The sequence below is a fragment of the Azolla caroliniana genome, unplaced genomic scaffold (genome assembly GCF_043228905.1).
Source record: "Azolla caroliniana isolate FFs.n. ecotype wild unplaced genomic scaffold, voAzoCaro1.0.p SCAF_6, whole genome shotgun sequence".
NCBI classification, from domain to species: domain Eukaryota; kingdom Viridiplantae; phylum Streptophyta; class Polypodiopsida; order Salviniales; family Salviniaceae; genus Azolla; species Azolla caroliniana.
The window spans coordinates 5978321-6120937 of NW_028230441.1; the positions used below are offsets into that span (position 1 = coordinate 5978321).

The window sequence follows — 142617 nt, forward strand, 5'->3', positions numbered from 1 at the left end:
AAACCGAACCGTTGCCGATCCCTACTAGCCACCTCATTCATTACAAAATATCGAGATGTTGTCAAGACTCAAGACAAGCTCAATGAAGCATTACAGAAGATGGGAATAGAACAAAATTCCTTTCAAAGTTATTGGTCAAAAGGCCACCCCAATGTGAAAGGGGCCAAACCTTATTCTAAATAACTATAAAAGTTACTTTTGGCAACTTTTGTAGCTCTTATTCCCTTTCGAGTTTTCTCACCTCTTACAACCTAAGCTCAAACTATTTCTTCCTACTTTGTTAATCTTTCACTTGAGTGAGTAAAGTGATTAAGGTTAAACACTAGTTAGCTACATCTTAATCACTCCATCTTTTGTATGTGTTTCATATTAATTCAAACGGTTCGACATTAACTCATATGTTGTTTGTCTTGACTAATTGCCTTGCAAGCCTATATCTTTTATGAAACTCCTGGGATGAATTGTGGAACTTGTTTGTTTGTTTGATTACTCAATGAAACATTTCATAAAGAAGTAGTTATAAACTTTTGCATGACATTAATAATGATTTAACCCAATAATGTGAGTTGTAAATTGATTTTATAATGAGGTTGCAAGGTTGTTTTCAACTATTGGTAAGGTACATTGTTACATTTGTCCACATTGGTAACAAGCTCAAATCCCTTAGTTGAGTGCAAAATCAACATGTTTTTGGAATTTATATTGTTTACCGGTTGAGAACCATAATGTATCATGCTTATTATCTCGTGACCAATGAGTCATCGACATGTGAGCACGATGCACTTTTCCAAGCATCGTGTAAATCCATTTTTAGAATGCATAGTTTCAAACTAAAGCGTCATCGACATATTGATTAAGAACAACATCATACCCATTTCCTACAAAATCTTAACTATTGGCTCATACAAAATCACCTATTTTCGACAACTCATATTGATTTGTAAGTGAAGTTGCTATTGTAAGGGACTTATTGATGATTTAATGATGTTATTGTAAATGGCAACGTCACTTAACAATCAATAGAATTTGTTAATATGAATCAAGAGTTGATTGAAAATGTCACACTTGCTAGGCGATTGATTTTTGCAAGGGTTTGATCCAACTTAACACATTCCTCTTGCTTCATCATCGAAGATATATTGATCCCACATCCAACATGCTAGAGAGATACAAGCCACTTTTTCGTATGGCCAATGATTTCTCATCATCTCAACGTTGGTTGATGTGGTGCAAGCGATGTGTTTTGCACTGCATCGTGAGCTATGGGCCCGGTTTTGGCTCAAACCAAACTGAATTGTTAAGCCATGGTTTAACGGATATTGGCTCCAAAAAATTTAATGGGTATTTTATTGATTTAATTAATTAAACTTAAATGCTTATTTAATTGAATGGTTTAACAAATGTTTTTTTCATTGATTTAATAAATTTAACTTAAATGTTTAATTTAATGTATTTGTGTTTATTTAGATTTTTAATTAATTTGACTTAAATAGTTTAATTTTTTTATTAAATGGTAGATTTGGTTTCAACTTTTCCCTAAACCGTTTGGTTTACCTTTTCGTAAATGTTTTGGTTTAAACGGCTTAAGAGTTCATAAGCGGTTTGGTTTTTGTTTTATATACATAAATGGTTCGGCTGAGTTCGGTTCGGTTCTCAGTTTCAAGGCAAAGAAACCGAACCAGGCCCATTGCTATGCATTGCATCAAACAACTTATCTCTATCAACACAGTTAGTTTGATCGAACTATGATGTAAGAAGAATACAATGTTCATGAAAAATTCTGATGCATATTGAAGGTGTGGAAAGGGAAATGAAATGTGGAGGGATCGATCAAACATCTATTCCTCATGCTTATTGATTGGATTTGCTTCTCGATTTGGAAGGGTCGATCAAAATAAGATGATCTAATCATCTATTCCTCTAATGCCTAGTTGATTGGATTTGCTTCTGGATTGGTTCGATTTGATCTATGCATCTGGCATTCGCACGAGTTCTTTTTTCGATAGGTAAAAAACAAAGAGAAAAATCGTTGGTAATAAAACCCTTTTTTTTGGCACCTATTACGAGATTTCCTTAAAAAAAGTTTTTACTCAACGACAGAAACCAACCGCCCCAGAAACATAAAACCCAAAAAGAAATAACAAAAGTTCCACCATTTGATTCGATTTTATTCTTCTTTCTCTCTTTCTCTGTTTCTCTGTCTCTCTCCCACATTTCCATTCCTTCAGCGATGGCGATGCAACAGAAGCAGCAGAAGATCGCTCTGAAGCAGAAAACGAAGACCGAGCTCTACAACGCCGTTCCTGCTCCTCCTTTCCTGTACGCTGACTCCCCGTCCATGTCTCGCTCCCACTCCAGGAGTACGGCTGAATTAACCCGAAGTACAGCCAGCCCTACCCCCTCTCTACCTTACCTCAGCGACGCAGATTCTGACAAGAAACCCCGCCGCCGACGCAGCTCTCTCCGATCTTCTCAGGAACTTTCTTCAGAAGCATCCTCTTCTCCTTACGGTATGTGTACTTTTACGTACTTCTTTATAATCTCCCATTTGATCATAATATGCGTTAAACGCTCTCTCTTTTCTTGGAGTCTTACTGCGAACTCGGTGCATAAATTAAAGTATGCAGACCCGAGAATGTACTTTGCGCTACATATGCCTGTTACATCCTCTGAATCACCGTTAATGTGTTTTCGCTCATTGTTAAACCGTTCAGATATCTTTGAAAGTAGTTGGAAACGCGATATCCTATTATATGCTGCATATGCACTCAATGATAGAATATGCAGATCTGAGATGACAAATGCCCGTTATGTCTTCTGATTTTGCTGTTGAAGCAATTGTTTACTTGGTTTTATTCATTGATAAACAGTACAGATTGACGTGTAGTTTGTGATGCCATACGCCTGTTAATTTACTGAATTTGAACTGAATACTAGACTATGTAGATCTGTGAATGTAGTTTGTGATGGCATATGCCTATTTTCTCTTCTGATTTTTGCTGATTGCAAAGCTACAACGATCTGTAAATATAGTTTGTGATGCCGTATGCATTGTTTTTTGTCTGTTTGAGTAAAGCAATTATCTGTTTGCATTTTTTGGCATTTCCATGACTTGCTGGCGAACAAAGATATCAAGTTAGATATGTCATGCAAAACTCTTTATTTTGGACTGATATCTAACCCCAACTAGAAATCAAGGCATTGAGTTGGATATTTTGCACACAATTTCGGTTCTACTTCTTCGTAATGCAAGCCATAACAATTCAGATTTGTGAACATAGCTCAAAATTTTGAAAGCCTGTCTGCTATTCTGTTCAAGTACCTCAAAACCTGTGTGGTGTTTTGCATGATTGTTTTCTGATGAAGGTGAATATGCAGCCTACTAAAGAATGTCCTGGATGGTGCGTTATACCTTATACCTCAGTTCATGTTATTTTCTTGCTAGTTTCTGGATTGTCAAGCAGTCCTAAATCTGTCTGCCAATTTACATGGTTGCCTTCTTGAATCTGCATGATTTATATCAGAATTATATAATTTTAAGCACTTTGAAACATGAGTGATCATTTACACTAGCTGATGGTGTTTTCTGTAGCAATGTACTGTATGTGGACCTCTATCCTAGTTGTAGAGTTGAGCATCATGATACTTGAAATTCTGCCGTGATTACTTTCTGATGAAAGAACATTCATTAGTTTATTTAATTTATATCCAAGTTTTGTTCATATTTTCAGCGATGGCTAGCATAGGAACAGGGGTCTGCCTTTTCAACTTTGGAACCAGTCCCATTATATTTTGTCATTCCCTTGTTTAGATGTCATTCCCTTTCTTCTGGGATTTATATCCCAGTGTCTGTCATTTCTAGTTCTATTAAGCACTTCTAAATTTGTGTTTATACATCATTAACTTTTGGCAAAGGTAACACAGGACTGGCCCCAGTCCCAATCTCTTTTTGCCGTCCCTTGTTTGAGGGTTATTCAATAAAAAATTGATGTAATTTATATCCTAGTTTCAAAGTTTGTAAAGCACTTGTAAGCTTTAAATTTTCGTGTTGTTTTACATGACTATTTTCTGATGAAGCTGCACTGTGCATTCTATTCTCTTTTTCCTATTGCCTCATGATTTATATCCTAGGTTTAAAGTTTGATAAGCACATCTAAGCTCTAAATCTTCACTTTGATTTACATTACGACCTCCTGCTGAATCTGCAGTCTGTACTCTTTTCCACATAGGGGATGAAAAATATTCAGCATCACCCTGCTGCTCCCTTTACCTGTCTCACAACGTATCCTATGTTGCTTTGTAAGTTATCAGTTCTTATATAGAAGCATGCTTATATTATAGTACACTTGTTTGTTTCAGGGGCTAAGGAGTTAGTGGTTTCCAAGCAAGAATCTACATCTTGTTTAAGGAGTCCAAGCCCAAGCTGCATGCCCAGTCCTTGTTTTAATAGTAAAGATTGTGATACTTCAAAAGTGTCAATTTCTGGCGCATGTTCTGCACAGAATGCTTCTCTCTCAATGACAGGATTTGGTGTTAATGGCTTCACTAAATTGGCTTCCAGCACTCCTAACAAGACTAGAGCTAGAGATACTCCAGCAATTCCCTTACCAAAGACAAAGTGGAACAATAAAACAATGGCAGTCCCTACAGGGATGGATTCTCCAAATGTTAAGCATGAGAAGCTGAAGTACAGTCCGAAAGTTAAGGCAGAGAGTTATGTGTCAAGGATTATTCAGAACTCTACCTCTGCTGAAGATGGATATGTGGGCTCAACTCCTTCACTTGAGGAGACCAGCACAAGCAACTCATTTAGTGATTCAAAGCTGTCTGTGGCCAACTGTGGTTCTGGAAATTCTTGTCTGGGAAGGTTCCCTGTAGCACGGTTCTGCTCACCTAATGCTCACAAACAAAAGAACGAACTGGGCACACATGATAGAACCTTCTTTCCTATGCATTGGCCATCTGGACAAGTGGAATCTGCTATTAAGGTTAGTACACATCTTTTATATGCATGCCTTGGTTAAAGGTTTCCTTATGTACTATGCATTTTAAATTCTGATCATTGACACCAAATTTTTTTCTGCAGGATGGCAAGGTTTTCCGCTGTAAATTAAGAATTAATGTACATTGTAGGAATGAGGTAATCCCAGTTTATCAAATCCTATTGATATGCACATATCTCAGAGAATCCTGTCTATGCTTTATTCACCATACACATCTGTGATGCATGCTTTTGTTTCATATTCTGAATTAGCGTTAAATAAAGCATTCTCACTGCCCCATCCTCCATAAGGATGGAAAATGTGATCAGCCCAATTTAACTGATGCTAGAATCATTTCTTCTTGATTTATTTAATATGTCATTTTCTCTGTTTCTGTTTGTAGAGGTTTCTTACCTTCAGTTCCTTGTTTTAAGAACTCCAGCTGAATAGTTGTAAATTATTAGTAGTTGAATATCTGAATGTTTGTGATAATTCTAGTTGAATGTTTGGTTTTTCTGATAGTACACAATTCAGTATTTGTTATATTATTAAAATAATTTCTCTACCTCTTTTTCAGGCATATGCAACCATAGATGGTGTTGCAGTCGATGTACTTATTGAAGGTGCCCAAGCCCAAAATAGAGCAGTGAGTCCTTTGAACCTGTAAATGTGGACAATATTTAACAGTCCTGCATTATGCTCCTATTCTAAGGTATGTCAATTACTTTTTGCAGATTGACGGTGATGTTGTTGCGATTGTCATCAATCCTGTTCCTTATTGGACCAAGTTGAAAGGATCAGTTGCCAATCAGAACAGTAATGATCTTAGTTCTGGAGTGACTGATATCGTTGCTTGCAACCATGGGAGTCAGCTTATAGATGAGGAGGGCCAATGTGACGATTTAGAACTGACATCCGTTACTGATATAAAAGGTAGCAGAGAAGATGCAGATGCTTTGTCAGATATTGAATCCACAATGGAAGTAAAGGACAGTGAAGTAAATTATCAGCTGCTAGATGACTTGATGTCAAATATTTCATTAAAAAATGACAAGGGTCAGAAGCAGCATGACCTTCAGTCGGAGGTGACAGATACTCCTCTATTGAGCAGTGCAACCAAAACTTTACGGGATCTTGTGGCATCATATCCTGACAAGCGACCTACTGGTGACGTGGTAGCAATTTTAGAGAAGTCAGATCGCCGTGAAACAGTTGTGGGATTTCTGGAAATTGATCATAAGGCTGGCAATAAGTATATCGTGAAAGAACCATCCAAAGCGTCTATATCAAACGCCTCTTTATTGCTTGTACCATCTGATGCCAGGTTTCCAAAAATGATTGTTTTTGTCAATGATCTACCTACTGACCTCAAACAGAAATATCTGGTGGGTGACCCAAAGCTTTGCAGTGAACTTGTGGCAGCTTCTGTTGTGGAATGGAAAGAGGATAGATTTTCTCCCCATGCAGTTGTTACTCACAGTCTTGGCCAAGGTGGGGCATTAGATGCCCATTTGGCGGCCATATTATTTGAGCATGCTGTTCACAGTGCAGAATTTCCCTTGTCAGTGTTAAAATGTCTACCTGAGATACCTTGGGGTATACCATCTGAGGAGTTCAAGAGAAGAAGAAACCTTACAAGTTCTAGAATATTCACAATTGACCCAGCTACAGCTAGAGACTTGGATGATGCATTGTCAATTGAGAGTTTGGAAAATGGGCTGCTAAGAATTGGTGTACACATTGCAGATGTTTCATACTTTGTTCATCCAGATACTGAACTGGATAAGGAAGCACAGAATCGTTCGACCAGTGTTTATCTCATTCAACAAGTGCTTCCTATGTTGCCTCGTGTACTTTGTGAAGAGTTATGCTCTCTTAACCCTGGGGTTGATCGCCTTGCCTTCTCTATTATGTGGGATATTGATAACTCAGGGCAGATTGTTGACCAGTGGATTGGGCGCACTATAATAAAATCTTGTTGTAAACTGTCATATTCGCAAGTACAGGATATTATTGACGGGAGAGTCACAGTAAATGAAAATGATGAGGTAGAGAATTGTACAGAAGATTCAGGTTGGCCTCAATTACATGGGGGGTTTAAATGGGTTGAAATTTTTGATGATGTAAAGGTTCTTCACCTTATAGCAAAACATAGGCGTGTTGCAAGGTTTGAAGGTGGTGCTCTCAGTCTCCAAAATTCAAGACTTGTGTTTGACTTAGATGAGGATGGAACACCTAATGACAGTAGCCTCTATGAGCATCAGGACTCTAATTTTTTGGTGGAGGAATTCATGCTTTTGGCCAATATGACTGTTGCTAAAGTAATAGCTGGTGCATTTCCTGACTGTGCACTGTTGAGACGCCATCCTGAACCTAACCTCCGCAAATTAAAAGAGCTGGAGGAATTCTGTAGCAAGAATGGGCTCGAATTGGATGCTTCTTCATCTGGTGCATTACATGAGTCTTTGAGTAAGCTCTGTGAAGCTCACAAGGAGGATTCTGCCTTTTGTAGCATTTTGATGCTTTATGCAACTAAACCGATGCAACTAGCTAAATATTTTTCTACTGGAGAGCTGAAAAATGAAGAAGAATGGGCTCATTATGCATTGGCAACGCCACTCTATACCCATTTTACTTCCCCAATTCGCAGATATCCTGACATTGTTGTTCATAGAACTCTGGCGGCAGCTTTAGAGGCTGAAGGTCTACTTTCAGGAGCGAGTTACAGTGGAACTTCTTCTATAATTAACAGATACATTACTGGTCCCTTGTTGGACAAGCAGAAGGTTGAATCTCCCGAAGGCCAACAAGCTTTGGCTACTGCTGCAAATAACCATAAAGTTCCATCTTGTCAAGAGTTGTCTTTACTAGCTGAGCATTGCAATAGGCGAAAGCTAGCAAGTAGGAATGTGAGAGATGCCAGCGACAAGGTGTACCTCTGGGCTATGCTTAGGAAGAAAGAGGTAAGCAATAATAGGGACAAAACACCCAAATACTCCTGTGTGGTTTTCTAATTTTCGAAATGCCCTTGGTCGACCCCAGAAATGGAGAAGGGAACTAATTGACCACATAGTTACTCAAATGGTACATAAAAAAACTTAGAAGCAGATGAATTTTCCATATAATTGCTCAAATAGCTTGTGTTATTTTTCTTATCGGAAGTTACCCAAGGGCATTAGGGGAACTAAATTACAGTAGGGGCACTTTAGGGAACAAAGAAGAGCTCAGGGTTATCTTGAGGTTTCCTCAAAATAATTATACTATATTCTTTGTATATGAATGAAGGACTTAATGACATTCTTCAAGTTTTAACAAAATTTCAATCCTTTGTGCACATGCAGTGGATTTTCTCAGAAGCACGGGTACTAGCTGTTGGTCCAAAGTTTGTCTCACTCTACGTATATGCCATTGCTGTAAGACAAAATGCTTGTTGTGTTTCAAATGTTTGAGAGTATGGGGAGACATCTTGTTAATGTTTCATATATTTACGATTTTGTTTGTTACAACGACATATCCTTCTAGTTGCTGATTTGATGTCTATGGTTTTGTTTGCAGATGGAGCGGCGCATTACTTATGAAGATACAGAAGGATTATCAGTAGAGTGGTTCAGCATGACATGCACAGCGATTTTAGACATGGTAACACAGAGAAGCTCGAAGAAAGGAAAACAAAGTCGAGCAAGAGTATTAACTGATGTAGCTTATGTAGTGAATCCAGCAAATAGTTCCGACATGAGTGATGAAGCAGTGGTTGAACCAAATGAAATAAATGAAGATAATACTGCTGCTGGCAAGAAACCAGAACCTGCTGTGTTGCCATTAACACTTCGTCTTTTAGCTTCAGTTCCAGTACAGGTTTTTGCTATTGGGGGTGATAGTAGACCTCTTGATATAGCTGTTCGATTGTACTTAAGTTCATATCTACAGTGATTTGCTATTTTCAGATGCAGAGATTTGCTCACAAATTTCCTATAACACACTCTTCATCGCAAGAGATGCAGATCTTGTATAGCTCTGTAGACAAATCCATTGAGTTTATACCCTAGTTTTTTGAAGGGATATATGTCTCACTTTGTTACCTGGGTGGTTAGGGTTTTGTTTATACTTGTAGCATATCTATTCATAGCAGTGGTGACTCTTTTAACCATCTTTGCGGCTCAAGATGGTTTCCGGAACTTCGAGTTTAAACATTTGCTATGTTGGCTCTCTGGTGACATCCGAGTCATGCAAGTATACACAAGAAAATGCTGATGAAGCTTTCCATGGCTGGACGAATCTTTGGATATATAACTACATCTAATCTAATCTGCAGCTTCTTCGCATCAGTCAGATATTTCACTGCTTTTTAACGTGATCTCTGTTGCTTTGGAGCTACATATTCAAATAAGTTACTGGGAGAGACCACCTTTTTTTATTGGGCTGTCTTCACAGTAGTCTTGTAATTTTCTCTTTTTTCACGCCAGACACTCTTATCATTGTTTGTGTACATTTTGAAACTCAGATTTTTGCATTATTTTAATTAACACTAACAGTTTTTGAACCAGATCCAGGAGTTCTAATTCTGTCTTGTTTAGTGCTTATTGTGACCAATTTAAAGAATTATTGCCCTAAATAACAGCAGAAAATAATGTCATTATAAAACATTCAAAATATTCACGTAGTTTGTGCTATCAACAAATTCTCTCTTTATCCATTACTGCCTTGAGATCTTTGTTTTCAAGGCTAGGTAGGTTAGCCCTTTTCTTTGCAGGCCTAATGCTTCACATAGGCAAGAGGTTTGTCCTATAAACAAATTCTCTCTTTATCCATTAATGACTTGAGATCTATTGTTTTCAAGGCAAGGGTAGCCCTTTTCTTTGTAGGCCTAATGCTTCACATAGGCATGAGCTATTGCTAGGCCTAATAGAGCTAAATATATGTGTCTGCCATCCATGGTCCACTTTATGCTCATTGTAAGGACACATTGTTGCAGTTGGAATCGTCATAGAAGTAAATGAGATGGTTGGGGGAAAGAGCATGATTATATGAAATAGACGTTAATAGTGAGGATAAAGTGAAATTGAATGCTTTTATTACTTGAATATATCAATTTACATCACTTATATGTGAACTACTTTAATTGTCACGAGAATGTAAAATGACTTAACTTACACCTCTCATGTCTGTGTAGGGAGATAGCTATGAACTCTTGCTCACTGCTTAATGGCAGAAAGCTTTTGTAATAGGCTATTCCCCTTTCTCTTGCCTCTTTGTCACCCTTCTCTTTTTTGCTCACCATGGGCAACTCTTCCTTTTCTCTATCTTATTCTCTTTGATCACTATCTTCGTCTTCTTCGTCTTCTGCTTCACTTCAAGTTCTTGCTCAACAATATCGTTTGTTTCTTCACTTTATTCCTTGATTGATTGCTTCCTTTGTTAATTTCTTTTTGGATTCCCCCCCCCCCCCCCTCCCTAAGTGGCTTTGATAGGCTACTCATAACCTCATTAGCCTTCTCGAGAAGTTTCTAGAAACATGTTTAATAATTATAAAATGGCCATGTTTTTAGAACCTTCCTTAGAATTACACATATGGCCTTAAATATGTAGGCCTAAATTAATTTATGATTATGAAAATGGTATTCCTTATATTTTAGATCAATCCTTTCTTGATTTTACAAACATGGCCCATATATGAAAATGGTATTTCTACACCAATGGCTAGGCGTCAATATAAGGGACTCATTAAAGTGAATTAGACATTCAAAGACAAAGTTGTGGCCTCTAATAAGGATTAGGGAGATAGAGAAAGAGCTTTAATATGCTAATGGGAAGAGAACTCTCAAGAATGAGAAAGCTTAAAAGTCACCAAAAGGTGGGTTTTATAGCTTTCTACGAAGTATCTCTTTTTCACACTAGAGTGTCGATTGGGCTACATTGGTCCTTTGGTTTGTTCTATCCTGCCATTTTCCTATGCTTGGTTGCACTTGGTGACTTTCGTTGGTGTCGCGATCTTCATAACCGGTGTACTAGTGCCGGATACTTAACTCTATGACGATGAACACTTTGGTAGTAAAGACCAAGTGTATTATACTAGAATCCATGATGATGAATACATTGGTAATTAGGCCCTAGTGTATATTACACTTGAATCTATGATATGAAATTGTAAGATCTTTATATAGTTGATATGTCTGACCATTGATGAATAAGGTGACAAATGATGATTGGAAGTGCAATTTATATCGTGGTCAATTCAAACCCTTCACATTTGGGGAAATAAAAAAGTTATCTTTACAATTTATGATAGTAATATGAAATAACATAAAGAATGTACATAATGTTATTATAACGTCCTCAAAATGCCACAAACATGACTGTAATCAGACCCAAAATAAGGAGTGTTGCAACACAAAGATTACCCTAGTTGCTAATCTTAAGGTGTAGTCCCTATGTGGATATTATGTTGCCTTATGTAGAGAAAGAGGAGAGAATATGTACATGGAATGAGTTATGACCTAAAGAGAGATAAGCTAATATACCAGATGCAAAACCAATCGAAACATATGTGAATGAGGGGAGGATATGTAACCCAAACTAAGTTACAATTCCCTTGGCTAGTTCACACATCTGAATAGTTCAAAAGAACACTTGGAGAGAGCTATGTCTAATCTAGAGACTTTGACGAACTTATTTTATTTTTAGAATTATACTACCCATATAGTAGCATTACCTTTACAATTAATGGCACCTAAAAGGCTTTTTACTACTCACACAAACTTTTGTAATTTGTTATGGGAAACCCTAAATGAAGCATGATTATCAAATGAAGCACAAACTTGTTATTTGATGAGGCAAAACCTAATAATAATAATTAACCTTGTTGCCAGAAAAGACTTGAGTTTAAATCCTGAAAGTGTTGCAAGAAAAGGTCGTCAAAAATCTAATTGACAAGCACACACAATGATATGAAATTGTTTTCTTTTTCCCTTAACTTCCGTTGATTAGAAATTGGGAATAAGAAAAAGGGACCCTATTCCATTTAGGGCATACTAGTCTTACAAAAAGATTGACAATGTCAAGATCCAGAATTTCATCATCATCATTGTGGAATCACCAATTTAACCATCAAATTTACAATAAACTTGGTTCCAAGTGCAAAACATTTTCACCGTACACATGGAAGCAAAAAGAAATTAACATTGGTGGATGTCTCCTTTTTGTTACCCCGTACGAGATGTACGGAGAGTCAAGTGTGATGAGCGAGGGTCGAATGTTATCATGATGTTGTGTATGTGTAGGGGGCATAAATGTAATTGTGAGTCTATACGTATGTGAACACATGCACACGTGTGTGCATGTAGATGGATACGAGGAGGTGTGAGTGAGTGTCCAATATGAATGCTCGAGGGGGCTTATACCCCTATGTATCTACCCCCTCTTGTACTATTTAACCCCTTATGGGGAATGAATGAAACATGAATAACCATTTCTCTCTCTCTCTCTCTCTCTCTCTCTCTCTCTCTCTCTCTCTCTCTCTCTCTCTCCAGCGGCTGAAGAGCAACCGGGCAACAGTCTGCGCGGTTGGAGAGCGGTCGGAAGGGTCGGAAACTGGTCGGAATAACCGGATGCAGACAGGCGACCAGGACGACGGACCAGACGCACGACCGGAAGACAACAGACAAATGGCTGGGACAATAGCTGAACAACAACAGGAGTGGCGGCAAATAATCAGCGGTGGTAGCGAAAAATTGGCGACGAAGATGGTCGGACAACAAACGGCCGAGTAAAAGCGGTCAGACGAATGACGATGCCAAACAATGGCAGAACTGGCTGGACGAACCGGACAGACGAGCGGACGGGATGGACAAGCATTAGATAGCCGACGACCGGACAGACGGCGGGAGGAGGACTGGAATCGACGGACACGCCGGACAAAGCGACGGACGATGGCCGGAATAGCAAACATCGAATGGTTGTAGAGGCGGCCGAAAAGACACGACCAGAAGGGCCGAAGACAGAGACGGCAACCAACTGACAACCGATAGACAACAACGGCTAGACACAGCCGAACCGCGGCCAGAACGGAGGCCGCAAGAACGGCCGGATAGATGGCCAAATATTGACGAGTGAATAGAGTGGTCATGCGACGAATCTCGGCCAAAACAGGTAGCCGACTGGAGACTGGCCGAACAGGCCTAGCGACGACGAGAAAGGGAGATGGTGATGATCGACACAGAGATGAAAGACGCCGAGACGATGAATAGCAACGGCCACAGAAGCGACAACAATGAATATAGACGGACGGAAACGACGACGGCAACACAAAGAAGGAGATGACGTGCAAGCAAAGGGAGAGTGAAGGTTGCGTTTCCTCCCTACCCCGAAACGCAAAAACAGAACAAGAACGAAGTGGAAGAAACAGAGGTAGAAGAAGAAAGAGAGAGGAGGAGAATGGAACACAAGAAGGAACGAAAGCAGAAAGAAGTAGAAAGAGATGAGGGATACACACAAGAGAGAGTGTAATAACGGACCACAACAATAACCTAGAGATAAAGACGAAGTCGGAGCATTACAAAAACAAGAAGACAGGAATGGATAAAGACGAAATTGAAGCAGAAGATAGGACGGGAAGAAAAATAGAGAAAGGGCAAGAGAGAATGATAGGGGTATGGAACATAATTTTAAAACATGAGGGTATTTGATAATATTTCAAAAACAAAGGGTAGCAACCTAAAATTTCATAAACTTGAGGGCACCGACGAAATTGTAAAAACTCATCCACCTAGAGAAATGGATGTGATCAACAACGACAACTCACACAAAATTAAAGGAAGAACACACATACACACAACGTGTTTTTGGACCCATGATGAAGTTCGTTAGCCGACAGAACGAGAATGTTTGTGTCGCGGACGATTTGCTGACCGACAAAGATGTTCGAGTCAAGCATTCCGATCGAGGGAGTCGATCGTTGAAAGGACCGATGGAAGTTCCGGTCGAAGAAATATCATCATCAAGGCATGTGGGATCGACGTGCAAGGCACTTTCCCACGAGCGTGCCATATTATGTTACCCCGTACGAGATGTACGGAGAGTCAAGTGTGATGACCGAGGGTCGAATGTTATCATGATGTTGTGTATGTGTAGGGGGCATAAATGTAATTGTGAGTCTATACGTATGTGAACACATACACACGTGTGTGCATGTGGATGGATACGAGGAGGTGTGAGTGAGTGTCCAATATGAATGCTCGAGGGGGCTTATACCCCTATGTATCTACCCCCTCTTGTACTATTTAACCCCTTATGGGGAATGAATGAAACATGAATAACCATTTCTCTCTCTCTCTCTCTCTCTCTCTTTGACATCTTTCTCTCTCTCCCCCCTTAACGTTGAACCCCCTTGGGAGGGGGGTGGAGCCATTCTAGGCACCACCCCCCACCCCGCAATGCTTCTCAATGCTTGTCTTGCATCTTCATGATCTCTCACCATCATACCATTCATCATCTCCACCATTACACAATGTCTATCTTCATCATCAATCATCATCATCATCATTCTCATTAACCCTAACCCTAAAAACCTACCACACTTTTGATTACATCATAATCAAACCACCCTCAATATCTTTTGTTTGTTGTCCTACTACCTTGACGTAGCACTAAGAAGAAGCTAGGAATCAAAACACCCTCAATATCTTTGGTTTTTTGTCTCGCTTCTAGCCTAACATAGGAATCTCAGGCCTCGTCCATCATAGCAAAAGACGTTGTACCAAAGTTTAGGAGCATGTTTCAGATTGTACAAGCTCTTTGTTGAGCGGCAAGCTCAACCGGAGCTGGATCGGCTGAATAAGCCGGAGCCGGTAAGCGAGACGGATCGGGCGAAACGGATCGGTATGACGGTGAGCAACCGAACCGGCAAGCAGTGGAGGCCGGGTACAACCAGAAGTCCAATCGGAAGCCTAGTATAGGATAGCCTACTAGGTAGCTATAGTCTCGTAGTAAGTGTCAGATGCTCATGTGAGCATTGAAGTACATGGTACTTCTGTCAGTCCCAAGAGGACTTGTATAAATAATGCTACTTAGCATAGTGTGTGTACAGAGTCTTGATATAATTTTGAAATTGTGTTCTACTCTCTTTGTCTCTCTCTCTCTCTCTCTCTCTCTCTCTCTCTCTCTCTCTCTCTCTCTCTCTGTGTTGTTCTCTGTTTTACGCTGTCGCGAAGATTCGCGCGTGCGTGTGCTACTCGAGCGACCACCGGGGTCTTGGACTGGGGAGGATGTTCGCGGAATTATCGAAGAGATGACGATCAATGTAAGATTAGACGGAATTTGTTCACTTGAGAAGAAGAAAGCTTGTACACTTGAGAAGTAGAAAATAATGAAGAAGATAAAGACAAATATTATATTGATGATAATGGTGTTGGTGATATCACATATTGAGCCCCCCTTACACAAGCCCAACTAGAGGCTTTTATAGGTCTTTCCATGCTCGTGACATGCACAAAACTATGGGCTAAAACCATGGTTTTGTGCACACGGTTTTGCTTATGTCATGCACAAACCATGGGTTTAAAACCATGGTTTTGTGCACATGGTTTTCTATGGTTGTTTTGTCTATAATTTGTATATGAAAAGGAAATACATATAATCTACACTATATGATAGTTGTCCTAGTGGTAAGGCAATTATCTTGTATCTTAGAGGTGCAAGGTTCAATCCTTGCTTGCACCCCTCTGTATGAACTCAAGTGCCATTAGGCTAGGTTTATTTGCTAAGTGCATGTGCAATGTTGCACATCCTTGGTTTATTCGTCTCACTCGGTTTCACACCGTAGCCGAAAATCGTCACGACATCCACCCCCACCAAACCCGCACATCCTCCGGTATGTGCCGAGAAAGGTGAAGAGGTGAGATCTTTGGCAACGGTGATCAACCGAGTTCCTCTACACGCTCGTCGACTTCGTCTTCCACTTCGAGTATGCGCAATCTTTCCAACCGAACCACCGTAGCCACCCGATCCACCATATCCGGCGCTCACACCTTCTTCCCCGATCGGTTGTAGTAGATCTACCGAACGATGTCGTCGATACGACCGCTCTTCCTTCGTCCACCGCGCGTGTCCTTCGATTGGACTCCTGGCCACTCCTCACGCTCACCGTCTTCAACTGGGTATTGTAGATCGTTCGTGTCGATCTCCGATTAGGCCGGGTTTGCCCTTGTCCGGATCGGTCTCCACCGATCGCTTCTTGGCTTGGTTGGCCTTCGTCTGCATTCACATTTCCCCGAGTCGGGCTCGACCGATTGATTCTGGCTGGGTCGGCCCCCTTCTGGATCGGAATCGTCTGATCGATTTTCGCCGAATCAGGTTTCGGCCGGGTCGGCCCCGGTCGATCGGCTCCCATGTGGATCTTCCTTCGTTCGGGTCGGAATCCCGGCCGGATCGTCTTCCGGTTCAACCGGTTCTCGACTCTTCCTTCCTTCCCGCATGCAACCTCTCCATCGAACTCAACCGCAGCTTCATCCTTGGCCTCCACGTCGGCCATATCCTTCCCTCCATGTATGCTCGCCTCGAGCCATATTGTCTCCTCTTCGCCACCTCCTTTATCTTCGGTCTTATGTCGACACACGGTCTCGACTGCCGAAGTCTGCGGAACCAGTGTGAAGGAATCCCTTCGCTCATGCACATTTTTACCTTGTCTTCTTCATCGCCCTTCCGGTCGTCCTCTTTTTTGTCCACACATTCCGTCTCTCCGGTCTCACGTTGGCGCACGTGCACAACCGCCGAAGTCTCTAGAATAGGTGTGGGGATATCCTTTCTTCCTTGATCTTCTTCCTCTTTGTGTTGGGCCTTTGTCTTCCCGTCACCACCTTCCGTCTCTCCGGTCTCACGTTGGCACATGGGTGCAACCGCCGAAGTCTCTGGAACAATCGTGGAGAAAGTCTTGACATGGCTATCCGTTGTCGACTCGTCCATAGCCACCTCCGACTCGATGTCGTTTGTCATGGCTACCTCCTCAATCTCTTCAGACTCAAACACTTTTCCTCCCTCGATCATGCAAGCTTTTCTCATGCTTGCGTCGTCATCACCCGATGTTTCGTACACAATGCGTGTTCCGAAACATTTATCCTCCCTCGAAGTGGCGTTCGCCGTCCTCGAGTCATCGGCCTCCTCCTTCGCCGTCGTTTCTTTGTAAGACAAGAAGGTGACTTGTTTCACACCTTCTCTCTCGGTACCGTCATACCGAACTAGAGCCTTTGTATCGGCCACTTCATTAACCCGCATTTGTTGGGAGGTCTCTTCTTCCTCGATCACCATTCGCCTCGGTTTTGTCTCCCTTCTAAGCTTCATTTCTTTTGTTGGTGGTGCGTTGTTGCATCTCGTCCCTCTTCGATCGTCCCTCATGGGCCGTCTTGTTGTCGTCGATATTCTCGCTTGCCCCTTATCGTGTAGTCGGCATACACTTTCCACTTTGCTCCAATCCTCGATGAGTCCATTTGCACCGTCATCTTCTTCGAGTTTGAGGCCGATCGCCATCCTTTCCATTCGATCGATTGACTTCACGAACATAAGGACCTTATCGACCCCCACCAATCTTTGTTCCCGCTCCGACAATTGAGAAAAATGATGCTCGAAGTCTACGAATGCTTGTGTCGCACCTTGGTAGGTCTTCGCTGATGTCACCCATTGGTCGAAGTTGCGTCGATCTTGTCCCTTTAGTCTCTCATAGTCATATTCCTCCAATAGAGCCTTCTCGAAAGTCGCCCACGAATCATGAGCTTCTAGAAGCTCTTCTACATCTTTGAAGATCGGTTGAGACACCACCCGACAAAAGTACTCTAGCCTCATAGCTTTGTCCACACCTCTTGAATCCATCTCCGCATTGTAGACTTTTAGGAAACTTTGGACATCGGCGCCGTTGAAATAGCTCATTCGTTCGACTACTTTGTCGACGGCTTGTTGGGCTTCATTTCTTCTTTTCTCTTCTCTCAGAAACTCCATCATCCTTCTTGCCATTGCCTCCATGAGATATTCGCCATCCATCTTCGTCCTCCCCTGCTGCTCTTCACGTCGGGTTCACCAAATGATGTCGCGAAGATTCGCGCGTGCGTGTGCTACTCGAGCGACCACCGGGGTCTTGGACTGGGGAGGATGTTCGCGGAATTATCGAAGAGATGACGATCAATGTAAGATTAGACGGAATTTGTTCACTTGAGAAGAAGAAAGCTTGTACACTTGAGAAGTAGAAAATAATGAAGAAGATAAAGACAAATATTATATTGATGATAATGGTGTTGGTGATATCACATATTGAGCCCCCCTTACACAAGCCCAACTAGAGGCTTTTATAGGTCTTTCCATGCTCGTGACATGCACAAAACTATGGGCTAAAACCATGGTTTTGTGCACACGGTTTTGCTTATGTCATGCACAAACCATGGGTTTAAAACCATGGTTTTGTGCACATGGTTTTCTATGGTTGTTTCGTCTATAATTTGTATATGAAAAGGAAATACATATAATCTACACTATATGATAGTTGTCCTAGTGGTAAGGCAATTATCTTGTATCTTAGAGGTGCAAGGTTCAATCCTTGCTTGCACCCCTCTGTATGAACTCAAGTGCCATTAGGCTAGGTTTATTTGCTAAGTGCATGTGCAATGTTGCACATCCTTGGTTTATTCGTCTCACTCGGTTTCACACCGTAGCCGAAAATCGTCACGACAACGCTTCCGCAAACACTTACGTTTACATGGTATCAGAGCGCGAGGGTTGAGAACCTCTGCTGCAGACATTTACTCTTGAGAAGAAAACCCTAACAGGTCGAAAACAGACACAGTAGAAGACATGGATAGAGGCATGACTACGTCGCTCCCGGTGGAGAAGCTCGACAGGAGCAACTACGCATCTTGGTCTTACAAGATGCACCAATACCTGCTTGGACACGGGTACTAGAGTTATGTCGAAGGAGCGAATGATGCGGCGCCAGACTCGGCACACAAGGACTTCCCGGTATGGGAACAAGCGGCAAGCAGGGTGATGTACTGCTTCGCGTCCAGTGTCGGCGATTAGCTGCTCAGCCACATCTGTGACGCCAAGACACCGAAGGATGCTTGGGGGAACCTGAAAAAGGTTTTCGCCGCAACCACCACTGCTCGGAAGCTGCAACTCAGACAGGAGTTGAGCAATGTTCGACAGAAGAACATGTCCGTGGCAGACTACACGGGCCGGATAAAGGAGATCTGCGACTCGCTCGCCTCTATCAATGTTACCGTAGAGGAAGACGAGATGGTGCAGGTATGTCTCGGAGGCCTGGCATCCAAGTTCGGAGCGTTCCGAACTACGGTGTGTACAAGGGAGAATACCCCCTCATTCTTCGACTTATAGTCGATGCTCCTTGTAGAGGAGAACCACGCCGGTGCATCTAACAGTGCATCCCCGGACAGCCGAATGTTGTACACGGGAACGGATCGGCTCCGTGGGCGTGGTGGAAGAGGTGGGTCGGCACGCAATGGAGGCGGCCGACAAGAACAGGAACGGAGGCACTATGAGCGTGCCGACAGCAGTTCCAGGACTTCCACAATTAGGGGGAGTCAAGGCGGTGCCGAAGACCGGCAAGACAAATCCGCTACGGAATGCTGGTACTATGGCAAAAAAGGCCACAGGGAAAGCGAGTGCTGGAGAAAGCGTGCCGATTTGGACAAATCCGGATCCGCCAAGACCGGTAAGGATGGCCGGCAAAACTCGCACTACGCAAACGGATCAGGAGGATCCGGAAACGGAAAGGCCGGTAAGGGGCCAGCCTTGGTGATGAATCACAAGGCAAACTCAATGAAGAAGACCACTTCCAAAACGGAGGAAGTGTGGTATGTTGATTCCGGCGCGTCGAACCACATGACGAGCCACAAAGAGTGGTTCTCCTTTTTGGAGAAACCGGATCAACCATGAGTAGTCGAAACCGGAGACGACACTCCTCACCGAATCGTGCACGTCGGAGAAGTTCCTCTAAGCCACGTCGGACAGAAAGGGAAGCTGATGAACTTATTACACGTTCCGACAATCACAAAGAACCTGGTGTCCGTCGGTCAGATTGTCGACTAGGGGATGCTGGTGCGGTTTACGCACCTCGGGTGCTTCATTGAGGATGAGGGCGAAGTTATTGCGCAAGGGCGCAGAGACGGGAGGATGTTTATCCTCAACACCAATGACTTTGGCACCGCTCTGTTCGCGAAACGACAGAAGGTCGAGTCGGACATCAACCTGTGGCACAAGCGGATAGGCCACGTCAACTACCGGAGGCTTCAAGACCTGCAAACGAAACAAGTCGTTTTCGGTTTGCCGAAGTTCAGCGGCCGGAGAGCCGAAATTTGTGAAGCCTGCCAACTTGGGAAGTAACACCGGCTTCCATTCCCCACCGAACGGAACCGGATCTATAACAAGCTCGATCTCATCCATTCGGATGTGTGGGGACCGGCACAAAGTGTAAGCCTTGGCGGGAGCCGATACTTCGTCTCCTTCATCGACAACTGTACTCGACATACTTGGATCAACCTCATTGAGCGGAAGAGCGAAGTCTTCGACTGTTTCCGGAGCCTCTAGAAGATGGTGGAACGGGAATCGGAGAGGAAGATCAAATGCCTTTGGTCGGATGGCGGAAAGGAATATTTTCCTGGCCAATTCACTAGTTATCTGCAGCAGAAGGGAATTCGGCGAGAGTTCAGCTGCAGATACACACCGGAGCAAAATGGTGTGGCCGAAAGGAAGAATCGGACACTCGTCGAAGCGGCAAGGGCAATGTTGGAGGAGAAGAGCATGCCCCGGTTCTACTAGGCGGAGGCGGTCCAGACGGTCGTCTACATACAAAACCGCATTGGTGACAAGGTGTCAGCTCATGAGCTGTATTTCGGGCGCAAGCCGAACTTAAGACACGTTCGGATATTCGGCAACATAGCGTATGTGCATGTGCCGGATCAGAAGCGGAGAAAGCTGGATGCAAAATCGGAAAAATGCATCCTAGTCGGCTATGCTCAAGAGCAAAAGGGGTATAAGTGCTATAACCCCCGGACGAAGGAAGTCCGAGTTAGCCGGTATGTCGAGTTCGATGAATCGGCATCCTGGTACTCCGTACCGACTCTGACTTCCGATGCCGACCCAATGCCGGAAGATCAGGCGAGTGAGCCTGAATCAGCCCTGGCAGAGGATGATGAAGCCGGGACTCAAGATGAGAGTCCGGAATCGTTTCGGTTGAGTGGACCGAAGGAGCGACTGAGTCGGTTGGACCGGTCGGATGAAGAGATGGCAAGTGTGGAGACTCTGCCGTGCTCTCCCCGCGCAAGGAACCGAGGAAACGGTTCACGCGCAAAGAGAAGGGGAAGAGGAAGATGCCAGAATTCGAAACCGGCAAAGATGAGTCGGATCGGTGCGTATCCGACTCCGGAAAGGAGAAAGGCAGATCTTCGGCAACAAAGACCGAACTGGCCAAGAAGGGCCTCAAATCAGGTGACGGTGCGTTGCGCCGATCAACCCGTCAGAAGGATCCCGTCGTGCGGTACGGGTACAATGAATACATGGCGCATCATTATGTGTACATGACTAAGGTGACAGAAGTGCGTGAGCCGGAGAGCTACGCAGAAGCGGCAAAGGACACAAATTGGCGTGCCGCTATGGACGAAGAAATGCGGGCACTCGATGCCAACGAAACTTGGGACCTAGTTGATCCTCCCTGTCACTGTAAACCGATCGGATGCAAGTGGGTGTACAAGGTCAAGTACAACGCCGACGGTTCTGTTAACCGGTACAAAGCCCGGTTAGTGGCGAAGGGATATGCGCAGACCCACGGAATCGACTACGACAAGACCTTCGCTCCTGTGACGAAGATGACGACGGTTCGTATGGTACTGGCGGTTGCTGTGGCAAGGGGGTGGCATCTTCACCAGATGGATGTGAAGAACGCCTTCCTTCAAGGAGAGCTTGAAGAAGAAGCCTTTATGACTCAGCCCCCCGGATTTCAATCGGAGATGAACAAATCGGCGGTATGCCGACGGAAGAAGTCACTTTACGGCTTGAAGCAAGCCCCCCAAGCTTGGAACGCGAAGATCATGCACCGGTTGCATCAGCTAGGGTTTGCTGTCTCTAAGTCGGACTCTTCGTTGTTCATCCGGCAAGGCTCTGACGGTCCGGTATGTATACTCTTGTATGTGGATGATTTAGTCATCACCGGACCGGGTCTTCCCGAAATCAATCGCGTCAAGTCCCAGTTGTTGGACGCATTCGAAATGAAGGACTTGGGGGACCTTCATTATTTTCTTGGGATTGAAGTGATCTGGACCCCCGACGGCATATTGCTCTCACAACGACATTACGTGTTGAATATGCTGTATAAGTTCGGCATGACGGATTGCCGACCTGTCTCCACACCCCTGGACCGGAACCAGAAGCTCCGTCCCAACTCTGAACCGGCCTGCAATGAGAAACGGTTCCGACAGGTTGTCGGAAGCCTGATCTACTTAACCATCACCCGACCCGACATCAGCTAATATGCGGTCGGCATGATAAGCCAGTTCATGCAGAAGCCGACCGTGGAGCACCTTCAGTGCGCGCAACGAATATTACGGTATGTCAGCGGCACTAAGGACCGGGGACTGCTATACCGGCGAGGTATACCCGAAGAGCTTGTCGGTTACACAGATGCTGACTGGGCCGACGATGCGTCTGATCACCGCTCCACTTTCTGATACATGTTCTCCATAGGTAGCGCGGCCGTTGCGTGGAGCAGCAAGAAGCAACCCACAGTGGTTTTGTCAAGCATTGAGGCTGAGTACCGGGCCGCTACCGTTGCCACTTGTGAAGCCATCTGGCTTCGGCGACTGCTGCGAGACTTGCGGATCGAGGTACCGACCCCGATCCCGATTTACTGTGATAACATGAGCAGCCTACAGCTCGCCAGGAACCCTGTGTTCCATGCTCGCACAAAGCACATCGAGGTGCACTACCACTTCGTGCGTGAGCGGGTCCTGAGCGGTGAAGTTGACCTAGTACGGTATGTTCATACAGATCGGCAAGTTGCCGACATCTTCACCAAGCCGCTCGGATCGGACAAGTTGCAGCACTTTACCGACATGCTTGGTATTCAGCATCTCGACGTGCCGCACTTGAGGGGGAGAAGCAAGGGCAAAGTCTTTATCGAAACGGGCAAAGGCCAAAAAACTGTTGCACCCGTCGGTAAGAGGAGAGCCGGAAGAAGAGGAGACAAGAAGATGAAGGAAGCCGAGTCAACGAAGGAAGTCGACACATCCGAACAGGTCGGAGCAAGCGGCTGTGAAGAAGAATTGTGCACTCAGGAAGAGAAGTGCATGCTGTGCGGAGGTCATCACGACGGTACTGACCATGATGCGGAGTCGAATGAAGAATTCGATTTCAGTTCACCGGCTGAAGAAGCCGAGGGAAGCATGGAGAAGGCCAAGAGTCGGAAGTGGTCCGATGTGGTGAGAGGCCTGAAGCCGGAAGTCGAATCGGAGTGTACCGATTCAGACAAGAGCTGGAACGAGTCGGAGACAGCTGACTCGGATCAACAGATGGATCCGGATGAGTTGGATCGACTGAAGACCAAGGGGACACGGACACAGCGGAAGTCGATGCCATCGTGGGAGAACCGATGGATCGGCAAGCGCCGGAGTCATAGCAACGTGAGTGCTGAGATGGGCCTATTGAGCAGACATGCCGACCGAGAGGGTCGAGGCGCGCAGAACCAAAGGGGTCGCGGCAAACGGGACCGGACCGGACGAGGAGCGCGAGCAAGGCGGAGTGACGCCAGGAGAAGTCGGTTGGAAGAACCGACTGCCACAGAGGTCGACACTACGACCCCACCTCAGGTTGAGCTTGAGGGGGACTGTTGAGCGGCAAGCTCAACCGGAGCCGGATCGGCTGAATAAGCCGGAGCCGGTAAGCGAGACGGATCGGTATGACGGTGAGCAACCGAACCGGCAAGCAGTGGAGGCCGGGTGCAATCCGTAACCGGAAGTCCAATCGGAAGCCTAGTATAGGATAGACTACTAGGTAGCTATAGTCTCGTAGTAAGTGTCAGATGCTCGTGTGAGCATTGAAGTACATGGTACTTCTGTCAGTCCCAAGAGGACTTGTATAAATAGTGCTACTTAGCACAGTGTGTGTACAGAGTCTTGATATAATTTTGAAATTGTGTTTTGCTCTCTCTGTCTCTCTCGCTCTCTGTCTCTCTGTCTCTCTCTCTCTCTTTGTCTCTCTCTGTGTGTTGTTCTCTGTTTTACGCTTCCGCAAACACTTACGTTTACACTCTTCTAATTAACCTACAAATGAGGTTTTCTTACCTTTGATTCCAAAGCCCTCAAGAAGTTCTTCCAAATCACCATGAAGGAAGGCGATCTCTACGTCAAGTTGTTCAATTTCTAAATTGAGATTGGATGCAATCCCAAGTAAATTTTGATTGAAGACATCTTAAACATTGGTGGAAAAATCTCCTCAAAATCAACACCCTTTTTTTAAATTGAAGCCCTTCACAACCAATCTTGCCTTGTATCTTGGTTGTGAGCAATGTTCCTTAATCTTGAGCTTGTAAACCCATGTGTTTTTCAACACTCTCTTGCCCTTTATCAAAGAGAAAGTGGTAAGACAACAATACGGAAAAAACAAAAGCAGGTAATAATGAGAAAATAGCAAAGAGAGAGGAGATGAGCATCCAGAGGACATTGATACTTGATATATGGGACAAGATTGAGGTCATGTGAGACCGATACAGTTAATGAATTGAGGGTTGTGCCAATGGGAAGACTTGGGGCAAGTCAAAGGTATGATTATCTTACAAGGAATTCATCTCATTAGTTATGGCCTCAAAACATTTCCTTTTTTGATCATGTGCCATTGCTTCTCTAGAGCTTCCTGGCTCTACCCCATCTGTGAGCATCACATATTCATGTGGACTACGTCTAGTAGAAGCTTGTCTTTGTCTCATAGACTTTCTAACCTCTTCCTCTTATGGTGGAACTACTGTCCAATGCTATCAACACGGTCAATTGGAATACGATGATCATGATTTTGCTCATCATCATCAACTACATCATTATACTCCTCTACATCTCCCGTGTGACCCTAAATATCTAGGGTGATTGTTGAATGTGCGGTGATTAAAAAATCAGGAGAAATCTGGTAATTCTTTTTTTTCAAGAACAAATACTACATTAGTATTAAGAAACACCCTAAGGTTATACATAAAAGATGTGCCTTTCAGTAATGGGTTCATTTTCTAAATTCTAACCGCCAACATGTCTTTCTTTAGTCACATTTTGAAATACCTTAAAATATCGAGCCGTCTAAATATACCAAATTGTGATATTAGTTACAAATTGCCGGTTTATCATTCTCTATTTGCGGATTTAATGGTATTTTGAAATCCGGTATTTCACCCAGCTTTGGATCTTGTAAAGTCTGATCCTCAAGCAATACTACATCCCTACTTCTAGTAAGCGTTTTATTCACTGGGTCATATAAGTCCTATGGCCAAGTGTGAACACAAGCTTGTCATCAAGCTTGGATCTTATATCATTGTAGTCCGCATTGCTTCACCCTTGAAAGGTTTAGGCAATTTTGAATGAGACAAAATACACCTTATCATTCATTTCAGCGACACCATTGTGTTTAGGTGTTTTTAGAATACTGTCTCAAGCGTAATAGCGTGATCACGATAATATTGCTCAAATTGACCCTGATATTCACCATCGTTATCTGCACAAATAATTTTAGCTTCCTTCTAATTTCTCTTTCAAAACTTGCAAGGAAACTCTTAAAAATCCCAAATACCTGATCTTTACATTTCAATGCAAAGCACCACATTTTCTTTGAGAAATCATCAATGAATGCAGCACCAAGCGTTCTATCTATCATATAACACAAACCAGTATGCACCAATTCCAAAGGAAGAGATTTTCTTTTGGGGCTAAATGTTGAAAGGCAACTCTATGTTGTTTACTAATCAAACAATCGACACAAGTTTCTGAATGCATACATGTTATTTCAGGCAAAATATTCTTCCTTGCAAAAACCTCTAGTCCTTTTGGACTCATGTGCCCATAGCTAAATAGAGACATCCTTTCTAGCTACATTTACCTTCCACTAGATAACATAACATGCGTAAGGTATAGAGAATTCATTTTTTGACATTTTGCAATGATGAGAGAGCCTTTGGTGAACTTCCATCTTCCTTCACCAAAGTAATTTGAATGGCCCTCATTATCAAGCTTGCCTACAGAAATGATAAATCTCAATTGAACATCCAGAAATTGTCTAACATCCTTCAATACAAGTTCTGAACCTATGTCTATCACCAAATTGACATTCTCTATGCCAACAACCTCTGTCACATCCTTGTTGGACATTTTGACTCTACCAAAATTACCACCAACATATGTTGTAAACATCTGCCGATATGGGCTAATATCATACGAGGCTCTTTAGTGAATAATTCAATTAGTTTGTTAGCATGATAAACCGACACAAACATCATTACGAATAATGATAATTTCACCATCGCATGTGGCTGTTGTAAGGTCATGTTTCTTATTGTTTCATTCTTTTGGTCTCGCTTCTTTCCACAATTTCTTTCATAGGGATTTGATTGATCAACCCTTGAAATACATTTAGGTGCTCTGCCATACTAGAGTCATCGTGATATCTTAATCTTATTATATTTTTGAATACAAATACTTTGTTTAATGCATTCTTAGTTTTAAACATACCCCCAAATTTCTTCCACAAAACATCAACTTTGGTTTCATCATCAAAGCTATTATATAAACTCATATCAATTAAACATCATATATGTGTTATTGTTTTTAAATGCACGACTTCCGAAGTCCCTATACCTATACCTTTTGGTTTTGTCGTACCACATTGTACCGACAACAACAAATCCTTGCATAATAACAAATCCATTGTTTTAGACTTCCTTATTGAATAATTGGGTGCAATTAACTTAAGCATCCCACCAAAGGATTCATCCATATTCTAATCTTACGAAACATATTAGCCTCGGCTCTTGGTACCATTTGTTGGGAAAATGGGGCATCAAAAATACAATTCACACCCACGCACAACTACTCCATTCTTGACATCCAATTATGGCACTCCTTATTGGCATTTTCAGCCGCCGAAATGGTTGTTTCCCCCGCCAACCACATAGAGGTTTAAAATCTTGTAAATTGTTTATACTAATGACATAATGACAGGATATCTTTAAAAAACAAAAAATAATAATAATAAAATTTCACACCCACGCACAACGACGAGATGAAATTGTTTTCTTTTTCCTTAAAGTTTAGCTAATTAAAAATATGGGAATGAAAATACAAAAAATACCCTATTACATTTTCTAACGTATTTTTCTAACGCTTGTTGTGTTCACTCTCTTTTCTGATTTGCCGCCCTTTTGATTTTGTTTTCTTTTTCAGTTTTTCTTACAGTACCCCTATGTAGTGGTACCCCTATGTAATGGCATAAAACATAATAAGTAAAAGTACTGCAAACGGAATGCTAGAAAAGAGCCCCGTTCTAGTGTGGTACTTATAATCTTGATTGGTTTGGTTGGTAAACTACAGTAACCATTATGCCAATCATGCATCAATAATATTTGGGTATGAAGTGTTACATAGAATCCATTGATTCAACAAGGTTTGAGAAGAACGACCGAGGGGATACATGGGAGCTGCTAAATCATCAGATATATATATATATATATATATATATATATATATATTGCATTCCATGTGCATAATGAATGCATAAATGTATAGTGTACGATATATAAATGTCATTATTTGGTCGGATTGGCCAATACTTCACCTGTAGTCTGTGGTATGGATGCATTTACATAATCGATTTTGACAGGCATGCAATAAAAGCCAAATTATAGCGAAACAGAGCCATGTAGAATAATAGTTAGTATATATTAGAAGAAGCACTAAGAGCATACAACAAGAGGATTTACCTAAAAGCGTAGTTCAGCTTTAATTACTAGTAGTACAAGCGCTGTGAAGCAACTTGAGTGTGAGTGGGGGTGAGTGATCATACATTCATTAAGATTCTAACTAATTGAAGGTCTCAGTTACTACCGATCTAATTAATTTGTAAGTTTTAAAAGATAGAAGCTAGACTAATTCATGGCAATTACATGGATGCTAAGGCTCTAAGGGCCAATTGCATTTTCCACTTCTTCTAATTTAGCAGAGTACATGCTAGGCACAACATGGAGATGGATTTGAATTACAACTAAAAAGGTGTATTACACAACAAGGGGATCATAATTTAGAAGAAGCCAATGGAGCATTTGTTGCAGAGGAATCGTAGGGGTATCGCGTCGGAATCGGCGATCCCCCCGCACCTCGTGTGTTGCCAGACCTCACACACATCACATGCTATCATCCGCTCCCCGTCATCATCCTGCGCGCCACACGGGCAGTCCACAACCCAGCTATCACTACCGCCTTCGAACCGAAACTCGTTCATCATCATCACAACATGCTTCTTGACGCGAACCATATCCAAGGCATTAGGGATGGCACCATTGGTACCACTCGAGGTGGTACAGCTCTCTAGGATCTCATGTTCTAGGCTCGAGGTGCCTCGGATGACAATGTGAGAGCCCGATTCGATGTTCCCGAACAGGAGGTCGTCATCGTCGACACCCGGTAGAGAAGGGATGGACTCGATCTTGAAGCCACGCATTGCAAAGTAGGTGTCTCGGAATGCCCACTCCGCCTCCCTCTTCAGCTCTCCGACGGTCGCGTGGGGAGGGAGAACCACCAATTCCGGGGGCGGGTTCGGACGTCTCCTCTTCGTCTTCATTACGGTCCTACTACCCATACCCATACCGTTAACGCTAATGTCATGATCACCATCGATATGATTAGGTTTGTAATCTCTGCTATTTATCATTCCTGCACTGCCACTACTTGTAGTAGTCACTCCATTCATATTACCAATCCCAATATTGTTGGTGATTACTCTTTGGTTAGTAGTATTCATGCTAGACTTGCTCATATTTGATCCACTCATATTGCTTCCACGATGATGATGATGATGATGATCATCATCATCATCCACATTCTCCTTGCTCATTCTATCATTGACGCTATTATTGGTTCCGTTTATATTTAGAACCTCATCAATCTCATTACCATCGCCCAGCAGTACCTCTAAAACCTCATCAAATAACCCTGCTTCACCATCGCCACCATCACCATCACCATCACCATCACAAGTCCCCATAATTTCTGCTCGATCAGCAGTCGAAGATCCATTGATCTGAATCAAACCCATCAAATCGGCCGGATCCATCGGATCGCAAACCTCTTCCAATTCCGCATACTCAGCTAACTCCGCGTCTTCTCTCAATTCCACAGTGCACATAACTCTCAGCATTTCATCATCATCATCCATACCCCAATCTAGTGTACTGTTACTGTAACTACATTTCCTTGAAACTTCACCCCTGTAATCCTTCATCATCTGTTTAGTGTCTAGGATAATCCTTGAAGCTGTGGGTATGGCTTTGAGAGCATGAGAGACCTTGGTGGATCTTTTAGCAGGTTTATAGCTTTCCAATACATGCCTGTACAGATAACATATATCCTTCTGCACATCCGTTCTTCCGATTTGATACTCCAAGCTTAATAATTCTGTACTCATGTCTGGCGATCCTTTCGAAGTCCCGTTCTTCTGATGATCTTTCACTTCAGAGAAGTCACAGTTCGTCGACGTGTTGGAACTATTCGACAGTAATATCCCACCTGTACTATCGGAGCTTCTAGCCATGGTAGAGCTTAAGTTAGTGTCTTCGAGGCTGTATTCAAGCACTTTGGTGAGAGGATTCACTGCTCTGCGGACTGTATAATTCCCCACAGTTCGATTTCCCAACGATTTGAGAACAAAATCGAGAAGACCTGTGTCGCCAATATAAACCCTTGCAGCGTCTCGGACGTCTTGTCTTGGCATCCATTTCTTCTCACAATTCTTCAAAGCTTCAACGATCACCTGCGTTGCGAGCTCTAATCGCTTCGTAGACCATCTACAGCTAGGCATGTTAATGTTATCCAGATATCCTGTAGATGAATTCGAACTGGAAGAATTCGAAGAAGAAGAATTGGAAGAATTCCAAGAAGAAGAAGAATTTAAAGAAGAAGACGAATTCAACGAAGAAGAGGAAGAGGCAGACCCAGTAACGTTGTTTTCTTTGCCAGCTCCGTTATTGAATCTACCTGTGGTACTGTTATTACTTCTGCGAAGTTGTTGATCTGCAGCATGCCTTGGTTGCAGACGATGGTCTGATTGAGGTCGATTGCCATTAAAGCTGCACTCAAGCTTGGGTAATTTGGCTTTGGTTTCGATCATAAAACGGATGAGGTCACCGACAGTCTGCAACGAAGAAGAAGAAGAAGAAGGAGGAGGTGGAGACGAAGAAGACGTGGAAGTGATGAGAGCGAGGCGCTGGTAACGAGAGACGATAGTGGCTATGGTGTCTTGATCCGAACCCAAGCCATGGAAGTGCTGAAGCATGACGCTGAGAGGCATGCCTCGGATCGCTTCGATGGCCTTCCCATATACCTGCTCCGTGATCCCGAAGCTACCATGGCCGAACCTGTATCCCCACCTGCCAAACCACGACTGCCCATAAGCCACACAATGCAGCAGCCGAAGCTCCAACTCTTTCTTCTTCGTCACGTCCTCCACGCTCACCTTCCTGCCATCCAACGATTCAATTCAATTCCATTCTATTCCATTCAATTGCAAATCCAAGCCAGTTCAATCAGTTTTTAACCATACTTTTTTAATCCACTCCATTAATATCCCTTCCAATCCAACTCCAGCTTATTTTTTAAATCCATCCCTTTCAACTCCGATTCTCTTTATATTCTATCAAATCATTTCTGATCCATCCAACCATTATCTAGCGAAATGCAATATTTGTTGGGTAATACTGATGTTACAGTGTTGTCGATACAGGACGCCCCCCCCCCTCAACAAACGAGTACTTGTTTGGTAATATGAAAAAGGGTCCTGTCCTTATTTTAGCGGAAGGCTTTGATTCGGCTCCTCTGGACATTATTCAGATATTCATAACCGCTAAATTATATGATCAGGAAACCGTTTCAGATTAGTGTCACCGATGAAACTATTATTCAAGATTATCTTTTTATGGATAATTATTTCACAGGATTAAAGGGCCCATTCTTAAGTACTCCAGAACGTCATTAGATATATTTCCTGCAACTGGCAGATGCAAATTACAGTCCTCAAGAAAATAATGTATGTCTGAGTTATCTATCATAAGGTATAAATGATTAAATAATCCAGCAGTACGCAGTTCGCTAGCCCATTCTGTCGTAAGGTCTGTAAGATTTTAGTTTATTAACTAATTAGCACAGTAATTACAGATACATAAATACACGTCTGACTGTACCTTGCACGAAGCATGGCGCATATACGATCCCACAGGTCCACAATTTCTCTTCCTGATACGTATTCTGATCCATTCTCCCGCCCATTTACACAGAGAAGATGGCCGAAGCCATTGCAATGGAGAACTCCATGGAGAAGATGAGTCTTGAGGTCGAGTATGCTCTCCGATACAGCTTCCACTGTGCACGATGAACAGCAAGAAGCAGAAGGATGGACGGGTTCATGGCAGATTGGGCAAACCCTGCCACTGACCTCTGATGCAGATATGGATCCCAGAGGTCTGTCTCCTATCTGTGGCGACGGTATGATGAAATGATATCGCCGATTTGATATCAGATGGTGGCTCCACCCTGCAGGTTTCACATGGAATTACGTACAAATTACAAACCGTTGCTTTGGCATGACAGGAAGATCAAAACGATAATGAGTCTAAAAAGACTCTTTAGGGTTTTGCATTAGTGATCCATCGATGACTTCATTTAGAACAAAACTACAATCTTGACAACTTTCAGGGATTCAAACACTCACTGTAGCTGAATTCAGAATCAGCTATGGAAGGCTGATGACACAGAGAGAGAAAGAGACGGTTAATTGAATCTTACCAATGCAACGGCAGTGGTCGCAGTGTGGATGAAGAGAATTCTGAATGTCTTCCTCCACGACGAATAGCGGGATATGAACGTCAGGAGCAGAATTCCTGTGTTTCTTCTCTTGCGAATTGGTCTGCAGAAGGACACGCCAGGCGGGTCGACCTTCCACGTCCATGGCTTCCCTCTCCGCCACATCGCTGAGAAAACCTCGTATATTCTCACGGAAGGGGCCATCGCTGTTCCCACTGATATGGCATGATCCAATCTCTCCGAAGGTATGGAAACTGAAGAATCGCTCGTGGCTACTGCGTCGACGCTTGCGAGAAGAAGGAACACTTATGATGGTCTCCATCAATGGAATAAGTTCAGACGGAATGCTGCAGAGATGGGGGGGTCCTGGCAATGGAGATAGCGATCCTACAGAGTGGCTATGGAGATAAGATATTGCAGAGATTTGAGAGAGAGAGAGAGAGAGAGAGAGAGAGAGAGAGAGAGAGAGAGAGAGAGAGAGAGGGGGAGTTCGGCTATGGCGGAACCTCAGCTGCCGTGCCTCGCTCCTCAGACGAAGAGGAAGAAGATACAAAATACATAAATATATTTATATATATAGAAAATGAATTAAATTTTTAAGAAAAACATTTCTATTTTTAAAAACTCCTTTTTGCATGAATTTGTTTTCTCTTTAAAATTATTTTTCGAAAAAAAGTGGTTTTTATTTAAGAGTAGTAGTATGATTATTATTATTATTCTTCTTCTTCTTCTTGTTTATTAACTGGTTTTATGTGTTTTGTTTTGTTTTAAAAAGAGCTGGGATTTTAAACATTCGAAAATGAAAATGAAAATAAAACAAATAATTAAGCGATTCGGATTAAAATTAAAAGAGAAGAAAGAGAAAAGGATATGAAGTTGGTGATTAATTATTATCCTCTCCTGCCTCCTCTCGTTTATTTATTTATTACTATGGTAATGGTGGGTCATTAATATTTTAATTTTAATTTTAATTAATTAATATTAATAATAATGTTATTGTTACCAAGCATCAGAGCGGCGAAGATGGGCCGGTCTTGTTTTTTAAGCGCGAAATTGATAAAAACAAAAACAAAAACAAAATTCATATTTTTTTAATAATAATATAGGCTCCACAAACTGCCTCGTTATTTATCGTTATAATATGTAATGGAATGGCTTGCAGGCATGCATGCATACATACATATGCACATACATAAAGCATCCACACTCCTGATTATGTCTATCAGATCCATTATCCTCCAAGCCATACACATACATGATGCTTTCACATACATATGTATAGGCATTCATACACATACATGATGCTTTCACATATATATAGGCATTCATACACATACATCATACATGATGTCTTTACATATGTATAGGCATCCATCCACTCTTTTGGATGTGTGCTTAAATGTCCGTATGTATCCATGAAAAAGATCCATGCCTCCATGTATGACCCTAGGGCTTTCATGTATGGATGTCGTGCATACACACATACGTAACATCCAACGTATGGAATGAATAGCCATCATCATTATCATCATCCTATGATGTGCTCGAAGCTTGACACGTGGCATGCAAAAACGGTTTTAGTTGTGAACTAACCTCGGCCGTCAACTGCTTCCCCTACTCGACGCTCTCTACCCTCTCTCTCTACTCTCTCACTACACTCCCTCACTCTCGTTCATCTGCCCTTTGTATTTTTTTCCTCACTCGCTCTTTCACACACATACTCTCTCTCTCTCTCTCTCTCTCTCTCTCCCCCCCCCCCCCCCCCCCCCCAGATTATTCTCTAGAAAACTGAACATAAACGTAACTTCTATAGGTTGTGTGCGTGTAGAGACTCCTCATCTCACCAATCCGTTTCACACACACACACACATGAGCACCACTCATGAAGGGGGGTGGGGAGCTTGAACATTGGGTGTGAGGTTTTTCTGATTGGGTTACCAATGTCTCATGGTTGTTCATTCGCTTCTTCATAGTCCAATTGTGTCTTGTTGTATGTTCCCGTGGGATTGCTCACTTCATGCAATAAATGCTTATGTGGTTTCGTGCACACACACGATTGTTGATCAAGCAGAAATTTACCATCAAAATAATTGTATCCATGCATTTTGAGATTAGTCCAGCTTCGTGACCGTGTATTTTGGTGTAAAGGAATCAAGAAGCCAATAGAATGTTCTTTAACATGATTACATATAACTAGTTGCCTTAGGCCAAAAGCAAATGAGAGACAACCACAATATTTCACATTCATGTACTAAATTCCATTCCCAAAAGGCAAGGAAACAACCATAAAGTTTTCTTTTAATTCCCCTAATGTTATGCCACATGTGCGCGTGTATATTGTAGTCCGCCATACATGTTATAGCACATTCCCTTGTCCATGATCAACATCGTTTTTTCCATACAAGTTACCTCACATTTTCAACAATGTATGACTAGTTGCAGCGTGGAGGCACCAGCAAGGGTTGTGAATATTTGTTTGGATAATATTTGTAAATCTTACAATCATACATACTCTATTCCACACTCTCCGCCTTCAAACAAATTTAAAATGATTTGGCAACATCATTAAAAAATAAATCTCCGCCAAATTCCAAAATATGGCCACAAAATTAAGCAAGGTGGATAGATATGGCCAAATATGATTGAACCCACAAGATATATTGATTGTATCCACAAGGTATATGCCAAGGTAATTGAAGAAAGTCACGGTGATGTGGTTGGAAGGTTAGTAACAAATTGATTAGGGGGTGACATGCATTATGCATAAACTTAACTTATTACAAGGTTTACATCTTAAAAAAGGCAACGAAGCAAGCTTCTCTATCCATGAATGAGCTAAAAGCTACTGTATGTGTTTGCATGTTAAATGGACATGCATAGAGTTGCAAGTCGGTGTCAACATAGTACATTCTTTTCGTTTAGCATGTCACATCCATCACATTTGGCAATAACTTCATCAAGTTGGTCTTAAACATGGTTACAATTGGGGGGGGACGGGGGTGCACTCCCCATGGAGCTATAAAGACCAAGTTGGTGCTAGTATGTAAGATGGACATGCACAAAGTTGCACTTCAACATCATGGTAGTACCATTTTTTTCATTTACCAAGTCACATTGATCGCATTTGGCAATAAGCTCATCAAATTGATGCAATAAAGCCTCAGGTTATCCCTCAAGTTAATTGCGGAGTAACAATAAAGTTCTAGAATTGGGAGTAATAAAACAATGGTATTGCACTACTATAGCTTTATTGTCGCTCCAAAATTAACTTGAGGGATAACGTAAGGGTTTTAGCTTCTAGCTTCCCAAGAGCACGCAACTCATAGGTATACCGTATGATTCGTTGCCCTTCAAAAACAATAGTCTAAAGATTAAGATCAATATAATGTAGAAAACATACAATATTAACAAATTAAATTTCAACAAGAATATACTATCGGAATTCTGAAGCAATCCCCTCTATATGTGGTGACATTACAATGCTTTAGGGGAGTTGCTCCAAGAAACTATCCCACTCCTTTTTCTTCAAAATTATAAGCATGCATTTTCTTCCCGTATTTGCTCATGACATAACCTTATTTTCCAATTCAAAATAATTTGAAATGCAAGGTATGTTTATGAGTAACACATTAGTTAGCTACTAGTAAAAGACACTCTATGTACTAAAGTATGATTAAAATCCTATGACCAAACATGTAAACAATTGTCAACGTCAAAGCAACACTTACATGTACTTACATCCGGAATTAATCCACCAAGTAGAGAATGCAACAAGCATAATATCTTTTTTTACATTCTCATGATCGGCTCTACTCAATTTCTTCTACCATGACTATAAAATTCAATAGGTGGTGTATTCCATTGTACGTTGTTGGTTGGTTGAGTTTCACCAAACCTTCAATCAAGTGGTAGTAGTTCGGAAATTTACTCAATACAATTGTAACCAACACTAGACAAAAGTTTCTTCCTCACGATTAGTGCACATTTCGAAAACCAAGGAAAAATGTTTTCATTTATAATATAACTCACTGTGGCTTAACAATAGCTTAGAAGGCAGTTCAAATAATGTCTTTGCTCTTTGAGAAAATTCATGAATAGCTTAGAAAGCCTTGTTTTCCTACCTCTACCGGAGTGAAAATATGGCATTGAACTCAACTCCTACAAATATGGGAAGATTGTTACAATTAGTGTGATCAATTGTTAATTTAATGTGACATTCTTATATTTAACTTTTGTGTTATTGTTGAGCTCAAATCCTTGTTCTCTTACCACTATTGGAGTGAAAATATGGCATTGAACTCAACTCCAATAAAATGGCAAGATTGTTACCAATAGTGTAATCAACTATTGATTTAATATGATGTTCTTATATGTAATGTGCATGTTATTTTGATGTGGACTTCACGAAGCAATTTGGAGGTTTTTGACAAGGATGAGTGATGATGGTGTGGGGGGCGAAGCATAAGCTCATGAGGAGAGGAGAAAATTGACTTAATGTGTTGTTGTATGACAGGAAGTTGGTGGTAATCGACGAGATGGTTGATGTGGAAAGAGGAAGCATATTGGTTGAGTTGACAATATAATGTATTGGATCACCTTCCAATTTGTGATGTATAGGAAGTTGGTAGTAACTAGCGAGATTGTTGATGTGGAAAGAGGAAGCATATTTGTTGAGTTGACAATATAATGTATTAGATCACCTTCAAATCTGCAATAGACAGGCATGGGATACATTGTTATCTACCTTGAAAGTTTCTAGTAGCATTGGGGGTTTTTTTGGATAAAGATTATGTTGTACAGGAGCAAGTTGAAGAAGTATTGAAAGGTTCATAACTATGACATGCGAGGGCTTGTTTCTGAATATAAGTACTTTGGTTGTTGTCTATGGATATGATACCTTGCATTGTGTCTAAGGAATAGCTTACAATTAATGGATTATTTTCTCTATTTTGGATTTGTTTCTTCAACCATTGTCTTTCATAAGACGGGCTTGGGGGAAAAAACTTTGTATGTTGTAGCTGTTATGACCCTTTTTATACAACTAATGGAAGGATATTTGTTTTGGAAAAAATTTGCATGTTATTACCAAGCTCGAATTTACAATGATGTATTCAAATTATTGAATGGTGTTTTGCAATGTGGTAGTTGAAATCTATGAATTTAACCACTAGCGTTCTAGTTTAGCAATTTGGGATTACAACTATCTTGATTATTTTCTTTAATAATGCCCAATTATGTTCATATTCAACACACTTTTACTTGCATCATTTTACCTTGCCAATCACAACAACTAAACTTGAAAAAAAAACTATGAGTTTTGATGTAATTAGCAAAATGTTGCACTCTTACTCTATTAAACAAAGGTGTATAGTCAGCTTTACTACTTAACACATGTTGCCTTTAAAAGAACGTTGTATCAATTAAACCCTTTAGTTCACAATATTATAACCTAACCTTTGATATTATTCCTTCAAACATTAACCAATATCATTGTACCCTTTTTATGTTTTGAATGGTGCTAACGCATTCCTAACACCGCGTAAAAGAGTATGGGTACGGTGAGGAAGGTTGTTTTAAGGTGTGTTTATGCCAAGATATAAGAGGTCATATTCTTAATGAGTTTAAATATTGAAAGGTAAGCAACTCTAAGGGGATATAAAAAGATAAGCATTTAAAGAATCTTATTACAACTACCTTTAAAGTAAAAAGAATTGATACAATCATACATGTCTCCAATTTCTCATGTTCTCATCTATTAAGTCAAAACAATGAATTCTACAATAGGAATTTTGATATCCGAGGACCTAAACTCCTTGTTTTCTCTAGGTACATATGGTTGACTAAGTTGTCACTAGCCACAAGCATAGATATAAGGAAGTTAAGAAGCTCATAACCTTTTTTGAGTTGGATATTCCTCTTTCCCCTACACTAGCTTCGTATCAAGGAAAAGTTGAAGAAAACACATCTCAATATATCAAGTCAATTGCACCAACCACAATTTATTTTTTGCCTTCAACCCACAAATGATGTTCACCGATTTAAGCCATTAATGCCCAATTTAGAGTTAAGCACGAGAGAAAACTAGTCCAAATTCTAGATTTTCACATGGTAAAAACTCAAGTCGAGATGCATTTATGGTCCAATGTGGAAAAGGTGAAACGCCACACAATGTCATCTAGAGCTACAAAATCGCATCATTTCATTGCCAACACAATTTTTGACTAGTTAGAAGTGATGTTGCCAATTGAATCATGATTGGCAGGTCTATGTTGATATGGAACATTTGTGTGGCATTAACTTGCTATTATTTATGTGGGAATGACAAATTTGTTTTTGGCGGTTGTTGGCTAGACTTCCCTTAATGCCAGTTTGTTATTGTTACAATTACATACTTATCATTCTCAAAGTAAAGATCATTTATTGGCATGACAATCTATGTGGTGTCAATTGGTCATCATTTATGTAAGCAGACAATTCCGTTGGCCTTTATGTTTATTCCATCCTCTCCCGAATGTAACCATTCTTGGTCTCTGGATTCACTTGTCGCTCCAAGAAGTGAAAAGCTTTTCTCTTGTCCCTCACATCAATTTTGGGAGTTGTCCCGACTCGGCCCAGATCCTTGGGACCCGTATATTCAATGACCAAGCCTCCGAGGTTGATGATGTCCCTTGTGTCCTTCACATATTTCATGGTTACAATTTCATTAAGATATGCATTGGTCAATGACACTCTAAAAGTTTCCCACTAGTTCATATGGGTGCTAAACAATTAAAGAGCAAATATTTCAATCGTAAACCCAACAATGTAAAATAACCACCAAGAACAAGTTGCATGATGTTACAGATGGGCGTGGTGATGCCCAAGGTGTTGGCGTTTAGGGCATTTAGTTGTTGTACATGAAGATGTTGATGGAGGAGGCAAAATATGGCTATATCGTGCTATCAAGATACAATCCTATACACCTTCAGAATCAGCCCATCTTTTCCCCTTTTCACACTTTTAAAGTACATGTATGTAAATACATATATTTGTTAAGAATATGGAGCCGGCCACAACCGGGTAAGAAGCAGAAATGAGAGAGAACAAGAAAACCCAAAAAATGAAGAATAGAGACACAAGATTTTAACATGGAAAACCCAGAATGGGAAAAAAACCACGAGAGCCCATAGAATCACAGAATCACTATGTAGATGAGTATACAAGAGACTCAATGGCAACAACCTCGAGCTCATCTTTGTCTTATAGACATATACACACAGTGATTACAACACTCTATTCAAACAATGTCATTCATGCATATACAGATGCTCTCTCTCTCTCTCTCTCTCTCTCTCTTTTGGGGTGAAAACACACAATTATATTAATAAATGTGTGTAAAAAACACTACTTACAATGGGTGTGACCATGAAGTATAGTCACCCACTAACTACACTACACTACATGGGTAGTGGAACACGTTGAATTGCCAATAGGCAAGACGAACATTCCACCGAGGAAAGGATTTCCACTTGCTCCAATAAAGAAAATTGTCACATTAGTACTCCCTTCAACTTTCGTAGATATGCTTTCACTCCATGTCTACCATCGAATACAAAAGCATAGCGCATATTCCAATTATGACACAATCCCCAATATCTCAAAAATAGAAAAACAATCTCCATCTCTGACTTTGGGTCCACCTGTGTAAAATTGTGCAAACACCCACTGTCTAGGTGTCATATAACACCGTGGTAAAACTTGTCAAATTTGAGAAATGTAACTCCAAATCTGAGAAGTAATCGGGCATTGTATAAATCGATGAGTACTATCTTCCATTTGAACAGTGCAAAAAAAGCAATTACCCGTTGCTAGTCCACGACGCTTTAGAGCTAATCCCAAAGGCAATCCTCCAATCAAAACTCTCCAAATGAAGACCTTTGCTACAAGTGGCAATTTAGAATGCCAACTACGTTGTAAGATTTGCCACCACCCATGATTAGATTTGTGTAATCTCCATTCTTCTTCAACCTTAGATGATAACCATCCAAGAGACTCAACAGAGCAATGATACAAAAGATTTGTAGTCACTTGTAACAACGATACTCTCTCTCTCTCTCTCTCTCTCTCTCCAAGCAGCTCGCCTCCGGTCGAATTGGCCGAGTCGGCTCCTAGCTAAGCCGGCTCTCATACTTGTCTGGCTCACAATTGGACTGGCCGATTTCCATCCGATTCCTAGCCGGATAGGTTCTCCACCCATCATGAGGGACCTCTTCTACACTACAATATTTGTGACATTGTTGGCACGAAATTAATAGATTTTTTTGGGGGGCATCCATGGTCCATTCACACACAAAGTGTGTCATTAGAAACAATAACATTACAAGAGGAGAGAAAGAGATTATGTAGAACCTAGGAAAGGGTTTTGTGTCCCTAGAATGTCAAAGGGGACACGAACAAAAACATTATTCATAAGTGTAAAAGCCAACAATTTGGCTCTTCCTATCGTCCTGTTCACATTCCCACATTAGGCTAGAGAGATTTCTCTTCTCTCTTGTTGGTTTGTGCGAAGAGCTTTACTCTAAGCATTATAGGAATCTCTTGTAGTTAGAAAAGTTGGCATTAAATTAATAGAAAAGAAAATTGGGTGTCCATGGTCCATTCACACACATAAAGTGTGTTGTTAGAAACAATAACATTACAAGAGGAGAAAGAGAAAGAAAGAAAGAAATATTAACGTCTCTTCCTATTCATAACTGTAAAAACCCAACAATTTGGCTCGTCCTATCTTCTTGTTCACATTCCCACATAAGGCTAGAGAGATTTCTCTTCTCTCTTGCTGGTTGGTGCTAAGAGCTTTACTCTATGCATTATATGAATCTCTTGTAGTTAGAAAAGTAAGTTTAATTAATCTAACGTGGTGTTATTCATCCTTGGGATTTTATCTTCTTTATTTAGGTAAAGTAGTTGTGTTAATTCTATCAAGTGAGTAATTTGTTGCTTTATTGGTCAAGTTATTTCATTAGGGAGCAAGTTAGTGAGTACTTTGGCGATGTAATTAGTCCATTTTTACCATTTTTAGATATGATTGGGACTCATACTTACTCAACTCGTCCTCAATAGAGTAGATGTCATTTTGAATTCCCCAACATGACCTCAATACAAGTAAACTCCATCGCGCAAGAAGTACATTCAAGGCCATAATGCCTTGAGCATAACACGTAATGTAGCGCTATAAACAAGGATTAGAAGAAGTATTGACTAGAAAACGTTATCCGGCCTCACCTCCCCCCATGGTCCCTTTCCAAGCTATTTTTGTTGCAATAATGAATGGTCACCATCCAACCACTCAACAATCTGGAGATGTAGGCTCAACACTTGATATTGAACATGCATGATGGCCACCAAAACAAATACGAATCAAAATGGTGTGGTATCGATGCTTTTCTTGAAGTTCATCGAATCGTACACCAAGAGACATGTTGGAGTGTGCAATCCCACTTTGTCCAATGTTGGAATAGTTTTATTTGTAAACTCTTCTAAGCCATCGCGTATTGCGTGGTGAGGGTCATAATGACTTGGCTAACAAAATGCTTCAATGACCATAATTGTTGACTAACTTGATGGGACACATTATAATGACTTTGCATATAGAAAACGTGCTACTTTATAATGTACTCATATATTTATATATACAGACAAAGATAGTGTTGTATTAATCACAATGGACTAGCAAAGAGAATAGAAATACAAATTTGCACCTATAGAACCATGTTATGTAATAATCAGCACAACCCGAGAATAAAATTTGCACATCTAGAACACACATTTGAACCGTCTCAGGCGATAATGATCCCAAAGTATTGAACAACAAGAACCACTAGAGCGCCCTATGTTTTCAACCTTGGGGGAAATCTCTCCACGAGGTGTTAATGAGACAAAGTTCATCCCCAAAACACGGGAAGACGTATGGCATACCCGTGGAACTCCACATTTGAACTTGTGGACAAAAACAATGGCCGGTGTGACCAATTGAAACGAGGGACTTCTCATCATTCATTCATTCATTCATTCATTTGCATGTTGATCTGTTTGTTTGTCGTCTGATTTATATATATGTATATACATATGTTCTACACACGTATCGTTGACAGTGGAGAAGTGATCAATTGGCTTCTCCTTCCTTTCCTTCCTTCCTTCCGTCTTCTTCGTCGTCGTCTGCAGTGCATGCAACTGCCAGGTACCTCTATCTATTGAGAACTTCTTGGTTTCCTTTTGCTTACTGATGGACTTCGGGTTTTGATCTTATCTGCTGAAATTCCTCGTGCGTTTTGTTTTTAAACATGTTTATAGTGTTTCAAGAATCGTAGCAACATGGCATGGATTCATTATTATGGCTCATTTTTGCGGCTTTTCAAAGTATCTTAGCATGGCGTGAATTTCTTGAGTTTAAATCTTGTTTTTTTGCGTTCCTAAGCACACTTGCCATGAATAGAATTCGTATGTTTAGTCTCTCAAGAATCTTTGCATCATCTTTGGACGCGAATGGAGCATCATCGTGATTTGTAACATTGAAAAGGAATTCTTAAGGTGCTTCTCAAGAATCTTAGCACTGAAATGGAGTCTTATGTTTATTCCTTCCTGATTATCATTATGTTTATCCAAACATGAAATCATTATCTCATAATGAAGTGGAATTCTTAGAGTATAATATTTTTGGCCTTTTTTATATGTAATTTTTGCTGTTTTTCATAGGCTCGTCTTGTTATGTTTGACTGTTGCATTTTTTGTTCAATCATCCTATGAATCCGAGTTCTTATGTTGGAGCGTTGCTGTTTTTTGTTCAAGCATATTTTCATGCAAGTGGACTTTTCAAACTCGGTTTTTGCAAAACAATTTTTAGAATTAAGTTTACCAGCATCTTAGCATGAAGTTAAATGTTTTCAAAGCATCTTAGTATGAAATGAAATTCCAAGAGTCAAATCTTTGATTTTTTTGGGCATCATAGCATGGCATAGAATACTTGAAAATTAATTTTAGCTAATATTAGACATCATAGCTTGAGATGAAGTTCATGTGTTTTAAAATCTTTTTGCATGAATTTCAATTCTCACGGTTAATCTTTTCCTCCATCCCATCTTAACATGCAATGGAATTCTTGAAGACAAATATACTTTTGCTGCTTTTTAAGTATCTTAACATGAATTTGAATTTTCATGTTTGATTTTTTTCTGCTTTTGATATAATCTTAGCACGAGTTTGATTATGTAGTGTTAATATTTACAGCTAAACTGGCATCTTGCCATGAATTTGCGTAATGCAATTCAAATTAACTGTTTGTCAGCATCTTATTATTTATGAAGTACAGTTCAATTTTGTTTAATATTGTCAAATCATCGTATTATAAAAATGGAGATCCTAGGGGTTAACATCTGCAGTTTTTCAGCATCTTAGCATGAAATAGAGGTCTTAGGGTTTAACTTCTGTTGCTTTTTAAGCATCTTACTCTTGCTATTTGCTTCTTTTCAAGCATCGAGCATTCTTAGGATTAATCTTTGCTTCTTTTTTTGTTCTCACAGTTTATTGTTTACTGCCTTTCACATCTTAGGCTTTCCAGAATTTGAGCATGTAATGAGCTCTTATTGCCTTCGTAGATTCTTAAAATTAATCCTATCCTTTCTCTGCATGTAAATCTGTCATCGAATAGTATTCTTAGGACTAATCATTTTTGCTTTTCAGCATGTAATGAATGGAGACTAATCTGTATCTACTACACAGGTTTCTGGCTTTCCTTTTCCATTTCGAAAATAATGAGTTACTGTTTAAATAATTGGAAAACAATTCCATTTTTGTTTGGGACTTTCATGAATGAAATGAATTGAAGCATTATATTAATGTCTTCAAGTGGCCAAAGTGACCTGTAAAACCAAAAGGTAGATCCATATGATTCATCATTCTTGTAAAATGAAGCAAAATGTGTTTCTTCATTTTTAGGAGTCATAGTCTTCCCACACAAAATGCATATGATATTGAAGTCCTGGGTATGTTGACCTTTGATAGAACTCTGATTTTTTCATTTACGCTTGTTGAAGTGTATGAATGTTTTCTGCATTTGAAATGGAATTCTTGAGTTGGCCTTTGATTAAAATACGAAAGCATTAATTGAGGTGTAGGAATGTTTTCTGCATTTGGAAAGGAATGCTTAGGGTTGGCCTTAGATTAAAATACGGAAGCATTAAAATCCTCGCTGCCTTTTTAGCATTTGGTGTTTTAAACATACTTCTTTCTCTTTTTAGCATGTGGCGTACATGTTTGTTCATCAAGTCTTTCCATTATTCTGAAACTTCAAGGACATTCCTGGGATTTGTAATCTATCTGGATTACGCATAAAGTTTGCCTTAGGAAAGCTATATGATCATAAGTAGAGGCTTGAAGAACTTACTAAATCAAGATCTTAGGAAAGCTATACAATCATAAGGAAAGGCCTGAAGAACTCACTAAATCAAGAAATTTTTAACTAAATGCCCCTTGATAGTTTTTTTAATCAATGTTATATCCAAATATCTAAATGAATCTCACCCATCTCTTGCATGCAATGAAAGCTTTGAAACTAGAGCCATCCCATTTAGTCCTAGCTAAGAGTTGCAAATCATAGAAAATCATGAACAAATTCAGGGGTGGATAACAAATACCCTATGGATGATCAGATTTAGCCATAAAAGATGCACCTATGTAGCATAGAACTGTTCACTGTTCACTTTGTAGAACCGATTGAACATCAAATTAGGAAATTTTATTTCATGAACAGATCAAATCTCTCAAATCTCATAAAAGAAAGTAAGAAAGAGAGGGAGAGAGAAAGAAAGTAACAGAATTAAGAACATCAACTCGCAAACAACCACACATACAACACATAACATGCACAGACATTGCAATTGGAGAGACCAATTCCGAATTTTGGTTCTTTTTTTCCCTCATTCTCTGTGCATTTCCAGGAGACCCCACCACCATCATGTAACAAATTCTTTTCATTTTATTTTTTTCAGAAACTCCTTCCTGTTATTGCTTTTGTGACTGTTTGGAACATAATTTTTATTTTGTTTGATGTAATTTCATCACGAACAATGTAATTTTTTTTATCTGGATTTTGACCTCTATAAATAAAACGCACTTAATAGAATGGCGTACTTAAGAGGGCAGGCACTTAACCGAATGGTTACTGATATGTGCAGGGGTATGTGTATACGCACCATACATGTACGACACATTAATCTGCAAAAAAAACGGTCTAATGATAAATAGATAACAAAACAAGACAGACCACTTCAAAGATGGGAGAAAATAATAACTCTGTAAGTTAATCTCAGACATCGCTTCGTGCAAAGACAAACTTTTCCATTAAGACCTTGTTTCCTTTGGATCAACTAACATCTTCTGATATTGCTATAAGGTCTTACATCTGCTTTAACAATAACATCTAACCAAACGAGCATTACTCGATGAATAAGAAATGAATCCTTCCGAAAAACTTCGTGTTTTGGAGAGCTCAATTGTTGCTAGGAGTGATTCTAGCTATACAAAGTGTTCCATCAAAATTTTCCAAGTCATATCATTCATTGTATTGTTGCTAAGAAACAGGTTCTCATTTTGTAAATACTTGAATGATCGCTGCTTTTTGACTCTCCGTCAATGTTTCCGGGAAAGCCACTTCAAATGTGACAAAAAGATCACCTCTTTTGGTGCTCTCAAAGGCAGGCATCCCTTCTCCTTTATATCGTCTCACTGCTTTAGGTTTAGTTACACCCTGCAATACAATTGTCATGAGAAGGTTTAGTTACACCCTCTGTCATGAGAAACTAAAATGATAAGAAAACATGAGAACGCAACCTGTTACTGGGAATAGCCATAAAGGGCCCATTACTATAGGTTCATGTATGACATGTGTAAGGTATGAGTGAAATTCTCGATATTTCAGCTGACATAAAGGATGACATGCAGCAAGATGTGTATAAAAATAGAAGTTGTCATTACTATGTAAACTGGGCACCTAAGTCTTGGAGAAGTCTCATAGAATGCATAAAGAATAAATGGTAAAAATTGGTATCCTTGTACGGAATTATGGGTTCTGAATTTCTTTTCTAATGTATGACAATGGAATACCCTTTATAAGACTAAATTGATATGATCTAACAACGGAAATGCAAGTGGGGTGATGAAAGAAGCAAGAAAAATCAGGCTTTCCAGAAGAATATTACTTCTCAAGCTTTTCACCCAAAAACTAGATGCAGTACAATGAAAAGCATGTTTCATAGAAAATAAAACTTTAAACCAAAACATGGACTAGGAGTGCGCTATCTAATTCAAAAATAGGAAGCAGTTACTCAAGAAACTCATGAAATTAGACCTCAAACTTTTACAGGATTATCCCTAATCTCATACCCCATTAATTCACATCTCCAAGCATTCCAAGCCTTAACTGTAAAGATCCCATCTTGCCTCACCACATTCTCACTCAAAACACTAAGAATACATTCCTTACCTTTGTACCAACACTAACTTTGTGGCCATCCAAATGAGGAATATCCTTCTCAAAACCCACCAAGGCATCTAACTGCAAAGAAACAAAATCCAGTAAATTCCTTATGTTTTTAAGACATTGTTTTCAGAAATACAAAAACAATATGTTTGTCACACCAGAGTAATAGTGATGGTTGTGTGAAGATTGTTGCCATCTCTCTGGAAACGGTCATGCTTCCGAGTGAAGATTTTAAACTGAAAAGCATATATGGACAGATTAAAAAAAGAGGTTGCTTTCTGAATATTTTAACTTACAAATATGTATCTGTCTGTGTAATTACAATCAACAAAATTAGGCAAGAGTCTGCATGTACCTTCAAATCACCAGGATCCCCATCAACTACAGGTTCACCATCTTCATAAAACACCACCTCCTAAATAAGGATCAATAATGCAAATTTCAATCCTAGAGCAATTAGAGCATGATAAAACATAAACGAGCTAGTATCCTAAGTTAAGAGCCAAAATGAGAAGAGATGCGAGATAGATGATCTTACATGCCCATCTGGCATTCCCTTTTCGATATCTAATGTGATATAGTAGCCCTCACGCTCAAACTTCACATTGGCACACTTCTCACAAACCTGAGATGCAAAGTATAATGGTTCAAAAAAACTCCAAGGTCATTCTCACTTCTAAAAGCACAAGACATGTTAAAGTACCTGCTGAGTAAACTGCTGAAACATTCCAGGGCCAATCTGCTTGTGGAAAACTTCATTCCTACAATTGCAGTCTCGTTTACCTGGTGCTGGCTTTAATACGTTCTTCTCTCTCCAAATCTATCCAGATATAATCTTTGAGAATCAAGATCATGGCAGAAAATGATCAAAGAAGTTACGATATTCAGCCAAAAAGAGAGATTCACCTTCATTGTGTTTCCAACATAGAGATCCTCCAAGCTTGCAGATATTTCAACCACAACATCATCTCCTTTGGGAGTCTTATCTTCCTCTTCTTCTCCTCCAAAACCACCACCAAAGAACCTACAAAGTACATAGGCATTTGTATCAGATGTGCACAGGAAAGCGTCAAACTGGTTTGGAAGAACAGTATATGGGTTTAGGGTTTAGGGACTCTTGACATATATATTTTCCCTGAGATTTATAGGATAACATGATCAAGACAAATGAGGAAATAGAAATCAGTTGCTCAATAATCACATCAGTATGCTGGGCTCTTCTATGGATAATATTCTGAGTGGAATCACACTGAATATCAACTCAATGGCTGAAAAACACAGCAAGCTGATTATGGAACAAGCCAGTTTCCGACACAAACACAGCACAGGTAAAAGTAAATTATGCTGGCGTTTAGGAGATTTCATTGAGACTTTTAACCCAATTCCAAGGGCAAAGTTATTAACAATTATGAAAAAACTTGTAGCGACAAGCATGAGCGCAATGGTGGCACTTGCACCAACATGCAAGATGCACATTAAAGACAGATGAATGTTTTCTAGAGAATTTATGAGCACCATGGGATAGAAACAAGGATAACCTTTCTCACCTACTCTATTTGGTCACTAACTAGAAGTGTTAAATCACAAAAGCAGTGGTAGCTCACTAATACTAAGAAGTAAGATGCATGTTGAGGACAAACTTTTCTTAAGATTTCATGAGCAACACGAGATTTAACCAAGCCTGCCCTCTATCATCTCCTCTATTTGGTTGATGTATTCACTAACTAGAAGGGTTAATCAAAGAGGAGTTAGAAAAGCACAAGGAAAAGTGAGTCCTTGAGTCAATTTATGTTAGCAAATTTATATAAAGCTAGATTGCAAAAGCATACAGTACATACTTCCTCTGAACCAGCAATCAGTGTTGTAAGGCCAAAATCATGGTGGTTACCATGATCAAATCTAAAAATCAGCAGCCAGTAGTGTACTATAAGAGGAGGCAGTTGAAGTGGTTCACAGTTTCAAATACCTTGGAATAGACATACATATGCATTAAAAAGAGCAGGTGTCCATGACAATCATAACTGACACAGCCAAATACTATGGATTTGACAACATGCTACTTTATCTTAGCTGTGACATGGAACTGAGCTTTAGGGAGGTCTTATCTCAGAAAGCACATGGAATGAAATAGAGTAAAAACGAAACAAATTTCCATGCTGCCAACAAGAGTTAAGAGCAAAACAAGGCACTACATATGACATCTGGAAACTGGGGTAAGGCCAACAGAGTTGTGTCCTTCATTTACAACTGTACATCAGAAGTAAGGGCAATGCCACAAAATGATCTCTCTAAGGCTGCATGGCAAATTGGGCGCTGCCACATAGCTAATTTTTTTCATCCAGCTGGATCTAAAAATTCCAGATATGCTTGAAAGATGGTATGTTAAGGAATATTTAGATCAGTGTTATGGTATGTTATACTCGCCTATTAGATACCCTTCTCATAAAATGAAGACCTCCCCAACATAGATCTAAGTTTCAGTACTATTACAGCATACCATAACACTGTCTGCGCTCATTCACAAATTGAAAATAGAAATTAGGATAGGGCTGAACATTAAGCAGAAAAAGAGGAAATGTAACCTATGCTGCTTAATTGTCCCACAAACATAAAACATGTGACTTTCAAAAGCTTTGAATATGAGAACATTAGGCTTAGGTTTCATGAATTAATAACAGGTTGTACTGGTTTTCAAGAACTCCTGATAAGGAGGGAAATAATGCTCTCTTTGCTTGTATATTCGATCAAAGCACCAAACTCATGGAAGCACACCCATTTGGCAACTAGCTTATTTTTTAATTCTGAGTTTACAACTTCCATTTGCTCTGGCATTTAAGATCCTCCCACCTACATCGCTGCAGAGAATGTTCTGTAGCATTTTCTGGTACCATGGGCCATGTTAGCCCTGTGGATATATTAATAAATCATTATCACAGTCTTTCTCACCCGTATGGAGATATTTTCATTTGCAAATTGAGAGAAAACATCAAAACGAAATCATAAACCATAATCTGACCAGTCTGCGGCTCAAGAAAATAACACTTACAGTTAAGATCCATTAAAACATTTATCACTTTACAGCACAGCATTGACATAGCACATAGAAGGAAATTTTTTTGGTGCAATTTTAAAAGTCAACAGCTTTAACCATATGAACTAATTCTGCAATGCCATATTTTATGTAACACAAATTTGCAATATAATGTGCTTTTCCAGATGATCATATCAGAGAGTCTAAGCACACAAAAACTTACTGCCTAAATATATCTTGAGCAAAGCCTCCACCACCACCTCCTCCCTTGCCTGCATTTTGCTTCAATCCTTCCTCACCATACTGATCATAGATATTTCTCTTCTCTTTGTCAATGAGAACCTCATAGGCTGCATGAGAATAAGTTTAAAACGAATAAAAGCACATGAGTATATTTCTGTTCTCCAGGATGCATAATAATAAGTTAAAACAAAGAAAATCGTCATAGTTCTCCACGGAAATCTAGAGATGATTAAAAAGGGTAAAGAAAAGGAGACGTCTATATCAAATGATAGCAGTGTGTAAAATGTATGTAATGTGGCAAAAAATGTGTATTTCTTTGATTACCATTATTTATCTCTGCGAATTTCTTAGTTGCCTCTTCGTTGTCGGGATTCTTATCAGGATGAAACTTAAGGGCCAGTTTTCTGAATGCCTTCTTGATCTGATCTTCTGATGCAGTTTTTGGCACTTGCAATATATCATAATAGCTTTTGCTGCATAACATGGTGAATTACTTTGCAAAATCAGACATTTTTACCTGAACAAAAATATTCTTCATAGTGATTATGGTAAAGGCAAATACCTGGAAACGACGTCATGTAAACAAGACGCTAAGAAGATAATAGAAACTAGTAGTGCTTTGCAAGAAACCATGGTATAACGTCTTGAAACACAAATCTAGAATCAGAGAAGAATGTAACAAGATCTGAGGAAGCTGGAAAATTTCCAAGCAATTGATCTGACGAAACTTCTGGAAATATGGGAAAAAAATCTGATTATTACAGAGGTGGAAAAATGTGCCTCTTGAGAGAATAATAGATCTATTTCCTTTCACTCCTTTGCGATGAGATTTGTTGAGCATAAACGGGCGAAGAAATGGCAAACGATCTGAAGTAACTCGGGATTCTGCACGGAATCTCCACCCGTTTTGTATTCTTTGAATCTTCAGCAAATGCGTGTGGAGAGATAATAAACCTGAGAGTATTTCCAGACAAGAAACAGATCTATATTGCGCCTGCACACTCTCTCTTTCTCAATCTGTGGGAATGGGAACCTGGAGGAGAAGAAGAAGAAACGGAAGCAAAACGATGGAGAGGAAGAAGAAGGAGAAACCCTAGCGGATCAAGAATCGCGTTTTAGCAGGTGTCCATCGTTCCTTCTGTTAAGAAGAGAGAAGAATGCGTGTGTGTGCGTGTGTTTATTATGCTTCCTTTCACGAAGGGAATACAAATTGGAAGGAAGCGAAAGGAAAAAGCAAAGAAAGGAAGAGAACAGAAAGTAGAAGAAGAAGAAGAAGAAGAAGAAGAAAGACTTCGTATATTTTTGCAAGCATTTATTTTAATTTTTTTCGTGTTTTGGGTTTCTTACAGCCAATGAAATGTTCCCAGTTTTTCGCCTGACCAATCATATTCCAGGAAACACCAAAGCCCTCTCTCTCTCTCTCTCTCTCTCTCTATATATATATATATATATGTGTGTGTGTGTGTGTGTGTATGTATGTATGTATCATTATGTGTGTACGTCACTTTGCTCTTATTAGAGAAGAAACCATTGACACAAAGAGCAAATAATAAGATTCAAGACTTGAACCCCTGACCTCCACCACAAAGATGGACTAGATAGAATGGCCGATATAATGTTTTGATTGCCTTATGAGAGACATAATAAGTCATTCATTATCTTGGACAAGTGAAGGGGGTGGCGAACCATCTCCTTGGATTATAATGAACGGAAATATGTGGCAACCCATGTATATGATTGTGTGACATTATTCGATTCATTCAAACCGCTTTGCCATAATCAATACTTTTTTATGAAAAATTTTGGAGAAATTCTATATTAGATTTTGATCAATACTTGTGTGTGTTTTTTTGCATGGTTCTCACTGAATGCCCATCTAGTGTTCCCTTGTTCTAAGTTTGGGAAGTCCTAAACCTAGGAAACAAATTAAGTTGATTTTATTGATGATATAATGTTTGTAATCCTCCACGCACTACAAACACCCATATGTAGATACACGTTACCTTCTTCATGAATTTTTCTCTTTGCAAGTATTGGTTTCTATAAAGTTCAATCTAATTATTATTTTAGGACAATAATATTCGTGTTGTTATTAAAGTGAGATAATCATGATATAAGGTATAATGATTTGAATCATTTGCACACATCAACAAATGTTTTCGTTTTTGCCCTCTAAATATGTTTTCTTAATAATAAACTTTGATAGTCTTAATCACGATCATGTGTATGATTGCTTACTACAACAAAAGAGTATTGTAGCATAAATGTTACGCGAGGGTTTATTAATCACCATTATGATGCATCCGTAATGGAGGGATGATGCTAACGTATACATACATACATGCATGCAAACATATATATTGGGTAGTCACTTGAACATAACTGTCTTATATAAAGCATAAGAGCACGTTGTCAATCAAATACTTAGTGATTCGACATGCATGGTATCCTCTATAATGACTCTCTTGATGGCTTGATAGATAATACTTAAAATTGACACCCTTTCTTAATCTTTCTTCCACCTATTGTTTTATTCACTAAGTTGTGTTAGTATGTTACCAAGTCTTGTAGTGCAGTTGAACACTCGCTTCTTTATTAGATGCCATCATACAATGTGGGAGTTAAAAATTGCCACCGATAGAGCCACACTATGTATGTATGTATAGCAAAGTGGTCTCCAAATATAGTTAGTTCCTCTCTAGAAAAGGAAAGCTCTAAATAAGATCGGTTAATTATTCCCGATTTAATTAGGGTCGTCGATCTTCATCGAGATCCGACGGCTGACACAGTCTCTCGCCCCTGCTCCCTTCATCCAAGGACAAAACGTGGTTCGTTCCTACTTAGCTCTTCTTTTCTTCCGTGTGCCCCCGGGTCTAAGGTTTCTAGGGTTTTCGTGGAGCCACCCATACCTCAGGTAAGAGAAGAAATGCTCTTGTATCTCTGCATCGATTAGGGTTTCTACCTCTGTTCCCATCTGTCGCAGGTTTTGTTTTCTTTGTTATTATCTCTAGGTTTATTTATTCTCTTTCAAATTTCTTGGTCCTCGTTTTTCGCCGTGACATCAGTTTTAGGTCTTTTTGTCTGTATTGTGTGTTTAAAGTTTTTTCTCAGTCAATCCCCAAAGGATGTCAGGTTCCTCGCTAATCACATAATATCTGGTGTTTACCAGAGTCAAATCTTTAAGGATTTTCTGCAAGATCTTTAGTTGTGTTTCTGTGTCAGATATTTAGATTTCTAATGTTCTTGTTTCAGAACTTTAGCTTTTTTCTTGATCCAATCGTTAAGTTTTTTTCTTTCTTTCAAATGAAGTTTTTTCTCATATTTTCAAGTTTTGTCTTCTTTTATGGAATCGTACTTCATTTGTGAAGGGTTAAAGATGAGTTCAGAGGAATTGGTAGTCTCTATTCCTCCTGCTACAGTGCCTGAATCAGTTCTGAAGAAAAGAAAACGCGATGATCAATGGTCTCTGTCTAGGAAGCAGAAAGCAGAAGAAACAAAATCAAAGAGTGCTGCCAATCGGAAAGGTGTATTTAAGAGGGCGGAACAGTTCATTAAGGAATACAGACAGCAGGTATGTTTCCATGAAGTTGATATACCATTTTGCCTTGAAAGAGAGATGAAGTAGCGTGTTTTGAAGAAGTATAACAGACCATGTGTTTTATAAAGTGCAGAAATTAAACATGACCTGTTGTAGGAAAGTGATAATTTTTGCTCGTATTTCAATTGATTCGTATGAAATGCCCATATTAGATTTTTATGAGACTAAGTACAGATAAGTCAAAGAGTGTTGATCTTAGGCCAATTTACTTCAATAGTGCTAACTAGTATAATCACAAGGGAGGTGTCATGTGTGTAAGCAGTTTAAAACTGGTTCCAGTTTTTCATTTGGGTTTTATTAATGATTATATTGTACCGAGCTAAACAAATGCCTCATTTAGGAGGATGACTTCATCAGATTGAAGAGAGAATCAAAGCTCAAGGGTGGATTCTATGTTGACCCTGAAGCCAAATTGCTTTTTGTTATTCGTATTGGCGGGTAAGAGGAAAAGCTATATTTCCTTCTCTGATTTTCTGTTGTAACCTTCCTTCTGGATTAGTTGAATTGTGATCTGTAGAATTTCTTTGCAGTATCAATGACATGCATCCAAAGACCCGGAAGATTTTGCAGCTTCTTAGGCTGCGACAGGTAAGAACATGGTTATCAATATTGCAATCATTCATAAAATAGCCTGATTCATTGTAATCATTTGTAGAATAGTTTTTTATGAACTTCAACCTCCTAAAATTAATTAACTTACATCCAATGTATTATGGGTGAATAGATTTATAATGGAGTGTTCCTGAAAGCCAACGAGGCAACAATGAGCATGCTTAGAAAAGTTGAACCGTTTGTTACTTATGGGTAAACAGTCGGTCTTTGGCTTGTGACAAAGTCAAATCTCATTTTGCCTCGGCAAACTTGCACTTCGATTAATTTACAAATAATTTAACGTTATTATCTATTTATAGTTATCCAAACATGAGGAGCATCAAGGAACTGATCTATAAAAGAGGCTTTGGTAAGGTGAACAAACAGAGGATTGCCCTGACAGATAATGCTGTTATTGAAGAGGTAGGTATTTCTCTCAATTGCTTATTTTTATCTATTGCTTAACTATTCATATTCATTTTGATTGCTACATTTGCTGTAGGCTCTAGGAAAATTTGGAATCATTTGTATTGAGGATCTTCTTCACGAGATTTATACAGTTGGTCCTCACTTTAAGGAGGCAAACAACTTCCTTTGGCCCTTCAAGCTGAGTGCCCCTTCAGGAGGATTGAAGAAGAAAAATCATTTTGTTAGATCTGGAGATGCAGGGAATCGTGAGAATGATGTCAATATTCTCATCAGAACAATGAATTAGGAATTGAAAATGATCTTTACATGGTCACAAATCAGTTTTTTATTCCCGGGATTGCTATGCAAATTTCTGGCAGCCTAATAGGAATATAAATCTGATTTTATTGTTCACTGAGAAGTGAGATAAATGTAGCATAACATCCACAGTTTTTGGAACTTCGTTTTTATGCTTTCACGATATATTCGGGAGCTGTTTCATATGAGTAAACTGTTGGACAAGTTCAATTTTCAAGAGTTTTTATTTGGGAGCTGTCCCATATGAGCAAATTGTTGGACAAGGTCAATTTCAAGAGGGTTTTTATTTGGGAGCTGTCCCATATGAGCAAACTGTCGGGCAAATTCAATTTTCAAGAGGGTTGTTATTTGTTAGCAATCAACGTTGTATCTAGAGCAACATTATTCTGAAAGAGGACATGCATTACTTTGATCTTGTTTGTATTGATTTATTTTTATTATGCTTATGGTATGGGCCCTCTATATAGCTGAATTGAGTGAAGCATTTTAGAGAACAGTGTATGTAATTGCTGAATTGACATGATGGAAGAGAAAGGATGCACCAAGCTAAGCAAGATCAATAGCTGAGGTTAACTAGTTTTTTACTGATGAATGCCATCAAGATTCACACATGGAAATGGAGGTTAGAAGAGACTGATCAACCATTAATCAAAATTATATCGTATTCATATCTGAACTGGGAATGTTTACATAGTAGGACGTGCAGCAACACTATTTACGTTGAAGTTTCTGAAATTCTGCTGCTGCTGCTTTTAAATGTAAAACGACAGTGCAGTAATTTACTAATGTTGAATAACAAGCACGTGATCAATCAAGCTACTCAATGTGAGAACCTGGGGAACTGTAGAGGACCTAAAACTGAATACAAGAAAACTGAATTACATTGTGATTTGAACAACCTGAGCCTGTGGGCAGAAGTGATTTTTTACACCAGCAGCCTTACCATCAATTAAGGATCCCTACCCAAAGATTCTATGTGCATTTCGTTAGGGTTACTTGATGGGGAGTAGTTTCGAGATTATGAATATATCATTTAATTAATTAATAGGTTTGATTAACAAGATGTAAATGTGTACAGTTATGGGATGGGTACCTTTGTAGAAAAGCTCTGAGAATATATATGCCAAAGACAACCTTTGTCATTGAAAAGATGGCAGTGTGTCAAATATCTTCTAAAATTTATTTTCTTGAAAGAAAAAATGCCACTCTCAATCAAAGATGGCGATGTATATGTCAAATACCACTCTTTAAATTTTGTTTTCTTGAAAGAAAATGCCACACTCCCAATCCTTTTACTGCCCAACGAGAAAAAATGGCAGCAAAGAAGTTAAACTCTGGATCAAAAGAATATCTCAATGAGTGCCATGTTACACGCTCCTATCTACATTTACCAGGTGCCTGGCTAAAAGCTCTTCTGCTCTTCTAGCAACTAATGAAATCTTAGCAAATTCATTGGGTTCAGTGATATAATTTGATACTTGATCACAAGCCAAACTGACCAAATTTGCGAATTTCATTGCATTTTGTAGCTTCTGTGCCACTTCACCATCCTTGCTGATCATCATATTAAAACCCACTGTTCCAGGTTTTCCTCTTGCCCATGTATACACCATACTCCCAAATGCTGGATTCAAATGTAATGGTGGATCATATGACCCCTGCAAGGCCGCCACTTGTTTCCTCAGCATTTCTAGGTTCAAGAAGACATCTTTGAGAGGTTTTGTGATTCTATATAGGGATTCTCTTGGGTCATTGAAAAGATTCTCCGCTTCGAGTTCAGATGGCATCAATGTGGCCAAAATGCCAGCAAATTCAGCTGGCAAAAGGTTCTTCATAGAAGTGCATGTTAGGACCACAGCTAACCATAATGCGTTATCCACATTCTGAAGCCTTGAAATTAACATTCCTAGAGGCTTAAGCCGTGCATGATGTACATCATTAGCATCACTATCATCATCACGAACCATAGAGATTGCATCCACTTTTTCCATTATGTTTAATAGCTTCAATGCTTCTTTCCATGTTTTGCTTCCAGTCACACTTTCATTCCCAAGTAGAAATGCATCTTTTTTCAGTTCAGGTATATAAAGTTTATTACTATTACTACCCTGTTCAGTTTGATTATCAGGAAGTTGCAAGCTTCTCTTTTCTTCAATCAGATTTGAGATTTTTGCTTCCAAAATGTTGATTTCTCTTCTGAGGTGTAGCCCTTCCCTTACCACATCACATTGAACTGGATAGTCCATTAGCAATTTGACATACATTTTGGTTTGCGAATTTCCACTTGCAACATACCCACATGCCCCTCTATGTTCTACTTTCCAGCTGTCCTTGGGAGGTACTACAGGGGGATGCAGTACCGATCCAGTTGATTTCTTGTAAAGAATATCAAGAGGAAGCATCTCTTTTACATACACATGGTCAAGAGCACCAGCAGGTAGCAGCCGAAAGTTGTTATCTGCTCCAAGAACCATGTATAATGACTCAACCTGACCTGGAACACAAGCAATAAGGAAGGCAGGGAAAGTGCTGCCTGTTTGTGAGGCTGAATGAATAGTCATTCTTATATCAACACGTGTAAACATGGCTGCATCTAAGAGCTTTTGTTTGTTTACTTCTGTCAACCCTTGAAACAACTTCACCTCCATATCAGCCTTCACCTCCAAGCACCTAAGGATTTGTAAATCTAGATCTTGCACCTTTTTGTTCTTCACATCTGCGGCATAATATACAAAGTCATGATAACTACTCTCCAATATTGTTTTTACTTGAGAAAGACTGTATTTTGCTACCAGATTTGCAACCAGAGAATATGATGGCTTGTGAGTAGACATCATTTTAAAGCTATTATTCAGGACCACGTATGCTACCTCTTTGGGGCCAGAGTAGAAATTTTCCAAGAACAACACATTCCCTTCAATATCATAACCCCTTCTACCTGCACTTCCAAACAATTGCAAGGCTCGATGACAGGGGATAGGGTGAACTCCATCTTTTGTAGCTTTACATATTGCTGGCAAAATGATTGTCCGAGCCACAATCCCAGTATGTAATAAAGTATTATCTGTAACAATAAGAAGTTTGAGGATATTCTTTTGGAATAAATCAAGGACAAAGTTTTGCCATAAAGGCATTTTGCCTTCATGACACATTGCAAAACCCTTGCGAAGAGCTTTAAGTTCTTTTTCATCAATGTGTTCTAATAGGCCAGGAACATATTGTGCAAGTTTGTCTATACTCGCCTCTAGTTCAGCAAGGTCTTGCTGGGAAAGTAGTCCCTCTCCGAGAGCTATAAGGGCATCTTCCATCCCTTCACTGCATTCTTTAACAGAGAAAAAAACCAACACAGCTGGCAGCATTGCATTCTCTTCAAGCAAACCAAGAGCATTCTTCAAACTTGGCCTATCATAGCCAACCCAGAAAAAGGAATCTTGTTGTTCTTTGGTCATGGAATTGTCATAACCTCCATTGGATTCAGAGAATGTATTATTTAGTTGTCTGCCCTTTGTATCAAGAAGCGGCTTCAATGCTGACCCACAGCAATAGAAAAATCTTCTCAGGACAGGCTCTGATTTGTAGCAAATAAGCTTACAAGCTCCCTTTTTCTTGCCCATCCAAGACACAACCTGTTCCTCATTGGACGATGGCAATGTAAGTGCAATGACGCTGATTTTAGGATCCATGAGCATCAATACTTGCTCCCACAGTCTATTATAGCTTTGTTCACTGAATGTGTGAAACTTATCTAGTACAACCAAGTTTACATCCTCAAAGAAAGAGCCATATTCGGAAGTGCCAGGGCCATTGAGCTCTTGGATAATTTCAGCAAGAGATTCCAAGGTTAGGACTATCAATTTCTCACCCTTGTGAATTCTCTTTCTTGCCCATATGCCACCCACATTGCTACGACCATAGATAGTTTGTAGGCTAAGGAACTTTTGTTTTGCAAGATATTCATATGGAGTGATAAACAAGGTGCGGCACTCAAAAATTATATTTTTATAAAGGCAAAAGTCGGCCGCAACAGACTTGCCAGAACCGCCAGAAGCAGACACGAGCACAGAGCTCCCGTCTTGCACATATTTAAAGACCTCTTTTTGCCATGACTCTAATCTAATGCCCATCAATGCCTCATAAGTATCCTCATCAATATCCAAATCACATGATTTTGCATGTTTTATTGCTGATATAGCATCTTCATACTTCTTGTTGCCCACAAGTCTCTTTACATCTTGAAGAAGCCGTGTTTTTTGGACTCCTTTTCTATCAGATATCAACAGATCTGCCCCATTTGTCAGCTGTGTAGAATCATTTCTCCCTGCTATCTTCCTTTCTGCCATTTCAGACATTCCACCAGTGATGAACTTGGGCTCCTCGGATATTCCACCACCAGATGCCTTTTTAGTTGAAAACCTTGAGACTCTAGTGCTCTCTTCAATCATCCTCATACCTTTGAGATTGTCATCAACATGCTCTATGGTTATCTGATTGCGGATAGGCCAATTACTTGAATTCTCAACAGTGCCCCTATCCATGAAGTCATTATTCCTCTGATCTCCCTCTGTCTTCTTTCCGGTTCTAATGGAACTTTGCATGTCAAATGTGGACTTATGTTTCTTTCCTACTGCCTCAAAGAGTCTGCTTATTGCATAATCTGTGCTCTCATCAATTTCATCACTATGTTTGAGCTCATTGAGGACAGATTCCCTTGCTTCCATCATGTGTTGACCTTGCAAATTTCTTCCTCTTACATGGGTTGTTTCTCTAGCCACACCATGTGAAGAAAACCATTTCGATGCTCTCTCATCTCCTGTCTTTATAACTTGCATGCTATGATTTCTCTCTGATTGTAACCGCTTTATTTCTACTTTGCCTTGTAATACCTCCCCTTCTTCAGAGTTCAATTTCTTTGCATTGTTCCATTTTTGCAAAAGCTCAAGCAACATATGGGAACTTTTAGAACTCTCTTCTCTTCTCTTCATGAATGTACTATCTAACAGTTTTGATCCATTATGTGTTGAAAGTCTAGATTGCACTCCATTATAAGAACTCATTTGATTGCTCTCTAATCTTGAAATCCCCAGCTGATTTCTATTTGTTATACCTTCTCCTTTTCTCCATACCCGTTTCTGCAACGCTCCAGGTGTTTTGAATTTTGGGTATCCTATCCCCATATCTTCTTTATAGGACTCCTCAACCATATCTAGCTTTCTTGACCTATCCGAATTGGAGTCTTCTTTGTATTTGTTCAGAAATGGAGCTCTACCATTGAATGAGGGTGGGTAGGTTCCATTAACAAAGCTCTTGAGTTCGTCTGTTGGATATACATGATCAAAAGAAAAGTTCTCATCCACATTATAATGATCATCTCCACTTGGGATATCCTTATCATTATTCCCATTGCCTACTGTATGTTCTTCGAGGTCTGGTAGGGCAGGATCATTAACAAGGACATTACTGATTCCATCATCATTATCATCATCATCATCATCATCATCATCATCATCATCTTGTTCTTCTTCCTCGAGTTCTTCATTGATGACATCTTCTTCATTAATGGTATCTTCTTCGTCATCATCAGTAACCTCCTCATTTTCATCCCCATCTTCTTGCTCTTGTTCTTTATCATCAATGACAACTTCTCCCTCGTCTATGAATTCCCTACCAATATAAACCTCATCTGGTATATCATCAGAAAAACGAACTCTGTGCAGAAGACCATCATCACCTTCACCATCATCGTCGATGTCATCATCACAATCATCATCATCTATATCAGCGAAACCAACACCTACATCAACATCATCATTGACCTCTGCTTCTAGGTTCTTCTCCTTTTCCTTAACCATGCTTAATAAAACCCTAACAACATCAGGGTTCTGGAACCCAAAATGCCTAGCACCTTGAACGTGATGCACACCATATACTTTCACAACTTTGTTCCAAACCTTCTGAGGAGATTCTGCATGGAAAACGGCATTATTACCACTCGTGCTATTAGTAGTACTACTATCCATCAAAATTTCTTCAACTACAAAAACAGGTCCATTCAAGCCCTCTTCTATACTCTGCCTATACAACCGGCCCTTGTAAGTCTTAGTGGAAATGTACCCTATAGGATAAGGGTAGCTTCTGCTTGAGTTCCAATATAACTTAGATTTATTATCTCTTAAATCACCCGTGTTATAGATTTCCCCCCATCTCTCTATAGTCAGAGATGTGTTTGCATGATAAGGTAAATCATATGTATTTGAAGAAACTTCATCTTTCCTTAAGGAATTGTGTTCCGTGATGCTGAGTTTCTGTCGCTCTGTTCTTGTTATCTTGTTTCTGATATGAAAGTGTAGAGAAAAAAGCTTCCTTCTTGAAGGTAGGAGGAAGGAATTACATCTTTTGTGTAGGAATGCAGAGCTCGGTCGAAGTGGACATGGGTATGGTGAGAATGGGTGGTAAAACTGTAAGGTTGTGCTGGCCATGGCTGAAGCACTGAGCTAGTTCTGAGCTCTGTTTCTGCTCTCTGGAGCTAATCCATAACCACAGTCAGGGAGACTTTCAACGCGAAGAAGAGAGAAGAAAATTACTCTTAATGGATTTGCTCTGCTTCGTCGTTGTCTTCGCCTTCTTCTGACTCCTGAGAGCCTATCTATTCTGGAGTAAGGAGGGAGGGAATATGAAGAATACCCAGAATACCCCTGCCATTTCCTTTATTTCCCAAAATGCCCCTCCATGTTTTCGTTAATTCCTCAAATGCCCTTCAGCCCCTCCTAGCTCAAAATACACACATTGGTGATGATTTCAACTTCCTCGTATTATGTGAGATTTGCAAACATATAACTAACACTAATCACTTAGTACTTGGAATTCTTCCACACGTCCCCAAAGACATTCACATTCACATGGCATCGCCCCGAAAAGCTTGCTTATCTTCTACAAAGCATCGGTTTTTGTCCTTTACCTTTCAAATGTCTTTTGTAGCCCATGCATTTTGTGTCCGTTCTCTCTTTCGATCCACGCATTTTGTGTTGTTTCCATTAGACATCCAGATAGCTTTTGCCATACGAGAACCGACGATGATCACCATATAGTTATGTACATTTATACCCCTTTGTGTAGCAATTCAATCTAATTCGTCCCCCAACAGTGTGGCATGCTATGTCGCAATTTATGATTACATATTTGAGGATGTATATTTCCATTCATGTTTGTTTGCGGATTTCAAACATCATGCCTTGTAGATTCTTGCCTTATGATGGGCGATTTCTTGAGCCCTGTACATTCATCCTTGACACATAAGAAGTAAGGCATGTATGAAACTGAAGCACACACAAGTCCATAAGAGTTAGCTACCATAACTCTAAATATTTTCCCCCTTTGGGCTCCCCAAAATTTACCTCATGTACATGGTTTCTCTCCAATGAGGATAAAATGTCAAGTTGCATTATTTTGGATTTGTATCTCTTTTGTACCATTTTTGCAACCATCTTCATATACATTAACGTCCTCTTATATTATATATACAAAAAAAGTTTTTTTGACACATTGTTGGGCTTCACATGCGGGTTTCTACCACAATCAACACACCCAAAAATTTTGATTTTGGTAGCACTTAACCCAAAAACCATGGCTCATAAGAGCAATTTTGTAACCAACTACATTAATCATTGTATTCATTGTTTGTGAAAACTGAGATAGTAGAAGGCTATAGTAACTTGTGGGATAAGCAATTAGCTTGTAGGAAAAACATTCAACCAATATGCTTAAGATCAATTGGCGTATGATATGATTCTAGTGTCCACATGACCAATGGAAAGAAGACACCGGTGGAAAGGAAAATTCACAAAATGGTTTTCAAGAAACTATGAAAAAACATATTACCTAATAAAAACACTTATGTCACAATAGAACGTGAAAACTGGTTTCATCAGACTTGCTGTTAACAATCCAACTATTGGAACCATCAACATTATGAACATGCTTTTAGGCAACGGAAAATGGAACAGGCCAAGACCATTGTGGGCTATCGAGGGATGATTACAATTGTTCGAAACATTTGTATATAAGTATTAAGAGTCACAATGTTAATGGAATATACGGAGGAGAAGAATCAAAATTGACTTGTAATAGGAAGGGAGAAATTGGTATATGTATATATGTATGTAATGTACAGGAGACTATATGTTTTTACAGAGAATTGGTTTTGAATGGATGGGCCCTTGTTTGGTCCAACCATAATGTGAAAGCAGCCATTTTTGTTGGCGATAAGGAAGCTCTCGGCTTCGATTCTGCGATGCAGGAGAACCGACAACGCTTTTAGCACCAGTTCCAAGGCCCTTGGAGCTTAATCACGGTACTGGGTTCTCGTATCCTGCGACCCTCATGCGCTTTTCGGATCTTAATCAAGGTATATTGGATTCTCTCAATCTTCATCCGCTGCTTAATCCTAGATTGACTCATATGTCTGTTTGCTTAGTCACATCGTCATGAGCTGGTATTCTTGGTGGACTGGAAGAATTAACTTCGATACGGTAAGGAAAATGCTTTTTTCGTCATGGTTTTGTGTAATCCAGAGTAAAAAACGCGTAACGCTGCTCAAAGCATATGGATCACGCATGCTGTGCCGTCCTTTGTGTATACATATTGCCTACAAATATATGCATTTGAGTTTTATATGATGTATGCATGCTATGCATCGACATGTATACATGCATTCATCATATACACACATATACACAAGTGCATGCACATATTCATCACATGGATACATACACTTACAGTTTTTACAGTATCAGCATACACATGCATAAAACTTGCACTCATGTTTATTTACCGTACAGTTATATACTTGTGCCCGTGCATATGGACTGCATATGTGATCATCTATCATCTTTACATCTTGCTTGTATACACACACACATACACACATATAAATGGTGTAAATTTAGATCAGCCTTGACGCAAGATTTATACATATATGCATTTGGTCTTTGTATGTATGCAATTATATACAAGTTGGCATGGATACTATGTACACACATGACCATTATCAGTTATATATACATCTATCATATATATATGCAGGCAGGTTGTGTATAATAAAGTGTGCAAAATGTATGCATCTAGGATGTGTATGCGAATATATACACAGACACATGCATCTAGACTGTATATGATAAACTGTGATGCAAGACATGCACATGGATGTTGCCATTTTTCTTTACATATTTATATTTGTCTGTATCTACGCTAAACCATGATGTATTTATGCATCCCTGCAGCACATGATCTTTATACACCTGACCATTGCGATTTTTATATACCATATGTATATGTGTGTATGGATTGCAGATGTGATAAACTGTAATTCAAGATGAATGTATCCATGCGCAGCACATGCTAATTGCTCACATGAGCAGTATCATTTCTTTATATTTGCATATCCATACAGGCTATATATGATAAAACAATAATGGCAGATGTTTGCATACCTGCTCGAAGTACACATTACCATTCCCATTTGTAAATTATATGCAGATATGCATGTGCATATGTGCCATGAATTAATTGAATCTGATTTCAGACTAGCGAGAGTAATGGAATTAGCAATTATGGGCGCCCAAAAGTTGCATTAGTTGTTGGTATTACTGGAATAGTTGGGACAAGTCTTGCAAAAATACTCCCGAGGGCCGATGCACCTGGGGGTCCATGGAAAGTGTATGGTATTGCAAGGAGACCTCAACCAAGGTGGTTTGAGGATTCTCCCATTGAATACATACAATGTGATGTGTTAGATGAGGCTGACACCCAAGAGAAGATCTCCCCGTTAAGAGATGTGACCCATCTCTTTTGGGTTGTGTGGGTAAACCGAAGCACAGAAGAGAGGAATTGCCAAGACAATGGAAAAATGTTTCAAAATGTGCTGGATTCCCTTTTGCCCAATGCCCCGAAGTTACAACATATTGTGCTACAAACTGGTGGTAAACACTATGTAGGACCATTTGGCTTTACTAGAAAGATCCAAGTTCACGACCCCCCATTCAAAGAGGATATGCCACGCTTACCTGTGCCAAACTTTTACTACACATTGGAAGATATTCTTTTTGATGTCGTAAAGAAGAAGGAAGGCTTAACGTGGTCAGTGCATAGGCCGACTGCCATCCATGGCTTCTCTCCTTGGAGTTTGATGAACATTTTGGGGAGCCTTGCAGTTTATGCTGCCATATGTAAACATGAAGGCTTGCCATTCCGATATCCAGGGAATAGAGTCACTTGGGAGCAATTTGGTGATGCGTCAGATGCAGAGCTCATTGCTGAACAAGAAATATGGGCGTGTCTGGAGCCAAATGCCAAAAATCAGGCATTCAATGTATCAAATGGAGATGTTTTTAACTATAAACGTGTTTGGAGCCTTTTGGCAGGGAGGTTTGGCCTGCAAGTTCCACCATATGATGGGCACCCAATTAGTATGAAAGAGATGATGAAGGATAAAGGTGGCATTTGGGACGCTATTGTGGAGAAATATGACTTGACTCCCACGAAGCTTGATGATGTGGGGAATTGGTGGTTTGTTGATATTGTTCTGAATGCACCTTCCATTTGTGTCCTTAGTATGAACAAGAGCAAGGAGATGGGATTCCTTGGATTTCGCAACTCTGAAACTTCGATATTGCATTGGATCGACAAGATGAGGCTAAAGAAGATTGTCCCATAAATAATGTTCTTCATGAATGGTAAGCTCATCGATGAGATTTTCTAGTGTTTTTAACTTCTATCTTCAGGCTTCTATTCTTGACAGATTGCAATTTCCAAAGCTGATGTTGAATTTTCCACCGTCAATGTAAATATATCCCACATAGACTGAGCTGGATGGTATTCTAATGTTTTCTTCTGTACAAGTGTTGTAGGTTTATGCCTTGGTTCATTTGATAACTTGAACGGTGACGGTTAGATGATCATACACATCTAATTGATAGGATGTGTTTCATTATTAATAATTCATCAGCTAAAATATTATATTGAACCTTGGGCTTCATCTAAAATAAACGCTATAAATGCAAAGTAACTTAGGGGATTGCTGAAAGAAGTGCACAAAATTCATTTAGTTACATCTTTTTTTTAATCATATTGCATACATTATGTGTTTCATATTGATGAGATGCAAATGATTATTTAGAGGGAAACGAAGGATCCATTTTTAGCAAAATAATGAGTGTTATTGAAATAGTTGTGGCATGTACATTGGGTTGATGTGCATTAAGTTGCTAGTACTTTTGATTGTGCTTGGATGGATACGAAGTGTGTGTAATGGAGACAAATCCCCCTTACCAAAGGTTATGTGTGATGAAGTTGTATCATGGTAATAACATTTTAGGCGCTCACCTTCAAATGTATTCCACTCCATCTAGGTGAGTAATGTGCCATGGGACTCCACCAATGTAGTGAAAGCATGCTTTCTAGTAGGCATATTTGGATTGGACCATTATAGTATGGTCACTAGTCAATAAATGTCTTGGGGCATCCTATTAGCCAATGGACTAATTGTATTTGCACTTTCGTTGCGTCTTGTTTAGCTCCACCTTTTTAGTTTGCACTATTTTCTTCACTAATAAAGCATTTACCAAATGAACTTCCAATACTACAAGAGGCTCATGAAAACCCTTTTTTAGCTTTATTGAAAAATAGTCATTGAGTAAATTGTCATATTTTTTATCCTTCATTCATGTTTTGGTTAAGCTTTACATGGTGGTTGATGTCCACTAAATTACTTGAAGTATATGTTCCACTAAAGTACCGAGTAGTGTTTCAATTTAGAATATTGAGACAATAGATCAATGGCTCGTAAAATTGGAACACTAAACCTTTCAATTATGATCAAACCCACAAGAACATGGAGCATTCAATGCATAAGATATACATCATAGATGGTAGAGGAATGTGATCAAAGATAATCAAATACCGAAGAGATAGGCCAATTTTAGAGCAGCGTGTTAAATATCTGTTAGGCATCTCACTGATGATGCTATGGTTTAGGACACAATGAGGACTCATAGAAGTAGGGCAAGAAATAGAGAGATGGGTAATATTTATAAGAAAATTATGCTCCCCCAACTTGTGGAAGGTATATAATTGTAGTTTAATTAAGTTAAAAGGAAAAATAAAGGTGCATCTATAAACCCTTTTGTATCGGCTCTTCCTCATTGGGACATATCTCCCTCCCTCCCTCTCTCTCACCTTAATGATGTTTCTCACCTAAAGCTTAAGCATCTCTATCTCCTTAATCACCTTTCTATGTATATTAAGAGTTTAATATTTGCATCTTTAATAATTCGTAATTATCTAAGTGTGGATTAATAGAAATGAAACCTTGTTAGTGATTTCTCGTTGTGTCATTCTTCAATTGAGAGCTTGAGTATAGTAAATGCCCCATGTGTTTAAGCATTTAATTAATCTCACGTAAGTGATTAAGTTGTCAAGTGAGTTTAGAGTTTGTTAGTAATTAATCGGTCTTATCTAGCCACCTATATCCCGAGGGTGATTGACACTCACACTCATATATCGCACTCACCTTTCTTGTTACAATATCTAGGTAATAGGACATGAGACCAATAGGATAATGTTCTTGAGAAATGACGTTGAAGAGCAAAGTAATCCAAGGCCTTATGAATAGGCCCCTTTCATTACCAGGCCTCCAATATATAGCAAGTGTCCCATCAAAAAAGAGTAATATGGTAGCACATTGTGACATTATAAGGACCTAACAAACCATCTATGTCCTCTCAACACATTGTGTAGGACTTCGTTGTGTGGTTCCAATGGGAACCCACATGTCTTGGTTGTGGTCTTGATTAACAATGGCCAACGGTTTGGTTTGGTATTTTTTTGAAATCTAAACCAAACCAAACCATGAAACTGTTAAACCAAATCGTAAAAACCATAGGTCTCAGTTTTCAGTTTTCAACATAGGTCAAAATTTTAATTTTTAATTTTTAATTTTTAATTTTTAATTTTTTTAAAATTTATAATCTTTCATTTTTTTAATTTTTAATTTTTTTTAAGATGTTCCTAAAACGTGAGAATAAGGTCTAAAAAATGAAAACATTGTTTAAAAACAATTTTTATAAAATTTAAATTTTTTTCTAAATGTAAAAAAATTTAAAAAAATTAAAACAAAAAAACCGTTAAACCGTTTATACCGTGGTTTCTGACTATTGAAACCGAACCGAACCGTTTTTAAAAACCCGAACCTGAACCAAACCATTGAAACCGTTAAGCTGCGGTTTCACGGTTCGGTTCGGTTCAAACCGAATTGTTGCCGATTGCTAGTCTTGATTACCTAGAAAAAACGAGGGAAAAGTAAATATGTTGTAGGAAATTGGAGACTTGGTTGATGTAGAATTTGAGAGACGATTAATCGAGATGTAAGAGATGATGGGTATTATTCGAATTCAAGGAAGGGAGGTATAAATAATGTGCCAATCATGGTCTTGAAGTCCAAGAGATGTGAAGATGGAAGCGTTTATGTTGATTCATATAGACTATTTAGTTGTCAATGTCAAGCCTCATCTAGGCTTGTCACAATTGTGGTATCCAGATTCAAAGAGGGGATGTATAAAGAATATGCCAACCATGGTCCTTAAGTCCAAGAGACGTGAAGGTGCAAGCATTTGCGCTTAACTCTATAGACTAGTTAATTGCCACGGAGTAGGTCCAACATTGAGATCAAAAGCCAAGCCTCATTTGGGCTTGTCACAATTGTGGTAATTAGGTGTTTCAAGCATCAGATCTATCAAAGGATGCACAATAGTTGCGTTCGTTGAATGGTTATTTGAATGGCAGGATCATGCATGTCGATGCATTCACGATCAACACCAATGTTCTTGAGTAGGGTTTTCATCTAGGAATGGGGATAACGATGGTCAATTGAATAACAACATAGGAGTGTTTTTTTGGGCTCTAACAAAGTTGGCCCATTGCCAACATCATGGAATAGGTAAGTACATTAGGCCCGCACACAACCACAACCTAAAATTATCAATGAATTTGTTGTAAAATTTTGTGGCATTGAGTTGTTAATGTTGTATTGTTGTGGGATCTTTTATTATCATGGGTAGAGCTAATTGTTGATGACGGAGAAGATGTGGAAGTGGTTGAATAAATTGGAGGTTTTCTAAGTATAACTTTTATTAGACATGATCCCTTCCATTTAAGTGTTGTGAGGTGAGAATGACAAAGTGTGACATACGTGTGCATGAATCATGATGAGTGGGTAGTATAGGGGTGGGAAATAAAGTATTGGATATTGGCAATACAATTGTCGACTTGGGAAATTACCATGTGCGTACAATAAGTGGAGTAGGGGAATGTTGTGGGGAGTCGAGATAGTTTTGTGGGTGTGGTGGGTGGAAGAAAACAAAGGACGTCCTCAAGTGAGTAACGTTCAAACAACAAAAGAGCAAAGTCGAGGATGTTATGCTCATTAAGCCCAAGGATAGATTCTTGTTGTTTGTTGAGGTATTGTTTCTAAGCCCACTCACTTAAGTGCTAGCACATTAGGGCTAGTATGGGACGTGGTGTGACAAAGAGTTCTAAAGCTAAATTAAAACTATGGATAAAATTGGTGACACTACTCAAGGAGGTTGAACAATCACTTAGCATTTCATTCCATAGGAGAAGTTTGGCCTTTTAATCCTCAATGGATCAAGGAAAAGATCTAAAGCACCCCTAATGTGAAGGTGATATCCGTTCCATCCCAAGGTAACTTGACAACATATGAAGTTTATCCTTGCTAAAAAAGTAATGTAATAATCTTCCATGATTAAACAATCTCTCCCTACCTCACCTTCAACTAACTATTTCAACCTTTGCCAACTTCTAATGAAGCACTATCTGCCTCGTCCCCCAAATTTCTTGAGTTCTAAATTGTTCCAAAATATTCAAACCGGTTTCCTTGAGGAATTGAACATGACAAACAATCTTGACACTTAGCCACTATGCTTACTCTATCATCAAAGTAGATCGAAATATTGGATCAATTGTCAAACCAACAATAAACCTATCAATGATTTCAAATTCTCTAAAAACAATTTGTATAAATAGCAATTCATTTAAAGTTGACATTTATATATTAAGTGCCTTTGCTATTTAGACATTATGCCCTAATCATTGTTATCCCGCAACCCCTCTAAGATTGTCTCAATCATTGACAATGGCATTAAGCAATAGCCTTGGATCCAAAGTTCTTACTTTTCCTTTATAAATTTGCTCCATGACATAAACTAATGATATGACATGCCCACATTTTATTTCAAATTGTAGTTATCAAATTTAAGCCACGCGTTGACTCTTTGACAAAAGCAAGTAGTTCTTAACCATTGTAATTAGCCAAAAGTTGGTTTCTTAATAATTGTTTAAGGTATAACTATATATTGTTTCATCTTAATTTTCATGTGATTAGAACTTAGAAGTGTCAACTTTGACCAAAACCATAAAGTTCTGAAAAATATGCAAACATAGTTTTTTTACATTTCTCTACATATAAGCATATTTGTAATTTTTAGCTCATATTTAAACCTTTCAACTAGTTAAAACTTGTAAGAACAATTATAGGTCACCGAATATGAAGGATGTATTTGAATGTTTGTCTTTAGGGTTGGCCCACTATGTTGACACATGCCCACAATTCACAAACACGATATGTGGCACGATATGATGGGCATATTTGAAGGCTTTTTTTGAAAAAGGGTTGGACCATCATAACAATGTCAGACACGTATGAACGCTCTTCATTGACCCTTGAGATCACTAATAACTATGTATTCTTTCATCAAATTTCAATGCTTCCAAACCTAATAAATTATTATGCTTTTATTTCCTTTTTAAACCTGTGAACTCAAATCTGGTGCCTTTTTTTTATTAAGATCAGAAGTCAAAGTTCCCCCTTTCTATAAATCTCCATTCTAATGCCCCTTTTTCCCTAACTTGGTCATAGCCTATTCTTCTAGGTTATCCAAGTTACCATGGTTTGTTTGTCAACCTAGGGTAAGGTGTTATACGTCTAATTAAGTATAGTGGTTTGTTGGAATAATGTGCTTATCTAAAACAAAAGTGGTTCCCATTTACTAGGTCTTGCTTATTGGGCACGAAGTTAAATATGTGCGACACAAACTTCCTACATGTGATCAATGACTATACCTCCTTTTCGATCATTTCTTTACCCCGATGATTGAGCAATAAAATCTGCTAAGAGACGCAAAATAGGAACCCGTTGTATTGTCTATTGTACTCAATGCTTAAGAGCATGTTGTCTCCTCCTATGCTTATGATTCCCAAAATAAAAATTCACATCAACTCCAATGTGCAAATCGAAACACCTTACCTTCCTTTATCGAGCCACCACGTAGTACTCAACATTTAAAACCTTTGAACATTAAAATCAACGAAAATATCATCTCATACAACTTTTTCATATTTTCTTAAAGTGAATATGTTTATTCCCTCAACATGTAATAAAGTTTTGAGAACTTCATTGTCCCTAAGTTTCAAAGATGTTCAAAGCATTCACTAAACAAATTTGTCTCTTTTTAAGTAGAAAAATAAAGCAAAACTTTCAATTCAATACATTTGGCTCTTGTATATGTATCCAAACTTCATAATTGTCTGGTATGTCTGAATTTCAAATATTTTTTGAGCATTCATCCTTCATAGTGTTCTGGTTTTAAATCTTTAATTCTATATGCCCGAATATGAAAATCATTCTAGGGCTTCCATCTAAAGAGTAGTTCACAATGGCAACCATTCATATTATGTGCCTCACTAGTGGTGGTATTTAAGGAGCAAAGGCTGAATTCAAGCTTTGTGGTCGCACGAAATAAACCTTGATGAACAAGGAATGTATCATGATGAAGACAATGTTTTTGGGCGTCATCATCAAACCCAATATTATATTTATGAAATATTTAGATTGTATTAAAATGTTGTGGAATCTTTAATCAATATAGTTTGCAAAGACACAATGTCCAATATTACACACACAAAGTCAGAAACTACAAAAAGTAGACCGATGCACAATTTCAAAGTCAAACAACTTCATTGACCCATCTTGATCTTGACCTCGACATGGCATGTGCAATGACTTACATAAGAGTTTTCATCTCTTCTCCCAAGTATGATTGCTATGGATTTAGAACATTCATTCATGATGTATTAGCTTTAAATGCAAGCGAGGTTTCCTCCAATTGAGCTTTTAGCTTTCCAGCTATCATCCTTGAAGCCTATGTAAAGCAAAAACCAAACTTTTGAGAGAAAGGGAAGAAATGTATATGTATGTGTATATAATTTTGGGAGAGAGAAAGGGAAGAAATGTGTATATAATTTTGGGTTCTTTTCCTAACGCTCTCATCTTTCAGTGTTAATGGAGACTAGAAGAGGATGGCCTTGGAAAAAGAAATTTAGTGAGAAGATTGCACTTGCTTCTCCTGAATTGAGACAAAACAATGAGCATTTGGTAAAATAATTTTGTCTCCATTATTTTCCCCTCATTGTAAGATATTTTGATATGAATGTAACAACTAAGCAATCATCCTAATCACACGGCCTAGTTTTTTTCCCAGCCTACAGATGAGAGATTTGATGATCACATGTGTTTCTTTTGACGACACTTTATAGTTTTCGCAATGTTCTCATTAAACTTAATTATACTGAATTACATTGCTCTTTTATCATTAGAAAAAGATGTCATCCCTAATTAAATGTGCTTTTACTAATTGATGTTCATGTGCTTATTTAATATCACATCAAATTTATGCCCTACAAGTAGAAGAACTACATCAAAACCTTTCTATTTCGACTGAAATAGATGAAATGCAAGTGCATGTTAGATAGAATTAGATGGAATGACTTTTACTTTGAAATTCTCTTAGATTGAAATGAAATTAATGCCAAATTACTCCCAGATTTACATAGTTTGAGACAACCTAATTGTCGAATTATTTGAATTGAAATGTCTCTTCTTCCTTAGATAAGCCTGTCCAAACATTATTGTCTTTTATTAGGACCCCAACATACAATTCAAGGACCAATCTGAAAAGGAGGGCATGAATCTCTTACAACAAGCAGAGGCCAAAATTGAAGAACTTGCTAAACAGCTTTATACGAAGGACGAGATGATCTTGCAACATGCCAAAGTATCCGAAGAGGCAATTTTAGGTACAAATCAATTGTGTTAATGCTAGACAGAGTAAGCTTACTATTGGATGTAAGTCTTTTTGAGGAATTTTGACGTAGAACAAAAATGCCGATATAAAGATCATAAAGTACCATATACATGTTAGGATCGTTTTGGATTGCATTAATATTGGGCCATATACGGTTTTCCAATGAGATTTGCGGTTATAAAACGAAAGCATTGATGTACGCATTGGAACGTGCATAATCATATAAAGCTCAAGAATGCCAGGGAGAGCTCAACATTGCACAAATAAACTGAGAAATCCCACCAAAGCTCAACCGCTGACTATAATTCACAATAAGTTTTTAGGCATTCATCTTGTGTGAGAAAGAGCCCAATCCCCTCATAATTCTAAGATTTCTTGTGTCTATGATATGAAACATGCTTAAATAATTAAAGATCAAATAAATTTTTTTAAATCCACCTTTTTCTATTTTACAATTGCAGGATGGGAAAAGGCCGAGTCTGAGATTACCAACATCCAACAAGAGCTCAATGCGGAGACCCACAAGCGGCTTGCAACAGAGGATCGTGTTTCACAGTTGCAGAGCACATTGAGGGAATACATGGATCAGCTCCAAAATCTCCAAGAGCAACAAGAGGAGAAGATACATGACATGGTGCTCAAAAAAACAAGAGAATGGGAAAAAGTATGCGAAGAGTCGCAAGAGAAGATCAATAAGCTTAAAAACGATCTCTTAGCAGCAGAAGCAGAGAATTTTGCAATGAATGAGTTGCTCCAAGAAAAGGCTAAGTCCATCGAAGAAGCTAAAGAAGCTAGAAATAGAGTTGAAGAGGAGGTTAAATTACTACAAATTAAGCTCGAATCCACAGAGAAGAACCTAACAAACTGGAAATACGAGATGTATTTAATTAGGAAGGAATTAGACATACGGAATGAGGAGCTCAGAAATAGCAAGAAGATATCAGAGGTCGCTAACAAGCAACATCTCAAGCACATGAAGATAATTGCTAAGCTTGAATCAGAGTGTGAACGCATGCAGCTTTTTGTTCGAAAAAAGCTGCAAGGATCTGATGTCCTAGCTCAGACAAGAATAGAGTTAGGGTCAGGGTTGAACCCAGAACAAGGTCGACAAAGGACACCAAGAATTAACCAAAACAAGCAAGATCAAGGATTGGTTAATTTAAGAAATTTGGGTTGTGATACGGACGGCTCTGATCACCCAAATTTGGCAATGGTTGATGAAGAAAAGGCATTAAGAGAGCTCCTCTATAGAAGCAAGGGAGAGCACAAAGATGTAAGAATGGTTTGTACTAGGCTCTCTTCAAAGCAAGTGGATCAAAGAAGATCAAACCTAGTATCAAGATTTAATGGTATTGGTAAATTCAAAGGCCATACTAACAATTTCTCGAGTGAGGACCATAACATCACATACAACGAAGAGCTGAGTGTCATATCTATTTTCAAGGATGGAATCGTGCATAATGAAAACAATGGTTTAGAATCGTGGGCTAATGCTCTTGAGTCTGAGCTAGCACGATTGAACAAAAAGAAGTGCCCTACTAGCTCTATCTCGGATATAACCATGCAATCACCACGTTCTTTTGAATTGATGGACGATTTTGCTGAAATGGAGAAATTTGCATCGATGTCTGATCTTCACAAAGATTTAGAACTTGACGTGCAAAGTCATATAGTTTTAGATCAAGGGTCAGATGTGGTAACAAAGAATCTATGCCATCAGTTGCCTACTGGTGTCTCTAATTGCCAATCAGAAGAGAGTATTTCCAAACAAGATGTGTCGTTAGAGGCAATAAATGGAAAAGAAACTAGTCGAGAATTGGCCTTAGCAATGAACAAGGTGGTTAGTCTCATCGAAGTGCTGTCACAATATAACTATAATGCAGAAAATGGTCTTAATGAGACAATTTCTTATAAGCAAAACCATGTCCTTACAAGCTCAGAGTTCAAATCTTGTGTCCAAAGCCTCATCACTCTATGCAATTGTGTCTTGCATGATAAAGTGGACATTATGGACTTTCTTGCTGAAGTGGCATCTGCTCTAGACTGGATACTGAATTACACTTTCTCCTTAAATGGTCCTCAAATAACAAATGTGCAAATAAGCAATCTGAGATCAGGTTGTGATAGTAAAAAAACCACACTGGAAGAAAGATATCCTCATGATATTCATGATCACAAAACCATTTGCAGTGATGTGGACATTACAAGGTTTCATAGCCTTGAAAAGCAGTTGAAATTGGAGAAAGATGCTACCAAGGAGAAATGGGCTCTATTGAAAGAAGAGGTTGCAGTATTAAAAGCTCGACTAGAGGTATCAAGCATAAATGCAGCTGAATTGAAATCTGGTCTTTCTTCAGCTATGGAAACCAAAGGGTCTCTTATGATTGATATGGAAAAATTTGTAGCCTTGACGAATGAACTTGTGTCGCACCTTTCTGATGCCAAAGAAGATCTAAAGAAACTTGAGGTGCAATTTTTTTCTTTAGAATTTCTGCTCCAAGATTATGTACAATGCAACAAAGATGTCAAGATAATGCATCAAGACCTCTTCGATAGACAATCTCGTTCAACAGGGTAACATAAACACCATGTTACGTAATTCTGTAGGTAGAAGGTAACTAGTTTTTAATGTTTCTATAATTTTCTATGGTGCTCTCAGGGAAACCGATTCTAAAATTGCACATAACAGAGTGACACTGCCTCAAACATCTACAGAGAGCTCAACGACAAAGAAGGAGAAGGTATAGAAGTCATAACATTTTAACATGTTTTCCAATATTTGAAAGTAGGCTAAGGAGCTCATTTTATCAACCACACTCAAATCATCACCATAAAGCCATCAAAATTGGCTGACCAATGGCCACCCAATTGCTTATAATTCTACAATATGCTTAACTACCCCGTATAATGTGGTTGTGTGTATGCTAATAACAAAAGTCTCAAGGGCTCCATGGTTGTAACTTATAGGATCTTGGGTTTCGATTAGTTCCCCACAAAGAATGTGTATGAAGTTTGAGAAAATCCATCCTACACTTCTTCTATATCAAAATACCATATTCTTTTTTGACAAAAACTCTGGAGTACCACTCTAGACTTTTTATTTCGCCCAAACGCCCCTAGGTTTTCTTCATTTGGTGAAATTCTCTGGTAGGGAAAACTCCAAAAAACCTGTGAGCATTTTCTTTATTTATCACAATGCCGCTACGTACCTCTTATTTCCCCAAATATCCATGTCGAATCAAAAACTAAGGGCACTTGGTGAAAAAATGTTCATCTTTTCCATTGCTAGAACTAAAGTAGTTCCTTTTACGATGATGATGAATGACAGGAAAAATGCATGGAGGCAACCACAAAGAAGCTAGAAGAATGCCATAGCACTGTACTTTCCATCGAGAAACAACTAAATGATCTAGGAGAAGCATCGGATAATCTCACACAAAATTCTCCATACACAAGATCTCCGTTGAATAACCCAAAAACTCATAAGACTTTAAAAACTATAATTGATTATGACGACCATGAAGATCATGTAAAAATGGTAGGAAATCATGAGAGCATACCACAATCAATAAACCATGGAAATCAAAATGTGTTTGTTTCTTCTCCATCTCCTGGGAGGTTCTTAAGTCTAGAAGCTTGGGAGAACCAAGAAGCATTTCCTCCATGTTCTCCTTCCATCTCTGCAGCAAAGAAACGTGAAAATGGTGCGAAAGGGTTAGGCAGATTCTTCACCAAGAACAGGGTATCTAAAACCCTGAAACCCCTAAATTGAACTGATTTTGGCATTAACATCACATATGTACATAAACACATGTGTCCCATCTAATAATCACACATATTAATTGGCCCAAAGAAGGCCAATTGAGGAAATGCTTGGACATATTTCCATGTCCCTTAGGCACAAAGTCATATAGGCTATGCAAAAACCTGAGTAGCCCAACAAATGCCTTCAATTTTGATGTCCCATAATATTGTTGGTCACAAGTTTCATGCAAAAACCTGAGTGGCCCACCCAACAAATGCCTTCAAATTTGATGTCCCATAATATTGTTGGTCACAAGAAACTTGGAGCGATACATGTTCTTATAGGACTATTTGAGGCTAAAGAGTCTTTGTAGGAGTCCACATATGGGGAGAAAACATAACATCGAGCTCAAGCACGCCCACTTAGTGCAAGAGTTTTTCTCTACCAGTAGATTGGGTCCACATGGTATCAATTGTTTGGCTTTTTATTTTCTTATCTAGTTAGGTGATGGATAGATTGCCCCTAAAGAGATCGATTATGGTTTTGGGCCTCCTTCATTTGGAAAGGTGAGAGGCCTATATAGGGTTTCAAACAATTGCCTTCTTTCTACTTATGGATTAATGCATCCTATAAGAAAGATGCTACATATGTATATGCATAATACAATGATGTTATTTTTTTAAATATTAATGACTTACACTTTTACCTCACATAGTGAGGGCAAGTTATTTGAGACTACCATGCAAGGACACTTAAATGTGAACATATTTCTTATTATAAGCAAAGACGTCACAATAAAATTTCCATTTGTTTTTAATTTGAAAGGACACAATGAATCAAACATATATCTTTTGTTATTTGGTTAACATACATCCTCAAGTTCTAGCAAAAATAAGCACAAATTGTTAATCCATTACTTAGATTCAAAGCTCTACAAATCATGAAAGCTCCAATAAACCACCAAAGTCAATGGCAATGCAATGTCCTAGGCATAAATGCATCGCCATCAATTTTGAAGCCTCTTGATTCCATCTATTGTAATCTCATATGTTTTAGATCATGATTTCAACAATATTTCTTATTCCCACCTTGCCTTTATTAGTTGCACCTTTTGCCATTGACTAATGAGGGAGCAAGGAAAGTAGGAAACTACCTCAACCTTGTGGTCCTTCATACTTTGATCTTCTACAAGACATGACAAGAAATCTCTTTATAAACACATGCTCGTGCATGCGACTAGGTATCATTGTTGGTTGGGACTCATGCATAGTATATGCACATTACTCACCAAACAATCACACATGTAGTACGTCAGCAACGCTTCACCATGCCTTGGTTGCGCCATTGTTCAATGTTCTTTTGGGAGATTCCCAATAGTTCCAACTAATCCCATTCTATTGGCACTTGTCCTCTCCCTAGTTGATGTTAATGTATCATCATCGTCATTTGTACCAAATCACCAAATGATTGTTAACTGATACTTGCCATTCTAGATTCTTGTGCTTGGTTTACATGAATAAAAATGTAACCTCTTGTAAATGCCTATCCAAAAAGGCCAAGTGGCTATCTACAATGCATTTTAAGCAATTAAAGTCCATTGGACTACGTATGCATGCAAATTGGGTGGAGTGCAAAATTCCATGAATCTTTGCACTTGCTTTTGCGTGATACACAATAAAGATGAAAAAGGAGTGCAACAACAAGATTCACACGAAGTATATGCAAAGAAAGGAAATATCTCGAAATTAAAGTACTACCATCGCTAGCCTATGGATATGATTTTAGCTTGACATCATAGAGTTATGCGTTGGCTTCCATACAAAATATTGAAACAAGATTTGTATACATTAAAAGATAAAAAGAGGTTCAAACTTCCAGAAGATCCATCCGAAGGTTTTGCTTGGTATACCCACCCATCAACATAAACCGAAGGTGAAGGCGCAAGATTTTGGAGATGGTCGGATTCGTAGTTGCATTTGTGTCCAAACCACAAGAAATAAGACAAAAAAAAGATGTGGAGGAGAGCCAATGTTTAAACAGGAAATGAGATGTGTGACAAAGGATTTGTTCGGAGCTCTACCCCACGAAGTTTTCAAAAGTTATGACGAATACCTTTAGGCATACACAAGAGTATCGATTTGGTGATCAATTTTATGTCCATAATAGCCATGTTTGGATGTACTTGTAAAAGCTTTATACATATTGCCGAGGGGTATAACGTGTAATTAATTGAAAATTGGGGGGTATTATTTGTGAAGTCATGAAACTTATAGAGGCGTCTGTGGCTGTTTTTGTCTTAGAAATAGCAAAATCGAAGAACAGAAAGATAAAGAGTGTCAGATTATAGATATATATTGTTTCCTTATAAGTTATAATCAATCGTTTGTGTAGATTATTAGGGTTTCCTCATCTGTTACGATTCACGAAACAAACGATTTCCTTTCTCAACAGATTTGTGTTTAAAGTTCTCATAGAAAGAGATGGATTTTTGCAGGGATTCGATGTCTTTCATGTGAAGAAAGGTCAGGCAAAGTATTTCGGGCTTCTGAGGTTTTTTTTTTCATATAAAGAGAGATCATCAAAAGATTAGGTTTCTGGTCACTTTTTTTGCGTGCAAAGAAAGACAAGGCAAAAAATTATGTTTTTTTCATATAAGAAGAAAGAGAGAACAGGTAAGGCAAAAATATCGAGTTTTGATTCTAGTTGTGAACTGTAAAGAAAGGTAAGGAGAAGTTTTAGATTTCTGAGACTTTTCTTCATCTAGGAAGAGATATAAATATGTATAAGAGAACTTTCTCGTATAGAGAAAGATCAGGCAGATTTTAGGTTTCTCAGATGTTTTTCATGTAAGAAAAATTACAAAAGAGAAATTTGGGGTTCTAATTTTGTGTTCTAAGAGAGATTGAGAAGTTTCATGTCTCTGCCCAAAGATATACTAGAGAACATTTTTTGCCGCCTTCTGGTGACTGACATTGCCCGATCCCGAGTTGTATGTGAATCATGGAGATCTTTACTTTCTTCCGAAGATTTCTTGGTTAGATATAAGATTTCCAATGATGAAAAGTGGGTAGCTGTTTTTGATGAGAATGGTCTAAATAAGGAAAGAATGCTAATCTTGTACAATGCATCTTTAAAGACATGGCATCATGTCTCACTTTGCTTTCTTCCAAATGAATTCACTTATGCTGTGGCTTCCTCTGGTGGTTTGCTATGTGTTGCTGGACAACCTAATGGGAAAAATGTACTATGCGTTTGCAATCCCTTCACAAGATGCTATAAAGTACTACCAGAGTTGGATCAGGAACCCTCTATACCAGTTGTAGTCATGATAGAAAGCAAAAAAAGTCACACAGAAAGAGGAAAAGACCATGAAAAGAAAAGGAGCATGGGTGCCCATTTTCAGATACTTGCTTTGCGAGGAGATGTGGTGGCTCTTTACTCTACAAAACACGGGAATTGGCAAGCTTTTAACACTGGGTTACCCTATAGGCCGAGGAGCCCGGTGGCATGTGAAGGTATTGTATATGGTTTGCAAAATATGGGTTCTCCATGGAAATCTAGTTGGAGACTTGTATATGCGAAGCTCAATGAGTTTTGTTGCAAGGAAGTATGGTGTGCTATCAATAGACCTGAGTGGGGTGAAATACTAGATATTTTGCGGCAACCTCGGCTATTAGAATCAAATAACTCTCTATTGTTAACTGGTGGATTGCGACGAGGAGTGGCTAATTTTTGCTCTACTTTCATTATACTAAAGCTGGATTTGATCTCCCTTGAGTGGAGTGAAGCTCAGAGGATGCCTTATGCTTTCTATAAGCATTTTGATCCTGGGGCTGATTTTAAGATATTCGGAGGACGAGGGATGGTTTATTTCTCGAGCAAGAATCCAGGGAATCTTGTTGTGTGTGATCTCTCGGGAAGTGGAGATAGGATATGGAGTTGGGTTGAGGGATGCCCTTCAAACTATCAAAAGAATGGCCTGTGTAAAGGTTTTCCTCTAAAGCCAAGATTTGATATATTTCCTTAGCATAGATAGCATCTCAACGAAATGCTATTTGGACCCTCTCTCTCTCTACACACATATATTGTTCCTACACATTTGAGATGATGGGGTTTTAAGTGCTATGTTGGTTTATATTGTGCGAAGTTTAAGATGATGATTTTTCAAGTGCTGTTTTGTCAGTTTTTTGGGTCGAATCCTACTCATTTGCCTGAATTGCTTCATTGCAATACTAATAAGGCTCTGTAAAGATGGAACCTAGTCCGTTCAAATTCAGTGATTCTTTTTTAGTTCATTGCTAGTTCTGCTGGGTAAAAACATCTCACCCATTTCAATGTATCACAGTCTTAAATTACGAAGTCACTTCAAAGTCATTATTATAGTGTGATTCTGTACAATCTGTGATCTCATGTGGCTCCAGTCATAATAACTTACTATTGTATCAACCACCAAAGATTGAATACAATGTGGCCATTTGGATTTGACCAATAGATCCAAACATTATATGACTCGCTGTGAGTTTCAAGTGTTTCTGTATTATGTCAGTCAATTCTTGTGCCTCTTATCTGGATTATACTGCATATTATAATTCTGTACAATCTGTGATTTCATGTGGCTTTAGTCTTAATAACTTCCTATTGTATCAACCACCAAAGATTGAATACAATGTGGCCATTTGGATTCGACCAATAGATCCAAACACTATATGACTCTCTGTGAGTTTCAAGTGTTTCTGTATTATGTCAGTGAATTATAAAGTGCTTTTTTCACTTCTTAGTTTAGTGCACGAATTAAGTGTATTTGTGCTGCATGATTTTGATAAATCAAAGATAAATTATAATATGTTGTCCATCATGTTTATACTTCAAGAAGCCTAGATAATTTGTTTTAGTATACAGTCAGTTTTGAAACGAAATAATTAACTGAGCTAGAAACAATCAGGAAGTAATCAGAATAATTTTTTTGCTCATAAAATGTTTGTTATTTGTGCACACATATTTCCAGAAAGGGAGTTGCAACATAATATTGATAGAATGCCCGCGATATCATTCCATCATGTATGAATGTTTCATAAAGGTGGTTCAACTACTCACCAGCTATGGTCAATCAAATGTGCACTTGATTATTGTAAGAACGAACAATATTATAATAGTTTATTGACAACTTCATATGTTTTTCATGACCTTTTTTACAATGAGATGGAAAATGACAGCTTTGCCAATTAAATCATGACTATGTGATGGGATTAAAGGAGATTGGCTTGAGCACTTCTTTGGTGAACATCTAAAAGTGAATTATAATATGAAAGCATGAATTCAAGTTTGAAAATTTTAGGAGAGGCATAATATAGTAATCTACATGATGATGTTCACATAATGTTTGGGTTTGGCTTTAGGTTGACTATAGATTGAGACAATTTTGATGTCAATACATGAAGAGGGTGAAATGTTATGTTTTTCTTTTGTAGTTTTATATCAATGCTTGATTAAATATGAATATGCTACAATATTTGGGAGAATAAGATTGAGACAATTTTGATGTCAATACATGAAGAGGGTGAAATGTTATGTTTTTCTTTTGTAGTTTTATATCAATGCTTGATTAAATATGAATATGCTACAATATTTGGGAGAATATCACCCCATTATGTGTTTCTTAAGTGATTTACTACCAATGCTCAAATCAATATGAATAAGCTACGAGAATCGTGAGTGTATGATTCATGTAGCTTTTCTAAAAGGTGGAACCTCATCGTGGCATGACTCGTTGCTTTCATTAACAGAATGGCTTTCTGCTACTGCATAGGAGCACGAAAGCAACGCCCATGTTGGATGGGCTGTTTTCTCATCTCCAATTTAGATCAACTAACAGGCACAAGTGCAATATTTTCATTTTGGTGTGACTCTTGGTTGGAGAAGGCTTTCCTCATTTAACTTGCCATTCATGTCAAATGGGTCACAAATCCTTGTATAAATTCGCCAACCTTTTTGTTTTTCAATCATAAATGATATGCCTAAATTAAAGGTTGTATTCATGGAGATATTATGACAATAAGATCAAAATCACCTAACACAATGTATATGAATACATGGAGAAACCTTTTTAGTGCAACATATTCTTCATTGTATGCTTGCCTAAGTTTCTTATGCCATTTAATTTTGGTTCCTAGTCATGTGCATCAAATGATATCAAGACACATGTTTTCAGTATGTACTTCAACTAACAATAATAATCTCAATAATGCTCATTTCCCCTTGAAAATACCCCTTAATATATGCTCCTTTTTTTCCAAAAAAAACTCCTTGTTTATTATTGTATTGACGAAATGAATAGAAGCTATACAATCAAACAAAATATTGTTGGTCTTGGTAGCTGATAGACCTCATATATGCACCTAAGGGATACTAATGGTGTGCCTAAGCTCTGGTCATCGAAGTCATACACTAATTACTCACTTTGACAACATGTCCAATATTGGGAATGAGGAGTCACAATTAAAGTTGTACACGGAATTGGGCTCAGCCAACATATTCACATCATCTAACAATTTGGACTAGAATAATATGCATAGATGAACTCTTTTGCAAAACTTTTTAATGAAGGTAGCATTGTAACGTTTAGCACCCAACATCTAGGTTGTGAACATTACCCGACAATATGGAGTCGGAAAATATTGTAAATGCTTAAAATGTATAAAGGGAACCTTTATACCCTAAGGTCTCGTGAGTTTATAATTAATTGAAATGACAATAGTAGCCTAATTTCCACTTCATGTAAGTTGTGATTGCAAGTTTGTTATTTGTTTCCATCTTAGAATGTGTCCTTATACATTGAGTGGAGTTGGCGTTCTTCTCCATTTTCATCCATTGCTACTTAAAAATAACTCAACCATATTTCCATTTGCATGAGATCTCCCATTGTTAGATAAGCAATCAAAGAATAGTGTATGCTTGACTTCTTAGATTTATAGTGCTTGCAAAGTTTAAATATTGTATTCCAATTGCTTATTAATTCCACCAAGTGATAGACAAACAAATATGATGTTCAAGAAAGATATGCATTAAGACCATACACTGTCGTGGGAATGCACTAAAGAGACTAGCCAAAGAAGGAAGATTCATAGAAATAACGTGCCAGAGAATGTGTGGAAACAACATACCAAGACATGGTAAAGAGAGATGCAAGAGAGCAATAAGGGCGGACACCAAAGAAGATAAGTCTAGTTTCAAGTGTAGGAGAAACATCAAGAAGTGATGGCAACATTGACTCTTCAAATGAGTCTCAAGAACAAAAAGAAATGGTGACATGAAAGAAGTAGGTAAGGTAATGTATTGACCCCAACATTAAAAAGCTAAACAATAAAACAAATGGTGAAAGAAGAAGGTAAGGTTGAGCAATTCACATGAGCCAAATGAAATGGAGAAGGGGTTGGACGTTCAAACAATAATTTGACTTCTTGAGGTATTGGGGGCTTATGGCATGCTTGGCGAATGTGTAATGCCTTCAAACTTGAGGTAGAATTTGGGGTACAGAGATATATTAACGAAGTAATTGAAATGGAGAAGGGGTTGGGTGTTTAATCAGTAATTCGACTTCTCGAGATACTGGGGGGTTATTGCACACTTGGAGAATGTGTAATGCCTTTAGACTTGAGGCACAATTTGGGGTACACATATATATTAACCAAGTAATTGAAAGGCACCTTACTTGTTCGGGCAATTTTTGTTCGTTGGAAACTTCCATGATCTTATAACCCAAAAGGAGCCCAAATATATATGTTAATAAGAAATTTTCGGCCTTTCCGTGTCACGGGATTCTCAAAGTCTATAGGATCTTGACTGAGATCCCAAGGTCATCAATCTCGGAGTCATATCTATATCCGTTTTTTTTTTCAACGGTTCGAAACTAATACGTTTGCGTTTACCGGGGATTGAAAGCAGGAGCACGTTGGAGAAGGTTAGCGAGATTCCGTTTGGGAAGCTCCGCATATAATAGCATGGGCATTACGAAATGTAAGAAATGGCTGTTTTCTAATGTGCTTCGGCTTCGGGGTTATGTGGCGAGGCTTCTACGAGAATTTTAATGATGGGGTTTAGTTTGTCACTCATGGGGGAGGTTAGGGTCACATTGAGTGAGTGAGGGTTTATGAATGAGGCAGGAAAGGAAAAATTGAAAGAGGTATTTTTTGGGGGGGTGTTTTACTATGTAATTAGTTTGCTTCTTCTTCCTTCTTCTTTTGCCTCTTTTGGCTTCCTTCCCAAACAAAGAACAATAATAATCTAGCACTGAATGTGAGAAGAAAAACCCTAGAAAAACCTCTCCCTCCAGGAGCTCTCTCTCTCTCTCTCTCTCTCTCTCTCTCTCTCTCTCTCTCTGTTGTTTTCTTCCTCCGCCTGTTATCTTCTTCTTCTTCTTCTCTTGCGACGATGAGCTTCAGAAACATGCGCGATGCTAAGATCCCTAACGCTGGGCCTCTCTTCAACGTTGCCAAAGTCGCTGCTGTCGGTGCTTTTGGTCTTTACTTAGCAGCAAACAGCCTATACAACGTGGAAGGAGGCCATCGCGCCATCGTCTTTAACAGAATCGAAGGTCTCCGTGACAAGGTTAGCCCTTCCTTTCCATAGTTCCTTCTTCTTCTTCTTCTTTTCCCGCTTCTTATGTTAGTTTTCTCTTCTTTAACGTTTTTGTGAAGTGCCTAGTCAGATGTATCGATTAGAGATGGGTAATTCTTTTGAAGTGTTTAGCTATATGTATGTCTTAAAAATGGTGAGCTTTTGTGAGTGAATTATTAGATATATGTACTACGCGTGGTGAAATTTTGTGAAGTGCTTAGTTAGCTTTATGCTCTAAAGTTGTTGATTTTCTGTGGTGTGCATCATTACATGTGCTTATATTGAACACAAAGAACTTGTCAAATGCGTTGTCTGATGTATAATATATTGTTCATTGAAGAAAATCCGCAGTTTGGAGTACATCCTTGTGAAGTGCATCATGAGACGGATATGTGTTAAGCTTCGTAAGCATTTGAAATCGATATGTTTATATAAGTATATTGAATAGGGGGAACTTGCGAAATACATATTATGAAGTGCGTAGTTAGATTTGTACTTATGAAACACTGTAATCTTGTCATTTTTGGAGTTATATGTATGCATTTTTTAGAAACACTAAGCTTGTAAAATGCATTGCTAGATGTATTTATATTCGGAATGCTAAGATTGGGAATTGCATTGTTTGATGTTTGCATAGCTAGACTGCAGATATACTAGAGGTTGAATTATATATAGTTTAACCACTGGTAACCAATGTTCTTAGAATTATATAATAGGCTAATCAAGATATAATCAATGCTAGAATTTTATATGGATTATTCACGTGTAGCTAATGTCTAAAGTGGTTTTATATGACCAAAAAATGTTTGTAAAAATAAAATCAGGCTTACATGTGTCATATGATCCAACTGAAGCACGTGAAGTGTAATTCCATCTCCTAACAATGCTATTCAACTGGTCGAAAGCTGAAATACAGCAAGATCTTGTTGTTATATTCCACACGGAGGAAAATGGGACTTTATATATCAAGTGATTTACTTCATAGAAACATTTGAGGACAACCTTTTTAGAACCATATTTTAAAACTTAGACCTTGATTTGTGCTAATTATTTCCAATATCTCAGTATTAATATCACACACTCATATGTTGAATCGAGTATTGTAATATATATACATATATATATATATACATATACATATATATATATATATATACATATATATATTTTATGTTTAGAGTGTTTTAAAACATGTATTCTACATTTTAAAACTGCCATTTCAAAATGTTCCACATATTCAACATATTATTCAACGTTTTCAACATGGTTAACAAGTATTTTATGTTTCCTTAAATTTTTTCCCCCAAATAAACACTGTTAGATGCAATACAAATATAATAAGTGTTTTGTGTATTCAATTTATTCTATGTAGTTAATATATTCGACATATTTTATCTTTAGAATATGTATTCTAAGTATTTAAAATTAGTGCCTTACGGCCAACAAGGAGTGTGGGTCAGTACACCGCTCGAATATGGAGCATGTCCACTCTCGATAGCAATGCCCTCCCCGAAACCATTACTATCATGGATGTAACCAGGACTTCCCGGGAGGTCACCCATCCCAGTACTGTTCTGGCTCAAGCACGCTTAACTAGCAATTCTTGAAGCATCCAAACAACCACAAAACTCATGGCATGTGAGTTGCCAAGGTAGGTAGGAATGTGCTACACATTGATCTCCGGCAAGTGGTTGGCGGTCACCCGCAAGTGGGTGGTATACTGACTGCAGACGTCACACCTAGGTCTGTAGTGTGCTCAACTCTGCCACACGAGTTCAGGTGGTTAGCCCGTAACGCCGTGGGTCCGGCTACAACGCTTAGGTGCGAACATCCATAGAATATTAGGGTTCTTTTTAGCATTAGTGCCTTACAGCCAACAAGGAGTGCGGGTCAGTACACCGCTCGAATACGGTGCATGCCCACTCTCGATAGCAATGGCCCCCCCTGAAACCATTACTATCATGGATGTAACCAGGACTTCCCGGGAGGTAGAATGTCTTATCAATACATAGCTTAGGCATTGTATGCCTATTGTATGCTAATTAGTTTACAGCTTTGAAAGGATTAATAAGATATAATCAGTTATAGAATTCTATATGGATTTATCATTTGATGCTATGGTCTGTAATGATTCAAGACAAATATCAGACGTATGTTTATATGATTGAAGTGAACTGCATGAAGTGTAATTTGACCACTTAACTGTACCATTTAAGTGGTTGAAAGCAAATAGTTCATTTATGTGCTCCTAAAAGTTGAAAATTTCTGAAATCTCCATGCTGTTAATACAGCAAGATCTTCTTGTTATATGAAGATAGGGAGGAAAAATGGGACTCTATATGTTCAAATGCTTTAGATTTTAATGGGACCTTGTAAATTTGAGAACTACCATTTTAAGAACAATGCGTTAAAACTTAGACATTGATGTGTGTTAATTATTTTCAAGATCTCAGTGTTAGTATCTTACACTTTGCTTTAGTTATATTTAATAGCTTACTTTCTTTATTTGTGCAGGTCTACCATGAAGGAACGCATTTCATGATTCCATGGTTTGATAGACCAATTATCTACGATGTCCGGGCACGACCTCATGTTGTTGAGAGCACTTCAGGCAGTCGAGATTTGCAGATGGTATCTTCTACTATCAATTCATTTGTTCTTTTTGTACGAGTTAGCTTGTAAAAGCATGTGCTATACAGGGTTTTGCTTGATGATTTTTTGTAGTCATTTGTTTGTTATAAATGATGAAATTTGTGGAATTGTAAGATGGTATCTTTTACTATCAATGCATTTGTTCTTTTTAGGACTTGAGCTTGTAAAAGCACATGCTATGGAGGGTTTTGCTTCTTGGTGGTGTTTTGTAATCATATTTATCTTGGGATGATTAGATTTGTTAATGGTAGGCTTGATTTGGCAGGTTAAAATTGGTCTCCGAGTCCTCACAAGGCCTGTGAGTGACAGGCTACCAACAATTTATAGAACTCTTGGTACAAATTATAATGAGAGGGTCTTACCTTCAATTATTCATGAGACGTTGAAGGCTGTTGTTGCTCAATATAATGCAAGCCAGTTGATCACCCAGCGTGAGGTGCGTATACATATCTATTTGCACATTTTATTGTAAAGATACAAGACAGACTCTTTCCTGAGTGATTTTGGAATAGGCTGTGAGTAGGGAGATCAGAAGAATTCTTATGGAGCGTGCTGCGAATTTCAATATTGCTCTTGATGACGTTTCTATCATAAATCTTACATTTGGGAAAGAGTTTACTGCTGCCATTGAAGCCAAGCAAGTAGCTGCACAGGAGGCAGAGAGGGCTAAGTTCATTGTTGAGAAGGCAGAGCAAGACAAAAGGAGTGCTATTGTTCGAGCTCAGGTATGTTTTGAATTCTTCGTCTTCTTTTTTCTCAAGTTAGATGATCAGAGTAGACTTTTACTGTATTGCTGTAGTTTATAGATATTATTTTGTATTGCCAAATAATATGCTTTGTATTAGACTTTATTTTATTCTGTCGTACTTATTAATGGAGTTTATCTTATTATTTGTACCTTATAGAGTTTCTTGTATAGTTGTACTACCAAGAATTTATCACATTGTTGTACTCGTTGTCTATCTCTCTTAACAGTGTACTTCATAGACTTGTATTGTACTTAATTGTTTATTATGCTTTACTTTATAGAGTTGGTAATTGTTTTTTGAATTTGAATAGAGGTTATTGAACTTTAGAGAGCTTATGTATTGTAGTACCTTATGTATGTATACTTTTTGAAACAGGGTGAAGCCAAAAGTGCCCAACTTATTGGAGATGCTATTTCTAATAACCCAGCTTTTATCACTCTTCGTAAAATTGAAGCAAGCAGAGAAATTGCAAATACCGTTTCTAGCTCTGCCAATCGAATCATGCTCAACTCTGAGGGCTTAATGCTCAATCTAGAAGATTTTGCTACAGAAGTAAAGTAAATTTGTTGACTAAGCCAAACAAACGAATGAATCCTAATTATCCTTGGAGCGATGAGTCCACACACTAAACATTCTACAGTCTTAAGACCAAGTGAAGCTAAATATGGATATAGCACTGATTCCAAATACAATTGACTTATTTTCATCTTTCATTCTCGGAACCATACTGATTTTGGTAGTGTCTACTGTCAAGACCACTGTGGTAAATGTGAGTATTTTTTGGAGTGTAAAGACCACAGTGCAGTAAATGTGAGTCTATAGATATAACTATTTGTGTAAGTTGAACCAAAAGATGATAGAATTTGATGTCCCTTCTTTGATGCAAATGCAAACACCAAATTTAATTATGAGATTGTCGAGATTGTCATCTATTTACATCCGTGTACTAACTATTTGGTTAGTTTTAATATATGTGCTATGAAATAAATTCAATGTGCTTATTGTGTTATTATCATTCTGACTGACATGTTTGTCTAAAATATTTCATATCTAAATCTAAAATAATGTGGTGGAGAAGTTGGTACTCTTAACAACCTACATAACATCTTACATTGCCCTTAATGTTAAATGTATATATATGTATATAGTCACGCATTTTGATATTTTGATGACTGTTAATCCATGTTGATAAGTGTGTTTTGGGATCACCATGAAATGCATAATTAATCTAAGAATCAGAGCCTTGAGCATAATAATGTTTCATGTTCAAGCCAAACCTTTCCGATAACAAAATAATACATAGGTTATTTATTATGATCGAGCTAAAATCCTTACAATAATAAAATATTTCATATGTTACACAAAATTCTTCCAAAAATTAAATAATCGATATGTTACTCTAACGGGAAACTCACTAACACTTATACAAATGGGGACAACTTAGAGATAATGAACTGACATTATATTTGTCAATGATGATCCCATAGCTGTCATGTCCAATCACCTTTATGTATGATCGACCCTTATCAGCTTAATGCCAAACGTTTCTAATTTGAAACATGATGATAATCATCTTTGTAGTCAATTTGATTGTAGGGAACTCAAAAAGTACTTGTTTCAAGGTTCCCCTTGGTTAGGTTACTCGAAGACAAAATGGACATTAAAGACACGAGAGGGTTAGACATGTTTGTTAAATGCCTATTCCCTCATGATTAGTTAGGGTTTGGTCTCACCATCCAGGAGTATGAAGGTGCTTCTTTGGGGAGCTTTTCCTCAATGTGCTAGCCAAAAATTGTTTAAATGAAGATATTCGGCTTCGACTAGTGTGCACAATTTGTGTTGCGATATGTTAAGAATCAATTGAATATAAATGTGCTCGATGTGTGGAGCCTTGGTAGAGGAGGAGTATATATAATAATATACCAATTGCACTCGGTGCACGAAGCGCCCCAAGCGCAAAAGTATACCACGACCGTAATGCCGAGCTCGTTATTTGGGCAATCAAAATGGGCTCTTTGATTGGGAAGGCATTTATACAAAAGGGGAATGTGGGGGGGGGTTCCGGCAGAAACATTCTTGCAAAAGAGACAGGGAGGGGAATATGAAAAGAAGAACATCCCATGGGAACTCCCCTTAAAGGGACGATGATCAAAGACGAATGAATGGTGGCCAGCTAGATAGTGTCAGTCATTAAGGACACAAGAGCCATTAAACAGTAGAGCAGAAAACGTAAAACAACTGATATTATTATGAATAAATATGCCATTAGCAAAAGTTATATATACTGTAGTCTGTATATATATATATATATATATTATTATGAATAAATGATAAATCCCATTCACAGTTATTATTCTGAGAAGATGGCCCCGGATCATCCACGTTGAACGGACGGACCCGGTGACGGACGTTAACGTCGCAATGACGGCGAGCCAACACTCCGTCGCATTCTCCGTCTTCTTCTTCTTCGCCGCCGTCCTTCTGCTCTGCGCCTCTCTCCCGCCGCCGTCAATGGCCGGCGCCACAGACGGCGCTCCACGGCGTGGGGGCTGGAGTGTACGCGTGAAGCTCCACCGGATCACCTCCACCCCAACGTCGAAGGCCGTCAGGGATAGCGGCGCGCTGGACAGGCCTAGCGGCGACACAGGCTCCTCCGGTGGGGTGATGGAGGCGCTGAAGGGAGCAAGAGCGAGAGACAGCCACCGAATGGAAGGCATGGTAAGGAAGCAGATGAACAGAGCTCGACAGGTCATATTCAACACGTCAGGTAGCAGTGCAAGGTCTGCACATAGCTCGACGGAAGCAGATGATGAACGGGGCGATCACAGCCACCGCCACGATGAAGCGAATGTGATGAGGAGCCGCATTCGGTCGGGAGAGAGTTCCGGCATCGGTCAATATCTCGTGGATCTAAGCCTCGGATCGCCGCCGCAACGTCTATCCTTCATTCTGGACACAGGTAGCGACCTCACATGGGTGAAATGCGCAGGCGACATGAAGCAAAGCAGGCTGGCAAGCAAAGGCGAGTTCCATTCTTCTGAATCTTCGTCTGCTTCTGTTTCTGTTTCTGCTTCTGCGTCGCCGCCTTCTTCTCCTGATACAGGAGCGTTCGTGGCGGGGCTTTCATCCAGTTACAGGGCGGTGTCGTGCGTCTCGCCGTGGTGTTGGCTGGTTCCGCCGCCTCTGTGGTGGTCGTGCGACTCGGGAGCGCCGGGGAGCTGCGAGTACGAGTACGAGTACGCGGACGGGTCGAGCACAGTGGGGAATCTTGCAGAGGAGGTGGTCACTCTGAGCAGCGATGGCGATGGCGATGGCGAAGGAGGAGGCGCGTTGGGGGTTAGGGTTAGGGTTAGGGTTGCCGATATAGTGTTGGGGTGTGCGTTACATGAGGCAGGCCAAAGCTTGAATGTAGGGGGGTCATCGGGAGTGTTGGGATTGGGGCGGGGTCTGCTCTCCTTCCCGTCCCAACTGCCGCCGCCGCCCATTGGAGACAAAGACAACAACAATCACCACTCCTTCCAACGTTTCTCCTACTGCTTCATGGATTTCTTCCACCCCACCAATTCTACTACTACTACTACTACTACTGCTACCCACGGAAGCTACCTTCAATTCGGCCTGCCACCGCCAGCCCCATCATTTACACTGCATTACACACCCCTCCTCACCAACCCTGTCATGGAAGGCTTGAGCTATTACTACGTGGGTGTCCACAACGTGACCGTGTCCGGCCACCCCGTCCCCGACATAGACGAGCGCGTTTGGTCCATGGACGAACTCGGCCACGGCGGCACCATCATCGACACAGGAACCACCCTCACTTACTTGCCTCGCCCTGCCTATCAGCCCATCTTGGAGGAGATCATAGCCGCCTTGCTCTCCCTAGGCTTGGAGCTAACCAATGTGCCGGAGGAGGAGGATGGGTTCGGGTCCGAGGCTTGCTTTAATTCGAGTGCTTCGCCGGCTTGGGTGCTGCGCCTACCAAAGCTCGGGATTTGCTTCAAAGGTGCCGATGCTTGCTTCGAGCCTCCGCCCGAGAATTATTTCCTTGAGGCGGCGGTCAACGTCCGTTGCCTCGGCATTCTGCCTGTCGAGTCACCTTTCGGAATGGCCGTGCTCGGAAACCTCTTCCAACAAAATTTCCTCATTGAAATGGACACCCATGCCATGAGAATGGGTTTCTCCCCTGCCCATTGCATCCTCACTTAATCTTTAACAAAATGAAACAAATATCAACGGAAACAAAAAAAGAAAGACAAACGAGGACATTTTGCCTTTTGTGTATTATTTGTTTGAAGTTAAAAGGCCAAGAGGTGGAAGTTTGGAACATCGTGAAACATATGGTGGTTGTGTCTTTGTTGTAACTTGTGGTCTTAGAATTTGGAGAATTGCTTAGAAAAGGTGAATTTTGTATACTTGTTCCCTTGTAATTTTTGAATGATGCTTATAGAAAAAGTGTGACTCATTCACTTTGCAAGGTGTATTTTTTATACGTTTCTCACCAAGATGAGTTCTTGTGATCTTCAACAAGTTCCCTTCTTTGATACACTTTGTCAGGGCCCCAAATAATTGATGGTCATTATCTCTATAATACTGCGTGTGTGTCGATGGGCAATAAGATTGCCTTGTTGTTAATCTCATTGCCAATTGGCATCCTAACAAGTAATCTCATATTTGAGTCTTCAGCCCATCAATATTTTTTGCCTATCCAATGTTATTTCTTTGCCATATTATTTAAAATGTTTGTGCCAAATTGGTTGATTCCTCCAAAACTCTATTGGCTTGATTTTCATCTAGGTTCATCCTAATTACTAGTACAAGTTTAGTTGTGTATATACACATTCATCAACAATTTTATGCTATCTCCATTGGCTAAGAGTTCTATTTATATATGTTCATGAATATGTCAAATTTATCAGTGGGTATGGTGTACTATGTGATGTAAAGCTCAATGAAGAGGTTATATTATTACGCGGTTATAATTTTATGGCAGATTTGGGTAGGATCACCCTTCAGTTTAAATTGTAAGAGAAATTACATTGTGGTTAATATTGCTTCAAATTTGCTTGGAGATTATTCACATGTACCAATACCACCAATGCATTAAGGCTATGGGATAAAAGTCCTAGGAATCATAAAAGGAGGGTTTATTTGTTGTTAACATATTGAAGGGTAAACCATGTATGATAAAAAAAAGTTCCATGTTCGGTTGTGTGTTAGTGACATAGGGAAAAACTTGGTCTTGGTGTCATTCACCTAGCAATATACAATTTACATCAATGTTTTGCAACACTACCTACATATTGTTGTTGAAGTATCCCTTACGTTCTTACGTTCTAGAAAATACATTTTAAGTTTTTTGAAAAATAATAAGTCCATGGTAAAACCCACACATAAAATTGGTGTGGCTAGAGATAATGAGAAAAAACTCAATGTTGTGAACCGGTAGTCATCTTGGTCATTATATGTAAAATATCTTCATCTTGGCCATTATATGTAAAATATTATTTGGAAATGTATCTAGCCAATGATTATTTTGTTGCTATATTCATTCATAGCTTGTGTACATATTAGAGTATCACACTCTTAAGAGGAAGGAAGAAACCCATTTGATTTTTCAATAGACGCCCAATGATGACATACCTATGAGATTCCAACTTCTAGGGATAGAGGAATTTGGACCCCGTGACTAAGGTCACTAGAGCCTAAATTTGGCATGTCTATCAATTCCATCGTACCCACACATCAACTCTATCCTTTATATCTTTATCATTGCAATATCTCACATACGTTGATATAGTAAATGATGTACTTTTGTTTATTGTTGTACACTTCCTTTATAAACAACTAATGGACACAAATGTTGATGTTTGTTCAAATGATAATTTTTTTGTACCAAGGTACCAATGATGACATGATACACAGAAAAATAAAACTTTTGACAATAAATGGTCTCCTACTTCTCATTGAATAAAAATACACTTTACATTTGTGCAGCTTGACTTGTAGTGTGAATCTAACTATGATTTATGTACATGAATTTTTGTTGGTTCTACTCAACCATTATATACAAAGAGAGTAGACTATTATGATAGGGAAGACTCAAAGTTAGCATCCCAAGCATGAATAGTGTGGACATCATGATCTTATTGAATTTGTTGATCATTATTAGCAACATTTTCAATTGCAATGGCAACAAAGGGGCATGGCCAAGCAAGAAAATTAGGGACATCATTTCCGGGCATCACGACCGTAAACATGCTCATGCTTTGATCATCGATCTGTTCCACCAATACATTAATTCAAATAGTTAGGAGGATGGATTTACATAGATCAACTCAATTAGTTAGCCTTAATGCCATATGGTGTTTTCCATATAGAAAGACCTTACTTTACCTCGTGTTTCTCTACATTATGAACTAAGAGAGGAACCATATATCTAACAAGATGCAATTGTGTTGGAGGGATGATTGAGTTCAACGTTATTGTGAGCATCTATCTGTGAATTGAAGGGGAACATGGCGCTTCTAGTTACCTTCTTATCATGGAGGCTTGACTTATGTTGAGACTGTGATTATGGCTCTTGTTAGCAAAGCATGTGCGATCCTCACAGAACCCAAGGTAGACTCACATCAATCCTCTATGGTATGGGACATTGAGGAGGTTTGTGTCTGTTTGATGACGTTACTAGGGGTGCACTTCCTCTCATGTTTCCCTAGAATGCTCAACATTACGAGCATTTGTGCATGTATTTAGATGTGATTGGAGATAAGGGATTACTAGCCCATAAGATCTCATTTTTCCTCATGTTTCTTTTGAGTTTCTTTAGGTGATAAAAGAATGCTTATGTAGATGCAATGGGGAGATCGACCCCATGTCTAGGCCACACCTAATCAATTATGTGGAGCTTGATACAAGGAAGCTCATTATATAACACTTGGTATGCTCATTGTGAGAATCATACCATCCAACAAATTGTCCATTAAAAAATTCTTACAAACTTTTCATTAAAGATGGAAAGTAGAGGTATGAGTAGATGACCTTAATGTTACTATCAAATAGTTCATGTAATTTGCGAGCATGGGAGGAGGTGGAGGCATTTTGTATGTATGTTGCTAGAAAGTCAATTGTGGAGGCGTCGTGTGTTCTTATATACACTCGATGATGTTCTTCCATTGAAATGTTAGAGGATGGGTTAATATGAGTTGTAGTAGTACTATAAGTGTTTGTACATGTAGACATCATTTTCCGGCAATGGTAGCATAGAGATATGCAAAAAGAGAGTGTTGCGCTAATGACTAAGAAGAGAGCTACGCCCACAGTAAAGTTGAGATGAGGTGTTGAATAACTAGTTACATAGTTCCCCATATAACTGCCTAGTGTAACCCCCTCTCTCTTTGTATCACACTCTCTCAATGCTCTTTCTCTCGTTGATTTCTCCACTCTCTTATATTTATACATACATGTTTACAATACTTGCTTGCACCCTCATATTGTCTCGAATCTAACACTATTCATTTATTAGTATTGTTACATTAGAGATTGCCAAGGGGACAACTTCCCTTCTATAGCCATGAACAAGTCATTATTACTATTACTATACTAGATGGGAAAAGATATCCCCCCTATTCTCATAACCTTTGGTTCATACGAGCCTTCACTTTTTTTTTGTTCCATTTAAACCTTTCCCTCTCCTTTTCCCAACCCCCTCTAATGTATAAAGTTAAGTGATTTGATGTCCCTTGTCCCCGCCTTCCTTTTTTTGTGGGTGTTGCATTTGTTCATAGGCATATCCAAAAAAGATATGTGACTTCATTTTAAAGGAGATTAACAGTAAAACCAAATAGAGCCTCTAAATGCTATCAATATTGTCTTTTGTATAGAGTCCGCTCCTTTTCTGCCCTTGTAATCATGAACGAATACTTCTCACAGTTCGATCTCATCATATCCAACACAATTTCGTTCCCCTACATTGAATATAATTATTCTTTGCTGCCCTCCTTTAAAGATTAATACATCAAGTGGTAAGCTCTACATTAAAAATTAGTAAATAAAATGATGCTTTCTGATTTAAAGATATTCAAGTCTAACAAGATGTTTTTCAAACATATTTATGCACGAGCGCGATATTGAAGCTAAATGATGAAGCATATGTTCAAAGGAAAAATAGGAAGAAGTGGGATGCATATTAATGGGAAATGAAGTGGTAAGCTCTCCATTAAAAATTAGTAAATAAAATGATCTTGCTGATTTAAAGATATTGAAGTCTAACAAGATGTTTTTCGATCACATTTATGGACGAGGGATGTATGGAAGCCAAATGGTGAAGCACGTGTTCAAAGGAAAAATAGGAAGAAAAGGGATGCATATGAATGGGAGATGGGGGGGTTACTTTGAAATATGTATACAAATATATCGTATGAGTTTAATAGAAGATAATTTTAGAAATGCCATTATACATATTTATTTTACATGCAAAGTGAGCATGTATTTACACATGGAAGAGAAAGTGTATATTATATAATTCACTCAAAATGTACTGAAAGATGATTTAAAACTATGCCTTATGCAATAGGGAGGTTCCAAGGGTTTACAGGAACGAGGGATGTTTGAAAATAGAAATAGAGGCAATGGAGGTTAAACACGCACATGGTGCAAGCATTAAGGACCAATTGTGGTGACCTCTAACAAGTGAACATGCCAATGCTTATTTATTAACATGATGTTGAGTTATAGAACCATTAGGTGGAAATTGGTCATTAATAGCATAATAAAGTTGATGAAGCATCTTGAATGGGGGAAGATAATGGCATGGTAAAATATAAGTAACAATGAATATAGGGTGGTGGTATTTGGCCATTGATGGTTGTTTGTGTTGTTTGATGAGTGTTTGTCAAGAACATTGTTCATCCGTGACAGTGTGCTTGGTTAAGATGTTTGATAATATTTTCTTAAAAGATATTGTATCTTGGAACACCGTGATCGATGGCTTTGTACATAATGGATACAATTGTAGAGCTTTGGAATTATTGGAAAGGTTGGAGAAAGAGAGCATAATGCTTCAACTAGATGAATTTGGGAATGCTTTGTTGACATGTATGCCAAATGTGATGATTTGGAAAAAGCTCGTCTAGTGTTTGATGAACTTCCTAGTCAAGATTTAGCCTCATGGAATTGGATATGCATGCCAAATGTGGTCAAGTAGAAAAAGCATAGAAAGTGCTCAAGGGGCTTCCGGTTTGGGATGTGGCTTCTTGGTATGCACTAATTTTAGGATATTATATATGTTTTTATTTGATATGTATGTAAAAAATGGTATCTTAACACAAGCACAAGTAACACAAGCACAAGAACTGTTTGACAAACATCCAATCCAAAGTGTAGGTTTGTGGATTGTATATATCTGGATATGTTGAACATGAACATGATGATGAAGATTGATTTGTTTCGAGCATATGCAAATTCATGGTATGTCTCATCTATAACTTAATGTGGGCAAATTTCTCTCTGACATATAGATTTTGGCAATACATTAGTAGATATGTATGCTAAATGTAGGTCACTTGCCGAGCCATAGGTAGTATTTAACATGCTTTCAGTCCAAGAACATGTCTCTTGGAATGCACTGATTGCAAGAGATGTTGAGAATGGGAAATTTGAGGAAGTGCTCAATCAAGTCTATCAAATGAAGGATTCATGGCTAGCCATTGTCTTACACAAGATGGGCTTGGGAAGGATAATCGCTTCCTTTCCATCTATTTTGTATTTTGTAGCAGATATGTCTTTTAAAACTAATGGAAGGATATGTTTTTTTTGAAAAAAAGAAAAAGAAAAAGAAGAGTTGTGCAAGTAAGTTATCTTCGATTAACTTATCTTTATGGTATTCTTCTTTTCCCTGTATCTCAAAGAGCCACCCCTCCCTTTTCCCAAAGTAATTCAGAAAACTTTCGTATTCTCAAGGAAATACGTCCCTTCCAGCTCAACTACATAGGTACAAAAGGATTTACCTACGTAGCTTTGTTCAAAAGGATTTTAAGTCAACCCCAACCCACTTTCACAACTCTTCTAATTGATACTTGTGAATGGTCATGTTCCCCATGGAAAAACATTGACTATGATCCTATTCATCTATATGTTGGGAAAACAGGTCCCTCCGGATGGGAAGAGTACGAATAAGATGGGATCAATGGGTAATTCGGCCGCGGTCGAAAACGAAAATAGATTATATAACCGATTCGGGAGACTATACTTGTAAATACTCTAAATGTGCCCTATGTGGGCTATATCTATAAATAGCCCAAGAGTTAGATAAGTATAAAGATAACTAGGGCAAACTTTATGTAAGTGAGTCGAGTTGTCTTGTTCGGAGTGTAGCAGGGAGTAACCGAGTGTTGTGCCTGTGTGTGAGGTCGTTGCCTCCATAGCTAGAAAAGACGAAGTGTGTGAGTGTGAGTGAGACATTGTAAGTGCCTATGTTGTAACTGCGAGTCGGCGAAGTAAATGAACTCAGGTCGGTGCCCGTGTGTTAGTGTCGTTGTACATCTTTCTTATAGCAATTTGTTTGGTGTATGTGGCACCCGTGGTTTTTACCCTATTTGGGGTTTTCCACGATATATCTTGTGCACCCCTTTTCGTTGTGTTTTTTCTTTCGATTCCACTTGATTTCCTATTCCGCATTCGACTTGGTTGTGGCCAAGTTCCTATTTTTCTTACATTATATGATGGAGTTTAATACTTATGGATGTTATTATGAAGACATAGATTGAGAAGAGCACTCGTGATTGACTTTCTTTCAAGTTTATTTTTATTTTTATTTCCACCACAGTCGATTTATATAAATGTGCATCAAATGTTGACATTAGCTTAGGGATGGACCATGGTGAGATGAGTTGAACTCCTCATTTGAGGAGTGTGTTAATGAACTTTGCTCTTCTTGAGCCATTTTTTTCTTCTAAAAATTTTGGTTCTCACTTGATAAAAAAATTCCTTGATTGAATTGTTTCACATCATGTTTAATTTGTACATAATAAATCTTTTAGAGAGGTGACTTTATGCAAGTAGTGGATCATGTTAACACATGAGAGACACCATACATATTATGAAACACTCCACCATCTCCATATAATTGTGTAATATGGTGCTAAGCACATAGTTGTAAAAGATGATTCTATATACTTGGGTGTTGATTTATAATATCTTATGTTCCTATGGTATAACCCGTTTCTTTTCTTCATCACTATACTCTATTAACATGTTTATTGCTTCGTCAACATTTGTGCCCAAAATAATGAAAACATACCTTAAATGTGTCATCACTTGCACAAACCCCCTAACAAAATATTAAAAAGAGTGTTGTTAGCATTTTCATCCTATCTGTCTAAATGTCTTCATTATAGATGAAAAATTGTTGAACCTTGTTGCTTTTATTTGTTTTCAGTTCATAGAGGTTTATACTTTGTCACGTTTCCATGTGTTCACACAACATTAAAGGAAAATAATATGATAGGAGAATCAACATTATGTGCACAAAAGACATCTAAAACCATGTCCCTAAGAGATATATAATTTCATATTTGATTGTTGTTTCATAGGAAACACATTTGATCTCCTATGCTTTCAATTATAAATATATGCTAGGCATTGTGGCAAGATCAATTGCCAGCTTCCTCATTCAATGGATCTCTCTATTCTACCTTCTTTGATCTCTGTGAAATTCGCAATAAGAAACCTTGCTTGAAGAGTGAACATGTAAATACTTAAACTTTTTTGTATTTTAAATTTTGAATCAATTTTGTACATTGTGATCTTAGTAACCAACAATGCAAGAGAAAAAATTTCATTAGTTGCACAATTGCTAATATTTGGGCCTTGATCTACGTTTTGTAGGTATAACCATAACGAGGATAAACAAATTCTTTTCCCTTAAAAGGGTAATAATTTTTTTTTTCCAATTTATTATGCCCAAAGTTGGACACGCCACAACCCAAATGTCTTTAGCCATCACGCATGTGCGGAATTTATGTTTTGACATTCACCTTATATTTTTATACAAAAACATGTCCTAAGAGAAATTTGTTGGCGTTTAAAGCCACCACAAGAGGCAACACACCCACCATAGCCTACCAAAGAAACACTTTTGCACAAAATGGAAAATGAGATTGATATCTTGCATCAAACACTTCAAACTATCATCACATACATGAGTAAATAGACCATGTAAGTGGTACCATCACCATTAATCAAGCTTCATCTTCGAACAGACTACGATAGAAGTCATTGGTGTGCATTGTGAGTCTCTCCCTCTCCCACTCTCTTCAACTTTTACTATCTTTGGAGATGATAGTACAATGTTTAATTGTTAATGCATATGTTGCTCTTGATGAACAAGTGAGGTCACTTTCTATCAATTGGTAATACCCTGGTGGTATGTATAAACAATGTATAAGAATGTGCTCTCTCTCTCTCTCTCTCTATGGGTGAAAACATGCAATTGTATTAATAAATGTGTGTGAAAAACAATATTTACAATGGGTGTCACAATGGACCATGGTCACCCACTACTACACGAGTAGTGGAACATGTTTAAGTGCCAATTGACAAGAAGAACACTCCAATGAGGAAAGAATTTCCTGCTCCAAAAATTGTCACATTAGTACCTCCTTCAACTTTCGTAGATATGCTTTGACTGCATGCCTACCATCAAACACAAAAGCATTGTGCATATCCTAACCATGACACAATCCCCAATACCTCATAAATAGGAAAACAATTTCCATCTCTAACTTTTTTTTCCCAAAAAAACACTACTTCACTAGTTAGCAAACAAAATACATCATAGACCAACAAATTTCAGCAACCCTCACACTAGCCTTCTCACCAAAGTGGTCATAGTCCCCACCTCATTTTCAACAAAAGTATCCCACAACTCCTATAACCTAGTAATTAACTTGTACCATATCTATACATATTTACAACACCTGGTCACTAATGGAAGCCATCGGCGGAAACAACCATCGGGGTGCTTGGTAGTTCCATTTAGGCCCTGATGATGATCTGCCCACCATAGGAGAATTACCCCATTTCAGTAGGAACTTTGACTGAGCTCTTTCAGTTGCATTAGATTCCCCTTGAATCGAGTCGTACCATCCCCGCAAACAAGATACCAGCTCAAACCAGATATTTAACAACACGTCACCGCTAAGGAGCTTTTGCTGTTGAAAAACAAACTTACAACGCCTAGTCCAAATATGCCAGACTGATAAACAAGCCACCATCATCCATATCTCTTCAAAAAATTCTGAGTTAGTGCCAAGTCAAACTCCAACACGTTGAAACACCTTGCCACCCTGGACTATAAATCCATGATCGTGGGGGTTTAACTATTCAGCCCAGCCTTCCCCTATTAACTTCAACCCTTGTAAGGATCCACATACAACTCTCCCATTCATACTGCATGCTACCACTATCTTGAGACTTCTACCCCAAATGCTAATAGCCTCTCCGCAATTCCAAAAATAGTGAGGGATTGATTCCAAAGAGTGTCCACATATCTTACAACTAGCCTCACCACCACGACACCTCGACCACTCCCCCACTGGTACCGCTTTATGACTAAGAAGCCACAACCAAAGCTTTATTTTTTCTAGCATATCGAATGCCCATAGTCTCCTCCAAAACGACTTCAACAAGTCATCATATATGCCTTTATCCCTCCACCTATTGCGAGTTAGAGTAGCACCCATTGATTTGGAGCCAATGATTTGCCGTCCTAGCTTAGTACTGTACTTGAAAAACCTTTCCAGTTTGTCCGTTCCCGGTTTTTGCCACCACACCTCTAATGAATCCCAATCCAAATCACATACGAGCTTGTAGTTAACTATCCATTTCCAGCTTCCCTAGGTCCGGGTTTACTTGCCACTTCTTACCTTCCAACACTTCCACCCACACTGCCAACCACTGGCCATTGTCTGACAAAGCACTTAGGTTGCCCCACAAACGATACTCATTAGATGGGCACCTGCCATGGATAATTTGTGCATCACCCTCACCTACAAACCACCCAAACCAGGACCCCTCTTCTTCATTCAGCCTAGCTAGACCATCAATGACCTTATCTATCAAAGGGGTCACCTTTTCCAGCCTGCAAGTAAACCTAGTACTACCAACCAGACCCTCCCTTGTCTTCCTTTTGAAAACCTCCTAGTCTCTTACTGAACTAACATTGTACCCTAGCATTTGCCCCCATGGCAAGTATTTTTTCTGCCCAAGCATCATACCGTCATCGCTTCTAATCCTAGGGTTCCAAAATAGTGGTTGTCAGAGCTATTCCTCCATCGTTTTTGGCTGCATTAAGACCAACCCCTCTCTTAAACTTGACCAAGCCCTCATTATGGTGCGGGTCACCCTATCCTCCATGCTAGTCAGTTCTTTTATCTTTAGACTTGGACTAAACAACCACCACTTCTTTGCCTTCCAAGGGCCGCCATTCCTTGGATACCAGAGTTCAGCTCTGTCCCTAAGAAGCAACTTCCACAATTCTGGTCCAGGTTGGAAACTTCGCACCAGGAGCTTACCGAGTAAAGCCTTACTTTGGTGAATCAGATTCACCAGCCCAAGTCCACCCTAATTTTTGGCCTTGATCAAACAACTACAGGCCACTTTAACTAACACTGTCTCATGGTCTCTACCCGACCAAAGGAACCCTCTCACCATGGTCTTAATGTTTTTGATGCAATCTTTGTCTAACATCCAGCATACCAACGAGTGCCACATGGTGGCCAACAAAATGTGGTTTACCACAACTACTGTACCTGCAAGGGAAAGCTTTACTGATGCCCATAACCGAAGCTTTTTTCTGATTTTGTCAAGTTCACTTGCCCAAGTTGCTGATTTTTCTAAATCTCAACTCCCACCAAAAAGGCCAAATATTTAACAGCCATTCCATTAGGGACCCATTAAAAATCAGCATTAGGGCGCCAAAGCGGCCTTGGGTTTGGACTTACCCAAAAACCTCTACTTTTGTTCCAATTAATTTTCCAACCTGATGGTTTACAAAACAACTCAATCCGTTTTTTGGCATGCTGTAAATTAGCATCATTGCCTTACAGATAGAGCATAGTGTCACTTGCATACATGGAGTCCAACAAGTCCTTGCAGGCATGTGGGACAACTAATTCCCGTATTCCTGCATCTGGTGTATTTAAAAAGAATGAGAATGCCTTTGAAATAAATAAATAAAGATAGGGGGCCAACAGGCATCCCTGCCTTACAGACCTGCATAATGGAATTGATGGGCCCCACTGCCCTAACATCAACACCCTACTCAAGCTTCCTTTGTAAAGGGCCAACATAGTTGATATTCGTTTTGAGGGTAGGCCCAACTGCTCCATGACTTCGTCTAAAAAAGGCCATTGTACTATGTCATATGCCTTCTCGAAGTTAAGCATGAGACATGAAATATGTTGATTGGTTTTCTTTGCCAAGGCAATCGCCTCCCCAAAGGTCAACACATGATCAATTATGCATCTATTTTCCATGAATCCTGTTTGTCCAACATTAAATAGCGCATGCAAGTGGGGTTTGACCCTCTTGGCCAGAATATTAGCAAAAATCTTACAAATTGTGTTGAGCAACGTAATCGGTCTCCATTGCCTCACATCCATTAGTATACCATGTACCTTAGGAATTAGAAATATCAGCCCCTCTTTAAAATGCTCAGGTAAGCACCCAACATCACATGACTCATTTAGACCAACAACTAAGTCAACCTTAACATCTCCTCTTCCAAGAGTGGCCTTGACAACTTAGCTTGTGCAACCTCTGAAATTCTTGGTTGCATTCCCTCCAGTGCAAGTTTTGCTAGTGAAGGTTGGCCGGGGAGAATATAACTATATGAGAGTAGCCCACTATAGTGAGTTGTGATTGCCTCCATGATCTCTGATACATCCTCTGACAATGAACCATCCTCCTTAATCAGCTTAGGATTGTAGCTACCGTTTGTTCTCGGTTTTTTATACTTAAAAAATTGTTGGTTCACCTTGTCCCCATTCATGCTCCACCATGTTGCTGAACTCCTGAATACCATTTTATCTCTAGACACAATCAACCGATGTAGTGTTTCTTTAGCAACCTCAAGACCTGATCTCAACCATTGACACTTTGGATTATTTTCCCATATACTCCTTATCTTCCTTCCCACCTCTGCATCCTCAAAAAGTTTATTGCTAATCCTCAAGTTGCAATCCCTATTTTTCCTCCTCTGATTGACTAACGCAATCTTAACCGGCATAGGACCTCGGGTGTACATGCTACTACCTCTTCAACAATAGTTTAGCTTGTATCATGTGCAAGGTCCTCCTCTTCTTGCAACACTTCAACACGATTTCTCAAATCTACAGGAGATTTATCTGTGTTTACTTCTCGTTGCAAGCCATTTTTGTGTCCCAAAACACAAGTCCAGCCATTTGCACTAGTGTTCGCCTTCTCAGCCCCATTGAGGGTACTTGATCTTGTCACCCTTGTTGTCTCTTGCTTAGCTAACGGCCTCGTAACATTCTCCCCCCTTACATTACTATTAATCTTCCTTGGACATTCCTTAGCAATGTGGCCATTTTTTTTTACAATAGAAACATTGGCCAGGTAGACCCTCATATTCCACTTCCACATCTATCAATCTTGCCTCCACATCATGCACCCTAATTATAGAGGGGAGTGTGGACAAACTTTACACAAGCACCCTAATCTTAGGAGAGTCTCTGATTTTGTCTACCATGGTTGCCTTTGAAGGACAAACTGTGCCAATCTTCTCCCCAATATTTTGCATCAAAGGATATAAGTGTTGTGGCAGATTAGAAAATACCATATATATCACCATGGGATTACCTAACAATCGACAACGGTTCGGTTTGAACTGAACCAAACCCCGGCTTAACGGCTTCAACGGTTCAGTTCGGTTCAATTCAAGTTTGGGTTTTTTTAACAGTTCGGTTTGGTTTCAACAATCAAAAACCATGGTTCAACGTTTTTTTATTTTTTATTACTTTTTAAAAGAAATTCAAAATTTTAATTTTAATTTTTTAAACAATCTTTTCATTTTTAGACCTTATTCTCACATTTAGGAACATCTTTAAAATTTGACCTAAGTTGAAAACCGAAACCGAACCACGAAACCACGGTTTTTACGGTTTAATGGTTTGAAAAATTTTCAACGGTTCGGTTCAATTCAGGTTTCAAAAAATTTAAACAGTTCGGTTTGGACCCTCTCAAACCAAACCGTTGCCGATTGTTAGGATTACCAATTTTCTTAGCCTCATCCATAACATTGAAATTAGCATGCCACTCCAACAAAAGAGCTCTTCCATATTTGAGCTCTACACATTTCATATTGATAATTTGTGATACATCACTCCCTTTGACCACTTCAATGTGAAAGACATTTCGTCCCATATTATTCGCATTCTTTATCTATGGGACATTATCCATTAAAGTTACCTGTAGCATGTCACAAACCATACCTCTATTAGGCCTACCACCAAGTAGCTTACAAATGAACGAACACTTCTTTAATATTTTGATCTCGACATTTAGGATTGCATCCAATACCTCAAAAGCCTCCATCATTTTCAAATCCTTATCATGATCTCCTCTCAGGTATGCATTATGTGCCTGACCACATTCTTGCAAAAGATTTTCCACTTGCAACGTGTACTCTGTGGCCTCCCTCTCCACAATAGCCAGCCCTTGAGGTGACCCTCCCTGTGGTCCCTGCTGCCGCTCTTCTACTCCCTCTCCGTCCATATGCCATAATGCAAGGTTGGAATGACCTCCCCCAACTTCTTACTTCCGGACATCTACTTTCCAAACATCTGATTCTCCCCACACTTGCGAATCCTCACTGCCATCAACTGTGAAGATGGTTGCGGCCGTATTGCTGGCGGGAGCCCTAATCTCCTTTTCCATCCATCCCCTCTTAGCTATCATATGCGGCAATTCCTTACATATCCTATACACTCCTCCGTTAATATGTTTCCCTACGTCTTTCCATGCGTCACTTGCTTCCTTGTGTTCCAAAATCCCAACTTGTTGCTTCTCCCGATCCTTAATCATCCTTTGTAGTGCATACCTTGACTCCACCCACCGCACGGCCGACACCCTTGCCGCCGATACTTTAATTGATGCCATTGATGCTTTACTACCCTCAGATGGTTCCTTTGCCAACATGTTCTTTTGTAGCCCGTTGCCCTTTGTCTCCCTTGCCCTCTAATGCCCTACTAGTAACCTTACACCCTAATCAAAGAGATGTACCTAACACTTTAGGAGTAGGGAAACTTAGCAATGATGTGGTTCATAAGAGGTGCTCTGTGTAGCCGTAAACCACTCCATCGCTTCCTGTGACATTCATTCACATTAAGAAAAAGGAATAAGCCGCGTTCGGGGCCCTCCCTGCAACCCTAAACCCCGCTATCACTTAGATGCAAGTTGTGTTTTTCTTCGAAATGTCACATTCTTAATTTACCTTGGATCTAACTTCTTTCACAATACAACTTGCATTTCTAATTTTGGGTCGACCTGCGATAAAACTTGCTAAATTTGAGAATTTTAACTCCAAGTTTGAAATCAATCAACCTTTGTATGAAACAATGAGTACTATCTTCCATTTGAACAATGCAAAAAAAGCAATTGCCTATCACTATTCCATGTTGCTTTAGAGGTAATCCCAAAGGTAGGCAAAGCACCAATCAAAACTTTTCAAATGAAGAGCTTTGCTAATGGCAATTTAGAATGCCAACTACGTTTTAAGTCTGCTACCATCCATGATCAAAGTTACGTATTTTCCATTCTTGTTCAGCCTTAGATGACATCCATTGAAGAGACTCAATGGAACAATGATACAAGAGATTAACAATCACTTGTAAAAACGATGTCTAACCTTATAAACACCAATCAATCCATTGTTGCTCTTTTGTTTGTAAAGGTAAAGGACCTTGCATCAATACAATATTTCGTAGTGACTGTTGCCAAAATCCATAATTGGGTAGTACGTGTAATAATTGGCGGGCTTCAATAAACTCCAAAATTCTTTGAGATGGAGCATCAACTCTATCTCCAACCTCTTTGAACCCCAAATGAAACAAGTGATTAAACTGCGAGCACAATCTCTCCTTTCCAGGCCAACATAAAACCTAGAAGACACAAATAACTCTACTAAATTATGGGTTCCATACAAATAATGCGAGAGCTTTTCTTTCCATGAGACAACGAAGTGTTGAACACATGAAGAGCACGGAATCCTAAGTGAAATGCATCCATTTAATAATTACCACCATGAAGCCTTAATCGTTGTTCTCCCATATGTTAAACCCTTTCTCTCAAAGAAATATTGAATAATAGATATCTATGGTTGTGAGTTTGAACACATGTCTTGTAATAATGAAAATCTGCAAGCCATCATATGTATGGTAAGTCCAATATTACAGCTTCCCCCAAGCACTTAGGGGTTGTTAGATGATTCCACACAACCCATGTGATTCCCGTCTTATCCCTCTTCCTCCACAAATATTGAAGAGGTTGCAAAATTGAATGCAAAACCTTCTTTGTCCATGGCAACAATGGCAAGTAAAATAATATCGTGGGTTCTATAATATATTGTACAACCTTCAAGCATACATGGAATGGCCAAGATTGCGACTTCCAATACATAAACTTATCCCTTAACTTACTAGAAATCCATTCAATTAATTGACAATTCGTAACTTTCATTGCCAAGTTTGTAAAAGAAGAAGGTTTTGAAGAAGTTAGTATTGGGAATATCGATATCATGCTTTTATTATATGCAGATGTTGTAGTGTTTTTTGCAAATACTTTATGAGATCCACAAAAACTTATGAAGGTATTGGAAAATTTTTGCATGCATACTAAATTAAGTGTCAATAACTCGAAAAAAAATTTATACTTCTGAAGTGCCAAAAAAAAGATCAACCATGTATTATGTACAATAATGAACCATTTGAATGTGTAGAAAGCTTCAAATATCTTGGGCTTGAAGTTCCTCCAAATCATAGATAGACCAAATGTGCTACACACCACTTATAGGTGGGAAAGAGAGCATATTATGCATTTCAGAAAACATGCAAAAATAGAGATATTAAGTGTTGGGCCCTCAATAAATACATTTTCGACACTAGTGCTTCTCTACAGTGATAACATCCCTAAATCTACTTGGCAAGAGTTTGAAAATGTCCAAAAACATTTTCGTACAAAGTTTCTTCAAGTTAAGAAACAAATGCCATATACCCTCCTCCTTGAGACGGGATCCCTTCCCATTGAGATCATGGCCATGGAAAGGGTTGTTGAATATATACTTAACATTAAAAAAAGCTCTTCATATCGACTTTCTAGAATAACATGGGGTCCAAGCAAAAGATCCAAAAGACAAATAAAAGCAAATTTTTGTGTTATGGTTGGATGCAAGATATGGAAAAACGGTTTGGTAGATGGGATGCAACACTCTTGCTTCATGCTGCATCACTAGTTTCCTCTGTAAATGAGGCTGTTTTGTAACATCAATGTATCATTACATAGGACAAAGGTGGAGGCTCACGCTTCACACATTATACTACTACATATGTTGCACCTAACTACAAACACCATATTCTTTGCAAAATAGGGAAGTTGTACACATTGATACAAGTTAGAGACCATCCCGTTGTCTGCCATTCGAACCATTGCTTCCATGTGGCTTAGCTCACATGCATTGCGATGTCAAACGGGGCATTGGGGCACGATTGATGAGAGTGACCGACTATGCATACTTTGCCCTAAACAAGTTCAAGAGTTTGAGTATCACACTTCGATGCAATGTTCTGCTTTAGATAATATTTGACCATCGCTCACAACCACAATGTGCACTCTCGATTCCAACATTCATTGGTAAAGCTCTTGAACGTTGAGAGTCGCTAATCACTTTCACATGTATCACGTGAAATGTAATATTTTTGGTCTCATGGGTCATAATTGATGTTCGAAGATGATAATGGAATCTAGGGAAAAGTACTAGGATACCCCTGGAAAGTTCGTCTATTTACCAGAATGCCCCTGGAAGTTCCAAATTTACCAAACTACCCCTATGTCCAAAAAAATACACTTTATAAAGTAATTATACATTGGAATCCGCAAGCCCTATTTACCAGAACACCCTTAAACCTAAACTTATTTACCATAATGCCATTATATACCTATTTTGACCAATTTATACCACTTTTATTTTTCAAAATACATCATAAATCAAACTAAATTATCAAAATTAAATTATATATAAAAAATTTCAATTGAAAGGTCACCTTAAAATCCACTTCTATGAATTTACACTGAGTTATACTGGTTTAATCCCATAAAACCAAAATTTGTGATTGAAGTGACCAAAATTTAATCTTAAAACCAAAACATTTGATCGCACACCAAATTTTACCATTGGGATGCCATTTTGAAGCCAAAATCCATGAATTTGCGGATTCACAAACAATTTTGATAACATGTAATTATTACATTTCAATAATTAATTTTGGTTTGCGAGTGTAAAATCATGAAATTCGGTTTAAGATGGCATTTTAATAGCAAAATGTTATGTGAGATTTCGTTTAAAATGACATTTTGGCCACAAATTGTTTGTGAATTCGCAAATTCATGGAATTTGGCTTCAAAATGGCATCCCAATGGTAAAATTTGGTGTGCGATCAAATGTTTTGGTTTTAAGATTAAATTTTGGTCACTTCAATCACAAATTTGGTTTTATGGGATTAAGCTAGTATAACTCGATGTAAATTCATAGAATTTGATTTTAAGGTGACCTTTCAATTGAATTTTTTTATATATAATTTAATTTTGATAATTTAGTTTGATTTATGATGTATTTTGAAAAATAAAAGTGGTATAAATAGGTCAAAATAGATATATAGTGGCATTATGGTAAATAAGTTTAGGTTTAAGGGTATTCTGGTAAATAGGGCTTGTAGATTTGAGTGTATAATTACTTTATAAAGTGTATTTTTTTGGACATAGGGATAGTTTAGTAAATTTGGAATTTCCAGGGGCATTCTGGTAAATAGACGAACTCCCAGGGGTATCCTGGTACTTTTCCTTAGAATCTATCTATCTATCTCTCCATGCGGCCCCGTCCGTCTCATAGATCACAATCAGTTCTCCATTAGACGTTAAAAAGATATGTGTGTGTGTGTGTGTTATTAATAATACAAAAGACACATCACACAATTAAAGCCTTTGAAGTGTTTGAAGGTCTGTTATTTTGGAACAAACAAAACTTTTACTTGATGGATCGCTTGGATTGGTTGGAATGCCAGCCATGGCTTCTCGCATGGGAAACACAGTCTCCAGAAGTAATAGACTGGCTCTTCCATGGCTTTGCCTCCTTCTTTGTCTCTGCTCCGACCAGAAACCAAGAACTTGACACAGAAGACGCCCATGCCGATCAAGCAGCAGGTCATCTCTCAGAAGATGTGTCTCACCTCTTCTTCGCTGCTCTGTCATCTCCTCTCGATCCCGCTCAAATGGTAAAGCATCGAATCTCTCTCTCTCTCTCTCTCTCTCTCTATATATATATATATATATATATATATATATATTTATTTATTTATAATCATATACACTTCTTCGAACGTGGAATAACAATAGAGTTACCGAAATCCTCTACTTCTTTGTCTCAGAAATGAGCTCAAAATGGAATTGTTCTGTAATATTTGTACTTATGTATATATACATATATAGGTCCTTAAGCTGGGTGTAGTTCCTGCCGAGACTGGAGAAAATCGCAGGTAGCAATCTTCTGCTTCCTTTTTACCTATCTTTATGTGTGTGTATGAATGTGTATACACACTGGAATGAAACATCTTCCTCAGTATCGTTCTGTCTTGTCAGCAGTGCTCGGAAGCCAGAGAGAAATAGAGAGGCATTGATTTCTTTATTTATGTGCATTGTTTTAGGAATGTTGTGCTATCATTCGATGGATCAAGAAACTATTCTTTGGATATTAGACAGGTGAAATCCTTTACCTTACTCTTTACAATGAATATGGTTTAAAAAATTGTAATAGGAATCCATTGCTTAATATGTTTGTTTATTACATAGATATTGTCAATTACACAATGGGTCAGAGAGGAAGGGTGTAAGATATGTAGAGCCTCAAACAAGTTTACAACAAATGCAACCATGGGAGAATCTTGGTATATGTTTTATCCTCTTAGGTATTGTATTTCTGGTCAACTGTAATGGAAGTCTTATTTGGCTTAATTGAGCTTAAAGAAGGAAGAGGTAAATATATTCTGGTACATAGCAGCTTTTATAAGAGGGAGCAATACGGGCTTCGGGAATAAATAAAATAATGTATGAGGGTAAATTTTACTTGTATATATTTGTCCAACTTTGAAGTGCCCCGATGTTTTTGTCTATTTCCTCAGATGCCCGAAATGCCCGTAATATTTTGTTCTCTCCAAATGTTCTCGGTCAACCCCTATAAAAGCAATTTTATGTGAATACTTTCATCAAATCATTCCTGTTTTCTCTATTATATGTACTATTTAAGCAATTACTCATTGCTGTTCGCTCTTTTATATGTACTATCTAAGAAATTGTATGGTTAATTAATCCCCTTAGTCTTTTTATGTTTTAACGTTGGGCATTTGAGGAAATATTTGTACATAAATTAGGAGAATTTGAGAAATAAAGAAAATCCCAGGGTATCTTGGGGTTTTCCTTAATATACATCTTATAACTGGAATCTTTTTATGATTTGTTCAAACACAACTCATTAGCTTTGATATATTTCAACAGTAAATGCCAACTTCTGCCACCATGCTTGATAATTAGACTGAAACAACTCAATCTGATCATATACTCCAAGGAACAGCTGTTTAATGAGTATGCTTTTTCCTGTTTAAATATTTCATAGCCATAGTTCTTTTGTAATATGTTCTAAAGTATCTTCCATTGAAAACTTAGCACAATTTGACAAGAATTCTATTTCAGAGTAATGGACTTGCTTACTACGCTGCTGCAAGCAGAGAATGCTTCATCGATGAATTGTGGTAATGCGCTGCTGTTGGATTCTTGATGAAGGAACTACCTTTAAGTGTTTTCGGTAATGCCACTTTGAGTTTAATTTTGAACAGATTTGACAGAAAGAAAAGTGGTTACTTGCATGGAGAGTTTGCCTGAAGCCAGTTGTCTGGCCAGTGCCAGCGAGGCACTGCTACAGGAGTTCTTGATCAAGATAGATTGCATGTGTGAGTGTGCTGTTAAAGCTGTGGATGTTTGTGCGGCAGATGTAACGTGGATGAGTAGCCTACTTCATGTCATGGTAGTATTTAAGCGAACTATTTTGCTGTTATAGCAGTTTAACCATTTTTTGTAGGACATCTTGTTTACTCTTTTGGCCTTTTCAGTCTTCTTTATGTCTTGAAACTGCAATATTATGCCCAGGCTATTTAGATCCATTTTTTCTGATGCGTGCCATATTATCAAAATGTATATGACTATCTTTTTGCTTACACTTTATAAGCTTTGATTCATGACACAGGTGCTAGATCAATTTTGTAAGTATTTGTTGGCCTCATCGTGATTATAAATTGCATGCAATCTATCATCCCTCATCATGTGTTGGGACGACATTTTTTATGCCCAAATTAATATACATTTTATCTTATGCATGCCATATTATCAAAATATACATGACCGTTGTTTTCGTTACATGTTCGAAGGTGCGAGCTTTGATTCATGACACAGGTGCTAGATCAATTTTGTAAGTATTTGTTGACCTCATCGTGATTATAGATTACATGCAATCTATCATCCCTCATCATGTGTTGGGACGACATTTTTTATGCCCAAATTAATATACATTTTATCTTATGCATGCCATATTATCAAAATATACATGACCATTGTTTTCATTACATGTTAGAAGGTGCGAGCTTTGATTCATGACACAGGTGATAGCTCAGCTTTGATTCATGACACAGGTGCTAGATCAATTTTGTAAGTATTTGTTGGCCTCATCATGATTATAGATAGCATGCAATCTATCATCCCTTATCATGTGTTGGGAAGACATTTTTTATGCCCAAATTAATATACATTTTATCATATGCATGCCATATTATCAAAATATACATGACCGTTGTTTTCGTTACATGTTAGGTGTGAGCTTTGATTCATGACACAGGTGATAGCTACATTTAGCCTTATTATGAGTATAGATTGCATGCAATCAATCATCCCTTATAAATAAGCCGAAGTATGATTGCCCATGGTAATGGATTCTTAGTAGGTTGACAGAATCAGTGCAAGGCTATACAGAAAGACATGATACAACAGACCTGGCATAGTGATTCCTTTTTCTATTTTGAGGGTTAGCAGCAAACAACGAGGATCTCTCTTGCCAATTAAACAAAATTTGTGGAATCTCAATACACGTGTGCATAGCCCATCTGTAGGCTGGTTGAGGCTGGTTGCACACTAAATTAAAAAGGGGAAGAATATATTGTTGGAAGTCTTTAAAATTAGATGTAATCTAAAAGTTATTTGAGCCTTTTGGAATTGAGACTAAATTGTTGTAAACGATAGTTTTACCGTGGAAACCAAATATTAGCTCAATGAGATTCTGACGAAACAACCTATGTAAAATTATTTGTATTTCTCATTTATGCATTTGTAATGGTACAGAAACTATTTAAGGGGTATCATTTATGCAGATGTCTTATTATTTACTTTTTCTCTCTCAGGCCCAGAATGCAACTGATGGTAAGAATATCTCACTTCAGTTGAAGGCCCTTCAACGCCAGCTAGAATCTCGTTTAGAATTGTTGGAGGTGAGAGATAATTCACCAAAGTGATGTTTCTTTGCTAGAACAGTATCAAAGAAAAACTACTGAAAGTTGGAAGTGTGACATCCTGAATAACATCGTGTCTGATATTAGAGTGGATTGTTTCTCAACGGATGAACAAATCAGAGAGAGAGAGAGAGAGAGTGGGTGTGTTATTATGACTTACCTATGGTAGACTGAGTTGCGTTTGTTAGATTGGGTTTTTGCAAAATTTTCAAGACCACCCTTCAAGTTCTTTTTCAAGGGAATTCTCTACAATACCCCCCAAGAATAAATTATAAAAATAAAAACAAATTGCACTGTGCCTTCTTCTTCGTCAGTGTATATTTATTGTTGGAGGGTGGCAAATAATATGCCTTCTTCGTCTATGTATATTTATTTAGTACCAAAGTTACCACTGCAGAGTGTTCTCATAATTTTTGTAAATCATGAGCGATATTTTGAGAAAAACTGAGATAGGTAGTGATGTTTTTGGTATTTTTTCTGATAAAAAAGAGTAGGGAATGAGATCTCACAGAGATGTACGGGCTCTAAAACCATTATAATCTTGGTTAACAGGAAGACGAACGTAAATATATTGCAACTGTGTGGGGTGCAAGTTCTATACAGAATCCTGAAACGCGTGCAGTTGCTGTCGAAGCTCTGCGAGTCACAATAGAACAGGTGACTCTATTCTTCGCAGTTGTCTCATGTCTAGTGGTGGTGATTCTCTCTAATCTATGTTTGGTTTTTATGCATTAGAAAGAACAAATACGGGCTTCTATTCTGAGGATTGAACTGGTCAATGCAAGCACTGAACAATAAAATGTTGTTCTTAAAAATGAGTTAATTTGATAGCTTGTTCACCGGAGAGGGCTGCAGTGTTATAAAATTCTAGCACAATATTTGTAAAGAGGGCTCTGCTCTGCTTTAAGAAAATTTGTACTTATCTTTATGATCCACATGCTTACTAGACAACCCTCACTGTAGAGGTTGCCTTCGTTGCTAGTGATCTCTAATTTAGTAAATTATCCACTGTCATATTATGTCTTGATAAGCATTAGTGAGACATTTTTCTTAACGATGTGTATCTGGAAGCAATTTTCATATGATTATATGTTTTGCCGCCTGAACAGTTAATATATTGTGGAATGGTGTATTGATAAGTGATCTCACTATCATTGCAAGCAATAATTGCTGTTATGGCCTCTCATAGGGTCTTCTTAGTGATGAACTCAATGAAGGGTTGAGATTGCCAAGATTTTCACGAGTGAGATTAACTCAATATTACCCATCACCATTAATACAATAACCAAAAAGCAGAAACGTCCTTTTTGTAATATAATCCTAGACTATCTTGACCACATTCAATGCTGCTGAGTGAGAGTAGCGCAACGGATGGCATGTTGCACATCCTCTAGAAAGGGCTAATGATTCAGTTAATTTTGGCTTTGTAAAAGGTAGCTACCAATCAGATAGTGGATTACCTGCAGAAGAGGTTTGCTTTTGTATCACGTTCTATCAATTTAAAGTTCATGAGTTGGGGTGATTTCCTTGGTATCCTTTTTACACTGGAAATATTTCTTCTACTTTTGAGGTCCTGTGCAATTAATTGATTGATTTTGGAGTGATTCATAAAACACTGTACTAATTTTCCTTCAACAAACATCCACAGATAATCCTATTTTTTAGAGTGATTCATAAAACTATACTAATTTCCCTTGTACACATTCACATGGGAGACAGCAGTTCTGCAAACTGTGAAAGTAAATTGGGATTAATTTTTAGTGGTCTTGTTGTCTATTCTGAAGAATAACAATCAGCATAGCTTTCCCAGAGATGACCTCTACTATTTTAAATTTAGATTTTGAAGTGACAGAAAATTTAGCTAAAAAGCCATCCTGGTACAAATTCCAGGACTGAAAACTAAAACTGCGGTAAAACGTGAACCAGAGAACAAGTACATTTTTTGTTATCATCATGATGGAAGAGATAAACCATTACTGGAGCTTCGGAAGACGATGCAGACTTCACTGTTAGATTTCCAGTACTGGAAGTCTTCATTCTGCATGATTTTTTATTCAACAGTGCAGAGTGGATTCCTAAAACTGTCGATATATATGTATATGGGATAATTTGCACAGCTTGTGAATGGAATCCTTTTTCAAATTCTTTGGGATTTTCAGATCCATCTCTTGATGACAACATAAATTTCAGTTGCATAAATGACCACAAATTCCATTCCCGTTCTCCAGAGACCTAAAGAATAAGTGAAAAGTAGTGATACTACTTATTGGCTAAAGCAGGCAATTAACAAGAGCAAGCATATTGTCCCTTTGTTGTTGATGAACGTCAATGAATTGCCTCATAACATGGTTTCATTTTTCCATGACTCTTTGGATCACTTCAATAAGTTGCTTCAACTGGAACGGTTTGCATGCATATGCATCCATTCCAGCATCGAGGCATTTGTCCTTGTAACCTTGAATTGCATGTGCTGTGAGCCCTATAATTGGTTTCTTCGGGAATCCATGTTGTTTTTCATCTGCCCTTATCATCTTTGTTGCTTGCAAACCATCCAGAACAGGCATCTGCTCACAGTTTATCAAATTATTTAAAATTCACTCCAAATCAAATTCATAACCGTCTCAATGTGTGTGTGTGTGTGTGTGTGTGTGTGTATGTATATCTTATGAAAGTGAAACTGAAGCCAAAACAATTGCAGAGTTCCTACTTGGTCAATTTGGAGAGTAGAGAACATTTGGATATGAATCATATTTATTACCTGTACATCCATGAGAATGAGATCATATTTGTCTCGATTCATGCTAAGAACTTTGAGGCATTGTTGGCCATCACACACAACATCTACTTCGGTTCCGAATTTCTTGAGTTGTTGGCAAGCCACCTTCTGATTGACCAAGTTGTCCTCTGCAAGCAATATATTCAGACCCCTAAAAATGTTTTCGTTTGTACCATTTGTAGCTACGTTCGTTGGCATATGTTCATCAGGATTATTTGTGGAGCTTTTCCATATGTAGCTTTCTTGTCTTTGTCTTTGCCCAAGATCATGCAGCACATCATTAGCACTTACGTTCAACATTAATTCGTTGCTTTTGGAAAACGCATTTGCCTGGACAGTGCTAGGAACTTCTGACAGTTTTCCCCAGTTGGTCTTTTTCGTATAGTGAATCATAGTCTCTGGGCTAGTATACTTCTGCAAGTACCCCTTCCCCATGCTAGCAATGTCTGGTTTCTCATGTCCTTGTTTGCAACAATCTGGATGACCTTTGTTGAAACAAGCTATGAAATAGAATGTGCTCCCTTTTCCTACCTGGCTTTTCAACCAAATGCGTCCACCCATCATTCCAACTAATCTGTCCCCAAAGACATCAAAACATGTAAGAAGAATAAAAAAGGAATATGCACATTATAACCAACCAACCTGATACTAATATTAATTTTCAATAGACGTGCACCATATCACCAATAGAAAGGGGTTCTAAGCTACCCTGAGTAGGGTGCTGAGATACAAAGTTTATTTAAAAACTTGAGAGATACTCCAATGAGCCTAATGTAAATGAGAATGGTTTAAAAAACATTTTAAGAAACATTTGAGGGTTTTAAAGAGTTAGGATATTAGGATTGTAGGATTGAAGATAGTGAGAAGATTGGGATTAGGGATAGTTATAGAGTTAAGGATATAGTGGGAATTAGTTCCTAATCCCTAGCCCATAAAAGGAATTGAAAAAGATAACCTTATGGGAATGAGAATGGAGAAAAAACTAATTAACACAACAAAGGATAAAGAGTTAGAGACTTATTAATTAAACAAACAAGTTAATTAACACAACATCAAAAAAGTTAGATAAAAAAATACCAAAATCTATAATAAAAAATCAAGAGATTGAAAAGTGATGAACAGCAAGACAAATTGCCAAAAATCCTAGTAACTTTATATGGGCAAATGCATTTCGCCTCACAGAGAGGCTCGTCAATGCCAGAATATAAGGTAGCAAACGTTTATAAGGTATTTCTTCCAGTTTACTGGGGGGAAATGGTTTTTTTGTAGGATGAACATGTGGCTCAAACACTACAATCACAAGACTGTCAAGAAATTGAAAATAGGCATTTGCAAATCAGTAGGGAAAGATTTGCTAGCACAAAGCAATAAAGCAACAATTGTGGCCCAGATGAATTTTGAAAATACAGGATGCAGGGGAAAAGAGGGTAATGTCAAATACCTCTCTACAATACTCAGGCCAAGACCTGTGCCACCATACAACCTTGTTGTGGAACTATCTGCTTGTGAGAATGCTTTGAACACCTCATTTTGTTTTTCTTCACTGATACCAATGCCAGTGTCCATAACTGAAAACAATAAGGTCAATTTCTTACTTTCCTCAGTATCATAGTCATGGAAAGGGCCACTCTCTGGTTGCCTTCCTTTCAAACTTAATCTGATGGCAGAGGTTCCTCTTGCTGATTCAGAAATAGAAACCCCACCACTCCATCTTGGGTTATCAGTGCATTTTTCTGGCAGTTCTCCACAACTTACATTCTCATCTATCAAAAAATGTTCTTGACCAATAACGTCACTTTGCAAAGGGCTAATATCCTTTTGGAGGAGATTTTGAATGTTCTCAATAATCCTTGAGCTTCCCAATGCATTAGCTTCCTCTGAAATCTCACCTCGATATAGCTCTGCTGAGAGAGAGACAGATCCTTCTTGTGTGAATTTGATGGCATTGCCGACTGCAATAGAAAAACAGGTTTCCAAATGCTGAAATATGATAATGGTCATGAAGAAGCAAAATCAGAAATAGCTTCAAACTAGATATACATTCAAATAAAAAAATTTGACATCATACCAAGATTCAGTATGCACTGCTGCAATCGTCCAGCATCACCAACCAAGTGAACAGGCACCTCTGGAGACACATCCCATGATAGATTTAACCGTTTCTGTTTTGCTCTTACCTGAGGTGCATCCACACAGTGAGGATGTAGAATAAGTTAATGACCACTAAGGAAAAGGGAAAACACAACCCTGCAGTGAATCCAATTTTTATCATCCAAGTGTCATTGTCATCAACGCCCAAGATTCAATAGCTGACTTAGATATGCTTTTCATGTGCCCTTCATAGATAGATCAATATTTTATTAACATCCATGGGGAACCGAATACAATTTATGGCACAGGTCTATGCCCATGGCGAGACTTGGTTTGCAAACCTCCAAAAGAAATTCCCATGGGGTCATTTTCCTAAGGTGTAGTTTTAGTCTGCAATTATAACTTCCTCAAGGTGGGAATGCTGTGAGTAGTCTTGGAGTCTTGGAAACAAGCCAACTAGCTAAATAGAACAATTGGATGAAAAAACAAGATTATATCTATCTCAAGTTCAACAGCATGCGTGTTCTTACTTGTAACATCTTCATCGTTGAGCCTATCGTCTCAACAAGATTGAAAGGAACATGCTCAAGCTCCAATCTTCCAGCTTCAATCTTTGCTAAGTCAAGTATTGCGTTTACAATGTGCAAAAGGCAATCTGCTGACTGCGAGACTGTCTCGAGATGTTCACGTTGTTCATCATTGAGTTCTGTGTCCAATGCTAGTGATGACATCCCAATAATTCCATGTATCGGAGTTCTGTAAAATGTCAAATAAACACTAAAACATTGCGAATTTCCTTTTACATGACTTAGTTTCAATGAGATGATTTCTCTCAAACTTTCTACCTTATCTCATGGCTCATATTTGCTAAAAATTCTGATTTAGCTTTGTTTGCCTCTTCTGCTGCTGCCTGTGACACCTGTAGCTCATGATTAGCTTTCTCAAGTTCCATTGTCCGTTCACGAACCTGAAAAGCAATCACAAAGCATTAAACGATTTATATTTCCAGATGTTTCTATAATAAGATAGTTGTCAAACATATCTAGGAATATGTTTCATACTTGCAACTCGAGGGTACAGTTCATACTATTCAACCTCCCCTCCATCAGCTTTCTATCATGTACAATTGCTGCCAGAGTTATTGCCACAGTTGCCAATACACAAACAAACATTTCCACCTGCAGAAAAACTGAAGAAAGTTGAGGGGGTTTCACGTTAAAAGAAGACTAATCAAATCTTGTCGTCTTAGTCTTGTTTCAATATTTTTATAGTAATGTTTCCTAATAGGGAAAACAGGTGATGATCATTGGATCATAAACTTTTTGATAGTGCTTTTGTTCGATTTTTCACACCACATTATAAAGCAAGTTGTCTACATCTTTTTGCAATATATATTACACTTTCATAACGGTTTCTAGAAAACAAATCCACGGAATTTATGCGTCAGTTTGTTTTTCGATTGTTGGAAGTCCAAATCTAACAAAGAAAGAATGTTCATCTTTTATAGGATGGAAAAATTTTAATGTCAAAGAATGCTGTCTAAATGTTGGTTTCCATCAAAATTTTGAAACCAGTCTGCTCCAAACCATAGATAAAAGCATCAACTTGGTCTTTTAAACTACCAATAGTGACAAAGATTAATACATTTGCTGAACTTGCATCTATAATAGCAAGTTGAAGTATAAATCTAGTCTTCTTTTTATCATGAAAAGGAGAGGAATGTTGCACCATTTTATCTCACCTGAAGCAATGAGTGCTCATTTGGATGTAGAGATGATGTACCCGCACTTGCAATTATAGTAACAATTACAACAGCAAGAGGCAAGCCAACCCGATTAAATCGAAACGATGCCCATATCACAACAGGAAAGACCAGGTAAGAGTCTCTTTGCAGATTCCTGTTCTTGCTCAATTTGGTGGTAAATATGAGAAGTGACAGTGTGATGAGAGTAACAAATAAAAACACACACTCAATAACCCTGATGAGAGATGCTCGAATAGAAAATGGAGTGGGTTCAGAGGGCATTACGAAATGATGATCTCCATTCAGAATACAATCTTGCTGTAAGGAATTCTCCACTTTGAGTTGAGAAATTGCTCCTTTTCTATGCACATGATAGTTACAATAACCACATGGCACAATATTCTTTGTGGATGGTGCTATCACTATGTTAGAGCTCTTATAAACCAAGTTCCGACATCCGAGACAGTGATTTTGTGGCCAATCAATCCCGTTCTGAGCATTATCATTAGTCAAAGATTGAGTTTTGTCAGCTAAGGCATTCTCAATATCAAGAGCATGGTGCAAGATCACCTTATTTTCTTCTGTACTCTGGCATTGATAAGAGCAAAATTTGCCATTGATTCCATGAAAGTATCCAGATGGATCTTGGCTGCTGGAAGGATTCACACTAGGGTGGAAGTAATTCCATAAGTGGAGAATACATGGCATATAGCAAAGAATGGCCGAGAGATCACCAAGAACCCATGTTGGCCAGACGAACAAGAAACGGTTCCAATTAGATAGCTGAAATGCAGAAAGGGCGATAGCGTTTCCTGTCCCAGCGATGAATGTTGAAAATGGTGCAATAATGAATAGCCACAGTGCATCATGCAATGTATCAACTGTGAGTGTTCCTTCCCTTGATTCCTGAAACAAAAGAGCTTTTGTGACTCAGAACCATAAAATATAAGGATCACAACAAATAGTGAAGACTGAACTCAAAAGCGTTGAACAAAACTGATATATGAATTATGGTTAAATCAACTTCCAACACATGAGATTTTCAGATTTTCAGATTTTCAGGTTTTCATTTAAGCAGTCTTTAAGTTCTTGATATGTCCCAAATACTCATAGATGAAGCATATAGAATGCCCTCTTCTGTGAATGTTTCTGGTGTTAAGAAATGCACTGGCCTCCTGGTCACTGTCTTGTAATCATTTTTTGTGGGTTTTCACCTCATACTGAGTTTTAGAACCTGAAGCCAAAATGTATTACAAAAAAAAAGGAGAGTTTAATGGCCAACCTTCCAGCAAATGCGACCATTTTTGAACTGCAGTGGATGTCTGAGAAGCCACCCACAAGATAGTGACTCAATTAATGAGAATCCACTGAAGGCAAGAGATGCTGGCAAGTAATGCTGAGGCGGCTTCGCATGAAAATACCATACATTTATTCCAATGGTTCCAAGGATGATTCCCACAAAGATCTTACATCCAAATATGAGAACAGCCGCTACCATGAGTCCGGACGGTGCCCATATGGCTGATTCGAGTGACCTCACGACTGCCAGTGTGTCTGAAAGCTTCCCAGTTCCAACACATATGCATGCAATGATGAGATTAATGGCAGCCCACCTAGGTGTGCCCCATTGTAGCTCTTTCATGGTTCAGAAACTTGCGGTCATATTTGCCACCTCAGAATTCTAGATTATTGCCTATACTCTTTCATAATTTTGACAACTGTGATCATATTTGTCATCTCATGAGACCTGAATACTCCAAAATACGGTGCCTGCTCTTCTTATGCTTTAGACAAGTGTGGCCATTTGCCCCATGTCAAGAGTTTAGACCCCCGCAGGTGTTTCATGGTTTAGAGTCTAGACAACTGTGGTCATAGTACAACTCATGAATTTAGACTATGGCAGCTCTTTCATATTTTAGAGCAATTGTGGTCATATTGCATCTGACTCCACCCTGCCGTCAATTACTTAATTCCAAAGCAAAATTGTTAGGCTTAGAGTTTGACTTTGCATTCATTTCACCATAAGTGTATTTTTATTTTTTCTAGCTTACATGTCAACGATTGCTGGCTGCTGAAAAGTGTGGTTTATTGCATCCCCTCACAAGTCTATATTACCAATTGCTGTTATTTGAAGGCTTTGTTCGGTCTTAGGGCTACATTGCACTCATTTCACCGTGTATGTATCTATAAAGCTCAATTCATATGTTTATATAGCAGTGAAGGGAGGCATACGATTCCATGAGCTTCTTTAAAAAAGCATAAGAGAGTGAAGTATAGATTGGGCTGTGTATTTCTCGTTTGTTGATGTTGGGACTAATGGATTTGTTGGTCCATGAGCTTCAATTACTCTGAGAAATGCTGCAGATAAAAACGAAAGACATCAACAAACAAATGAGAGTTTTGCACGACAATGAGAGGAAGAAAAGATGGGGTTTTGAGGTTGAAGATGAGAGGTAGGTGGAAGATGCCCTCATAAGGATAGTTTTCTGTCTATATACAAACTTAGAAGGAAAGGTAAAGAAGGTTTTGGTCAGTGTATACCCAATTAGAGATAATAGTAAGAGCATATAATACTAATATTGAGATAAATGGATATTTGAAAGTAGGTAAAAAGTAGAAAAAATGGCTCTTAATCTCTGTCTTTTCTATAATAATTATTACTCTGTTTAGTTACGATTAGTAAGAATCCGGAGCCAGATGAGCAAAGACAGCATTACTGTCTCTTTTCATTTTCTGTAATAAAGGAAAAAGAGAAAAAAGGAATGGTGTCGTGTGTATAGGCTAGACAGAGAGATCTGGAAATGATCAACAAAATCGTGGGAAAAGTGATTTGAAATAAGAAAAAAGCAGGAAATCTGGTGGGTTCAGCAAATATACCCAACAGAAACAGAGAAAGAGACAGACAGAGGGTGCGTATTTATGACTTACCTATGGATGGATGATGAAGATTACCAAAGAAAGTGCTGAGGAAAAAAAAGAAATAAAGGAGATACGAGAAGAACGGAGAAGGATGAATGCGTAATGCCATCGCCATTACAGGAAATCACGTCAATACACAGGAGAATGAATGAATGAAAGAAAGAAGAGGAGGAGGAAGAGAGATGTGTCCATCTCTTTCTCTGTCTGTTTTCTGTCTCACTTTAGACTTAGAATTTTGTTCGATTGGGTTTTTCTGTTTTGCAAAAATTGCCAAGGATACCCCTACCCCCCCCCCCCCAAGAAGGTTTTTACTTTAAAAGGAAAATTACAAACGATACCCCTCACAGTCTTCTTTTTTTTTTACTTACTTTAAAGGAAATTCCAGACAATACCCCCGAAGAAGTAAAAAACAAATCAATCAAACAAATTGCACTATGTGGCTCTTTGCTCTCTCTCATTTGCATGTTAAACTCTTATTCCTTTTGGTGAAAATGGTTCAGTCAAATTGCGTATCTTGGATTATTTTCACCTCGAATCTGCTTTTTGCTTCTTTTTGCTTCTTTGCCCTTTCAAATTAATCGCATATTTATCTATCTATCTATCGATATATACTTACAAATACATACCGCCCTTCCTAAGTAGAAAGCCTTGACTTGCTAAAATTTGCTCTCTCATTTTATTCAATTTTTATCTTGACAATGGTTTGCCTTCAACCATAATCTTGTAAACCCCTTATAACTTCTTGTCCGTAAATGAATTTCCTGTTCCTTATTTTCCATCTACCATCTAGTATTGTTTTTCGTTTTGACACTCAAGAGTAGTTGGGCTATGGAATTTTTGTTCATTAAATTTTGCAAGTAGCAGAACGAAATCTCCCAGTTATTGTGCATTAACATCACATACGACGACTCTTTTGAGATACATATTCAATGTCAAGGAGATTAGGAACCTCGATTAAGACCAAGAAAATGTTCATATATGCATAGGAGCCGTGATTGGACCCCAAGGACATACATATACAACTACTAATTTCAATAAAACAAGATAGCATACTTTTCGTGTTTTTCAATGCACATAATATTTTCAACCTTGGCTTTATCTCTTGTCTCTTTTTGATGCACAAGAAAGTGATATTGTCTTGGTGATTTCAAATGCCATGAAAACAATCCTAAATACTATATAGGGCCTAGGAGTATTACCCTGTTTTTACTGCTTTTTTGCTAGGTATAAGAGCTTCAAATTTTGGATAGGAGACCCCTCCCTTGAACCTTCCCCCCTTCTTCAACAAGGATCAAGAATTTTCGATGCAAACAATTTGATTATGTTTAGTGCATGTATACATAGTTTCAAGCTTTTCAAACTTTAATTCCTTTCTATGAAAGTAGGAATTCTTTCCTTTCAAAAAATGTCCCCGTCCCTTTCTATCTTTATTTAGCATTTGTTAATTTTCTCATTTTCGGGAACAAGCTAACAAGTTATAAGATGTATGTTGTCTTGGTCTTAGAGACCACATTTGTGACCACACACACACACATTCTCTCTCTCTCTCTCTCTCTCTCTCTCTCTCTCTCTCATACCTTGAGAGTTTTGGCATTTAGTGTCCACGTCTATCACCTCATTGAGTCTAGACTCTATACTTCAAACTCTTCTTGATTCCAATACAAAAATCCCTATATATGCATAGAATGAATGTAGGGTTTTAGGATCGTCCATGTTATAGTCCCAACGGGGATTAAACTATGTACACATGCATCCCCTAGTGAGTAGTAGTATACACGTTGTGGATAGATATGTGTATCTTCATATAATGCATACAACCATGGAATAACAATAGATACACCTACCTTTAGATATGTGTGTGTGTGTGCATCATGTGCACAAAGTGGGCACCTCTTTGTGTGGAGAAATAATGGTAGCATGTTGAGCAACATCAAATCCCACTCGGTTCTATCTTAGTACTTGTCCACTTGATGCAATAATTTGGTTCAATTGTTTACCCTCAAAAGCCCCAACTATGGCCGCTATCATTTTTGCAACCACTCATTTGCCATCATGTCAACGAGTGTTGCACGCCATTTTGAAGGTTTCCTTCTACCTATACCTTGCAAGCCCAACCATACATTTTTATGTGTGGAATGTCAACTTTGTATCACCCTTGTCTTCTGCCAAAACTTAGAAACCATCATGATTCATGGGTGTCTTTTTTTTGTTAGAGGAAATTGTTTTTCTAATTTTTAAATTTCGAAACAATGATTTTGTTGGCCATGGTATTTTAATTTCCTATTTCCCACCATCTTATTTGAGAAGATGATGAAGACATTATATTCATCATTTGGTTATACCCAATAAAATATAGTTTATCTCTCTTCTTTAGACTTTGATCATGAGGACATGCTTGCAAATCCGTCCTTCACCTTTGTTATTTGAGAACTCAATGAACAAGTCATTGATTACATTTGTTAATAACTTAATACCTATCAAGTGAGATGACTGTTTAGTGCCAATGTAGGTGCACAAAATTATAAAACCAACACAATTCCATAAGACATCTTTCAAATACTTTATTCAACCCTAAATACGTGTTTACAATGTACATTTGTGTATGAACTATAGTTAAGACAAATAAGTTTGACAAATATGATATGTACAACCACCAAGATTTAGTCGGTTCAGTTCATAAAAGATTGTGGGAATAATGTGGTTGGCAAATGTGCATGATCTCTTTATGCTTGCATCTTCCCTTTACATATCAGAAAAAATCATTTCCTCTTTACCTATGGCTAAGCTAATTATATATGAGAAAAAAACGTTCATCGCATTGTTTAAACTTTAAACTATAATAACTAGCATATGATTTTACTGTTGTTTGGACTTGCTTTTTTAACAAGGAGACATGTGAGAAGGTTGTGTACATGGTTGCTAATCGACACAATATGCCTTATTGGATAATTGAACATCCAGCCAAATGCTAAATGAATAGACGCTTTACATTTTTCTAGATAAAAATTGATTGTTTTTTTTAAAGAGAAGCGGGTGATGTGAGCGAGAAGAAACTAGGAAGAGAGTGGAGTGCTAAGGATGAAGGCCTTTTCAAAGAATCACAAAGGTGATCCCTTTTTAGGGCCACGCCTTTTTCAAGCTTATAGTAAAGGCTCTTTAAGACTTTAGTGAAAAACCTTTCATGTTAACGTAGAATTGTGACTATAACAAAAACAACACATTAGTGTGTGCATCATCCATATGCTTGCTCATGGTATTCAACTTGGTTTTTTGTGTTTCTTGGTTTTTTTATTAATCATCATATGCGCTTTGTATCCCTTTAGGCTTCGACTCACAACTTTTGTAGTTGACATTAGCATAACTCATGGTGCATAATGATGATCACAATTTCTATATTTGAGTAAAGTTATATTTTGTTAATGGAGAAATCTCCACCATTTTAATGTGATATGGATATAAAGAACCAACAACCTATTTTTATGTCAAAAGGCGAGGGGAATGTTTAGCCACAAATTAGAGGGATATGTAACAATCATGGTCTTCAATCTTCAATAAGATTTCGCTTCATATATCATGATATGTAACCAAAAAATTTAGATTCAAGGTCAAATGAAACCATAAAACATTGTTGGGAAGGAGTGAAAGAGTGCATCCAAAAAAATTCCTAGACTTCTACCATGTGGAACCCAAGATCTCACACGTCTTCATGAGATGCATACATCATCGATCAATGGGATAATTGTTCAACACAATGGTGTATTATAACAATTTCCACTATCTCTTGCCAAATGAAGTGAAATACAATCTAACATAAAAGCCCCTATCAATTGTAGGAAAGAATATATAGTTGCCTACTCCATATGATAAAATTGGTGGGACATACAAAATCTTTGTGACTAAAATATACCTACTAGGAAGAATACAAGGCATTCTAAAGGTGAGAGTTATCACATAGCATTGGGAATTTGTATGCATAAAGTCCACTTTTTACATGCATTTAAACACAAACATACTAATACATCCCATGGAGATAGTCCATTCCATACCATCCACCACATTACAAAACATTCACCAAAAGTAACATTCATGCACATGATAACAATTTAGCACTTCAATCAAATCCACTTTATCATTATTTGGATTGCATGTGATAAATTTCGAGCATTTAGACTAAACCCATACAATCAAAATTAAGCACTCAGAATTTTAATGTGGGATCCATAAATATGGATTCCAAAGTAGTTTGCAATTAAGATTTGCAATCAATTCATAGTGATAGAGACTAGAAACTCCCTTGTTTGTCTTCTTTCTCTTCTTGCAAGCTACCCACACCACACTCTTACTTTGGTTATAGACATATGAGGATAATGGTTGTTCTGTTTCCAACAATTGGCCATCACTTCACATGCCTACCATTGTGGTAAATGTTAGCATAATTCGGAATCTAGTAACTAAGAAGAGATGCATACCGCAAGGACACTCACCATTCAAGCATGTTGACTCAGGTAGATAGACTATAGGGAGATGAATGAAACAATGATTACAAGAAGACATTTACAATGGGCTTTAGCGTGAGATGTGTTCCTTCACAAATTGAACTGATCTCAATTATCAAGGTATGGCTACTTGCTTGCAGTTGAAGCTTTCTATTTCTTCCATACCTTGACAATTTCACTATATTAAATTCCATCTTAATCATAGTGTTGTTACATTGTTACTTTCACACCTCATTCTTGAAGATTATACCCTCACAATATCCCATTATCACTAATGCTTCATCATTCAATTTTAAGATATCATTAGAGAACCTAGCCATATTCTCCTTGATTATTATATTGGAGTAAGTGAAGCTTGTTAAAAAGTGGGCATCACTATCAAGTTAGATCCCAATGTGGGTTATCATCAAATGTGAATTTAATGATGCTAGTATAGGGTATTCCCAACATATCATAGATTACTAATGGCTTGAGAAATAGGCAACTCTACATTGACAAAGGGAAATTTTGTTGGGTCATGGAAGCAACCTACTTGTAAGGATGGTGTACATTAGGTTGGGACCCAACATTCAAAAGAAAAAGGGTAAATTCAAACAATATATTACTACATGTAGGGGCTAGCTTAACTTATGAACATACAAAGCTTTGTTTTTGCAAAGAATGTAAATTCTAAGATGGTTTCAAGCTATTTATCTTTGAAAAGTTTTACTTTAATGACCAAAAAGTGGTTGACTAAACAATTGACATAGATATTTCCATGTATTGGATTATGTCTTTGTGACATTGCATTTCCTATTCATTCCATTAGCAAAGAATATGGTAAATGGGAATCTAAAGAACCACCGAAATGGAGAATGAAAAACGGTAAAAAGAAAGGAGTCCTCGATATCAATGCTTAAGGTATGATGAGGTTATGAGTTAGATGCATATCGAGGAAGAGCTCCATTAGTCAAGCATGCGCAACTCTTTTGGATGGGATAAGGTATGCATGGTCAATGTTAGTAGCATCAATCCAAGAAAAGGTCAAGTATCCAATCATCTTTTTTATGACAAAACCCCAAAGTGGGATGAAATCATAAATGAAGATTTGAAGACTTTTTTTAAGCAACCCAAAGGTTCTCTTATGATATTGTCTTAGGTTCTAGCAAGATATTTTATTCATGGAAATTCAATCTAGTTAAGTTGTTAGCCTGCTACATAAGGTTGCACCTCTTGTGTCCTTTAGGAGATGGAGACCTATATTCATCATTAATGGAGGATGTGTAAGAGTTTGTTTTTTTTTTTTTTCCAAAATGAAGCTACTTTCCCATTAGTTAGGAAGGATTATTACAAGGAGGCTTACACATAGATCGGGGAATCTCCTGCCGATCAAGTTCAAGAAAATGAGACTAGTTACATCGCCTTTCGGACTGACTACTTAATGTAAGTACCTATAGCTAAAAATGGCGCCCTTCGGTGATGGCTAGTACTCCTGGGGCCGACAACGAAGGGAGTGTTGGAGACGAGGTCGTCTATGCGGAAGATTAAGAAGCATTCGATTGTTTCTCTGTACCTGCGTATGACAGTTTCTAGGTCGTTGCACAGAGAGAGAGAGAGAGAGAGAGAGAGAGAGAGAGAGAGAGAGAGAGAGAGAGAGAGAGAGAGACACACAAAAGACTTTCTATTCCACAAAGCAATAATACAACACCCAACCTTACAAAAAGGTTACAAGGTCACTATATATAGTGACCGACTTAGGGCAACTACCCTTTATGCTAATTACACAAATGGCCCAAAGGGATAGTGTGAATACGTCCATTATACACATGTATTCGACACTCCCCCGTAATGGGCGTATACATGGGTTATCTAAGATTACAGGTATAGACTTAGGTTCTCGGACGTATCAGCTTTGTTCGAGTCGGCAGGGTCCGAAGGCAGAAGACCGAACTGGTCGGGTCGGAACAGTTGAAGCCGATCATTAAGGAACTGATGTCGGTTGTCGGGAACCATCCTGCTCTGTGTCCGGCTCTAACCGGACTGGTTTGTCGTTACGCCCATCTGATGCCGAAGAGACCGAAAACGGTCTGCCGAAAGACACTTGGTCATTCCATCTGCGACATTGTCGGTTGTGGATATTTTCTTTAGACCGATTTTCCCTGAAATGACGCAGTCCCGAACGAAGTGATATCGAACGTCGATATGTTTGGAGGCGTTGTGGTGAACCGGATTTTTCGACAAGGCAACAACACCTTGACTGTCGCTATAGACAACTGGAGCCGAGTCATGGTCGACTTGTCGAAACGTGTGCGCCAGCCGACCGAGCCACAAAGCTTCTTTTGCTGCGTCGGACGCAGCTACATATTCTGCTTCGGTCGTTGAGGTCGTTGTGCACTCCTGAAGTTTCGACTTCCACGAGATTGCTCCATTGCCGAATTTGAAGCAGTATCCGGTTGTTGATTTCCGACTGTCTATACAGCCGGTGAAATCCGAGTCGGTGTAACCGACTACGCCTGAGGTTCGGTTCGGACCGAAAAGAATGCCGTGGTCTTTTGTGCCAGCCAGATATCTGAACACATGCTTGACTGCGTTCCAATGCGATCGGCCAGGATTGTGCATAAATCTGCTAACGACTCCTACGGCATGAGAAATATCAGGCCGTGTCGCGACCATCAGGTACATAAGGGAGCCGACTGCCGGTGCATACGGTACCGACTTCATATCTTCCCCCTCCGGACCGGATGTCGGGCAGTCTCGCTGAGAGAGCCGAAGATTCATGGGGAGCGGGGTTGATGCAGATTTGGCTGATTGCATGTTGAAGCGTTCTAAGACACGTCGGATATAGTCGGTCTGAGACAAAAAAAGATGTCGTTTATCGCGATGCCGACTAATCTTCATGCCGAGTATGTGTCGTGCCGGACCGAGGTCCTTCATGGCAAACTTCAACCGCAGTTGCCGAATGAGATCAGCAAGTTCGCCCGCGTGGCGTCCAGAGATTAGCATGTCGTCCACGTAAATGATGAGGAAGATGGGTGATCCATCTTGAGCTGTGTTGGTAAAAAGACAATGGTCCTCATCGCTTTTTGAGAAGCCGATCGATTGGATGAAGTCGTCGAACTTCTTGTACCATTGTCGTGGTGCCTGTTTGAGGCCGTATAGACTCTTCCTGAGTCGGCAGACTAGATGTTCTTGGCCAGTTGCCACGAAGCCTTTTGGCTGCTCCATATAAATTTCCTCTTCAAGATCACCATGGAGGAAGGCGGTTTTGACATCTAGCTGAATCAGCTCCAAGTTGTCGGCTGCCACTACGCCGAGTAGAAAACGAAGGGTTGTCATTTTCACCACTGGTGAGAAAATCTCGTCGAAGTCGACGCCATATTCTTGTCGGAAGCCCTTCGCAACTAATCTGGCCTTGTACTTTGGGGTGGTCGAATCAGACGTCTCTTTAAGTCGATAAACCCACTTGCAAGGGAGAGCACGTCGATTCTTAGGTAATTCGACCAGATCCCAAGTCTTGTTTGCCCGAATGGAGTGCATTTCCGACTCCATCGCCAGATGCCAGGTGGCGGAATCGACAGATGTCGATGCTTCTTCGTAAGACGTCGGTTCGCCGGCGTCGGTGAAGAAAATTCCAGGAGAATACCTCTCCGGAGGTTGCGACAGTCTCTCGGATCGTCGAGGTATGATTGGACTGGTCGCATCGGGTATCGAGGTCGGATGGTCCGAAAGCGAGTCATTCGGCTGTGCCGAGTCGGAGTTGTCCGAGTCGGTAGTGTAAGGTTCAGCTACCCGTGAAGCTGACCGTGTGTTAAGAGCGGGGCCTTCTTGAAGGGTCGGCACATCGGAAAATGTTACCCTTCGGACTTCGATCGGTTTTTCGACTGATGGATTCATAGCCGACTCGTTGAACACAACGTCCGAACTTCGAACGATTTGTCTGCGTTCGGGGTCCCAGAGTCGGTATCCCATTTCGCCGTCTGATCCATATCCAAGGAAAATGCATTTCCTGGACCGAGGTGCAAGTTTTCGGCGATCATCTTTCGGAATAAGGGCGTACGCCTCGCATCCGAAGATCCTCAGCTTGTCGTAATTCGGCCTACTGCCGATCCATAGTTCCTGAGGAATTTGAAGTCCTAGAGGTCTACTTGGCGACATATTGATTATGTGTACTGCCGTGAGTAGAGCCTCTGCCCAGAAGCCATCCGACAGTCCGGAGTGTTGGAGCATGGAAACTATCCTTTCTTGGATTGTCCGATTCATTCGTTCTGCAATCCCGTTTTGCTCCGGACTGTGTGGTGCCGTAAATTCACGTCTGATGCCGCGTTGTCGGCAGAATTTGACGAATTCTTCTGATTTGAACTCTCCCCCATTGTCGGTCCGAAAGCATTTCAGTTTTCGGTCAGTTTGATTTTCCACCATAGCGAGCCAATCGGAGAAGATCGAGAAGACCCGATCTTTGGTGCGAATCGGATAAGCCCACACCTTTCGAGTCGAATCGTCAATAAAACTGACGAAGTAAGAGGCACCGCCGAGAGACTGATGCGGCATTGGGCCACAGACGTCCGAGTGGACTAAATCGAGAGGTCTCGTGTCTCTTGGTGCTGATGTCGGGTGTGAGGCGGCTGCTTGTTTGCCATACTGGCAATGTTCGCAAAATTGATGGTCGGAGAAGGAGAGTTTAGGGATGTATCCGGCTCTAGATAGGTGCGTAATGCCGGCCTTGCTGAGGTGTCCTAATCTTCTGTGCCATAGTGATGACACAGGAATATCCACCAAAAACAGGTTACCCTCTCTGAGTGTAACATGTAACGGATACAGTGAGTGTATCTTGGGTCCTCTAGCAAGCAGGAGGTTCCCCCTGTGGAGTGTCCACCCTCCCGAAGAAAAACCGGCACGAATGTCGTCTTCATCTAGTTGTCCGACTGAGATCAATGGCCTTGAGAGCTCGGGTACATGTCGGACATTGTGGAGTACAAGTGTAGAGCCACCTGCAAGGTTGAGCTCTACTGTGCCGATTCCGATGATGTCACAGTGTTGTGAGTTGCCGACTCGAACTGAGTCGGAGTGACGGATCGTATATTGCCGAAATTGGGATCGATGAGGAGTCACGTGAAATGACGCGCCCGAATCTAAGAGCCATGTGCTCGACTCTTCAGTCGTGAGTAGGACTTCTGATCCGACTGGATTTTCGATTGATAGTATATTCGGGTCGTCTGGTAGTACATCAGCTGAGAAGCTGACGTAATTGATCTCCTCATGCCGGCCACTCTTCTTGTTGTTCTTGTTCTTGAGTGCGTGGCAGTCGGCTTTGATGTGTCCGGGTTTCTTGCAATAGTTGCAGATTCGGTTATCCCGTGACTGGCTCCGTCTTCGCTGATTGTTCGGCGGCCGTGAGGAATCTCTTCCTCGTATGTTCGATCGGTCTGTCGAACCTTGTACTACATAAGCGTCGTCTGTTGAGTCTTTGGCGAAAGACTTTCTCCGAGCTGCTTCGGTCAGGATTGCGCTCGTGACTTCGGAGTATTTGACAACCGTGGTTGACGCGTTGCACACGGTTGTGACGAAAGTTTCCCATGATGAGGGAAGGCTACTCATGAGTATCATTGCTCTGAGTTCATCCTCAATTGCCATCCCCTGAGATGAGATTTGGGAGCTTATGCTTTCGTACTCATTAAGGTGTGCTTGAACCGAATCGGATTCTTTCATCCGCAAGTTGTAGAGGCGCCGGATCAGAAACATCTTCGTTGCGGCAACCTTCTTTTCGTAAGTGTCCGACAGTGTTTTCCACAGTTCGAATGCTGTCGTACACGATTGCACCGTAAAATATACCGATTCCGATAGGTGCATCCGAATCGTGGCGCGGACGATTCTGTCCAGCTTCTGCCACTCAATTGGTTTGTATCCTTCTGGAGGTTCTTCATTTTCGATGGGATCGATTTGCCCCTTGACTATGAGATAGTCCTGCATTTGCTCCTTCCAGAAGTTGAAGTTCGATCCATCGAACTTTCGTAGACTCATTTCTGACGAGCCGGATGTTGATGCCATCAAATTTGGTTTCGGTTAACGAAGCTCGGTTCGGAGTTGACTACGAACCTTGTTGGAGTGCAGCCGGTTGGCTCACCCGATATCGTTCTAGTTGGATTTGAACCCGAGTCGGTTCGGCTTCGGATATATGTATTGTTGAACTTGCTCGAATTGACTCCGGTAACTTGAGGGACAGAACCGACTGGTCTTCCCGAATGTTGCCGAGTCGGAGTGAGCCCGGTTCGCTTCGGATATATATGCCGAATACCGATTATTGAAACCGATTATCTGGACCGATTCTGCTTCGGTTGACTGCAGCAACGAGAGAGACGGATCCAACTGATCCTCCCGAATGTCGATCAGCCAGATGAAGCACGAATTTGGGTTGTTGTCTTGAGACCGATCTGCACCGAGTGGTTACAATGAGCGGCGAGCAGCGTTTGATGACCTCTTCGGATGCCGTTTAACCGAATGGAGCACGATCGTGTCAATGTTGCACAAGGGGATTTCACCTCGAGCGGTTACGATCACAAGGGACAGAGTACAACCTGCTGGCTTACTCCAAGCGAAGATGATCTAACGCGATGAGATGCAAGCCTCGTTTCTCTTCTTCTTCTCTCTTCTTCGAATGACGCAGGAAACCGAATGCTGTGCAGGCTGAGACGACGGCCGACAGCGGATTGAAGGACCGACTACTGTGCAGGCTCTGATACCAGATGTTGGAGACGAGGTCGTCTATGCGGAAGATTAAGAAGCATTCGATTGTTTCTCTGTACCTGCGTATGACAGTTTCTAGGTCGTTGCACAGAGAGAGAGAGAGAGAGAGAGAGAGAGAGAGAGAGAGAGAGAGAGAGACAAAAGACTTTCTATTCCACAAAGCAATAATACAACACCCAACCTTACAAAAAGGTTACAAGGTCACTATATATAGTGACCGACTTAGGGCAACTACCCTTTATGCTAATTACACAAATGGCCCAAAGGGATAGTGTGAATACGTCCATTATACACATGTATTCGACAGGGAGGGTGGTCAATGAGACAGAAACAGCCAGCGTGGGGCTGGTAGTTCCACCTCGGGCCACTTCCTCCTTGTGTCACCATAGGCATGTTCCGCCATTTCTGCCAAAAGCGCAAACGAGCAGTGACCACGTCATTGGAATGGCTGCAAGCCTCATCCAATTGCCCTCATAGGCAGTTGATAAGCACAAACCATATGTCCATGATCACTTCCTCCAAGGGCCGCATCAAATCCTGAAAGACCTTTAGGCAACACGCTTTCCATACATACCACAAGGTGAAGCCTGCGATCAGCATCCAGATGTCCAGGAACCTAGGGGATGGGGACTGCAAGCCTCTCTCAAATTGAATCTTGGTGATTTTGCCTCTCATGCATACGTAGCACCAACTATCCGCATTGAAGGCGTCTATCCACCTATCAACGGAGTGATCAATCCATGCCGCAACACTCCACGATGTTGTTCCTTCCACTTCACATGCCACAAGGAGGCGAGTCACTCTGTCCCATACCTTTTGAGCTTGAGGGCAATCCCACAGACAATGCCTCAGAGTCTCAATAGGTGAATGGCAAAGTGGGCAGCCTAACGGGCCGCCACATTTACCTAACCATTCGCCAACGGGAACCACATTATAATTTATGACCGATTTGCTAGGTCAAATTTTTTTTATCTTTTCCGGCATGTGGAGACGCCAGAGACCCTTCCAAAAGGTAATGAGCACCTCATCAGGGATGCCCAATGTATGCCAACCATTGCGTAAGGGGCCGTCTAGTTGCAGTTGAAAAGTTCGGCCTAGTTTAGTGTTGTACTCGAAGAAATGGCGAAATCTGCCATCATGTTTCCACCTGAAATCCCTTGGGTCCCATTCTAGTTCGGCGAGGAGACGACCACCATATACCCATAACTTCCAATGGGGTTCTAGCTTAGCAACATCCAGGTCTGTCTTCCAGATGTTATCAACCTGCGTCACCACGCGGATTGGGTGCCAAGAGCCCCTACTCTGACTCTCCCCGAAAATTGTATCTCTTCTCGATCCGCTCACGCCCTTCAGCAACTTAACCCTTCCAGCCTCATCAAAGAGACCAAACCAAGCATCTTCTCTCACCTCCCCCTATCAACTGCCTCAGCTATCAATCTGTAAGAGTTTGTTTTAAGTAACAACAATAATGTATTATATTTTCGTCTCCACCTTAATGAAATATGAATTTATAGTGGGAAAATATATCCTTCATTATTAGTTGAATAAGCAAATAGTTATAGAAGGTATATGATCATGTATGTTGGTCAATTATTCCCCAACTCATGTATCTATTAGTTTTGGTGCAAGGATGCATGCCCCACTTTCATATTGAGGTGTGGTGTGGTGTTTCATGTAATGTAGAATGCTAAAGTGAACAAAACATGATATCTTTGGCACAATCAACTTGGCAAGGATGCGTGTTGAGGTCGTTATTGTTTGCAATCGCCACTCACTTTATTCTTGTTACAATACATAATTTGGCAATGTCTAGGGAATTTGTTGGATTTGCTTTCTTGTGAGAGGATACCTGATTACTCAACCATTGATGAATGAGTTTTTTATGTTCTTGAAAGCTTTAACCAACATAATATATACAATAGAAGCAACTTTCCAATTAGTTAGGAGAGATTATTACAGAAAGACTATACAAGATGGATTATACATAAAGCGAGGAATCACCCTCCGACCAAGTTCAAGAATATGAGACTATGTACATATCCTTTCAAACTGACTACTTAATGTAAGTAGGTACCTATAGCTATAAACTCGTGCCCTTCATCACCAGCCCATACGAGTTGGATCCCGCATCCGTCCAACTATCAACCAAGAGATTGATCAAAGTCGGTGTGCTCCATGATGTTGTTCCTTCCACGTCGCAAGCAACTAAGAGGCGAGTCACCCTGTCCCATACCCTCTGAGCTTGAGAGGGCAATCCCATAATTAGTGTCTCAGAGTCTCAATAGGTGAAGAACAAAGTGGGCAAAGCTCTAACCAATATTATAAATAAAGCCTTGGAAGTATTGAATGTCCTTCTCTCATGGTCAATGTTGAACATATGGATAGTAAGCCCATTTTATAATGTTGCATTGCAAAAACCTATTTTGATTTATCTTAGTGCCTTCATATATAACATCCTATTTGGGTTTCGTTATATGTTTAAACTAATGAATAGATGATTCCAAATTGAAAGAACTACTCGTTGTGCTTGGGCTTTTGTTTGTTGAAGGTATTCATTTTTACTAAACAAAAATGACATTAACGATGATGCGCCATGTTTATGTCGTATATACTATATCAAGAGAACTAAGAAATGTTCTTGGGTTTTGTTCAATTCAATTGTTTTTTCTTTTTTAACATGCATGTTATAAACAAAAGAAAGCACTTCCATGATAGGTGTTATAATTAGCTATGTTCATGATTGGTGTTATAATTAGTTGTGTTCATGATTGGTGTTATAATTTCTTGTTGTTCGACAGTGCTCGGCCACAACCGAGGAACAGGATCGATTTACAGAAAACGGGAAATACAACAATGCACGAAAACAATAGAAAGAAAGGTACGCAGGATGTTTTACGTGGAAAACCCTAAATGGGAAAAACCACGGGAGTCCTCAAACTCCAACTATCACTATGAACAGAGATGGACAATGGTGAAGCTTCAAGGCAACAACCTTGAGCTCACTGTCTTCGCCACAGGCGGCGGTAATACACAGAGGCAACGACCTCCTCGTTTCTCTCTCTCTCTCTCTCTCTCTCTCGGCTGCTATCACTTCGCTCCCTCTAAGTGAAGACAGAAAATGAGCAGCAACAAAACTGTTTGCCCTAAGTCATATTTATACACATATGACTTTCGGGCTATTTACAAATATAGCCTCAAGGGCCCGTGGCAAACATATTCACAAATATGTCCCCGCATCCGGATCTCTCTCCGGGTACATTCATCATCCGGCTCCGTAGCCGGGGTCTTCGTCATCCGGCTCTGTAACCGGGGTCTTCGTCATCCGGCTCCGTAACCGGGGTCTTCGTCATCCGGCTCCGTAACCGGGGTCTTCATCATCCGGCTCCATAACCGGGGTCTTCATCATCCGGCTCCGTAACCGGGGTCTTCATCATCCGGCTCCGTAACCGGGGTCTTCGTCATCCGGACATCCCATCCGGAGGGACCGAAATCCCAACAAACTCCCCCTTCACTTCGGCATGGGATGTCTCTCCAATCCGATCCTCTTCCGGCATGCTTCCAGCTTGTCGGGTGTGAGCACTTTGGTCAGCATATCTGAGCCGTTCTCGTCCGTGTGGATCTTCGTCAGCACGAACTCCTGGTCTTCTATCCTTTCCCGGATCCAGTGATATCTTCGCTGGATGTGCTTCGTCCGGGAGTGATAGGCCGCGTTCTTCGCAAGGTGGATGGCACTCTGACTATCGCAGTAGAGTCGGTACTCCTCCTGTCGGATACCGAGCTCTCTAATGAAGTCCTTCATCCATATTATTTCCTTGCCGGCTTCAACAGCCGCCATGTACTCCGCCTCCGTGGTTGACAACGCAACCGTCTTCTGCAGCCTCGACTGCCAGGAAACAGCTCCCCCTGCATACGTCATCACATACCCTGATGTGGACCGGCTGGTATCTGCATCAGCCGACATATCCGAATCGGTGAAGCCGTCGAGTTCGGGCTTACCGGATCCGAATCGGAGGCACACGTTTGCCGTGCCCTTCAGGTATCGGAGTATCCACTTGGCCGCGTTCCAATGCTCTTTGCCGGGATTGCTCATGTACCGGCTCACCACTCCGACTGCATATCCTATGTCCGGTCGGGTACACACCATTGCGTACATCAAGCTCCCGACGGCAGAGGCATATGGTACTTTCATCATGTCCTCCTTCTCAGCCTTTGTCTTGGGGCTTTGCTTGCTGGACAGCTTGCAGTTTGTCGGGAGTGTTGACCCGACTGGTCTTGCTTCCGACATGTTGAACCGGTGAAGCACCTTTGTCACGTACTTCTCCTGTGACAGCCACAACTGCTTCTTCTTCCGGTCTCGGATGATGTGCATCCCTAGTATTTGCCTCGCCGGACCCAGGTCCTTCATTGAGAAGGTTCGGTGAAGTGCTTTCTTCAGCATCCGTATCTTGCCCTGGTCCCGTCCGACGATCAACATGTCGTCCACGTACAGGAGGAGTATTAGAGAGTCTCCCCCTTCGAACTTCTTCACAAACACGCAGTGATCGGACTGCGTTTTGTGGTACCCTTCGTCGGTCATGAAAGAGTCGAACTTCCGGTACCATTGCCGGGGAGCCTGCTTTAGTCCGTAAAGGCTCTTCTTCAACCGGCATACCAGGTGCTCCTTCCCTTTCTTCTCGAATCCTTCCGGTTGCCGCATGTAGATCTCTTCTTCGAGGTCACCGTGAAGGAATGCCGTCTTCACGTCCATCTGTTCTACCTCGAGGTCCATGCTTGCCGCTATGCTCAGCACCGTCCGGATGGAGGTCATCTTCACTACCGGGGCAAATATCTCGTCGAAGTCGACGCCCTTCTTCTGCTGGAACCCCTTCACTACGATCCTGGCTTTGTATCTCGGGGGGTTTCCGGCATCTCCAGGCTTCAGCTTGAACACCCACTTGTTTCGAAGTGCCCGCTTACCTTTTGGCAACTCCACAAGTTCATATGTGTGGTTCTCATGCAGGGAATCCATCTCCTCCTGCATGGCACTTAACCACCTGCGGCTATGGTTGTCAAGCTTTGCTTCTTCAAAGCTCTCCGGCTCCCCCTCGTCGGTTAGCAGCACGTGCTCTGGTTCCGGAAATCTCCGGGGGGCCCTTCTCTCCCTTAGAGGATATCTCCGTTCCGGAGCTTCGGTAACCGGTTCTTCCGATTCTCCTTCATCCGAATCCATTTCGGGATCGGGGCCGGTTCCGGTATCATTTTCATCTTCTTCGGCCGGTTCTGTTTCTTCACCGTCTTCGGCCGGATCCTCGAGTGCTAACCGGTCCCTTGCCGGTCGGGACTGCTCCTCGTAGAGTTGATCCTCACCGGTCGACTTGGAGCTCTTCATCTTCTTCTCCGACTCCAAGTCGGCGAGTGTCTTGTCCTCCATGAAGATGATGTCTCGACTCCTGAATATCTTCTTGTCGACCGGGTCCCATACTCGGTAGCCACACTCGTCGTCGCCGTAACCGAGGAATATGCATGGCCGGGTCTTTGGATCTAGCTTTCCTCTCCGGTCCTTTGCCACATGCACGTAAGCGAGACACCCGAACACCTTCAGATGCCGGTAGGACACTTCCTTACCGGTCCACACTTTCTGCGGCGTGTCTCCGTCCAAAGGTACTGAGGGCGATCTGTTTATCACGTATGTCGCCGTCGACATTGCCTCAGCCCAAAACCCCTTGGGTAATTTTGCATGCGCCAGCATACTCCGGACCCTCTCCATTATGGTCCGGTTCATCCTCTCGGCCAGCCCGTTCAGTTCCGGCGTCTTCGGCACAGTAAACTCGAGTCGGATTCCCTTCGAGCGACAGTACTCCTGGAACTGCCCCCGGTATTCCCCTCCGTTATCCGCTCGTATCGCTTTCAGCTTCTTGCCGGATTCCCTTTCCACTCTCGCGTGGAGTTCTTTGAAGACGCCCAACACTTGATCTTTTGACTTCAACGGTGCCGTCCACAGCTTCCGGCTGTGGTCATCAATGAATGTCACGAAGTACTGGGCTCCGCCATGTGACTTCGTTTCTACTTGACACACGTCAGTGTGCACCAGCTCCAATGGTGCACTACGTCTCGTCGGTGGCCTTGAGTGGAAGGAGGTCCGGTTTTGCTTACCGGCCAGGCAGTCGGTGCACTTCTCCAGGTGCACATGCTTCACTGGAATAAGGTTGTCTTCTGCAAGCCTCTTCATCCCCTTCTCACTCATGTGGCACAGTCTCTTGTGCCACAGCTCACCGGCAGTGTCGGCTACCACGTTCAGCTCCTCCGGACATAGCCGGGAATTCATCAGGTACAGTGTGTTGACCTTCCGGGCCCGAGCCACTATCAGGCTCCCCTTGCTGAACTTCATTTCGCCGTTCCGGATGCTACCTGTGTAGCCTTCATCGTCTAGCCTCCCGGCCGAAATCAGGTTCAATCGAACCTCCGGAACGTGTCGGACATCCTTCAGCAGCATTTTGCATCCGGTTGATGTCATCAGCCACACGTCTCCTATGCCGGCAATCCGGCACGTACCTTCATTTCCCATCCGGACACAGCCATGCTCACCGGCTGTGTAGGATGAGAAGTATCTTCTCTCCGGGGTCAGGTGGAACGATGCTCCGGAATCGACCACCCAGGTCGTCTCATCGCCGGCAACGTTTAGTTCGCCTTCTTCGGTGATGAGCATGATTTCTTCCTCACTTGCCGCGAGTGCCGTTGTTCCTTTCCGGTCCTGCCCTCGCCGATCCGAACCTCTCCGGTCCGTGGCTCCCCGGTATGCACCGTTTCTCTCCGGTGACTTCTTCGAATCGGTGTCGACGGCTCCGTTGTCCTTTCGGTAATGCCGACAATTCTTCCGGAAGTGCCCCGGCTTCCCACAGTGGAAGCATGTGGGTCTTCCTCTTGACTGCGACCGGGTCCCCGACTTCTCCCGTCTTTGCGGACTCCGGTTCCATTGTCTTCCCCGTTCCGATTCGGTAAGCAGCGCCTTCGAGTCGGAGGCCGGTTCTTTATCTCTTCGACGCGCTTCTTCGTTCAAAATACTTGTCTTTACCGTTTGTAGGGACAAGTTATCTTCGGTGCAGGAGGTGCTGAGGGTCACCACCAAGTTCTCCCAGCTTTCCGGCAATGTACACATCAGGATGATGGCTTGCATTGCATCCTCCAACGGGAACTTGATCGCCGCAAGCTGGTTCACGAATCCCATGAACGTGCTTACGTGTTCCACCATACTCTCGCCAT

General features: G+C 39.6%; 13 protein-coding genes and 1 long non-coding RNA gene across 18 annotated transcripts; 8 read left to right on the plus strand and 6 right to left on the minus strand.

Moving 5' to 3' along the window:
• Positions 1 to 2187: 2187 nt before the first annotated feature.
• Positions 2188 to 9480, plus strand: LOC147862820 (DIS3-like exonuclease 2). The gene is made up of 7 exons (XM_087320973.1): positions 2188 to 2510; positions 4360 to 4988; positions 5087 to 5140; positions 5560 to 5628; positions 5717 to 7945; positions 8324 to 8395; positions 8538 to 9480. The coding sequence occupies exons 1-7, from the start codon at positions 2231 to 2233 to the stop codon at positions 8910 to 8912; spliced, it is 3708 nt and encodes a 1235-aa protein (XP_087177099.1). The 5' UTR covers positions 2188 to 2230; the 3' UTR covers positions 8913 to 9480.
• An 18807-nt stretch (positions 9481 to 28287) lies between these two features.
• On the minus strand, positions 28288 to 32400 carry LOC147862821 (PHD finger protein PERSISTENT TAPETAL CELL 1-like). Its single transcript, XM_087321149.1, has 3 exons — positions 32048 to 32400; positions 31447 to 31795; positions 28288 to 30726 (listed from the first exon to the last, which is right to left on the minus strand). The coding sequence occupies exons 1-3, from the start codon at positions 32385 to 32387 to the stop codon at positions 28293 to 28295; spliced, it is 3123 nt and encodes a 1040-aa protein (XP_087177275.1). The 5' UTR covers positions 32388 to 32400; the 3' UTR covers positions 28288 to 28292.
• A 12971-nt stretch (positions 32401 to 45371) lies between these two features.
• On the minus strand, positions 45372 to 51024 carry ATERDJ3B (DNAJ heat shock family protein). The gene is made up of 10 exons (XM_087321483.1): positions 50414 to 51024; positions 50176 to 50324; positions 49832 to 49958; positions 47484 to 47601; positions 47281 to 47397; positions 47116 to 47202; positions 46933 to 46992; positions 46736 to 46813; positions 46581 to 46652; positions 45372 to 45845 (listed from the first exon to the last, which is right to left on the minus strand). Exons 1-10 carry the CDS (start codon positions 50482 to 50484, stop codon positions 45684 to 45686), a joined length of 1041 nt encoding a protein of 346 aa, XP_087177609.1. The 5' UTR covers positions 50485 to 51024; the 3' UTR covers positions 45372 to 45683.
• Positions 51025 to 52672: 1648 nt separating this feature from the next.
• On the plus strand, positions 52673 to 55178 carry LOC147862823 (large ribosomal subunit protein uL30y-like). Its single transcript, XM_087321542.1, has 7 exons — positions 52673 to 52765; positions 53220 to 53422; positions 53790 to 53887; positions 53980 to 54037; positions 54174 to 54253; positions 54361 to 54463; positions 54543 to 55178. Exons 2-7 carry the CDS (start codon positions 53228 to 53230, stop codon positions 54753 to 54755), a joined length of 747 nt encoding a protein of 248 aa, XP_087177668.1. The 5' UTR covers positions 52673 to 52765; positions 53220 to 53227; the 3' UTR covers positions 54756 to 55178.
• Positions 55179 to 55993: 815 nt separating this feature from the next.
• On the minus strand, positions 55994 to 61393 carry LOC147862824 (DExH-box ATP-dependent RNA helicase DExH15 chloroplastic-like). The gene has a single exon (XM_087320864.1). The coding sequence runs from the start codon at positions 61240 to 61242 to the stop codon at positions 56134 to 56136; it is 5109 nt and encodes a 1702-aa protein (XP_087176990.1). The 5' UTR covers positions 61243 to 61393; the 3' UTR covers positions 55994 to 56133.
• Positions 61394 to 62984: 1591 nt separating this feature from the next.
• VEP1 (NAD(P)-binding Rossmann-fold superfamily protein) lies at positions 62985 to 65651 on the plus strand. 2 transcript variants are annotated; one of them, XM_087321113.1, is made up of 3 exons: positions 62985 to 63167; positions 63237 to 63291; positions 64344 to 65651. In XM_087321113.1, exons 2-3 carry the CDS (start codon positions 63247 to 63249, stop codon positions 65472 to 65474), a joined length of 1176 nt encoding a protein of 391 aa, XP_087177239.1. In that variant the 5' UTR covers positions 62985 to 63167; positions 63237 to 63246; the 3' UTR covers positions 65475 to 65651. The 2 variants fall into 2 exon arrangements, with proteins under 2 accessions (XP_087177239.1, XP_087177238.1); XM_087321112.1 differs by having other exon boundaries at positions 63153 to 63291.
• A 6239-nt stretch (positions 65652 to 71890) lies between these two features.
• Positions 71891 to 77448, plus strand: LOC147862826 (filament-like plant protein 4). The gene is made up of 5 exons (XM_087321222.1): positions 71891 to 72266; positions 72814 to 72967; positions 73437 to 75549; positions 75635 to 75716; positions 76304 to 77448. The coding sequence occupies exons 1-5, from the start codon at positions 72174 to 72176 to the stop codon at positions 76745 to 76747; spliced, it is 2886 nt and encodes a 961-aa protein (XP_087177348.1). The 5' UTR covers positions 71891 to 72173; the 3' UTR covers positions 76748 to 77448.
• Positions 72421 to 73007, minus strand: LOC147862827 (uncharacterized). Its single transcript, XR_015529938.1, has 2 exons — positions 72869 to 73007; positions 72421 to 72785 (listed from the first exon to the last, which is right to left on the minus strand). It is a non-coding gene; the product is annotated as an uncharacterized LOC147862827 (long non-coding RNA).
• A 1656-nt stretch (positions 77449 to 79104) lies between the features above and the next one.
• LOC147862828 (SKP1-interacting partner 15-like) lies at positions 79105 to 81102 on the plus strand. Its single transcript, XM_087321816.1, has one exon. It carries the CDS (start codon positions 79635 to 79637, stop codon positions 80745 to 80747), a length of 1113 nt encoding a protein of 370 aa, XP_087177942.1. The 5' UTR covers positions 79105 to 79634; the 3' UTR covers positions 80748 to 81102.
• A 3993-nt stretch (positions 81103 to 85095) lies between these two features.
• Positions 85096 to 89447, plus strand: LOC147862829 (prohibitin-1, mitochondrial-like). The gene is made up of 5 exons (XM_087320956.1): positions 85096 to 85324; positions 87848 to 87964; positions 88251 to 88421; positions 88498 to 88710; positions 89110 to 89447. The coding sequence occupies exons 1-5, from the start codon at positions 85148 to 85150 to the stop codon at positions 89293 to 89295; spliced, it is 864 nt and encodes a 287-aa protein (XP_087177082.1). The 5' UTR covers positions 85096 to 85147; the 3' UTR covers positions 89296 to 89447.
• Positions 89448 to 91070: 1623 nt separating this feature from the next.
• Positions 91071 to 93278, plus strand: LOC147862830 (aspartic proteinase nepenthesin-1-like). Its single transcript, XM_087320955.1, has one exon. It carries the CDS (start codon positions 91156 to 91158, stop codon positions 92941 to 92943), a length of 1788 nt encoding a protein of 595 aa, XP_087177081.1. The 5' UTR covers positions 91071 to 91155; the 3' UTR covers positions 92944 to 93278.
• A 1309-nt stretch (positions 93279 to 94587) lies between these two features.
• LOC147862831 (uncharacterized) lies at positions 94588 to 96237 on the minus strand. The gene is made up of 2 exons (XM_087321406.1): positions 95776 to 96237; positions 94588 to 95015 (listed from the first exon to the last, which is right to left on the minus strand). The coding sequence occupies exons 1-2, from the start codon at positions 96193 to 96195 to the stop codon at positions 94881 to 94883; spliced, it is 555 nt and encodes a 184-aa protein (XP_087177532.1). The 5' UTR covers positions 96196 to 96237; the 3' UTR covers positions 94588 to 94880.
• A 14783-nt stretch (positions 96238 to 111020) lies between these two features.
• On the plus strand, positions 111021 to 115687 carry LOC147862832 (uncharacterized). 4 transcript variants are annotated; one of them, XM_087321920.1, is made up of 10 exons: positions 111021 to 111299; positions 111514 to 111560; positions 111729 to 111783; positions 111874 to 111989; positions 112576 to 112662; positions 112771 to 112829; positions 112914 to 113101; positions 114525 to 114611; positions 115185 to 115289; positions 115368 to 115687. In XM_087321920.1, exons 1-10 carry the CDS (start codon positions 111060 to 111062, stop codon positions 115428 to 115430), a joined length of 1047 nt encoding a protein of 348 aa, XP_087178046.1. In that variant the 5' UTR covers positions 111021 to 111059; the 3' UTR covers positions 115431 to 115687. The 4 variants fall into 4 exon arrangements, with proteins under 4 accessions (XP_087178046.1, XP_087178047.1, XP_087178048.1 ...); XM_087321921.1 differs by having other exon boundaries at positions 112923 to 113101; XM_087321922.1 differs by having other exon boundaries at positions 111874 to 111968.
• A 1265-nt stretch (positions 115688 to 116952) lies between these two features.
• LOC147862833 (putative histidine kinase 4) lies at positions 116953 to 123864 on the minus strand. The gene is made up of 9 exons (XM_087320800.1): positions 122526 to 123864; positions 121241 to 122149; positions 120561 to 120677; positions 120345 to 120466; positions 120030 to 120255; positions 119477 to 119585; positions 118850 to 119360; positions 117391 to 117982; positions 116953 to 117196 (listed from the first exon to the last, which is right to left on the minus strand). Exons 1-9 carry the CDS (start codon positions 122883 to 122885, stop codon positions 116984 to 116986), a joined length of 3159 nt encoding a protein of 1052 aa, XP_087176926.1. The 5' UTR covers positions 122886 to 123864; the 3' UTR covers positions 116953 to 116983.
• Between the last annotated feature and the right edge of the window lie 18753 nt (positions 123865 to 142617).

Excerpts from the sequence above, each read along its gene's own strand:
- LOC147862820 (XM_087320973.1), top strand. The coding sequence starts at position 2,231 with ATGGCGATGCAACAGAAGCAGCAGAAGATCGCTCTGAAGCAGAAAACG. Across the intron at positions 4,989-5,086 it reads AAGTGGAATCTGCTATTAAG|GATGGCAAGGTTTTCCGCTG; the intron begins GTTAGTACACAT and ends TTTTTTCTGCAG. Across the intron at positions 7,946-8,323 it reads CTATGCTTAGGAAGAAAGAG|TGGATTTTCTCAGAAGCACG; the intron begins GTAAGCAATAAT and ends GTGCACATGCAG.
- LOC147862821 (XM_087321149.1), bottom strand. The coding sequence starts at position 32,387 with ATGGAGACCATCATAAGTGTTCCTTCTTCTCGCAAGCGTCGACGCAGT. Across the intron at positions 31,796-32,047 it reads CGACCACTGCCGTTGCATTG|GGTGGAGCCACCATCTGATA; the intron begins GTAAGATTCAAT and ends TGAAACCTGCAG. Across the intron at positions 30,727-31,446 it reads TGCGCCATGCTTCGTGCAAG|GAAGGTGAGCGTGGAGGACG; the intron begins GTACAGTCAGAC and ends GTTGGATGGCAG.
- ATERDJ3B (XM_087321483.1), bottom strand. The coding sequence starts at position 50,484 with ATGGTTTCTTGCAAAGCACTACTAGTTTCTATTATCTTCTTAGCGTCT. Across the intron at positions 47,398-47,483 it reads ATGTTGGAAACACAATGAAG|ATTTGGAGAGAGAAGAACGT; the intron begins GTGAATCTCTCT and ends ATATCTGGATAG. Across the intron at positions 46,993-47,115 it reads AGGGAATGCCAGATGGGCAT|GAGGTGGTGTTTTATGAAGA; the intron begins GTAAGATCATCT and ends ATCCTTATTTAG.
- LOC147862823 (XM_087321542.1), top strand. The coding sequence starts at position 53,228 with ATGAGTTCAGAGGAATTGGTAGTCTCTATTCCTCCTGCTACAGTGCCT. Across the intron at positions 54,038-54,173 it reads AGCTTCTTAGGCTGCGACAG|ATTTATAATGGAGTGTTCCT; the intron begins GTAAGAACATGG and ends ATGGGTGAATAG. Across the intron at positions 54,254-54,360 it reads GAACCGTTTGTTACTTATGG|TTATCCAAACATGAGGAGCA; the intron begins GTAAACAGTCGG and ends ATCTATTTATAG.
- LOC147862824 (XM_087320864.1), bottom strand. The coding sequence starts at position 61,242 with ATGGCCAGCACAACCTTACAGTTTTACCACCCATTCTCACCATACCCA.
- VEP1 (XM_087321113.1), top strand. The coding sequence starts at position 63,247 with ATGAGCTGGTATTCTTGGTGGACTGGAAGAATTAACTTCGATACG. Across the intron at positions 63,292-64,343 it reads GAAGAATTAACTTCGATACG|ACTAGCGAGAGTAATGGAAT; the intron begins GTAAGGAAAATG and ends ATCTGATTTCAG.
- LOC147862826 (XM_087321222.1), top strand. The coding sequence starts at position 72,174 with ATGGAGACTAGAAGAGGATGGCCTTGGAAAAAGAAATTTAGTGAGAAG. Across the intron at positions 72,267-72,813 it reads GACAAAACAATGAGCATTTG|GACCCCAACATACAATTCAA; the intron begins GTAAAATAATTT and ends GTCTTTTATTAG. Across the intron at positions 75,550-75,634 it reads AGACAATCTCGTTCAACAGG|GGAAACCGATTCTAAAATTG; the intron begins GTAACATAAACA and ends TGGTGCTCTCAG.
- LOC147862828 (XM_087321816.1), top strand. The coding sequence starts at position 79,635 with ATGTCTCTGCCCAAAGATATACTAGAGAACATTTTTTGCCGCCTTCTG.
- LOC147862829 (XM_087320956.1), top strand. The coding sequence starts at position 85,148 with ATGAGCTTCAGAAACATGCGCGATGCTAAGATCCCTAACGCTGGGCCT. Across the intron at positions 87,965-88,250 it reads GCAGTCGAGATTTGCAGATG|GTTAAAATTGGTCTCCGAGT; the intron begins GTATCTTCTACT and ends TTGATTTGGCAG. Across the intron at positions 88,711-89,109 it reads GTGCTATTGTTCGAGCTCAG|GGTGAAGCCAAAAGTGCCCA; the intron begins GTATGTTTTGAA and ends TTTTTGAAACAG.
- LOC147862830 (XM_087320955.1), top strand. The coding sequence starts at position 91,156 with ATGACGGCGAGCCAACACTCCGTCGCATTCTCCGTCTTCTTCTTCTTC.
- LOC147862831 (XM_087321406.1), bottom strand. The coding sequence starts at position 96,195 with ATGTATAAATATAAGAGAGTGGAGAAATCAACGAGAGAAAGAGCATTG. Across the intron at positions 95,016-95,775 it reads TATTTGATAGTAACATTAAG|ATCGATGATCAAAGCATGAG; the intron begins GTCATCTACTCA and ends TTGGTGGAACAG.
- LOC147862832 (XM_087321920.1), top strand. The coding sequence starts at position 111,060 with ATGGATCGCTTGGATTGGTTGGAATGCCAGCCATGGCTTCTCGCATGG. Across the intron at positions 112,830-112,913 it reads TGCTTCATCGATGAATTGTG|ATTTGACAGAAAGAAAAGTG; the intron begins GTAATGCGCTGC and ends AATTTTGAACAG. Across the intron at positions 113,102-114,524 it reads GTAGCCTACTTCATGTCATG|GCCCAGAATGCAACTGATGG; the intron begins GTAGTATTTAAG and ends TTTCTCTCTCAG.
- LOC147862833 (XM_087320800.1), bottom strand. The coding sequence starts at position 122,885 with ATGAAAGAGCTACAATGGGGCACACCTAGGTGGGCTGCCATTAATCTC. Across the intron at positions 120,678-121,240 it reads ATGAGCACTCATTGCTTCAG|GTGGAAATGTTTGTTTGTGT; the intron begins GTGAGATAAAAT and ends GTTTTTCTGCAG. Across the intron at positions 119,586-120,029 it reads CAACGATGAAGATGTTACAA|GTAAGAGCAAAACAGAAACG; the intron begins GTAAGAACACGC and ends GATGCACCTCAG.